Source organism: Melanerpes formicivorus, unplaced genomic scaffold (genome assembly GCF_026170545.1).
Source record: "Melanerpes formicivorus ecotype bairdi unplaced genomic scaffold, bMelFor1.0.p_v2 SCAF_94, whole genome shotgun sequence".
In the NCBI taxonomy this organism is placed as follows: Eukaryota; Metazoa; Chordata; class Aves; order Piciformes; family Picidae; genus Melanerpes; species Melanerpes formicivorus.
This window is the reverse complement of record NW_027142446.1, coordinates 1,185,260-1,327,479: the sequence shown is the minus strand read 5'-3', so window position 1 is coordinate 1,327,479 and position 142,220 is coordinate 1,185,260. Positions and strand designations below refer to the sequence as shown.

At 47.6% G+C, this 142,220-nt stretch overlaps 3 protein-coding genes across 6 annotated transcripts in view; 2 read left to right on the top strand and 1 right to left on the bottom strand.

The window, feature by feature from the left end:
* The first annotated feature begins 22,319 nt into the window (after positions 1-22,319).
* CUNH8orf88 (chromosome unknown C8orf88 homolog) lies at positions 22,320-36,429 on the top strand. 4 transcript variants are annotated; one of them, XM_068165901.1, is made up of 6 exons: positions 22,320-22,415; positions 25,462-25,554; positions 27,603-27,676; positions 30,815-30,899; positions 34,672-34,778; positions 36,213-36,429. In XM_068165901.1, the coding sequence occupies exons 2-6, from the start codon at positions 25,476-25,478 to the stop codon at positions 36,249-36,251; spliced, it is 384 nt and encodes a 127-aa protein (XP_068022002.1). In that variant the 5' UTR covers positions 22,320-22,415; positions 25,462-25,475; the 3' UTR covers positions 36,252-36,429. The 4 variants fall into 4 exon arrangements, with proteins under 4 accessions (XP_068022002.1, XP_068022004.1, XP_068022000.1 ...); XM_068165903.1 differs by lacking the exon at positions 22,320-22,415 and adding an exon at positions 22,761-22,886 and having other exon boundaries at positions 27,606-27,676; XM_068165899.1 differs by lacking the exon at positions 22,320-22,415 and adding an exon at positions 22,761-22,886.
* Positions 36,430-39,322: 2,893 nt separating this feature from the next.
* Positions 39,323-98,880, bottom strand: NECAB1 (N-terminal EF-hand calcium binding protein 1). The gene is made up of 13 exons (XM_068165873.1): positions 98,733-98,880; positions 95,211-95,235; positions 85,309-85,417; positions 71,516-71,541; positions 68,623-68,720; positions 63,491-63,627; positions 60,959-61,071; positions 60,351-60,427; positions 55,234-55,287; positions 52,922-53,034; positions 44,439-44,516; positions 43,285-43,376; positions 39,323-39,687 (listed from the first exon to the last, which is right to left on the bottom strand). The coding sequence occupies exons 1-13, from the start codon at positions 98,772-98,774 to the stop codon at positions 39,659-39,661; spliced, it is 993 nt and encodes a 330-aa protein (XP_068021974.1). The 5' UTR covers positions 98,775-98,880; the 3' UTR covers positions 39,323-39,658.
* A 40,096-nt stretch (positions 98,881-138,976) lies between these two features.
* TMEM64 (transmembrane protein 64) overlaps positions 138,977-142,220 on the top strand; it is a 14,779-nt gene continuing 11,535 nt past the window's right edge. The window contains exon 1 of the mRNA XM_068165867.1: positions 138,977-139,738. Within this exon, the coding sequence (XP_068021968.1) occupies positions 138,977-139,738 (762 nt within the window). The remainder of the gene's footprint in view (positions 139,739-142,220) is intronic.

Sequence of the window (142,220 nt, the reverse complement as noted above, 5' to 3'; positions counted from 1 at the left end):
TCCCAGAAGAGGCTGATTTGACCTGGGAGGCTGGCATTCTGAAATCATGGCTTCAGGAATTTAGTGACAGTTTTGGACTTCTTTTGTTCCTGGGTTTGAGCCAGAGTTCCACCTGCTCTTGGTGTAGGTTCCTTTGCTCTGAGTTCTCACATTTGATATATCTGTCATAGCTGGATTGCAAGACTTAAAAATCACAGAATCACAGAATGCTCTGGGTTGGAAGGGACCTCCAAAGGTCATCCAGCCCAACCCTCCCCGCAGTCAGCAGGGACATCCTCCACTAGATCAGGTTGCCCAGAGCCCTGTTGAGCCTCACCTTGAACATCCCCAGGGATGGGGCCTCAACCACCTCCCTGGGCAACCTGCTCCAGTGTTTCACTACCCATGTGGTGCAGAACTTGTTCCTAGCATCCAGTCTAAATCTGCTCTGCTCTAGTTTCAAACCATTGGCCTTCATTGCCCAGAGCCCTTTTGAGCCTCACTTTGAACATTCAGTGCCCAGGTGGCCAAGAAGGCCAATGGCATCCTGGCCTGCATTAGGAATAGTGTGGCCAGCAGGAGCAGGGAAGTCATTGTGCCCCTGTACTCTGCATTGGTTAGGCCACACCTTGAGTCCTGTGTCCAGTTCTGGATGCCTCAGTTTAGCAAAGATGTTGAGATGCTGGAAGGTGTCCAGAGAAGGGCAACAAAGCTGGGGAGGGGTCTGGAGCACAGCCCTGTGAGGAGAGGCTGAGGGAGCTGGGGTTGCTTAGCCTGGAGAAGAGGAGGCTAAGGGGAGACCTTGCTCTCTCCAACTCCCTGAAGGGAGGTTGTAGCCAGGTGGGGGTTGGTCTCTTCTCCCAGGCAGCCAGCACCAGAACAAGAGGACACAGTCTCAAGCTGCACCAGGGGAGGTTTAGGCTGGATGTTAGGAAGAAATTCTTCATAGAGAGGAAGATTGGCCATTGGGATGTGCTGCCCAGAGAGGTGGTGGAGTCACCATCACTGGAGGTGTTTAGAACCAGAGTGGATGAGCCACTTGGTGCCATGGTTTAGTTGATCAGATGGCATTGGGTGATAGTTTGGACTCAATGATCTCAAAGGTCTCTTCCAACCTGGTTTATTCTATTCTATTCTATTCTGTCTCCAGGGCTGGGGCCTCAACCACCTCTCTGGGCAACCTGTTCCAATGTTTCACTACCCACATGGTGCAGAACTTGTTCCTAACATCCAATCTAGATCTGCTCTGCTCTAGTTTGAAGCCATTGCCTCTTGTCCTATCACTGCAGGCCTTTCTAAACAGTCTCTCTCCATCCTTCCTGTAGCCCCCTTCAAAACATAACAAAGCAGCCCTCAGGTGTACCAAACTACCGTTGCTGACTTTGCAAGGGCAGAAGTAGCACAGTCATGAGGTCATCCAGTTCTGTGGTCCTTTCTGTATGTTTGTTATAGTTCTGTACCTGCATCTGTGGCAGGAAGGTCAACAAGACTGCTTGGTGCAGATTACCACAGTAAAAATTAGGGACAATAAACCCTTTTCTTTTGTCTTCCCTTTTGTTTTAAAGTGAAACACAGCAGACATAATCTGTTAAAGAGAGTGGTTTTAAACCAGTGTAATTAAACCTGACCAAACACATTCTGCAGCCCTCCTGTTTCAATTTCATTGGAAACAAAAATTTAGTGCAATTGTCTTGAAAAAAATAATCTAAGGAAAGACCTCTTGGGCTTGGGTATTTTGTATAAATCCAAAGTGACAGCCTGGGATTGATCTCATTTGGGGAGACTGTAAATGAAAGCTTCCCAAAGCTTCCTTCCTGGTGAATTACACAAAGGTTATTGCTGCCTCCTCAGACAAACTGCAAAATTCTGCTGGGCACTCAGCAGAGAGCAGACAGAGCAGGTCAGGAGTGCAGAGAGCTCAGAGCCACGCTCCAGTGCCTCTGGGGAAAGCTGTGCTTCTGTCACGCACAGAGCCTGGCGCTGGGGGGGTGGGGTGTGTGACACTGCCCTTCTCTGCGCCAGAGATGGAGCCTGGCTGGGGCAGGAGCTGCCCATTAGCACAGTGACAGCAGCAAGAACTTCCAGCACTGACAGAAGAGGCAGCATTAGCCTACCCCAATTCATACTCTCAGCTGGTTTTTAATAGAGCATTAAGTGTAGTGGATTGTTTCCAACACCGGTTTGCTTTCTGAGAACAGGCAGAGGAAGGGGAAAAGGATAAGATGTACAATTTCAGTGTTTAGATTTGTGACATTGAATTTATTTCCCTACTAGGACTATCTGCTTTTAGTTTCACACTTGTAAGTGCAGAGGCTGGCTGAGCCACAACAGCTTGAATGGAATTTCCAAGTAACAGCAGATCCTAATCTTGGCTTGAAGGAAAGCTGTGGTGTGAGCTGATTTAATGAGCTATTTATGTGAGCTGATTGAACCCTAAGTTTCCTCTTTCATTATTGTTTCTGGAATCTTTGCCATTCTTCTCATCTATAATCTTTCCTGAATTGATGAGGAACATATGCTTTAATTAGTATAAGCATTTCTTGCTCTTTGATACTTTTTGGCTAGAGGGATGCTCATAACAGGAACATCCTCTGTGATTATTCTCCAAGTAATACTCTCTCTGGTTACCTCTCTCTCATGTCCAGAGAAGGGCAATGAGGCTGGGGAGAGGTCTGGAGCACAGCCCTGTGAGGAGAGGCTGAGGGAGCTGGGGTTGCTTAGCCTGGAGAAGAGGAGGCTCAGGGGAGACCTTCTTGCTCTCTACAACTCCCTGAAGGGAGGTTTGTAGCCAGGTGGGGGTTGGTCTCTTCTCCCAGGTACCCAGCACCAGAACAAGGGGACACAGTCTCAAGCTGTGCCAGGGGAAGTTTAGACTCGAGGTGAGGAGAAAGTTCTTCACTGAGAGAGCTTTTGGCCATTGGAATGTGCTGCCCAGGGAGGTGGTGGAGTCACCGTCCCTGGAGGTGTTCAAGAGGGGATTGGGTGTGGCACTTGGTGCCATAGTTTAGTAGTCAGGAGGTGTTGGGTGACAGGTTGGACTTGATGATCTCTGAGGTCTTTTCCAACCTTATTGATTCTATGATTCTATGATTCTCTGTAACATTGTCTGTTCAGCACAAGAATATGGCAGCGTTCCGGTGTCGGCCACGTTGCCAGTTCGCTTGGGTTCGAGAGTCAGGATTTACTTATCTTGCAAGAAATGGTGTTGCTGGTCAGAAACTGATACCACTGGAGCCCTTGGAAGTTGCTTTCCAGGCGTGAGAGTGGACTGAACAACAACTTCCTGACCCAGGGAAAACATGCTTAATGTTCAGAGTAGGACAGTGACATCCATCCTCAGCCTCCAAAGCCGCTCTGGTTGAGGGCTGCAGCAGCTCACAGAATGATTTCTCAAGGAAACTGATGCCCTACATACAGACTTCTGTGGAGAATGGCTGAGAAGACTCCTTCCAAAGCATCAACTTCTTAATTGCCTTTGTGCTTAATTAAAAATTGGATTAAAAACTGATTAAATCTGAAAACAAGATATGTGTGTTGATTAATCATTGCAGAATCAGAGGATGGCTTAGGCTGGGAGGGACTGCAGAGATCATCTACTCAACCCTCCCCACCATGGGCAGGGATGCCTCTTAACTAGACCCAGCTGCTCAAGGCCTTATCCAACCCGGCCTTGAACACCTCCAGGGAGGAGGCATCCACAGCCTCCTGGGCAGCCTATTCCAGGGTCTCACCACCTTCATACTGAAGAACTTCTTCCTAAGATCCAGTTTGAACCTAGTCTCCCTCAGCTTAAAACCTTTACACTGCAGTGAGCATGCTCTTACAAAGGCTACTCCAGAAAAGTTCAGGTTTCTCATAAACCTTGGGTTGAAGTGCCAGTGGCAGCTGAAAGCATGACAAGAGAAACACTGGCCTGGAGACCTTTTTAGTTTGGACAGCTTTTGAGGACAAATGTCACTTTCCCTGCATCTTACATAAAGAGCCTCTTTAAATGCCGCACTGCTTCGGCTGTGCTTCTATGTTAAACACTAAATCCCAGTGAAAGCCTTCTGTAAAAATATCAATCACCAACACTTATTATTAAAAATTATAAATCCCAACTTCCAAATATAAGCTGTGGTAGAGAGACAGAATGTACTGGTATCAATTTTTTTCCAGACCAAGATATATTAATACTCTGCCCTGGTGAGACTGTATCTGGAATACTGTGTCCAGTTCTGGGCCCCTCAGATCCAGAAGGATCTCAGGGAACTGCTTGAGAGTCCAGTGCAGAGCCACAAAAATTATTAAGGAAATAGAACATCTTCCTTATGAGGAGAGGCTGAGGGAGCTGAGACTCTTTAGCTTGGAGCAGAGGAGACTGAGGAACGACCTTATTCATGTTGATAAAGATGTTCAGGGTGAGTGCCAAGAGAATGGAGCCAGGCTCTGCTGGGTGATGCCCAATGCCAGCACAAGGGGCAGTGGTGGAAGCTGAGGCAGAGGAAGTTCCATGGGAACAGAAGGAAGAATTATTTCACTGTGGGGGTGACAGAGCCCTGGAACAGGCTGCCCAGGGGGGTTGTGGAGTCTCCCTCTCTGGAGATATTCAAAACTCACCAGAATGCATTCCTGTGTGACCTGCTCTAGGTGACACTGCTCTGGCAGGGGGTTGGACTGGATGAGCTTTCCAGGTCCCTTCCATCCCCTAACATTCTGTGATACTTTTAAAGCTCTTGAAGGTAAAACTCATAAATGAAAACAAAAGAATTAGCTGCAGCTACTGTGTGGCCAAACACCTCTGTGAGGCATGCTCAGAGACTGGTTAACAAACAGCATTTCCTACACAGAAATGAGGACTTGATCTGAAGAAGTTTCTTTGATGTTCCCTTTTTATTTTAGTAAGATAAACTGAAAGCCCTTCAGGTTTTTTGCCTGTCTGGGGCTGCATTCTGTGCTTATTCTCAGTCATGTCAGAGTGCCACTGTTCAGTTTGCAGGCAGTGAATGACTTTCAAACAATCAAATCAATTTTAATTGGACCACTAGATGGATAAGGAACTGGCTTGATGGCTGCACCCAAAGAGTGGCTGTCCATGGCTCCATGTCCCAGTGGAGACCAGGGACTAGCAGAGTCCCTCAGGGATCAGTCCTGGGACCAGGCTTGTTCAACATCTTTGTGGGTGCCATGGACAGTGGCATTGAGTGCACCCTCAGCAGGTTTGCTGATGACACCAAGCTGTGTGGTGCAGCAGACAGCTGGAGGGAAGGGAGGCCATCCAGAGGGAGCTGGACAGGCTGGAGAGGTGGGCACAAGCCAACCTCATGAGGTTCAACAAGACCAAGGGCAGGGTCCTGCAGCTGGGTGGAGGCAATCCCAGGCACAAATCCAGGCTGGGCAGTGACTGGCTGGAAAGCAGCCCTGAGGAGAGAGACTTGGGGGTGCTGGGGGAGGAGAAGCTCACCAGGAGCTCTCAGTGTGCACTTGCAGCCACAAGGGTGAGCAGAGGGCTGGAGCACCTCTCCTGTGAGGACAGACTGAAGGAGTTGGGGCTGTTCAGTCTGCAGAAGAGAAGGCTCCCAGGTGACCTAATTGTGGCCTTCCAGTATCTGAAGGGGGCTACAGGAAGGCTGGGGAAGGACTTCTCAGGATCTCAGGGAGTGATAGGCCTAGGGGGAATGGAATGAAGCTGGAGGTGGGGAGATTCAGGCTGGAGGTGAGGAGGAAGTTCTTCCCCATGAGAGTGGTGAAGCCCTGCAATGGGTTGTCCAGGGAGGTGGTTGAGGCCCTGTCCCTGGAGGTGTTTAAGCCCAGGCTGGATGAGGCTCTGGCCAGGCTGATCTAGTGTGGGGTGTCCCTGCCCATGGCAGGGGGGTTGGAACTAGATGATCCTTGTGGTCCCTTCCAACCCTGACTGATACTATGATACTATGGGTTATACTATTCTCGCATTGCTTGCAGGGCTTCAGTTCCAAAATAGGGTTTGTAAGGACTGTTTTTGATGGAGTTTTGTGATTTGGGTTTTGTGGGTTTTTTGTTTGGTTTGGGGTTTTCATTAAGCCTATGTTTGGTTAATAAAAGCCTTAATTCTATTGTTTCTGGCCTGCTCATGTTCCTTATTCTCATTTGCTGTTTGGTGACCTTTGCTTTTTCCCTACCTTTGCCAGTGTTAGACACTCAGTAAACTGCAAGGTAAGATCCAGAGCATCTGGGTTAGAGAAGAGGCTTTGGCCAGAACAGCCTGCAGGTGCAAGGCAGGTAAAGACTGAAGCTTGATGGGTCCAGCGCTGCAGGGAGGTGTCAAGCTCAGATAGATGAAAGTAAACCATGGAGCATAAGTTGCACAGTTTCTGTTTGAGCAGGGTAATCTCCAGAAGGCAATGCCAAACCAAGGCCCACAGTGCATTAGCTTTTCCTTGGTGCAAACCTTCACTTGCCAAAGCCTTCCTGCTCCTGGCATGAAGCTGCTCCTGCAAGGAGCCCCTGCTCAGGCAGGAGTTCTTTCACTCTATCAAACTGCTCTTTCTGGCAGAGGAGAGGCAGGCACTGAGTGCACTGAAGACACTGCCAGTGCTAGGCTTGTGCCTGGATTCCTCTTAACTGCTATATCTCAGGTCACTGCACTCTCTTGGTTCTCTCATGCTAGTTAGCATGGCAAGAAATGGCAGTTCCACAAAGCAGAGCAGAGAAGTGTGTGCTTACACATCCACAGTCTCCAACAACAGCTACATCATCCCTGTGCCATAGGTAGGTCTGGTGCATGCTCCAGACTCTGTTCTAGGACAAGAATGAGGCTTTTCCTATGTTTCTTCCTTTCCTTACTCCCAGAGCAAATGAGGAGTGGGATCTGCAGAGAGGCTGCAGTCCTCCCTGTCCTTCTCTACCACCATCACATCTGCTGGACAGTCCACGAAGCATTCTCTGTCTTGCAGTATGTGTACAGGTGCAGGGACAGAAAGGGCTGTAAAGCACACCTGCTGTACAAAGCTTCTCAAACACTCCCACTCAGAAACACACAGTGTTCACTACCAGAACTGGACACTACCACCTAGCACAGGGTGAACTGACTTAAGACTGACACTAACTCAAAAGCTAGAGGAATATTAATCTCTTTCCTTTGTCAGTAAAATTGCAGTGGTACTGTAAGAAACTTTATTCTGATTCCTTAAAATCAGCCATACCTCACCTTTAGAACAACTTAAATGAGGCCAGGATGATTACATGCAACAATTAGGAATTCAGCAATTTTACAACAACATAATTCAAGGTGACAAAGCAAACCTGATTTCCTAGGGTGTATCACAGTATCACAGTATCACCAAGGCTGGAGGAGACCTCAAAGATCATCAAGTCCAACCTATCAACACAGACCTCATGACTAGACCATGGCACCAAGTGCCACATTCAATCCCCTCTTGAACACCTCCAGGGATGGTGACTCCACCACCTCCCTGGGCAGCACATTCCAATGGCCAAAAGCTCTCTCAGTGAAGAACTTTCTCCTCACCTCCAGCCTAAACTTCCCCTGGCACAGCTTGAGACTGTGTCCTCTTGTTCTGGTGCTGCTTGCCTGGGAGAAGAGACCAACTCCCTCCTGGCTACACCCACCCTTCAGGTAGTTGTAGAGGGCAATGAGGTCTCCCCTGAGCCTCCTCTTCTCCAGGCTAAGCAACCCCAGCTCCCTCAGCCTCTCCTCACAGGGCTGTGCTCAAGGCCTCTCCCCAGCCTTGTTGCCCTTCTCTGGACACATTTAAGTCTCTCAATGTCCTTCTTAAGCTGAGGGGCCCAGAACTGGACACAGGACTCAAGGTGTGGCCTAACCAGTGCAGAGTACAGGGCACAATGACCTCCCTGCTCCTGCTGGCCACACTATTCCTAATGCAGGCCAGGATGCCATTGGCCTTCTTGGCCACCTGGGCACACTGCTGGCTCATGTTCAGGCAGCTGTCAATCAGCACCCCCAGGTCCCTCTCTGTTTGGGAGCTCTCAGCCACTCTGACCCCAGCCTGTAGCTCTTCATGGGGTTGCTGTGGCCAAAGTGCAGCACCTGGCACTTGGACTTGTTGAATGCCATCCTGTTGGACTCTGCCCATCTGTCCAGTTGGTCGAGGTCCCTCTGCAGAGCCCTTCTGTCCTCTAACTGCCCAACATCTGCTCCTAACTTGGTGTCATCTGAAAACTTGCTGATGACTGACTCAATCCCCTCATCCAGATCATCAATGAAGATATTGAACAGGATGGGGCCCAGCACTGATCCCTGGGGGACACCACTGGTGCCTGGCTGCCAGCTGGCTGTGGCACCATTCACCACCACTCTCTGGGCTCAGCCTCCAGCCAGTTCCTAACCCAGCTCAGAGTGCTGCTGTCCAAGCCAGGGGCTGACAGCTTGGCCAGGAGTTTGCTGTGGGGGATGGTGTCAAAGGCACTGACAAGGGATTCAGTTACAAAGGATCAATTTTTATTTAGGTGATTCTTACTCTCACATAGAATCATAGAATCACAGAATTGTTAGGGTTGGAAAGGACCTCAAGGCTCAGCCAGTTCCAACCCCCCTGCCATGGGCAGGGACACCTCACACTACAGCAGCTTGCTCACAGCCACCTCCAGCCTGGCTGCAAACACCTCCAGGGATGAGGCTTCCAGCACCTCCCTGGGCAGCCCATGCCAGTGTCTCACAGGTGCACACACACTTCTGACCACATGACAGTTTTATTATCTTGAAATCACACTTCCTGTTCAGCATGTAACCTAACATTGGCAGCTGTTTTGCTAACCATTTTCTCCCCACAGCACTGACCTAACCAGATTATTATCTCAACCCAGAAAAAGAGGAATGCATAGTTGTAATGTGTGTCATTTTCCTAAGCACTGCCCTTTTGCACAGCTAATGTGCTTCCTTGTGTCACATTCCAAACTTGCCTTTCTTTTTCCCCCCTCTTATGCTCTTGGTCCTGCCTCTTCTATCCCCATTTTACTGTCTCTTTAGCAGCACAGGTTGTGGTGGCATTTGCTGAATCATGCTGATACAATCTGAATCAAAAGGTAGCAATGTCTTAGTCCTAAGACACTACACATAACTCCTGGTATTAAAAGCTGTACCAACAATCTCAGTGTAAGAACTAAACCCAATTCCCATGACTCAAACACTGGAAAGCAAAATGCTGCATTCTAGTGGAAAATGAGCTGATTTTTTGTGAAGTTTCTTTTCAGATTGAGAGGCTAACTCCAGCATATATAAAGACTTTGGAGTGTGTCCAGAGAAGGGCCACGAAAATGCTCAGGGGGGTGGAGCACCTCTGCTACAAGGACAGGCTGAGGGAGCTGGGGGTGTTCAGACTGGAGAAGAGAAGGCTCTGGGGAGACCTAAAAGCAGCCTGCCAGTACCTGAAGGGGGCTACAGGAAGGATGGAGAGAGACTGTTTGCAAAGGCCTGCAGTGATAAGACAAGGGGCAATGGCTTCAAACTAGAGCAGAGCAGATTTAGACTGGATGCTAGGAACAAGTTCTGCACCATGTGGGTAGTGAAACACTGGAGCAGGTTGCCCAGGGAGGTGGTTGAGGCCCCAGCCCTGGGGATGTTCAAGGTGAGGCTCAACAGGGCTCTGGGCAACCTGATCTAGTGGAGGATGTCCCTGCTGACTGCGGGGAGGGTTGGGCTGGATGACCTTTGGAGGTCCCTTCCAACCCAGAGCATTCTGTGATTCTGTGATTTTTAAGTCTTGCAATCCACTATGACAGATATATCAAATGTGAGAACTCAGAGCAAAGGAACCTACACCAAGAGCAGGTGGAACTCTGGCTCAAACCCAGGAACAAAAGAAGTCCAAAACTGTCACTAAATTCCTGAAGCCATGATTTCAGAATTCCAGCCTCCCAGGTCAAATCAGCCTCTTCTGGGATATAATGATACACTCTTCAGTGTGGCTCTGCCCCTGAGCAGATAGAAAAACACACAAGCAGGGTGTTTAAAATTTGTTTGAATTGAATCTAGCCAGGGAGATTAAAGGGAATACTAAGAACTTTTACAGGTATATTAATGGGAAGAAGAAGCCTAGGGAAGGTGTGGGCCCCCTCAGAAAGGAAACTGGTGACATGGTCACAAGTGATGAGGAAAAGGCTGAGGTACTCAATGACTTCTTTACCTCAGTCTTCACTGCAAGGGCCTCCAGCCACACTCCTGATGTTATGGAAGACAATGCCAGGGATGGGGAGGAAGAACTGCCCATGGTAAGTGAAGATCAGGTTGGTGATCACCTGAAGAACCTGAAAGTGTTCAAGTCCATGGGACCCGACGGGATACACCCATGGGTACTGAGAGAACTGGCAGAGGAGGTTGCTAAACCCCTCTCTAGTCTATTCCAAAAGTCCTGGCAGTCTGGGGCAGTCCCCACAGGCTGGAACAGGGGAAACATTGCCCCCATCTTCAAAAAGGGCAAGAAGGAGGAACCAGGGAACTCCAGGCCAGTCAGTCTCACTTCTGTGCCCGGAAAGATCATGGAGCAGATCCTCCTGGAGGCACTACTGGCTCAGAAGAATAGTGAAGAGGTGATTGGGAACAGTCAGCATGGCTTCACCAGGGGCAAATCCTGCCTGACCAACCTGGTGGCCTTCTATGAGCAGGTGACAAAATTAATAGATGAGGGGCAAGCAGCTGATGTCATTTACCTGGACCTGAGCAAAGCCTTCGACACTGTCCCGCACCACATCCTGGTCTCCAAGCTGGTGACACATGGGTTTGATGGGTGGACCACTAGATGGATAAGGAGTGGCTGTCAATGGCTCCATGTCCCAATGGAGGCCAGTGACAAGCGGAGTCCCTCAGGGATCAGTCCTGGGACCTGTCTTATTCAACATCTTTGTGGGGGACATGGACAGTGGCATTGAGTGCACCCTCAGCAAGTTTGCTGATGACACCAAGCTGTGTGGTGCAGCAGACAGCTGGAGGGAAGGGAGGCCATCCAGAGGGACCTTGACAGGCTGGAGAGGTGGGCACAAGCCAACCTCATGAAGTTCAACAAGACCAAGGGCAGGGTCCTGCAGCTGGGTCGAGGCAATCCCAGGCACAAATACAGGCTGGGCAGTGAGTGGCTGGAAAGCAGCCCTGAAGAGAGAGACTTGGGGGTGCTGGTGGACAAAAAGCTCAACATGAGCTCTCAGTGTGCACTTGCAGCCCACAAAGCCAATCAGATCCTGGGCTGCATCAGGAGAAGTGTAGCCAGCAGGTCGAGGGAGGTGATCCTCCCCCTCTACTAAGCCCTGGTGAGACCCCACCTGGAGTACTGTGTCCAGTTCTGGAGCCCCTATTACAAGAGGGATGTGGAGGTGCTGGAAGGTGTCCAGAGAAGGGCCACGAGGATGAGCAGAGGGCTGGAGCACCTCTCCTGCGAGGACAGACTGAAGGAGTTGGGGCTGTTCAGTCTGGAGAAGAGAAGGCTCCCAAGTGACCTAATTGTGGCCTTCCAGTATCTGAAGGGGCCTACAGGAAGGCTGGGGAGGGACTTCTCAGGATCTCAGGTAGTGATAGGACTAGGGGGAATGGAATGAAGCTGGAGGTGGGGAGATTCAGGCTAGATGTGAGGAGGAAGTTCTTCACCATGAGAGTGGTGAAACCCTGGAATGGGTTGTCCAGGGAGGTGGTCGAGGCCCCGTCCCTGGGGGTGTTTAAGAGCAGGCTGGATGAGGCTCTGTCCAGCCTGATCTAGTGTGGGGTGTCCCTGCCCATGGCAGGGGGGTTGGAACTAGATGATCCTTGTGGTCCCTTCCAACCCTGAATGAAACTATGAAACTATGAAACTATGAAAAATAAACCTGTCTGCTAGTAAGTGTCTGTGCACACAATACCAAAAGTTTGTTGTTCTGTACAATGAGAGATGTGGAGGAATTTGTATTGGTTGTTCCAGGCAGGACCACAAATCCTTTCTAAATTCTTTCCTTTATGCTTTTGGTCATACAAAACAATAACTAAAGAGCAGATATCTTCACACTTTCTAACATCCCCTCCTTCATATACAAAATTAGTAGATCAAGCTGTTAGCTGTAATCTAGCAGTTTTCCTTCTCTAGGGATCAACTGTCCCATGGCATCTTCTTCCACTATCCAGTGCAATCAAGGCAAAACAAAGCTCTGCAATTGAGCTATGCTCAAGAGAGGCACCGTATAGGGCAGCCGGAGGGTTGTGCAGGTGCAGGCAGTAAGAGCAGGCTCTGGTATCCAGGTAAAACTCTTGTGAGGTAACACATCCTTCAGGTTCCATGGGTGTCACTGCCTTCTGATCCTCCTGCCAGTAGCTTTAGGGATCCCATTTGGGAAGCAGGACATGCAGGGGGATTTTCAGCACCATCAAGTAAGGTCAGTTGAAATTTTGTTGTGCAGTGTCTGCAGTTTCTGAGAATATTCTGTTCACACATCCCGAGTGCCTCAGTCAGCTTAGGTGCAGTAAGTAACCTCTGCCACTCAGTGCTGAGAGATGAGCAAGGCAGAGAATGGTTAATCTGTAGATGTCTTCTAAGTATATATGAATAAAAATCATTTTGTTTGCCATTGGGGGATTTTGGGGGTACTCTTATGGAGCTTTTGAGCCAAGATTTCTCATTGCATTCAGAGAAAGAAGAGATTTTGAAGAAAAATGTGGAGGGTCTGTTGTAATTAATGATCCCAGAATGTGAATTTAAAAGAAAACTACAAAATCCTAATCCAAGAGAAGCATGACAGCTGACAGAAGTAAAAGGTTTCTATGTGAAGAACATCGATTTGCAGGTATCAATGGACCTAGTGTTACATACTGTGTCCAGTTCTGGGCCCCTCAGTTTAAGAAGGACATTGAGACACTTGAAGGTGTCCAGAAAAGGGCAGCAAGGCTGGGGAGAGGCCTTGAGCAGCCCTGTGAGGAGAGGCTGAGGGAGCTGGGGTTGCTTAGCCTGGAGAAGAGGAGGCTCAGGGGAGACCTTATTGCTGTCTACAACTCCCTGAAGGGAGGTTGTAGCCAGGAGGGAGTTGGTCTCTTCTCCCAGGCAGCCAGCACCAGAACAAGAGGACACAGTCTCAAGCTGCACCAGGGGAAGTTTAGGCTGGAGGTGAGGAGAAAGTTCTTCACTGAGAGAGTCGTTCATCATTGGGATGTGCTGCCCAGGGAGGTGGTGGAGTCCCCATCCCTGGTGGTGTTCAGGAGGGGATTGGATGTGGTACTTGGTGCCATGGTTTAGCCATGAGGTCTGTGGTGACAGGTTGGACTTGATGATCTTTGAGGTCTCTTCCAACCTTGGTAATTCTGTGATTCTGTGATATGCTGATCAGAAACATTTAAACCTCTTTTTACTTACACTTGGTAAGCACTAAATGAGGCAATAGTTTCCCACTTTCAATCCAACTCTCGAGTCAAAAAGAACGAGCTTAATACTCATGATTAATAGTCTGAATTGTTGCATCTATTGAAAGAACAGCATCAATATAGTGCATAGTTCAGCTGAAGGAACAGGCACTCTTTCCCTGGGCTGCCAGCACAGGACAAGTCACTAGTTTAGCTGGAGCAGCCACCTCATAAATGTGCAAGCGAAATATTCATACACACATCCACTTACATGTACATTCTGTTCTCTAAGTGTTCTATGAGCTGACTAATCAAATACATAACACTGGAAAGAATGTTTTGGGGCTTTTTGGCTTTGTCATGACATTGCTTTGAAGGTGCTTTTAGGGAAAACACCAATAACTCCTGTAAAAGCACTGCTGAACAGAACAGACTAGACTAGACTAGACTAGACTAGAATAGAATAGACCAGGTTGGAAAAGACCTTTGAGATCATCAAGTCCAACCTATCACCCAACACCATCTGATCAACTAAACCATGGCACCAAGTGCCTCATCCAGGCTCTTCCTAAACACCTCCAGGGATGGAGACTCCACCACCTCCCTGGGCAGCACATTCCCACGGCCAATCTCTCTTTCTGTGAAGAACTTCTTCCTAACACCCAGCCTAAACCTCCCCTGGTGCAGCCTGAGACTGTGTCCTCTTGTTCTGGTGCTGGTGCCTGGGAGAAGGCATCACACAGGCAAATAGGCTGATTGCATTTGACTGCACAAGAGACTGACAAATTGCACTGAAAATGCCTTTTTAAACTTGCAGCTACAAGTCTGCCCCAAGGCTGACCCAAGAGTCCTTTCATTTCAGCACCAAGCCATTACTTTGCCATCCAGTGCCATCCATTACCAAACTCTAATCACATGCACTTACAATTACATGCTCATTGAGGTGTGCAATTGCACATCTAAATCTCATGGGCAAGACTGATACTGCCTTTCATAAATCTTTTATGCTCTCCTGAAACCTATCTAGTAAAGGAAGCAACTGTGAGTGGGTGTCTCCCTGCAATCCACAGCCTTAGGAGCACAAGCACTGTGTTAAAAATAAGGGAATTAATCTCTCTGATTAATTCACCAAGCCAAAAAAGCTAGTTAGTGTTGGGGTGGCAATAGAACCTTGAATATTGTGCTATATATAATCTCTCTTGGCTAGACCTGCCATTAGCTCTTCTTAGTTTCATAGTTTCATAGTTTCATAGTTTCATTCAGGGTTGGAAGGGACCACAAGGATCATCTAGTTCCAACCCCCCTGCCATGGGCAGGGACACCCCACACTAGATCAGGCTGGCCAGAGCCTCATCCAGCCTGGTCTTAAACACCCCCAGGGACGGGGCCTCGACCACCTCCCTGGACAACCCATTCCAGGGCTTCACCACTCTCATGGTGAAGAACCTCCTCCTCACATCTAGCCTGAATCTTCCCACCTCCAGCTTCATTCCATTCCCCCTAGTCCTATCACTACCTGATATCCTGAGAAGTCCTTCCCCAGCCTTCCTGTAGCCCCCTTCAGATACTGGAAGGCCACAATGAGGTCACCTCAGAGCCTTCTCTTCTCCAGACTGAACAGCCCCAACTCCTTCAGTCTGTCCTCACAGGAGAGGTGCTCCAGCCCTCTGATCATCCTCATGGCCCTTCTCTGGACACGTTCCAGCACCTCCACATCCCTCTTGTAATAGGGGCTCCAGAACTGGACACAGTACTCCAGGTGGGGTCTCAGCAGGGGTGAGCAGAGCGGGAGGATCACCTCCCTCGACCTGCTAGCCACACTTCTCCTGATGCAGCCCAGGATCTGATTGGCTTTGCGGGCTGCAAGTGCACACTGAGAGCTCCTGTTGAGCTTTTTGTCCACCAGCACCCCCAAGTCTCTCTCTTCAGGGCTACTTTCCATCCAGTCACTGCCCAGCCTGTATTTGTGCCTGGGATTGCCTCGACCCAGATGCAGGACCCTTCACTTGCTCTTATTGAACCTCATGAGGTTGGCCTGTGCCCACCTCTCCAGCCTGTCCAGGTCCCTCTGGATGGCCTCCCTTCCCTCCAGCCTGTCTGCTGCACCACACAGCTTGGTGTCATCAGCAAACTTGCTGAGGGTGCACTCACTGCCACTGTCCATGTCCTCCACAAAGATGTTGAATAAGACAGGTCCCAGGACTGATCCCTGAGGGACTCCGCTTGTCACTGGCCTCCACTGGGACATGGAGCCATTGACAGCCACAAATTAATTAATTATTGTTCATGTCAGGCATTTGAGAGAACATGAGATTATCCTCGAGTCAGGTAAGAACACACACAATGGCAAATGAAGCAGAAATTTCCAGCAGGGTAATTACCAGCACCAGCCAAACTGGGAGGCAATTGATAAAGTGGAAAAAAACATTAGCCCATGTTTTCATTTCCTACAGTCAGAAGCAGGATTCCTTCTAGGCATAAGCAAAGTTGCTTAAGACAGCAGGTTGCTGGGATCTGGGAAATGGCTGCAGTCCAGTGCTCCCTCTGCCTAGGCCAGCCTGCAGGAAAGCTGGCCCCGCTGATACTGTTTTCAGTGCCAGCTCAGGGGTGGCAGTGTGGGAGGTGATAACTATCCCTGCTGGGACAGTCAGTGCCTTGAAAACCTGCCATTACCAGCCCTAATATTCCCATCTTCCCAGCAGGTCCAGGAGCAACAAGCTTTCAAAATATCTGGCACGCTCTATTTCTTTCCTCTTGCCCTGTTTCTGCTCCTGCCCTTTCTCTTGCCCTTGTACATTAAAAGCAGCAGCCCAGTCTACAGTCCCTGTGAAATATACAAGGGAGGGGTTGTTTAGTTTATTTCATCCTTAACATTGCAAAATGTACTGGAAGGACATGTATTTTATCTGACTGTACATGATCCCATGCTGATGTGCCAGCCGCAGGAAGAGTTGTGTTGATCCTGTGCAAGTCTGGCCTGCAGCACCTGCCACACTTGACAGCCCCATGAGAAACTGTGCCTTTATCTTAGGTGCCCCATTGACCTTCCCATCAATCACTGATCTGGAGCAACAGCTGACATTTAATATTTATGTGCACTCTCCTGTTAAGAGTTGAGAATTAGTCTGATTTAGCTATTGGGAATGGTTGGCATGAATGGAGTGTAACTGTATTCCGTGAGAATCTCGTGAGACTAGACGGTGTGTATCACAGTATCACAGCATAGCCAAGGCTGGAAGAGACCTCAAAGATAACCAAGTCCAACCTGTTACCACAGACCTCATGACTAGACCATGGCACCAAGTGCCACATCCAATCCCCTCTTGAACACCTCCAGGGATGGGGACTCCACCACCTCCCTGGGCAGCACATTCCAATGACAAATGACTCGCTCAGTGAAGAACTTTCTCCTCACCTTGAGCCTAAACTTCCCCTGGTGCAGCTTGAGACTGTGTCCCCTTGTTCTGGTGCTGGCTGCCTGGGAGAAGAGACCAACCCCTTCCTGGCTACAACCTCCCTTCAGGTAGTTGTAGACAGCAATGAGGTCTCCCCTAAGCCTCCTCTTCTCCAGGCTAAACAACCCCAGCTCCCTCAGCCTCTCCTCACAGGGCTGTGCTCAAGACCTCTCCCCAGCCTTGTTGCCCTTCTCTGGACACCTTCAAGTGTCTCAATGTCCTTCTTAAACTGAGGGGCCCAGAACTGGACACAGGACTCAAGGTGTGGCCTAAACAATGCAGAGTACAGGGGCACAATGACTTCCCTGCTCCTGCTGGCCACACTATTCCTAATGCAGGCCAGGATGCCATTGGCCTTCCTGGCCACCTGGGCACACTGCTGGCTCATGTTTAGGTGGCTGTCAATCAGCACCCCCAGGTCCCTCTCTGTCTGGCAGCTCTCAGCCACTCTGACCCCAGCCTGTAGCTCTGCCTGGGGTTGCTGTGACCAAAGTGCAGCCCCTGGCACTTGGACTTGTTGAATGCCATCCTGTTGGACTCTGCCCATCTGTCCAGTCGGTCGAGGTCCCTCTGCAGAGCTCTTCCACCCTCTAACAGATCAACTTCTGCTCCCAACTTGGTGTCATCTGCAAACTTGCTGATGACTGACTCAATGCCCTCATCCAGATCATCAATGAAAATGTTAAAGAGGATGGGGCCCAGCACTGATCCCCGGGGTTGCCACTGGTGCCTGGCTGCCAGCTGGATGTGGCACCATTCACCACCACTCTCTGGGCTCAGCCTCCAGCCAGTTCCTAACCCAGCTCAGAGTGCAGTGGTCCAAGCCACGAGCTGACAGCTTAGCCAGCAGTTTGCTGTGGGGGACAGTGTCAAAGGCCTTGCTGAAGTCCAGGCAGACTCCATCCACAGCCTGCCCACATCCACCAGGCAGTCACCTGATCATAGAAGGAGATCAGGTTGGAGAGGCAGGACCTGCCCTTCCTAAATCCATGCTGGCTGGACCTGAGCCTTTGGCCATCCTTCAGGTGCGCAGTTATTGCCCCCAGGATAATCTGCTCCATCACTTTCCCTGGCACTGAGGTCAGGCTGCCAGGCCTGGAGTTTCCAGGTTCCTCCATCCGACCTTTCTTATGGATGGGGACCACATTGGCCAGTTTCCAGTCACCTGGGACCTCACCTGTGAGCCAGGACTGGTGGAAAATGATGGAGAGCGGCTTGGCCAGCCTGGGTCTGAAGAAATAAGTCTGAGTACAAACTAATTAATTCAGGAGAAATTACTTCAAACCAGATTTTACATGGCACCATGTGGGTAAGTCAGTATGCAGATGTGAGCATGCAGCAGCATCTGCAGAAAGAATGTGATGGTGCATCATGTGCGAACAGCTCAGGAAACTATCTGGCAGATGATGTGTTACGAGAGAAGGCTGTAGGAGCACGAAAGACATTGAGGACCTGGAGTGTGTCCAGAGAAGAGCAATGAGGCTGGTGAGGGGTTTGGAGGGCACAGCATGCAAGGACCAGCTGAGGGAGCTGGGGTTGTTTAGTCTGGAAAAGAGAATGCTAAGGAAAGATCTTACTGCTCTCTACAGCTACCTGAAAGGAGGTTGGAGTGAGGCTGATGTTGGTCTCCTCTCCCAAGTAACCAGCAACAGGACAAGAGGAAATGCATTTAAGTTAGCCAGGGGAGGCTTAGATTGGACATTAGGAAAAAACTTCTTTACCAAGGGAGTGGTGAGGGGCTGAAACAGGCTGCCCAGGGAGGTGATGGAGTCACCATCCCTGGAGGTATTCCAGAGGCATGCAGCTGTGGTGCTTCAGGATACAGTTTAGTGGTCATGGTAAGTGGGTTGGACTAGATGACCTTAAAGGTCTGTTCCAAGCTTAACTATGCTATAATTCTATGATCTATGTATGTTCTGCTTTCAGCTGGGGTAGAGTTTATTTTCTTCCTAGTAGCTGGTACAGTGCTATGGTTTGGATTTAGTATGGGAATAATGTTGACAATACACTGACGTTTTAGTTGTTTAAGTAACATTTATCCTTGGTTAGGGATTGTTCAGTTTCCTATGCCCTGCCAGCCAGCAGGTGCACAAGAAGCTGGGAGGGACCATGGCCAGGACAGCTGAAGGGATATTCCATACCATAGAATGCCATGCCCAGGGTCAGGATGTGGCTCAGTGGATAGCACTTAATGGGAAGGTAGTGAGTTCAAGCCTGCAGTGGGCAGTAGTGTCCTCCCTACTCTAGTCATGAGGTCTGTGGTGGCAGGTTGGACTCGATGATCTTTGAGGTATCTTCCAACCTTAGTGAAGACAACTGGCAGAGGAGGTTGCTAAACCACTCTCTATTATATTCCAAAAGTCCTGGCAGTCTGGGGCAGTCCCCACAGACTGGAACAGGGGAAGCATCACCCCCATCAGCAAAAAGGGTAAGAAAGAGGAACCAGGGAACTCCAGGCCAGTCAGTCTCACCTCTGTGCCCGGAAAGATCATGGAGCAGATCCTCCTGGAGGCCCTACTGGCTCAGAAGAATAGTGAAGAGGTGATTTGGAACAGTCAGCATGGCTTCACCAAGGGCAAATCCTGCCTGACCAACCTGGTGGCCTTCTCTGAACAGGTGACAACATCAATAGCTGAGGGGAGAGCAACTGATGTCATTTACCTGGGCCTGAGCAAAGCCTTCGACACTGTCCCACACCACATCCTGGTCTCCAGGCTGGTGACACATGGGTGTGATGGGTGACCACCAGATGGATAAGGAACTGGCTTGATGGCTGCACCCAAAGAGTGGCTGTCCATGGGTCCATGTCCCAGTGGAGGCCAGGGACAAGCAGAGTCCCTCAGGGATCAGTCCTGGGACCAGGCTTGTTCAACATCTTTGTGGGTGCCATGGACAGTGGCACTGAGTGCACCCTCAGCAAGTTTGCTGATGACACCAAGCTGTGTGGTGCAGCAGACAGGCTGGAGGGAAGGGAGGCCATCCAGAGGGACCTGGACAGGCTGGAGAGGTGGGCACAAGCCAACCTCAGGAGGTTCAACAAGACCAAGGGCAGGGTCCTGCATCTGGGTGGAGGCAATCCCAGGCACAAATCCAGGCTGGGCAGGGACTGGCTGGAAAGCAGCCCTGAGGAGAGAGACTTGGGGGTGCTGGGGGAGGAGAAGCTCACCAGGAGCTCTCAGTGTGCACTTGCAGCCCACAAAGCCAATCAGATCCTGGGCTGCATCAGGAGAAGTGTGGCCAGCAGGGCAAGGGAGGTGATTCTCCCCCTCTGCTCAGCTCTGCTGAGACCCCACCTGGAGTACTGCCTCCAGTTCTGGAGCCCCTATGACAAGAGGGATGTGGAGGTGCTGGAAGGTGTCCAGAGAAGGGCCAGGAGGATGATCAGAGGGCTGGAGCACCTCTCCTGTGAGGACAGACTGAAGGAGTTGGGGCTGTTCAGTCTGGAGAAGAGAAGGCTCTGAGGTGACCTCATTGTGGCCTTCCAGTATCTGAAGGGGGCTACAGGAAGGCTGGGGAGGGACTTCTCAGGATCTCAGGCAGTGATAGGACTAGAGGGAATGGAATGAAGCTGGAGGTGGGGAGATTCAGGCTGGAGGTGAGGAGGAAGTTCTTCCCCATGAGAGTGGTGAAGCCCTGGAATGGGTTGGCCAGGGAGGTGGTTGAGGCCCTGTTCCTGGGGGTGTTTAAGGCCAGGCTGGATGAGGCTCTGGCCAGGCTGATCTAGTGTGGGGTGTCCCTGCCCATGGCAGGGGGGTTGGAACTAGATGATCCTTGTGGTCCCTTCCAACCCTGACTGATACTATGATACTATACTATGATACTATGATACTGAATACTGAAACTGGGGGAGCTGGCTGGGAGAGGCCAATTGCTGCTTAGGCATCAGCCAGTGGGTGATGAGAAATTGCTTCATTGTTCTTTCTGGGGGTTTATTTGTATCTCTTTTTGTTATATTCATTTTAATTACCATTATTGTTGCTATTACAATCACTGGAATTTATTATTCTTATTATTGTATTGCATTTCATTTTAGTTATTAAATTGTTCTATCAACCCACGGGTTTTGCTGGTTTCTCCAATTCTCTTCTCCATCCCACTGGGAGCAGGGAGGAGTCAGTGAGCAGCTGCATGGTGCTGAGTTGCTGGCTAGGGTGAAACCATGGCAATATATTGGTCTCTCTTTCAGGGTAAGTATTCAACTCTGCACACCTGGCTGAAGAAAAACAAAGACCAGAAATGAATAGAATAGAATAGAATAGAATAGAATAGAATAGAATAGAATAGAATAGAATAGAATAGAATAGAATTAACCAGGTTGGAAGAGACCTTTGAGATCATCAAGTCTAACCTATCACCCAACACCATCAACTAAACCATGGCACCAAGCACCCCATCCAGTCTCTTCTTAAACACCTCCAGTGATGGTGACTCCACCACCTCCCCAGGCAGCACATTCCAATGGCCAATCTGCCTTGCTGGGAAGAACTTCTTCCTAACATCTAGCCTAAACCTCCTCTGGCACAGTTTGAGACTGTGTCCTCTTGTTCTGCCACAGGATGCCTGGGAGAAGAGACCAACCCCCACCTGGCTACAACCTCCCTTCAGGGAGTTGGAGAGAGCAAGAAGGTGTCCCCTTAGCCTCCTCTTCTCCAGGCTAAGCAACCCCAGTTCCCTCAGCCTCTCCTCACAGGGCTGTGCTCAAGGCCTCTCCCCAGCTTTGTTGCCCTTCTCTGGACACCTTCCAGCAAGTCAACATCTTTGCTAAACTAAGGAGCCCCAGAACTGGACACAGGACTCAAGGTGTGGCCTAACCAGTGCTGAGCACAGGGCACAATGACTTCCCTGCTCCTGCTGGCCACACTGTTCCTGATGCCGGCCAGGATGCCATTGGCCTTCTTGGCCACCTGGGCACACTGCTGGCTCATGTTCAGGCAGCTGTCACCCAGTACCCCCAGGTCCCTTTCTGTTTGGCAGCTCACAGCCACTTTGACCCCAGCCTGTAGCACTGCATGGGGTTGCTGTGGCCAATGTGTAGAACCTGGCACTTGGATGTGTTCAATCTCCTGCCCTTGGACTCTGCCCATCTGCCCAGCCTGGCAAGGTCCCTCTGCAGAGCTCTCTAACCCTCTGACAGATCAACTCCTGCCCCCAGCTTGGTGTCATCTGCAGATTTACTGATGATGGACTCAATGCCCTCCTCCAGATCATCAATGAAGATTGCAGCAAAGAGAAACCACAGTGCTTGGTGGAATGGAATGAAAAAAAGAAATAAAAACCACCAAGTAGTTGTATTGAACAGCCCAGGATGTAAATCTGAGTAGTGGATATGAATAATTAAGTACCTAGTGATCCAATACTTGGTGTTTTTATAATTAAGTTACACACTTGATCTATCCTGAAACTCTGGAGTCAGTTGCTAGGTGCTGTGAAATACTCAAAAGAAATTAAAGTAAACAATAAAGAAGGCAGTCGTTTTCATTGGGGTGTGACAGAGGCAGCGTGTCCAGCCGGTCCCTAGCAGCTCCGCATCAGGGCGCTGCACAGCCGCCCCTGCGGGCAGGTGTTGCGGGGCCTTCTCAGTGCTGCTGTGGGTGACATGTCGTGAGAAAAACCCCACTTTAATTTCCTAGCCATGCAGGAGGCCACCCGAGAGAAAGGCAGAGCCGGTGGCCACGCTGCGGCCCCGCAGAGCCACGGTAAGTGGCTGATGCGGTTGGGCGGGCTGGCGAGCGCTGCTCTCCCAGCCGCGCACCGCGCCGGGCAGTTTCCTGGCACGGGGTCTCCGCTTTCTGTCCTGATCGCGGCTGCTCCCCAAGCCACTTTCTCCTTATTTCCACTGCAGGGCCCATGACCCAGGCGTCGTTCCCAGCAACGCAAACGCCGCCACCTCTCCTCCCGCTCTCCCTCCGCCCCGAGGCGAGCGGCGCCGGTGGCCGTTGGGCTGCGGGCGGCCGCGGCCGGAGCCGTTGGGCTGCGGGCGGCTGCGGTCAGTAGCGCGGTGCGCAGGCCGGACCGGCGCCGTGCCGCCGCCGCTGAGGGAGCGCAGCCCGCCGCGTCCGCGCCGCGCAGGCCGTTACAGCTGGGCTGCAGCCTTGGGATCCCTCGGCCTGCAGGAGGGTCGGAGGGCAGCCGGGTGGTGAGGGGAAAGGGCCGGCGGGCACTGCTAGGTACTGCGCGGGAAGGGGCAGGCTGCGCTTGCCGGTGGGGCAGTGGGCGCCCGGGGGGTCGGAGGGAACCGCTGCTGGGGGGTGGGCAGTTTCAGGTCACCCCTGGCCTGCTGGGCTCGGCGGGTTCCTCACAAAAATGGGGTTAATTCTCGTTAATGTGTCTGGGAAGAGTCTCCCAGGGAAGGTTTCTTGTGGGCCTTTCCAAGCTGCCTGCTGTGTCAGCTGTCACTGATGTCACAGATTGCACCCTCAGAGGTCACCTTGCCCAACCCCATCCCCACCAGGGACACCTCCAGCTGCATCAGGCTGCCCAGGGCCACATCCACTCTGGTTTTCAATGTCTCAACCACAGGGTAACCTGTTCCAGTATTTTGCCACCCTCATTGTAAATGTCCCAACTTGTTGAAGTGCTTGAAGACAGGACAGGTTGCCCCACAAGTCCTGCTGATCGTGCTTGCTACTGCAGAGGGCTTCCTCTCCTTGAGGCGGGTCCCCAGCTGGGAGTAACCAGTGAGCAGAAGTATGGTCTTTGTAAGATGGAAGCCCTGGGCTGCAGGAGGTTCCCCTGCAACAGCAGTCTCATGGAAATGGTTTATTGCTCAGCCATGAAAACTTACCTATCTCCACTCTTCCTGATATTAGTCAAACAGAAAGGTGTATTCATCCAGAAGGCTGGGCTGCAGAGCTAGAGATCTTTCCTAGCCTGCTCTTTCAGCTTAAAGGAGGAGGAAACAGAGCTGTTCTGTCGGTGCACTCAATTTCACCCCTGCCCAGACTCCCCTCTCGCTGTCATTCCCCGTTACTGGTTTGCTGTGGGAGTTTCCTCATGGAAATTCGGTGGGGGGCACAGAGGGACAAAGTGTGTTGCTTTGCTGTCACCTCAAGCCACCTTGCTTTCATCAGGAGTGCTGTGCTCTAGAAGTCTAGCCAGGCTCTTGAACAGCTTCTCCTGCTTGTAAAAGGTGTGTGTCTATCATTTGCTCTCAGAGTATAGAGGAAAACTTCCAGTGTGGACATTTAGTGTCTAGTATAAACATGATTTAAACAAGTGCTCTGTGTCTGGATAGAACTAAAGACATCTTCTATGGCAGTAGTCTCAGGTCAGCCCTTGGCAGGAGTTTTCATTGTTGCTGTTGAACTGCAGCTTTCAAGCCTTTAATTGTTAATGAGGAAGTAGGAAACCCAAGGAATCAAAGCAGAATATTTTTCCCTGCTAAAAGCTCAACTGCTCTAATTCACACAGTAACCATTCAACAGTTGGTTTCTGGACCTGGATGTGTTTGGATTGGCTATGTTGGAAAACTGTTCCTTGGACATACTAAGAGTTCAGTGTACAGGCTCAGAAGACAGTGGCACAGTAACTTGCCAGAGTATTTTTAATTTCATTTTTGGTTGGTTTTTTTATGCTGCACAGATCAGCTAAAATGGAGAGTGATACTGGGAGATATTTTAAATAGCCTAACTTTTCCATGCTGGAATTGGATAACAATCTCTGCAAGTCTAGTTTTGCTATATGATAGTCTTCTTTTAATCTTTTGTTGTTACACCCTTGCATTGTAAAGTCTCTTAGGGAGGTCAGCATTCAGTGCCCTTGCTGTTCTGTTGGCTGTTGTTTCTGCTATTATTTTTCTCTAAAAGCAGCTGAAGTGCCTACAAATCATGACATTTCCCAGCCAACAATGCAGATGGGGGTGGGAAGAGTTAAAGTATAGCTTCTACAAATGAAGATTTTACAACTGATGGTTTACCTACAGTGGGAGATTGGGCAGCCCAGCACCACTGTAGCGGTTTTTGCTTAGCCAAAGTACTAAACTGTTTTAAACAGTGATGCAAGTTTATGTGGATGGATAGATATGAAAGTAACTCTTGTGCAGCCAGCAGGCTCTAAAGGCTACACTGGTGTTAATTAATGAAAACTCCATTGAGTTAAGTTTTAGGCAATACTTTCATTTCCATCACATGTCCCCATCGCGTTTCTTCAAACACACAGAGAAAATAAAAGTCTTCTTGAGGAGAAACTTAGGTAGCTCAATTGGAAAGGAAAGTGAGAGCCATGTTGTGAGTCTGTTGTAATGCAAATGTTACCCAGCATGTTCTGCCGTCTGAGCACACATCATAGTATCGGTCAGGGTTGGAAGGGACCACAAGGATCATCCAGTTCCAACCCCCCTGCCATGGGCAGGGACACCCCACACTAGATCAGCCTGGCCACAGCCTCATCCAGCCTGGCCTTAAACACCTCCAGGAACAGGGCCTCAACCACCTCCCTGGCCAACCCATTCCAGGGCTTCACCACTCTCATGGGGAAGAACTTCCTCCTCACCTCCAGCCTGAATCTCCCCACCTCCAGCTTCATTCCATTCCTCCCAGTCCTATCACTACCTGAGATCCTGAGCAGTCCCTCCCCAGCCTTCTTGTAGCCCCCTTCTGTGTCAGGCCTTGCTGCTGCTTTGTGCCAGGTACTAAAACACAGTGCATCCTCTTGTCAAATGCAACTAACAAGTGACAGACTGCTCTCATACATGTGTGGGTGAAACTGAACTTTCTGTATTGATTTCTGCTGCTTTATTTGAAGTGTGACACTTCACAATGTTAAAGAAAACAAGGAAGTTTATTGGTAAATCCCTGCAGCCAGCACGTCCTGTGCATCATCTGCCTTCGAAACAAGGTGAGTAGTGTGCCTGAAGTACAGTTCACACTGCCAAAGTTTCAGCTGCTTTTAAGGAGTAGCAAGGACATGCAAGGTGACTTGGACTTTGTTAAAAATTATTTTTCATGTGTTGGACCAAGCTGAATTTAAACTGCATTAGGTATTTACAGGGCTCTTAGAATCATAGAATCATAGAATTGTCAGGGTTGGAAGGGACCTCAAGGCTCAGCCAGCTCCAACCCCCCTGCCATGGCCAGGGACACCTCACACTACAGCAGCTTGCTCACAGCCACATCCAGCCTGGCTGCAAACACCTCCAGGCAGGAGGCTTCCACCACCTCCCTGGGCAACCTGTGCCAGTCTCTCACCACCCTCATGGGAAAGAACTTCTTCCTCACATCAAATCTGAATCTACCCATTTCTAGTTTTGTTCCATCCCCCCCAGTCCTATCACTCCCTGACACCCTCAAACGTCCCTTCCCAGCTTTCCTGGAGCCCCCTTCAGATACTGGAAGGCCACAATGAGGTCACCTGGGAGCCTTCTCTTCTCCAGACTGAACAGCCCCAACTCCTTCAGTCTGTCCTCACAGGAGAGGTGCTCCAGCCCTCTGCTCATCTTCCTGGCCCTTCTCTGGGCACCTTCCAGCACCTCCAGAGCCTTCCTGGCACAGAGGCTCCATCACTGGACACAGAGCTCCAGCTGTGGTCTCAGCAGAGTGGAGCAGAGGGGCAGAATCCCCTCCCTGGCCCTGCTGGCCACTCTTCTCTTGCTGCAGCCCAGGCTCTGCTTGGCTTTCTGGGCTGCAAGTGGTGGCTGCAAGTGGTATTTTTGGTGGTGTTGTTCTGGCTTGGCATCTAAAATTCTGGCTTCAGAAAGCTGGACTTTCCTATTAAATTTGGATTTTTGGGGTTAGTTGACTCCTGGTACCAAAGACATCAGATGCATGTAATTTAAAAAAACTAGATTGTTGTTTAGATTTTATTGCAGGTGCAGTACACTGCACCATGCCATTCTTGGCTAGCCTTTGATTAAAACCATCAAAGCCTAACTGGTTAGGCCACACCTTGAGTCCTGTGTCCAGTTCTGGGCTCCTCAGTTTAGGAAGGAGGTTGACTTCCTGGAAGGTGTCCAGAGAAGGGCAACGAAGCTGGGGAGGGGTCTGGAGCACAGCCCTGTGAGGAGAGGCTGAGGGAGCTGGGGTTGCTTAGCCTGGAGAAGAGGAGGCTTAGGGGAGACCTTCTTGCTCTCTCCAACTCCCTGAAGGGAGGTTGTAGCCAGGTGGGGGTTGGTCTCTTCTCCCAGGCAAGCAGCACCAGAACAAGAGGACACAGTCTCAGGATGCGCCAGAGGAGGTTTAGGCTGGATGTTAGGAAGAAGTTCTACACAGAGAGAGCTTTTGGCCATTGGAATGTGCTGCCCAGGGATGTGGTGGAGTCACCATCATTGGAAGTATTTAGGAGGAGACTTGGTAGGGTGCTTGGTGCCATGGGTTAGTTGTTTAGGTGGTGTTGGATGATAGGTTGGACTCGATGATCTCGAAGGTCTCTTCCAACCTGTTCTATTCTATTCTATTCTATTCTATTCTATTCTATTCTATTCTATTCTATTCTATTCTATTCTATTCTATTCTATTCTATTCTATTCTATTCTATTCTATTCCATTCCATTCCATTCCATTCCATTCCATTCCATTCCATTCCATTCCATTCCATCTTGCAGTATTTATGTGAGGTGTATATATTTTATTTTTGTTTTACCTCTGCACATGCCTTCTAGACAGTGCAGTATTGCAGCTATCATTATGGTTAAGTCAGATGGTTTTGGTGGCTGCAGAAGCAGTGCCAGCAGTGCTGATCTGCACAGAAGCTAAGTGACATGATCAGTTTGCATGTCCTTTAAAGTTCATGGAATTTTGAATGGAAAAATGGTCTGATGGCAATTTAGAGCTTTTGAGTTGTGAGTAAATGCCTGGTTAATCTTTCTGCAGTTGGAGTTCAGGAAGGTTCCTGTAAGTATGGGGAGTCCATTTATTTGCTCTCAGTGTTTCCTCTTCTCTCCCCACCAGCAGCCATCGCCTTGGACTTTCCGACTGAGCTGCCCAGCAGCACTGAAGTGTGTTTGCCCAGCAAGGCTGACCGGGTGAGTACGGAGTGGTGGATGACAGAGTTGATTGAGTATGTTCTAGAGTGCTATCAACTGGAGGTCAGCTGATCTCTTATGTTCCCAAACCAAAAGTAAACTCTGTTTCCAGCTAGGAGTGTCCTTGAATCCTTAACTTCCAAACCAGCAGTGTTAGAAGTGTTAAAAAGAAGAATGAGTTTCAGGGATGTCTTTCCCTGACAGCTGTGTGCCAGTAGTTGAAAAACAAGAGTTACATCTTTAAGAACCTTACAGAAGTCTGTGTGGTTTTTCTTCTTTGAATTTAAGACATATTTTAAACTTCCAAGTGCACATGTTCCATCTTTGCTTGTTATGTGTAAAGGGCAACATGAGAAGTAATTCCTTTTTAATTATGTTTTGGTTTTGTAGCACAGGCTCAAATTAATCTGAGCTTGCAAACCTCACAAAACCAGACCATTAAACAGTTCCAGTACGCTCTGTAGCTCTATTTCATGGACCCTGCTAGACCAGGCAATAAATGGGCCTTGGCATTCAGAAAAAAACTGAAGCACTGTGGTGTTTTATTGCCTGAAATAACTGTGTTTAGGCATGCCATGATATGTTTGTCACACTTGAAGTTGTAGCTGTTAGCTGCAAAGAGATGTTTGTAGGGTTCTGAAGGGAAAGCTTAATAATATTTCATAGTCTGAATTTACAGAATACAGAATGAACCAGGTTGGGAAAGACCTCAGAGATCATCCAGTCCAACCTCTCACCCAGCACCATCTCAGCAACTAAACCATGGCACCAAGAGCCTCATCCAGGCTCTTCTTAAACACCTCCAGGGATAGGGACTCCACCACCACCCTGGGCAGCACATTCCAATGGCCAATCTCTCTCTCTGGGACGAAATTCTTCCTAACCTTCAGCCCAAACCTCCCCTGGCACAGCTTGAGATTGTGTCCTCTTGTTCTGGTGCTGGGTACCTAGAAGAGGAGACCTGGCTACAAACTCTCTTCAGGTAGTTGTAGATTGCAAGAAGGTCTCCCCTGAGCCTCCTCTTCTCCAGGCTAAGCAACCCCAGCTCCCTTTTTGTGGATACTGAGTTGAGAAAGGCTTAAAATGTCTCCAGCAGTCAGTGTCAGCTTCAATTTACTACTTAACTACCATTGTAAAATGGTGTTCAGCTTTAGAAACACATGCCCTAGACAAGTGATATTCTTTATAGATGGATTCCACTCTTTGCAGATGGACTTCAGGTAGGAATATGTACAAGAGTATTGTTGTGAGAGATGATACTCAAGTGTTGGACCAAAACCCAAGTATGATAGAACTCTTGATACTTTAAAGCAGTTGGCAGGATGCTGTGATGGGAGATGGTGCAGGAAGAAATGTGGAAATAGTGTGGTGACATTGTTTGGCACTTAGCTTTAAGTTCTGCTGTCATGGAGGTCTTTTTCTGGTGGATCCAACAATGTGTTCACAGTATCACAGAGTGTTAGCCGTTGGAAGTGACCTCTGGAGACCCATTGAGTCCAACCCCCCTGCCAGAGCAGGACCATAGAATCTAGCACAGGTTGCACCTGAATGCATCCACATGGGTGGATGACTTTCAAGTCTCCAGAGAAGGAGACTCCACAACCTCTCTGGGGAGGCTGCTCCAGGGCTCTGTCACCCTTACAGTAAAGTTCTTCCTCATGTTGAGGTGGAACTTCCTGTGCGGTAGTTTACATCCATTGCCCCTTGTCCTTGTCACAGGGCACAAATGAGCAGAGGCTGTCCCTTCCTTCTTGACACCCAGCCCACATGTATTTATAAGTGTTTATTAAATCCTCTCTCAGTCTTCTCCAGACTGAAAAAGCCCCAGGTCTCTTAGCCTCTCCTCATAATGCAGTGCTCCAGTCCCTCAATTATCCCTCTAGCTCTCTGTTGGACTCTCTCGAGTAGATCCCTGACCCTCTTGAACTGGGGAGCCCAGTGCTGGACACTGTTCCAGTTGAGGTCTCACTAAGGCAGAGTAGAGGGCTGGAGTAGAGTGTTAAGTCCTTGTTTGTACTTGGAAAGAGCCTTTGAATAGCTAAGACTTGCAGTGAAGGTGAACATCACAAAGGAGTTAGAATTAGCAGCCTGGCTCAGTGTTAACTTCATTCTCAGGAATCCCTGGGTTTTTCAAACTTTTTTCCTCAGAAATTGTAGATAAATGAGGTAAAGATAACTAAATTTCAAGTACAGAGAATGGAAGTGTGAGCAGGGTGGATAATAACCCACAAATACTTTGCCAGTTTACAAGTTGTGGTCTTAGTGCACCATGAAAGCTGATGGTGCAGTTGCAGTACAAAGTGTTAGCTGCTGTCTCTGTCCAGAAACTGAGCTCTCTCCAGCTTTCAACAAATGCTTCCCAAAATGTTCAGGTCTTCCTGCCCCACCCACTCTCCCTAATTTGTCTCAGGATGAGCTTAAAGCTCCTCAGCCAAACCTGTGGGGCCTTCAGGGAACCACGACAAAGCATTGAGTGTGAACTGCTTTCCTACTTTTCAAAACACTCGCTTCAGGGCTTTGGCAGCTGGCAGGAGCTCAGTGTGATGCTGTAGAGGATGTCTCTTGGTGCTGAGGAAACCTTTTACTAAGTGAGAGAATCCGTGTCTCTCTTTTGGTCTTAAGGAAAGACCTTCCTGCTTTTATTATTCCCCAGTGTATCAGCTTCTGACTGAATGAATCCTTTATAGCATGTAACCCAGAGCAGCAAACACCCCCGAGGTTCACATTCAAATTCTTCAGACATCTTACCAGTATTCCTCTTTACAGTTTGCTGCAGTTTATTTGCAGGACCTTCATCTTTCAGGTTAGAGATGCATCAGCTGTTAGAAATAGCTACAGTGCTGACCTTTTGTGCAAGATGGTTGTTTTTCAGACCCTTCTTACACTGTAAAGAAGATTCAGTTGTGAGGAGTAGAGAACCCAAGCAGAGCTCAGTTTCCTTTGTGCACACTAATTGCTCAGAGTCTTGGTGACCGGTGAAAACAAAATTGCTAACTGAAACTGTGCTGCATCTATTATTTTCAACTAAGAAACCCCCAAACATACACCCTTGGTTTAACATGCTGAAAGGAGAGGAGCTTCATAACTCGATTTGGTACAATGTCTTTGGAAAGTTTAACTCTTTCCTCCCTATTTTAGTTATCTGAAGCGACCGACGCCAAGAGCTTAAGTGAAGCTGTGGTGGCCTGTCAACCAGACCAGCATCAGTCAGAAGAGAAAAAAGGTGAACTATTGTGTGGAGGTCTGTGTCAGAATTGTATTCTGTGGATTGAAGACAGCTGAACTGTGTGGCATTCTCCTGAGAGTTTGCATGCCTTCTGTACCACAATCTGGGAGGAATATGAAGCCTCTCTGGTTTTCACATAACGCTTGAGGAAGTGTAACAGTATCACAGTATCACAGTATCACCAAGGTTGGAAGAGACCTCAAAGATTGAGTCCAACCTGTCACCACAGACCTCATGACTAGACCATGGCACCAAGTGCCACATCCAATCCCCTCTTGAACACCTCCAGGGATGGGGACTCCACCACCTCCCTGGGCAGCACATTCCAATGACAAATGACTCGCTCAGGGAAGAACTTTCTCCTCACCTCGAGTCTAAACCTCCCCTGGCACAGCTTGAGACTGTGTCCTCCTGTTCTGGTGCTGGTTGCTAGAGAGAAGAGACCAACCCCTTCCTGGCTACAACCACCCTTCAGGTAGTTGTAGAGGGCAATGAGGTCTCCCCTGAGCCTCCTCTTCTCCAGGCTAAACAATCCCAGCTCCCTCAGCCTCTCCTCACAGGGCTGTGCTCAAGGCCTCTCCCCAGCCTTGTTGCCCTTCTCTGGACAGATTCAAGTCTCTCAATGTCCTTCTTAAACTGAGGGGCCCAGAACTGGACACAGTACTCAAGGTGTGGCCTAACCAGTGCAGAGTACAGGGGCACAATGACTTCCCTGCTCCTGCTGGCCACACTATTCCTAATGCAGGCCAGGATGCCATCGCCCCTCCTGGCCACCTGGGCACACTGCTGGCTCATGTTCAGGCGGCTGTTGATCAGTACCCCCAGGTCCCTCTCTGTGTGGGAGCTCTCCAGCCACTCTGACCCCAGCCTGTAGCTCTGCATGGGGTTGCTGTGGCCAAAGTGCAGCACCTGGCACTTGGACTTGTTGAATGCCATCCTGTTGGACTCTGCCCATCTGTCCAGTCGGTCGAGGTCCCTCTGCAGAGCCCTTCTGTCCTCTAACTGACTAACATCTGCTCCTAACTTGGTGTCATCTGCAAACTTGCTGATGACTGACTCAACCCCCTCATCCAGATCATCAATGGTTATGAAGTGGAAGGTTTCCACTGACAGACTTGCTTGCCTCTGAGGGTGTACCTTGGGGGGTTTCATCTTCTCTCTCTCTTTTATTGTTTTTTCCTGGGAGAAAAAAAGCAAACCAAACCAACCAAAAAAGCAAACAAACCCCCAACACAACAAACCCCCAGCATAAAATACTTCTTCACACAGAGCCCCATTTTTGTGTCCGTTGCTTCTGTGTAAGTATGTATTTGAGTTTCATCCTACAGCCTTTTTCCCAGGTTGGTCTTGGCACACAGACTATTGCCTGCAAACAGGTTAAGAATTTAGTAGTTTAACTTCCTGCTTCTGAAATGCTGATTTTCTGATGGTTAGAAATGATTTAATTTCATTGATAAGTCCTGGACAGTTTGTTCCTCTGTCACCATTGTCTGTAAGTTTTGCTCCTTATGCTTTTCTTCCTATAATCCCTTTCCCTGGGTGCTCATAAAGCATATTTTTTTTTGTCATGGGTTTTCAGTTTAAGTAAGACAAACTTTTTATTTTCTTCCTATTAAGGGATAATTTCAGATTCCAAACATATTCCCACAGTCCTCTGCACAGTCTCACAGTCCTCTGCACTGCTTCCTGCCCAGGTGTGCTTCCTTGAACGTTTCACAGGATCTGGAACAGTGTTCCAGGTTAGGTCGTCAGCTCTTGACTCAGTTCTTGTTGTTAATGCCTTCCTGTAGTCAGGCATCACCCATCTCTATCAGTAATCTCCAATCCTTGAGTAATTCCTGGATCTTTCATTTGTTCTGTTGCCCTTAGAACTCAAAACTTCAGTTATGTTGAGCTTTTTCTGTTTTTCCTTACTCTGAGGTTACCATCACCCAGGTTCTTGAGCAGTAATTCTACACTTGAAGGTAAGTCTTCTGTGTATCCCATGTTTGTTTCTTCTGTTCTTGCTCTTGGTAGGTATAATAACATTCTGTTCTTTCAACCTACATTGGTGTCAGGCTTGTCGAGTTCTGTCTCTTTGGTGATGGCTTTCTGATCTTGTCTGTGATTCTGCTTGTGGTGTGTAGAGAGTGTTTTTCAGGATCTTCAATGGCTTTTCATCTGATCCTGCTCTCTTGTATAAGCCAGCACTTTTCCAGTGGTTAATTTCTCTGTGATGCCTTCCTGAGTCTACTCCACATTTGTCTATGATGTCAAACTTTTCCCAGCATTTGTTTTCAAAGAGCTTTTGGTTTTTTGCTGACGTAATCCTTTCCTCCAGGGTAATGGAACTTCAGAGGTCATGTTGTTCAGCTACTGCCTACAAATAAGTATCATTTTAATTTCCCCCCACACACTGTGAAATTTACCCTGGAACTTCATTTTTATCCCCAGCTGCACCTTAAATTCTAGATACCTGTTCAGTGGTGGTATGCCCTCAGTTATCTGTCTCTGCAGTTCTTCAGTTCTACACCCACTGAACAATCCAGCCATCAAATCAGTGCCTCTCCACTTCAGAGAGAAGAATGTTGTGTGGGACTCTGTCAGAGGCCTTAGGAAGTTGTCTTCTTTGTATGTTTTTTAAACAAGTGGAAAAAACCCTAAAGCTGTGAGTTTATAAGTATGCTTCTGTTCTTTGAAGTCTGCTTTTTAAAGGTATCCTCATGCCTTCTCAGAGTCTTAGCACTTACTGCAAACATTTGTGGTTGAAAGCAATTCATAACTGACTTTGTGGCTTCTCTTATCAACAACCTGAGAAGCAAAAAGTGTAGTTATTCAGCTGACTGTGCAACAGTCTTACAGGTGGCTCCTTGTTCCTAAGGGAATAAACTCTGCTCACAAAGGACCAGCGAGAAAGTTTGTCCCTTCTTCACCTAATTCCTCTTGTTTACGACTATTATCTGAGGCTATGCTAGAGAAGAGAGAGTGGTTCAAACTCACATGGTAACATGCATGTTCTCAGCAAAGCTCTTGACTCATGCTGCCCTCAAAACCAGTTCATTGGTCCTAATCCATTGGACAGTTCACATGCAGCAGATCTCATAATTACTTTTAGCTGTTGAAAAACATTAACTTAATATCTTCAAGGAAAAAGACACTCAATATTTGTTATCTGTTCCAAGGAAACATACGCTGCTTTGGTGTGAGCTGTAAACAGATTTTCTTCTAGGCTTCCAATACCAGTCTGTGGTGGTTCTGTTATTTAGAGCAAGGTATAAGCAGTCTGTCTGTAATATAAGTTTTCATTCATAGAATCATAGAATGGTTTAGGTGACCTCCAAAGCTCCTCTATTCCAGCCCACCTGCAGAGAGCAGGGACATCCTCCACTAGGTCAGGTTGCTCAGAGCTCTGTCGAGCCTGACCTTGAGCATCTCCAGGGACAGAGCCTCAACTCCCTCCTTGGGCAACCTGTTCCGGTGTTCCACCACCCTCATGGTGCAGAACTTGTTCCTAACATCCAATCTAAATTCAACTGGTTTTGCTCTTTTGCATTAAAACAAAGAACCCTTATTAGCTTGGAATACTCCATGTTTACTGTCAGTTTGATGGAGTTAAATGCCTTGAAGTTCACTGGAAATTGTCCTAATGCAAGGTGGGACTTACATTCCTGCTGTTTTAATACTCCAGCTGCAGCATTCCTACCCTCCTATAGGAAACCAAATCAGTTCTCTGAATTCCCACCCTTATTGTCCTAACAGTGTTGAACTTGGTGATTTTGTCTGTTCACAGAAAGGATCAAATACAGCAGAGATTTCCTTCTGAAACTTTCAAGTGCTTCTCTCTCTCAGAAGAAGCCAGAGTTTCTTCCTGACCATCCAATTATACTTGAAAAGCCAGTAAGTGCATTTTTCATATTAAGTGAAGTTACAAAATCAGTCATGGAGGGTTTGACAGCCCTTTTGATAAGGAACATTTTTCTTCAAACTAGCCTGCCAAACTGATAAAACCTTCAAAACCAGACTGTCAGCTTCAGCTCTGTTACTTTTGTACCTAGCTTCCCCAGCTGGTATTTGGCATTTTGCCATGGCAAGTACCATAGAAAGGAAAAGGCCTTTCTTGCCCTTCCGTTTTCAGGGAAAGAATCAGGTATGTTTCCAAGTGTCAAGTCAGTATGAAATCATACCAGAGCTTTCCACATGAAATCACAGTGCACAGGTTTGGTGTCCTGTGTGAATTCCAGCTCTGTCTTTTTGAAACAAAAGAACAGTCTTGATACATTCATAGCTGGGTGAAAGTCTAATTGCAGTGAGTTGTCCATGCATCAGGGTCCACTTCAGAACTATTAATGAGCCTGGTGCAGTTTGTGTTGCCATTCTCTCTGTTGTTGGGGAGGAATGCCTAGAGATGAATGACAAACTTGAAGGATGTCCAGGAGTGCCACCTTGCCCTTTGAGCTGCACTTCATGTGCAGAGAGGAAAAAAGCTCCTAATGGTTCCCACAGCAAGGCTGGGAGGACATCCTTGGGTGTAAGCATTAGGATGTCAAACTGGGCTACAGCCTGGGCTGCTTTTGAGGCTGCCAGGCTGTAGTTTTTGTAGACATGGAATTTCTGCCCTGGAGAACTAGGGCTACTCTCTTGGCCAGAATTTGACCAGTTTTAAACTTTCAAAATGCATATTCTTTGCAAAGCCAAACTACTATGTAACAATCTGCCTTCCCACAGCTTGTCTGTACATCCTTGTCCTCCATGTGACAGCTTTGAAAGCCTGCCTGCAGATAGGGGGTTTCCAATCAGGAATTTCCTAGCTGCTTCCCCCTTCCTCTCACTTCCTGTTGACTGCATTTCAAAGGAGGACAAATCCTGATAGCACATACAGTGCCACATGGCTATGCTCTGAGGTAGAAATAGAATCAGTGGGCAAAGGAATTCTGAAAGGCATGGCTAAGTTGTGAAGGCTTTGGGTAGAGGAAGAGAAGGACAGTAAAAACTGCTGCAAGCCAGGATGGGCTGCACGTGTTTTAAGAGATCGATTTGGGGCTGGAGGATCTGTGCCTGTAGAATGATGTCATAGATGTAGCCAGTTTATATATAGTCTTGGGAGGAAGAGTATGTCTCTGGTTCTGAGGACTGCTCTTCAAGTCTTCCCTCTGCTTTGTGTTAGCCGTGTATATAAGGCCCCACCTGCACATGCCACTTTATCATGCAGATTAAAAAAGGCATCAAAACAAATTGCTTAATGTGCATGGAGTAGAGAAAGGTTACAAGCAGACTGATGACAACTTACTGAAATCCTAACTGCAGTGATTTGGGGCTTTGTCTGTCTTGCAGGAAAAGAGAAACCCTTTTACTGACATGAGTAAGAAGTGACAGATTGTTTGGGAGCCGAGGACTCGATCAATGAAGGAGCTACATACCATGTAGATCTTCCAAGATTTTTGAAGACACTTTGGTGCCTGCAGATGAAAGCAGGACCATGTGAAACTTACAGCAATGCTGTTTCTTCCTGAAATGAGCTGGATGCTTTCATTTGTATTACCATCTTAGGGATTATATTTACAGTGAAATAAACAATTTCACATTTTGCTGTGAGAGAATTTTGCCTTAATTGTCTGTGTCATGTAGCCATATAGTTTGACCACAGATTCTAAGCCAACACTTGACTGAGGTGTTTTGCTTGCTACCTTCCCTTTGCATCTCCCTTCTTTGGCAGTGATAATGGAAAACAAATACTGGCTGTGTCAAAAGACCAACCCCCACCTGGCTCCAACCTCCCTTCAGGGAGTTGTAGAGAGCCAGAAGGCCTCTCCACAGCCTTCTCTCCTGCAGGCTAAACAAAGCCTGGTCCCTCAGCTGCTCCTCACAGGCCATACCCTTCACCAGCTTTGTTGCCCTCCTTTGGTCACATTCCAGCATTTCAATGGCCTTGGAGTTAGGGGCCCTGGTAGTGCATCCTAGCTGCCTGCCACACACCAGCCATGCCGTGGTGCCTCCTCAAACAGGAAGGATGCTGCAGGTCTTCTCTCACTATTGGCAGAGGGTTTGATTCAGTTGCCTAAAGGTATCTGGTGTCATCTGAGATGTGCAGCACAAGTGAAAATACCTGTGTGAGTCTGGCACAAATGACACACAGCCTATAGGTAGCTCCTGTCCTCCCTGGGAGCCTGAGACCGTTTGGGATGCTCCAGAGCACCTCCCATGTTCTAGGTGCCTTTGTTCAGGTGACTAATTTGCCTCAGAACTCCATTGCCGCAATGGGAGCTAAGATGCCTTGGTCACACACCCAAATGTGACAGCTTTCTGGATCTTGAGCTGCATCCTTGTCCTGGTTTCTGGAATATAGAACCTTACTGCCATGAAGATGCTTGACTGGGGTCTGAATTCACCACTTTTCATTACATAGGGCAATGTGTTGGTTGAGTTGAAATAAAACCAGGTAAGGAGATACTTTACTGACTATGAGTTTGAAGTTACATTTTGGGTGCTGTTTGTAACCTTGGGGTGCTGGAGGAGCAGAGGCAGCAGTCAGAATGCAGAGTTTGTCAGCCTGTCACGGAGCTGTGACTTGCCTTTCATCCTTGGGCTGGAGGCCACACGGACTTCATAGGGAAGGAAGTATTTCCACTTCCCTGGCTATTTCTGCTCTGAAGCAGTTTCTGTAATGACTTTTCAGTGAGCTGTCTGTGATCTAATGAAAGTGTTTTCTGAGGGGGCAGGACAGAGGCTTCAAAGTAGACAGGTTGTGAAGTAAGTCTGTGGCCTGACAAGCCCTCTTGTGAGGGGAGGGGCAGAGACCGTGCCTCATCAGGGCAGAAAATGTCACAGAATGGTAGAGGTTGGAAAGGACCTCTGGAAATCATCTGGTCCAACACCCCTGCCAGAGGAGTATCACCTAGGGCAAGTTTCACAGAATGGCATCCAGGTGGGTTTTGAATTACACCAGAGATGGAGACCACCACCTCTCTGGGCAGCCTGCTCCAGTGCTCCACCTCTCTCAACCTAAAGAAAGTATTCTTCATGTTTAGATGGAACACCTATGTGTGCCTGTTACCTCTTGTCCTGTCCTGGCCCCATCCCTCTGACACCCATCCTTTAACTATTTGTAAGCATTGACAAGATCCCCTATCAGTCTCCTCCAGACTAAAAGGCCCCAAATCCCTCACCCCTTTTTGTAAGAGAGATGTTCTGGTCCCCTGATCTTCACAGCCCTTTGCTGTACCTCTCAAGCAGTTCCCTATCCTTGAGCTGAGGATCCCAGAACTGGACACAGAACTCCAGATGAAGCCTCACCAGGACAGAGTAGAAGGGGAAGAGAACCTACCTTGACCTGCTGGCCACACTCTTCTTGACTGATCTTCATACTCGTGTATATCCTATATGAGTGCAGTTCTGCACTGAAACCTGAAAGGATGTTGTAGACAGATTGGTGCTGGTCTCTTCTCACAGGTTATTAGCAACACAACAAGAGGAAACAGCCTCAAACTGTAACAGGGGAGGTTTAGACTGGACATTAGAAAAACTTTTTCACAGAAAGAGTATCAGACATTGGCACAGGCTGCCCAGGGGGGTGGTTGAGTCTCCAGCCCTGGATGTGTTTAGAGGTGGTTTAGATGTGATGCTTGGGGATATGTTTAGGGGTGAACTGTGTAGAGCACGGTTAATGGCTGGACTTGATGATCCCAGGGGTCTTCTCCAAACTGAATGATTCTGTGAATTAATTACCCTTGTAATCTCCTAAATAGAATAGAATAGAATAGAATAGAATAGAATAGAATAGAATAGAATAGAATAGAATAGAATAGAATTAACCAGGTTGCAAAAGAATTTTGAGATCAAGTCCAACCTTTCACCCAACACCATCTGATCCACTAAACCATGGCACCAAGTGCCTCATCCAGGCTCTTCTCAAACACCTCTAGGGATGGTGACTCCACCACCTCCCTGGGCAGCACATTCCAACGGCCAATCTCTCTTTCTGGGAAAAACTTCTTCCTAACATCCAGCCTAAACCTCCCCTGGCACAGCTTGAGACTGTGTCCTCTTGTTCTGGTGCTGGTTGCCTGGGAGAAGAGACCAACTCCCACCTGGCTACAACCTCCCTTCAGGGAGTTGGAGAGAGCAAGAAGGTCTCCCCTGAACCTCCTCTTCTCCAGGCTAAGCAACCCCAGCTCCCTCAGCCTCTCCTCACAGGGCTGTGCTCCAGACCCCTCCCCAGCTTTCTTGCCCTTCTCTGGACACCTTCCAGCAACTCAACATCTTTCCTAAACTGAGGGTCCCAGAACTGGACACAGGACTCAAGGTGTGGCCTATGCAGTGCTGAGCACAGGGTAGAATGACTTCCCTGCTCCAGAACAGCTTCTCTGAAGCAGAAGACCTTTCTGCAAATGTGTCTCCATGTCCCCCCATGTTTGATCTCTGAAAGGAGAGAGCAGCAGCAGGAAGTAACAATTGTTTATTAACACGAGACTGAAACTTTGCACAAGTACTTAGTCACACCACTCGAGATGCACTTTTCTGTGACAGTTTGGGCTGAACATACACAATGAACAATTTAGCACAGTTGTCTTATTTCACCTTTTGGAATGCATCAGCTCGCTGAACTAGCCACAGGAGGGGACGGCAGTGATTGTGCAGTTTTCCTTACTTGAAGGTGGAGAAGCTCACATCCATAACAACAAACAGCACCACATCACAAACCCTACCCCAGCACACCTCAGGCTGCTGGTGAACATCACTGCAATGAAGAACATGGCAACATTAACATTCACCCACAGCTGCTAGTTGTTGTTGAGGATCCACCAGGAGGCTGAAAGAGAGGAGAATCGATTGGTTTGTTAACAGCAGTGGTTCTCTTTCTACCTCTTGTCAAAACCCCAAATAAACCAGCTCTGATGTGTATAGAGTAGCTAATGGTACTTATTTGAAAGCTGCATGCTTTCAAGGACAAAACCTCTCCATGCAAGGGGGGGAAAAAATACTTAGAGAGCTGAGGATAACTGCTGGGGGCATGGCTCCTGTGCAAGGATTTCTCTCTCCTGTTGATCACATCCAGAGAAGCATTAACGTGGAGCAGGGAGGGCTGCATAGAACTAAGAGACTCCAGAGAGCAAACCACATCAATTCTCACTCCTGCTCTGCTGCCTGTGTCAGTATTTAAGCTGAGCAGTGTGTCCCCTGGGTGGCTGTACTGCCCGTAATGACTTCCTTTCCTGGTGGCATTATTCAAACCTGGTGTACGTTTGACACAGCTCCAGGAATTAAGAGCAGTTTGCCCCAAAAGTAGCTGAATTGATGGGGTTGTAAAATGCCATGCCCCTACCTGAAGAGTTTCAGCACCAAATTATAGACAGGGCTGGAGTAAAACACATCTGTACTTCCCAACAGTCCCTAGCCTTTGGCCTTTGGAAACTGAACCGTATGCAGGGAGGAACCACAAGATTTATGGAGAGAGACAGGAAGGAAGGAAAGGAATTGTGAGTGTATCCAAGATGCCAAGGCCCCTTAGCTCAGAAGCTTTTGCACCACACAGTTTTGGGGATCAAAGCACTTGGTGCAACTTGTTTCTCTGAATGTCTCCATTTATCCTTCCATTTATATTTTATTAATGAGAATTATTGTTCTTGAAGAGGAATATTGAGAAGCTGCTTATGAATCCTACCTGAATTTGGGCTGTGAATCCTACCTGAATTTGGGCTGTGAATCCTACCTGAATTTGGGCTGTGAAAACCTAGTAGTCTCTGACACATCAGCGGATTCATGAATTTTGGCCAAAAAAGATGCCAGTTTAACAATAGAATTCCTGGATTACAGTGTCCTAAGTGTTTGGTGGGCTGCCATAGCTTTTGTTTCCCTCACCAAGTCGTTCTCTACTGTCCTCAAGTCCGGATCTTATACAAGCAGTAGCCATTGACTGCTGAACTGAGTGATTCATGCCACCCTGCTAGATTGGCCTGGAGCTGCCAGGGGGGAGTGGGGGTGGTTAATAGGTGTGCCCATGAGTCTAGAAGGTTGTGTTTCCTATTAGCTGATGCTAAATGACTTTGCTTTAGGAGAACATGGCACCTAACAGTCTCAAAAGCCCTGGTCTTCCTGAATCATTCTTAGCCACAGAAGTTTATCCTTAGTCATTTTAGTTAATCAGCAGGGCAAAGGCTCTTGGTTGTCATCTTTGGCTCAGACCCAGGCTGCAGTTCAGAGTGGTTTCAGTGAGTTACCCAGATGTGTGAAGCAGGTGGATGTGTCTGAGCTAGGGTAAACTTGTTTTGAGAAGGGAGCCTGGCTGTGTGCTAGTTGCAGGCTGATGTTATTTTTCAGTCCTTATTTTACAGTGGTACAACTTCATGGTGCCTAAAATTCTGTCTAAACCACCCTGGTAAGAGTGCAGCCATAGGCTGTTTTTCTGCTTCAAGAATGTATGTTGGTTTGGTTTTTCTACTTCAGGAACATTTTCTGTCTTTCAAATGCAGATCTGGTTTGTGTAGATCAGATGTGGGAAGTGCTTTCCATGAAACAAAAGCTGACAGCTCAGCGTTACAGCCAAGCTCTACACCAGTCAGAACACCTGAGAGTGCAGTACTTCCCACTGCCCCCCGGCGAGGAGTGCGCAGGGAGAAATGCTGTTTCTATGGCAACTGTCTGCCAGGGCAGAGTGCTGCAGACTGAAATCCTTCTTAGCAGGCAGAGTTGATGCATTTTGAACCCAATTTCAGATGCTTCTCTATACTTAGGGGTTCAAAAATCGTGCTTACATGTTATTTAACGTTAATTGTGCTCCAGCTGGGAGTAAACCTGCCCTGGAGCGCTCCTGGGTCACCACACATGGGTCTCGCTCTCAGAAGTTTGGGAAGGCTGCATTGTTTCCTGCAGCCAAGTTCCTCTTACATCCAGCAATTTCCCAGCAAGATAAAAGATTTGAAGGGATTCTTGGTTCATTAAGTGCAATCTCCTGATACTGCAGGAATCCCTGACAATATTACTGTGTGCCCAGATCAGGCTCATGAGGTCTGAAAATGTCTTGGCTGGTTTCTGCTCAGGAGAAAACCCAGGTACAGGCTTACAGCATTTATTTGTTTAGTTTCCTACTAGGTAGGGTTTTATTAACTTAAAATCAGCCTCTACTCAGGCACAGGGGAACCTGGGCTTTCATTGTCATAAAGCATTTGCTGTCCCCACTCAGTGAACATGGTGCTGAGGCTTGCTTTGTTTCATCCTGCACTGTCTCTTTGAACTGCTATTTCTAGGAGGAGTAAGATCACAGTATCACAGTATCACCAAGGTTGGAAGAGACCTCAAAGATCATCGAGTCCAACCTGCCACCACAGACCTCATGACTAGACCATGGCACCAAGTGCCACATCCAATCCCCTCTTGAACACCTCCAGGGATGGGGACTCCACCACCTCCCTGGGCAGCACATTCCAATGACAAATGACTCTCTCAGTGAAGAACTTTCTCCTCACCTCCAGCCTAAACTTCCCCTGGTGCAGCTTGAGACTGTGTCCTCTTGTTCTGGTGCTGGTTGCTTGAGAGAAGAGACCAACCCCTTCCTGGCTACAACTACCCTCCAGGTAGTTGTAGAGAGCAATGAGGTCTCCCCTGAGCCTCCTCTTCTCCAGGCTAAGCAATCCCAGCTCCCTCAGCCTCTCCTCACAGGGCTGTGCTCAAGGCCTCTCCCCAGCTTTGTTGCCCTTCTCTGGACACCTTCAAGTGTCTCAATGTCCTTCTTAAACTGAGGGGCCCAGAACTGGACACAGGACTCAAGGTGTGGCCTAACCAGTGCAGAGTACAGGGGCACAATGACTTCCCTGCTCCTGCTGGCCACACTGTTCCTGATGCAGGCCAGGATGCCATTGGTCCTCTTGGCCCCCTGGGCACACTGCAGGCTCATGATGTTGCATACTCAGTGCTTTGTATGAGAAATAATAATTTGGAACCTTTAAATAACTTGTTGTCGTGAACACCTTGCTCTTTCAAAGTGGTTTGTGGGGGTTTGTAACATAGCAGGAAGTACATACAATAAATTGGTTGGTAAATATCAATTGTTAGTAATTAAGGCTCCCTTCAGTCAATGGTTAAGTTGATGAAGTCTTCACCAGAAAGCAGTGTTTTGCCTGAAAATCTTCAATGAGGTCTGTGTTGCTGTTCACACATAGTTGTTTATTCTAGACAGATGCTAGCCTGACTTTGCACTATATAAAGTCAAGCATTTGGGGGCTTACTCTTGCTGATGCATTTTACAGTTCTGTGCTTAAAATCAAAACCCTTGGGGTGGTCTCCTCCAGACATTACCAAAGAAGATCTGACTAGAGCTGGTGGTGTGCAGTGGTCCTGCATAGGGAACACACTGCTGCAGCAGAACTCTTCATGCAGAACAAACAAAATCATGTGAGCAAATGATACTTACCAGGGACCAGCATTGTTGTGATGAGCTCTGGAGTCTCCAGGAAGTCCACATTGCTTTTTTGGAATGCCTTGCTGTAATTCATTTGAAGGTGGCTAGATAATTGTGGGAAAATAAGAATATATAAATGCTTTTGAAGGGGCTAGTTTGCTTGCTTGGCTTTTAATGAGCGTTAGAAATTTTACAGTTAAAGCTGCAAGACAGATTTTTGTGCCTCAAGGCTTAGGCAATATGGCAGTGGAAGAGGAGTCCAGACAGGCTGTGAAGTGCTTGCAGGTCATATTAAACACAGATTTTCCTTTACTCTGATGGTCATCTCGTGCTTGTGACCCAGCATAGTGCTGAGATGTGCTGCTGGGGGTCTTGAGCCTGTGACTGGGCTCTTGAGCTTTGAACTGGGGGTTGTTCAAAAGGAAAGCAACCAAGCTTCAAGAGAATTCTCCACCTTCCTTCAGTATGGATTCTGTTCACAGATGTAGGATCATAGGGTTTGGTTGGTTGAGGTTTAGTAGTGAAGGTAGCTAAGGAAAATCTTTTTGTCTCAGTTTCTTAGCCATCTGTCTTGCCACAGGCTGGAATTCGTTAGGTAGGACTTTTACTCACCATAACTTCTATTTTGGGCTCAAAAGAGATGCTCCTGGAATCTGTCCTTTGAGTTTTTGTGATGTGGATTTGGGAAGCTTGGGAAGAGCTCCCCATGACTGCACACAAGTGTAAATGTGGCCATCTTCTGTCCCACTCATTGGCTCCTTTTCTGTCTTTCATCATCACAACACTGTGGTAGTGCTGCGCTTTCCCTGGCCTTTTGTCTCTGCTGAGCTAAGAGCCACTGAGTGCCATAGCTTGAACTATTGGCTTTCAGACCTTTTGTGTTCTATTCAAATTAGTTCTTTCTAACATTTTTATTTATATGTTTCAACATGTTTTAGCCTTTAATGATTGAACTATTGCTCTGAAGTGTGATACAGAGAGCAAGAGATTCATCAGCAGTATTTAAAGCAATCTGCATTCAGCCTTTCTACACAATTGTTTTCTAGCATTCAAACATTTATTACAGAAAAAAACCCACAAAAAACTAAAACCAAAATCCCCATAAACAAAAAACCAAACCAAACCCCCAATAACAAAGTAAAACCAAACCAAAACCTGAAACTTACCTATTCCAGGCATTGCTGTTCTCCCAGAACTCATACACAAGGAAGCGGCAGTCACTTGGAAGCTTCTGTATGGAAACACTAAGAATTGTGGAATGGAATGGAATGGAATGGAATGGAATGGAATGGAATGGAATGGAATAGAATTAACCAGTTTGGAAAAGACCTTTGAGATCATTGAGTCCAACCTATCATCCAACACTATCTAATCAACACAAAAAAAGCCCCATCCAGTCTCTTCTTAAACACCTCCAGTGATGGTGACTCCACCACCTCCCTGAGCAGCACATTCCACAGTATCACAGTCTCACAGTATAACCAAGGTTGGAAGAGACCTTGAGGATCATCGAGTCCAACCTGTTACCACAGACCTCATGACTAAACCATGGCACCAAGTGCCACATCCAATCCCCTCTTGAACACCTCCAGGGATGGGGACTCCACCACCTCCCTGGGCAGCACATTCCAATGGCAAATGACTCTCTCGGTGAAGAACTTTCTCCTCACCTCAAGCCTAAACTTCACCTGGCACAGCTTGAGACTGTGTCCTCTTGTTCTGATGCTGGTAGCTAGAGAGAAGAGACCAACTCCCTCCCAGCTACAGCCACCTTTCAGGTAGTTGTAGAGGGCAATGAGGTCTCCCCTGAGCCTCCTCTTCTCCAGGCTAAGCAACCCCAGCTCCCTCAGCCTCTCCTCACAGGGCTGTGCTCCAGACCCCTCCCCAGCCTTGTTGCCCTTCTCTGGACACCTTCAAGTGTCTCAATGTCCTTCCTAAACTGAGGAGCCCAGAACTGGACACAGGACTCAAGGTGTGGCCTGAGCAGTGCTGAGTACAGGGCAGATTGATTTCCCTGCTCCTGCTGGCCACACTATTCCTGATGCAGGCCAGGATGCCATTGGCCTTCTTGGCCACCTGGGCACACTGCTGGCTCATGTTCAGCTTCTGTCACCCAGTACCCCCAGGTCCCTTTCTGCCTGGCTGCTCTTAGCCACTCTGACCCCAGCCTGTAGCACTGCATGGGGTTGTTGTGGCCAAGGTGCAGTAGTCAGTACTTGGACTTCTTGAATGCCATCATGTTCAACTCTGGCCATCTGTTCAGCCTGTCAAGGTCCCTCTTAGAAGGGGCCTCAAGAATCATCCAGTTCCAACCCCCCTGCCATGGGCAGGGACACCTCACTCTACAGCAGGTTGCTCACAGCCACATCCAGCCTGGCCTTAAAGAACTCCAGGGATGAGGCTTCCACCACCTCCCTGGGCAACCTGTGCCAGTCTCTCACCACTCCCATGGGGAGGAACTTCTTCCTAACATCCAATCTGAATCTATCCATTTCTAGTTTTTTAATATTCCCCCTAGTCCTATAATTTCCTGACACCCTAAAAAGTCCCTCCCCAGCTTTCTTGCTAATCAATAATACAGAAAACTAATCAAAGAGCTGTGGTTAAGGGAAAAATCAGTCAATACTGCACAGAGAGAAGAGAACAAGTTAAGTTTATAGAGCAGCTTGCACTGTTTCATTGAAAAACTACACTGTGAGCAGCTATCTTTTATATATGAGAGGTGCATCCAAGTGGCACCGTGGTGAGATGCTGTGAAAGCAAGCACACAATGGAGTAAAAGGCCTGGCAGGCTGAAGCCTGCTGCAGGCACACTTTCAAAATCATATTCCTGACTACTGTTTGCTGTTCAGCTAACAGTTTAACATGGGTGGCAAATGAACCACTAAGTATCTGCTGATCCCCCTCACAGAATCTCCCTTATTGTAGTGAGCACAAAAGCTTTAGAGCATGTAGGCTGCTTGTGGATTTGAGTACTCAAGCAGGAGCTCAGATGTATAGCACAAAAAGTCTCCTTGCACACATTTGTCCTAGTGCCTAAGGGTGAGATCTTACCACTGCTGTGCTTGGAAACTGAGCTGAGGTCACATTGCATGCAGCTAGAAGACAGAAGTTGCATGGGTTATCTGTTTCCTCTTGCTGTGTGTGGAAGCTCGCTGTCAGATTGCAAAACCACCCAGAGCTGCTGGGAAAAGCGAGTCGGCGTGAAGAGCTGCAGCAAGCGCCAGCCTGTAGATGGCATCACAGATTTACCAAACCCCTGCAAGTCTGGGCAAGAAACTAACTGCGAGCCACCACTCCTGAAGCTGATGCTGCAGTCCTGCAAGCTCTCTCCCCTGAGAAGTCTGCAGCCACTATAGTCTTCTGCTGGGGGCTGGGACGGGGGGGGAGCTCTCTTCTTGGTTTTCTCCAGCTAGCAGCTCACAAGAAAAAATTATTCTCCTCATCAGCCTCCCTTTGCAAGTGGAGCACAGCACAAAGGTCACTCGTTCCTTCTCTGACCTTTTCTGGCCTGTGTGAGCACTGCTGGCACAAACCTAAGTGTGATGATCACAACTCAGGGGTGTGATAGGCAGCCTCGGGATGCATGGGAAGCTCCTGGGCTGGGCACACATGATAAACATGTTCATGTCATTATGGTCTGTATGGGCTGCTGAATTAAGAAATCCAGCACAGTGGTAAGTCACTAAAATGTGTTCTTAACCTTAACTGCTTTCTATTTAAACTTTCTATCACTTTTGCAATCCATTTGTCTGAGTGTTTATTGTTGCCAGGGGTGGGGAAGGGGGCTGCCTCAACCCAGCACACTTACAGTGAATGGCAATTCAAGAATGCCAGCCTGAGGGGGAGATTCTGACAGCTCCCACACAGAGCACTGGCAGCTGAGTTGATAAACTGTTCACCTGCCAGGTGAGCACAGAGGCAGGCTGGCAAAGAGTATCATAGTATCATAGTATCAGTCAGGGTTGGAAGGGACCACAAAGATCATCTAGTTCCAACCCCCCTGCCATGGGCCAGGGACACCCCACACTAGATCAGCCTGGCCACAGCCTCAGCCAGCCTGGCCTTAAACACCTCCAGGGACAGAGCCCCAACCACCTCCCTGGACAACCCATTCCAGGGCTTCACCACTCTCATGGGGAAGAACTTCCTCCTCACATCTAGCCTGAATCTCCCCACCTCCAGCTTCATTCCATTCCCCCTAGTCCTATCACTACCTGAGATCCTGAGCAGTCCCTCCCCAGCCTTCTTGTAGCCCCCTTCAGATCCTGGAAGGCCACAATGAGGTCACCTGGAAGCCTTCTCTTCTCCAGACTGCACAGCCCCAACTCCTTCAGTCTGTCCTCACAGGAGAGGTGCTCCAGCCCTCTGCTCATCCTCCTGGCCCTTCTCTGGACACCTTCCAGCACCTCCACATCCCTCTTGCAATAGGGGCTCCAGAACTGGAGGCAGTACTCCAGGTGGGGTCTCCCCAGAGCTGAGCAGAGGGGGAGGATCACCTCCCTTGCCCTGCTGGCCACACTTCTCCTGATGCAGCCCAGGATCTGATTGGCTTTGTGGGCTGCAAGTGCACACTGAGAGCTCCTGTTGAGCTTCTCCTCCCCCAGCACCCCCAAGTCTCTCTCCTCAGGGCTGCTTTCCAGCCAGTCACTGCCCAGCCTGGATTTGTGCCTGGGATTGCCTCGACCCAGCTGCAGGACCCTGCCCTTGGTCTTGTTGAACCTCCTGAGGTTGGCTTGTGCCCACCTCTCCAGCCTGTCCAGGTCCCTCTGGATGGATCCCTTCCCTCCAGCTGTCTGCTGCACCACACAGCTTGGTGTCATCAGCAACCCTGCTGAGGGTGCACTCAATGCCACTGTCCATGGCACCCACAGAGATGTTGAACAAGCCTGGTCCCAGGACTGATCCCTGAGGGACTCTGCTTGTCCCTGGCCTCCACTGGGACATGGACCCCTGGACAGCCACTCTTTGGGTGCAGCCATCAAGCCAGTTCCTTATCCATCTGGTGGTCACCCATCACACCCATGTGTCACCAGCCTGGAGACCAGGATGTGGTGTGGGACAGTGTCGAAGGCTTTGCTCAGGTCCAGGTAAATGACATCAGCTGCTCTCCCCTCAGCTATTGATGTTGTCACCTGTTCAGAGAAGGCCACCAGGTTGGTCAGGCAGGATTTGCCCCTGGTGAAGCCATGCTGACTGTTCCCAATCACCTCTTCACTATTCTTCTGAGCCAGTAGTGCCTCCAGGAGGATCTGCTCCATGATCTTTCTGGGCACAGAGGTGAGACTGACTGGCCTGGAGTTCCCTGGTTCCTCCTTCTTACCCTTTTTGCAGATGGGGGTAATGCTTCCCCTGTTCCAGTCTGTGGGGACTGCCCCAGACTGCCAGGACTTTTGGAATAGACTAGAGAGGGGTTCAGCAACCTCCTCTGCCAGTTCTCTCAGCACCCCTGGGTGTATCCCGTCGGGTCCCATGGACTTGAACACTTTCAGGTTCTTCAGGTGATCACCAACCTGATCTTCACTCACCATGGGCAGTTCTTCCTCCCCATCCCTGGCATTGTCTTCCATAACATCAGGAGTGTGGCTGGAGGCCCTTGTAGTGAAGACTGAGGTAAAGAAGTTATTGAGTACCTCAGCCTTTTCCTCATCACTTGTGACCATGTCACCAGTTTCCTTTCTGAGGGGGCCCACACCTTCCCTAGGCTTCTTCTTCCCATTCATATACCTGTAGAAGTTCTTAGTGTTCCCTTTAACCTCCCTGGCTAGATTCAATTCAATCTCTGCTTTGGCTTTCCTAACCAGGTCTCTTGCTGCTCAGGCAGCTTCCTTATAACCCCCTGTTCTACCTGTCCTTCCCTCCACTGCCTGTAGAGTTTCCTTTTAAGTGCTAGTGTGTCCAGCAGCTCCTTGCCCATCCAGGCAGGCCTCCTAGCATTCTTACCTGCTTTTCTCTGTGTTGGTATACACAGCTCCTGGACACAGAGGAGGTGGTCCTTGAATACTGACCAGCTGTCCTGGGTCCCTCTTCCCTCCAGGGCTTTGTCCCAGGACACTTTGGCTATCAGATCCCTGAAGCCATCAAAGTCTGCACGCCCAAAGTCTGGGGTCGTGAGCTTGGAATACTTCCTCCTGATTGCCCTGAGGAGATTCAATGCAACTGCTTCATGGTCACTGCAGCCAAGGCTGTCTCTGAGCCTCACATTGCTTACCAGCCCTTCCCTGTTGGTGAGAACAAGGTCCAGCATAGCACCTTTTCTTGTTGGTTCCTCTACCATTTGGAGGAGGAAGTTGTCTTCTGTGCAGTCCAGGAACATCCTGGATTGCTGGTGCCTTGCTGTGTTGTCCCTCCAGCAGATGTCAGGGTGGTTGAAATCCCCCATGAGGAGCAGGGCTTGTGACCTGGAAGCTGCTTCTCTTTGCCTGTGGAGGGCCTCATCTGCTTGGATCTGCTGGTCAGGTGGCCTGCAGGAGACCCCCACAGTAATATCTCCTTCCCCTGTCCTGCCTTTAATTGTAACCCATACACTCTCACCCAGCTCATCATCCCTCCCCAGGTGGAGCTCCACTGATTCCAGCTGGTTATTGACATAGAGGGCAACACCTCCTCCTCTCCTTCCCTGCCTGTCCTTCCTAAAGAGCTTATACCCATCTATCCCTACATTCCAGTCATGGGATTCATCCCACCAAGTGTCAGTAACAGCCACTATGTCGTGGCATCCCAGCAGCACAGTGCCCTTAACTCATCCTGTTTGTTGCCCAAGCTGTGTGCATTTGCACAGAGGCACTTCAGCTGGGCTGGCCCTGTCCTCCTCTTGTGCCAATTCCCCTTGGTTCCACAGAGTGTCCTGGTGCATCATTCGTGGCTTGCCTCAGGGCAGCAAGTTGAGAGCCCTTACCAGCTCTCCATCCCTCTGCCTCTGGTGAGCTGCCCCTCTGTTTGTCACCAGCCAGCAGGAGACTATTAACCCCTTCCCCCTTCAAATCTAGTTTAAAGCCCTATCAATGAGCCCTGCCAATTCCTGCCCCAGGATCCTTTTCCCCCTCTGGGACAAGTGTGTCCCATAAGTTGTTTTCAGCTCTGGTGCCTTGAAAACCAATCCATGATTGTGGAACCCAAAGCCCTGTCGATGGCACCAGCCCCTGAGCCATGGATTGACCTGTTGGCCCTTCCTCAGTGTTCCCTCATCCATTGCTGACGTTAGAGGGGTAGCAGAGAACACAACTTGAGCTCCTGATCCCTTTAGCAGTTGCCCTAAGGTTCTGAAATCTCTTGTAATGGATTGTGAGCCTCTCATTGTTGCATTGTCACTGCCCACCTGAAAGACCAGCAGTGGGCAGGAGTCTGAAGGACTCAGGAGGTTGGGAATTTTCCCTACAATGTCCTTTACTTGGGCACCAGGGAGGCAGCTGACCTCTCTAGGAAATGGCTCTGGGCTGCATGTTGGGCCCTCTGCTCCCTCCAGTAGGGAGTCTCCTAGAACGATGACCCTGCGAGGTTTCTTTTCTGGGTAAGTTTTGATGGCTGGCCTGAGGCAACCTCTCATTGGTGCAGCTTCTGACCTTCTGGAGTCCTCATCCTCACCCATGACCTGTTCCTCCTGCAGAGCCTCATCCCTGTCACTGGTGCAGCTTCTGACCTTCTTGAGTCCTCATCCTCACCCATGACCTGTTCCTCCTGCAGAGCCTCAGCCCTGTCACTGGTGCAGCTTCTGACCTTCTTGAGTCCTCATCCTCACCCATGACCTGTTCCTCCTGCAGAGCCTCATCCCTGTTCTGTAACTGCACTGCAGGCAGGGTGCTGCTCAAAGGAGCAGGCTTTCTCCGTTTGCATTTCTTCCCTCGGGCACAGACCTGTTCCCATTGGCCCTGCTCAGGTGGGTTACTGCAGGGAGGCTGAGAGGCTTGCTGATGGGAGGGTCTCAAACTCCCTGTTCCACTCAGAGTCACCTCCTGTTCTGGTTGTGAAGAGGTTACACTATGGGAATAGTCAATGTTCCGTTCCCCATCTCTTGTAGCTCTTAGCCTTTCCACCTCTTCTTTTAGTTCAGCCACCCTGCTCCTCAGAGCCCTGATCTGCTCACACCTGACACAGGAGTTGTTCCTTCCATCCTCCAGATCGAGTGCCAGGCTCCAGCACTCACTGCAGCCACCTGCCTGAACTGCACCCACCTGCATGCTTGTGAGTGGTCTCTGTTTGGGTGCCCACTGTTCTTCTGTGAGCCTTTGCTCCAGCAGTAACCAGCTTGCAGTAACCACCCTCTCCACCCGGCGGGTGTTCTTCCCCTGTCAGTGAGCAGGCGGAGCTGGGCTGGGCTGGGCTGGGCTGAGCCGAGCTGAGCTGGGCTGAGCTGAGCCGAGCTGAGCTGAGCTGAGCTGAGCTGAGCTGAGCTGAGCTGGGCTGAGCTGAGCCGAGCCGAGCCGGGCTGAGCTGAGCTGAGCTGAGCTGAGCTGGGCTGGACTGGGCTGGGCTGAGCTGAGCTGAGCTGAGCTGAGCTGAGCTGAGCTGAGCTGGGCTGAGCTGAGCCGAGCCGGGCTGGGCTGAGCTGAGCTGAGCTGGGCTGGGCTGGGCTGGGCTGGGCTGAGCTGGACTGGGCTGAGCTGGGCTGAGCTGAGCCGAGCTGAGCTGGGCTGAGCTGAGCTGAGCTGAGCTGAGCTGGGCTGAGCTGAGCTGGGCTGAGCTGAGCTGGGTTGAGCTGAGCTGGACTGAGCTGAGCTGAGCTGGGCTGGGCTGGGCTGGGCTGAGCTGGACTGGGCTGAGCTGGGCTGAGCTGAGCCGAGCTGAGCTGGGCTGAGCTGAGCTGAGCTGGGCTGAGCTGAGCTGGGTTGAGCTGAGCTGGACTGAGCTGAGCTGAGCTGAGCTGGGCTGGACTGGGCTGGGCTGAGCTGAGCTGGGCTGGGCTGGGCTGGGCTGAGCTGGACTGGGCTGATCTGCGCTGAGCTGAGCTGGGCTGGGCTGGGCTGGGCTGGGCTGAGCTGAGCTGAGCCGAGCTGAGCTGGGCTGAGCCGAGCCGGGCTGGGCTGGGCTGAGCTGCTGGCCGCTGTCTCCTCTCCGCAGCCACGCTCCGGGGTCTGTTTGGTTTGTGCGCGGTCTCCGCGGCAACCCCTCCCCCAGCTACCTCACTGCCCCCAGGCACTGTAGGCAACCCCAGCCCGCTGCCCCTCCTCCCCTCTTCAGGAGGTCCTGAGCCACCAGCCCCTTACCGCCTGAAAAGCAAAGGGAAGCAAAGCCAAAAGCAAACTCCCAGAGCTGCGCTCCTCCAGCTGCCTCTTCTCTTCAGCCACGCGCTGGGTTCATTGGAACTCATTGGAAAATGAGTTTTCCAATAGGGAGTGTCAGCCTGGGAGCTTCCAGAAGTCATGAACTGATGGCTTGAAGAGCTGAGAAGCCCTAAACAGTTGGTTAGTATCTCTGAGATAGCTGTATTGTCATTCTGTGCTGCACTTAAAGTCTGCACTGCAGTATCCTGTGACTTCTCCTTCTGGCTTTTGTTCTGTTTGAAGAGCTCTGCCTTACACGTGCATAACCAGCTGGGCACAAAGATGCTCCAGGTACTCTCTTCACAAATAATCCAACCCCACTCAAATGTAATTCAAGAAATCAGGCTGCATTCTTTCCTTCAGCCCCGGGACAGCAGCTCTGTACTTACTGCAAGCAGCCGGCCTGAGCAGCGGCAGATTCCACGTACTGCTTGAGGGCAACCCGGAACGCCTCCCTTTCTTCTTCTATCACAGACATTTGGCGCTGAACGATCAGTATGTGCTGGTACAAAACATGGCAACAGTTACTGCCACAGCAGCTTCTCATTTGCTTGTGCTTTAAACTCAGAACCCTTCATCAAAAAACAATACAACCCACAATCCATCAAAGAATGGAATGGAATAGAATAGAATAGAATAGAATAGAATAGAATAGAATAGAATAGAATAGAATAGAATAGAATAGAATAGAATAGAATAGAATAGAATAGAATAGAATAGAATAGGAGTTAACCAGGTTGGAAAAGACCTTCGAGATCATCAAGTCCAACCTACCACCCAACACCATCTACTCAACTAAACCCTGGCACCAAGTGCCTCATCCAGTCTCTTCTTAAACACCTCCAGGGATGGTGACTCTACCACCACCCTGGGCAGCACATCCCAATGGCCAATCTCTCTTTCTGTGAAGAACTTCTTCCTAACATCCAGTCTGAACCTCCCCTGGCACAGCTTGAGACTGTGTCCTCTTGTTCTGGTGATGGTTGCCTGGGAGAAGAAATAAAACCCCACTTGGCTACAACCTCCCTTCAGGGAGTTGTAGACAGCAATGAGGTCTCCCCTGAGCCTCCTCTTCTCCAGGCTAAGCAACCCCAGCTCCCTCAGCCTCTCCTCACAGGGCTGTGCTCCAGACCCCTCCCCAGCTTTGTTGCCCTTCTCTGGACACCTTCCAGCATCTCAACATCTTTCCTAAACTGAGGAGCCCAGAACTGGACACAGGACTCAAGGTGTGGCCTGAGCAGTGCTGAGCACAGGGCAGAATGACTTCCCTGCTCCTGCTCCAGGGATGGGGCATCTCTAGGCAGCCTGGTTCAGTGTTCCACCACCCTCATCATAATAAACATCTTCCTTACATCTAGTCTAAATCTTCCCTCTTTTAGTTTAAAACCATCAGCCCTTGTCCTGTTGCAACAGGCCTGGCTAAAATGTTTATCCCTTTCTTTCTTACAAGCCCCCTTTAAGTACTGAAAGTCTGCAATAAGGTCTCCCTGGAGGCTTCTCTTCTCCAGGCTACACAACCTCAATGTCTCTCTCAACCCAAGGGCTTCCAGCCCTCAGATCATTTCATGGACCAACTCCAGGAGGTCCATGGCCTTCTTTTACTGAAACAAAATTATTGTGTAATCTTATTTCTAAAAAATACTAAACTCTAATGCAACTCCTGTGATGAACTAAGGAATTTGATGGATCATCTGTTAGGGTTATTTTTTGTGTGTGTGTTTGATTTGCATGCTGTTAGGTTAAAAGCTCTGAATTTAGGAATCATAGAATCACAGAATGGTCTGGGTTGGAAGGCACCTCCAAAGCCCATCCAGTCCAACCCCCTCTGCAGTCAGCAGGGACATCCTCAACTGGATCAGGTTGCCCAGAGCCCTGTTGAGGCTCACCTTGAAGATCTCCAAGGATGGGGACTCAACTGCCTCCCTGAGCAACCTGCACAGTATTCCACTACCCTCACGGTAAAGAATTTGTTCCTTACATCCAATCTAAATCTGCTCTGCTCTGGTTTGAACCCTAGTGTATTTGAAGAGCTGGGGACAATCCTGGGACATGAGTTTATTTCTGATCATGGTTCTGATTTTGTAAGTTGGAACATTGCTTAGCACTAGATGTTCTCCCACCTTTGCTGGGAAGGGCTCCTATAGCAGCTCTGGGAGGGAGAGAGGGAGGGAGGCTGCACAGCTAGGATTTAAAGCTTGCATACAGCATTAGGAGATGAAGAGCAGAGGAACTACCACCTCATAAAGGCTGCTGCCAAAATGGGTGAGTCTTATTAATGACACCTTGTCATAGAACCATAGAATGCTTTGGGCTGGAAGGGACCTCCAAGGTTTTGGCTCAGTCTATCCTTTGAAAACAGCACAAAAATGAATACAACATTGTGCCCAGATATTCTAACCCATGGGTTGTTGCCTCTTGCACAATGCATTCTGCTGACTAAGAGTGAGGATGGTGATTTGGAGGTGCTCAGGAGGAGACTTGATGGGGTGCTTGGTGCCATGGGTTAGTTGTTTAGGTGGGTTGGATTGGTTGATGGGTTGGATACGATGATCTTGAAGGTCTCTTCCAACCTGGTCTATTCTATTCTATTCTATTCTATTCTATTCTATTCTATTCTATTCTATTCTATTCTATTCTTGTAATGTTACTGTCTGACAGAAGAGATCAGGTGAGATTGATCACTATGTTGGAAAATACTTACAGGTCTTGCATTTTCTTCCAAAACTTCCTCTTCAAATGGCTCAAGCTTTAGGTCCTTCGAGGGAGTTGAAGGAAATAGAAATAAAAAAAGGTAAATTTCCAGCTGTATTCTGCTCTTAGCTTGCCAACAAACCACTGCAACAGCCAGAGTCTGGTTTATCTCCAGAAGCTGTCATTAAATCTCTCCTTTGTTAGCTGTAAGTCAAACATAAGCATTGTTTGCAGAGTCCTGCATGCTGCAGTGGTTAAATCCAACCCAGGCTATTCTCTAAGGTTTTATTTATAGTGCAGAGATTTCTCATTTGTAGCAAATCACAGAACCCCAGAATGGTTGGGGGCTGGAAGAGACTTTGAAAGCTCATCCAGTCCAGCCCCAGATGCCAGAGCAGGACAATCCTAGAGCAGATCACACAGGAACACATCCAGGTGGGTTTTGAATATCTCCAGAGAGGGAGGCTCCACAACCCCCTTGGGCAGCCTGCTCCAGGGCTCTGTCACCCTCACAGGGGGAAATTCATCCTCCTGTTTCCATGGAACTTCCTATGCCTCAACATCCACCACTGCCCCTTGTGCTGGCATTGGGCATCACCCAGCAGAGCCTGGCTCCATCATCTTGGCACTCACCCTGCACATCTTTATCAACATGAATGAGGTCACCTCTTCATCTCCTCCTCTCCAAGCTACAGAGCCTCAGCTCCCTCAGTCTCTCCTTGTAAGGAAGATGTTCCACTCCTTTCATCATTTTTGTGGCTCTGCACTGGACTCTCTCAAGCAGCTCCCTGTCCTTCCTGAACTGAGGGGCCCAGAACTGGAATCCATGTGTTGGACTTCACTGAGGACAGACAGACAGCTTCTCACACTGTCACCTGGGCTCTGGAGCTGAGTAGTCATTTGAAATCAGCTATCACCTGCTAAGATGCCATCATAAAACTGTACACTGAAGAAACTTTGCAAGGGGGTTGTGTTGGGAAGGAGTTGTTTTCTAGCATTGCAAAAGATGTGTGATGCTCCAAGTCAGGTTTCTGGACTGCTGCACTTGCTGCTGAGGACAGGCTGGGCAGCAGCAAACAGAGGCAGCAATATGCTTCCTTGGCACATGAACTGGATGCACACTTCATGAATCAGTGATTCATGCAGACAGCATCTAGTGGTGCCCACAAAATGATTGTTTGCATGCCAGGCACATGCAGAACCTCCTGACCCAGTGCCATATGGACATTCTGAAAATATAGATGTGCCTGGAAGCAAGCAGAGCTCTTGGCAGCAGCAGCAGCAGCTGGAGCAAAACGGTCTCTGTCAGTGGTGCTTTGCTTCTTTCTGCATGCAGATCAATTTTCATCTGCTTCCAGCTGCATGTGGCTTCATCAACTGCAGGTAGCAGACATTTTGCCAGCACACATTCTGCACTCACTGAAAAGCCAGCAAGGGGGATGAAGGTAGAATTCAACTGGAGAGGAGACCTCCAGCAGCAGCAGGTGGCACAGCAAGGCAGGACTAGGCAGCAATCACACAGCAACTGCTGTGCAGCTGCATCTCTCCTGCAGCATGTGTATAGAAAGGCCTGAAGTGTGTGTGTGGAGGGGAAGGGGGAAGCCACCCAGCCTCAAGAGCTCATTTGTTGACACAAACACTTCAGATAAAAGCCCTGAAGGAAAATGCATATTCCTGGGGGTCTTCTGTAGTTTCAGTGCAATGTTTTTCTGAGATAGCATAGAAGAAGAGAAGGAATGATTCAAGTTGTACTGCAAATTTTCTCTTAAGGTAGCCAGAAAAGAGCTCTATTTTTAATAGTATATATAAATGTATAACTCTGAGTGTGGGGGTGGGGGTGTAAGATGAATTAAAAGGCTGAGTCATGGTTGAATTCACCTTTGACAGGAGGCAGCAGATAAGACAGACAACACTAAACCAGCCCTTCACCAGGTAGTTTTCTGCTAGGAACCACAGAAGGGGAACCTGCTGGCCCACTCAAGAAGTTACAAACAATCCATAGCAGTTCTTCAGTTATGTCATCAGGCAGGGCATGAGTACACAGGGCAGGGGTAAGTCTGCAAGCCAGCCTGCTGTGACATCAGAGCATGCATGCAGGGCACATGGTCCTTACCTGTGCTGAAGGGGTGCCTGAGCATGAGCTGGCTTGGTGTTGAGCATGAGTGAAGCAGCCCAGCATGGAGAACAGAGCTCCTGCCAGACAGTTACCACACAGCCTGCGAGTTAAAACTGTTGCAGCTCAGGCTTGGGGCATTAAAATGCCTCTGCAGTCCTACTTCACCTCAGCTGAGAAGTGGTAGCTTCTGAAGACTGCCCTTTAGCAGGGCTGTGTGATCCTTTCCAACCTGTCTCAGGGCAAAGGCAAAAGGAGGAGCTCCAGCAGCTGCCAAAAGCCAGCTGATACTTAGCAACTCTCACAGTTACAGCTGGCCCTAAGATACAAAACCAGGGGGATGCAAAGGTGGCTGTAGCCTGTCTGCTTGCAAAGGGAAGTTTATTTAATTGCTGGCTTATTAATCAGTCCTGTGTTGGTAAGCAGATAATTAAGGAAGGTCTATGTCCTGTTTGCCTGTGACACTGAGCTCCTTTTCAGACTGACATTCCCTGGCATTTCTCTGTAGCAGATCTGATCATTTCCTAGCATCTGTGTTGTGAGTTTATCTACAACAGAAAGCCTGGCTGTGCTCTGCAACCTTTGCACACTGCTACTGCTGAGTGCCAGCTTTCTTCTTGCAGGAACATTAGCTTAAATGTTAAGCTTCTTTAAACACTGTTTGGCATCAGTCTGCCTTGGGAGGCAGCTGGGGCAAGGCAGCAAGCTGCTGTTCCAAAGCAGAGCTGGGAGTAGAGCTGGACCAAAAGCAAGATGCATAGCATGATGGACTCTGACATTTCAAAGTCCAATGTGTATCTATTCAGAAAAAAATCAAGTTGCTACTAAAATGTCATTAATGTGGCAGCTGCTGTGTAATTGCTTTTCTCATGCAGAAATGACCTCTGGGAGGTGCTGCTGTGTGAGGAGAGTGAGTATGCCCTAGCCAGAGGCTTCATGGACTGGGCAGACCATGAGGAGCTGCCTGAGCACAGCAAGGAGCAGGGTGAAAAGCTGACAGAAGTTACAGACCGTGCCACAAAGAGTGGTCCAATTTCACAGCTGGTTGAGGACAAGCGGTGTGAGAGGTTGTCAGGCCTCATGGATAACCAAAGGGAGCACTGGGCTGCTTTTGGAGACCAGAGTCTTGAGAGGCACCAGTGCTGGAGGCAGCCCAATCAGTAACACAGCTAATGAGCAATCAGGTGGAGAGAAGAGAAATATCAAATTTGGCCCCACTCTGGGACCAAAGAGGAGGAGTAATTAGAGGCAGTTGGTTCATTTGGGAGCGAGCAATGTCAAAGAAAGTCCGTGTGCTTGTCTTGCTGAGCCCTGTGCTAGGTCACCATCACTTTGTCTCCTTGTTAAAGCCCTTACTTAGCTATTCTCTGTGTGCATAATTTTCTACTGAAGCAGACAAGCAGGTGAGTAGGAGACCCCTGCCTCCCAAAAACCATCCAAGCTGGTGCCTGGCTAAGGGGCATAGGTTCAACCATACATCATGGACAATGTTCAGGAGGCAACATCCATCCTGCTCAGCTGCAATGAAGGAGCAGGAGCAGGCGTGTTCATGGTGTTCATGGTTCCACAAGTGCTGCCTGTTTGTGGGTGCTGGTGAAGGCACCAGCACTGGTGTCTGTGAAGGGCAGGCACAACCTTGATGCTGGTGAGCACTCACCTGAAGGGAGGAGCACTGGCCACAATAGGCCTGGAACAACTCCTAGGTATGAGAGCACCTCAACCCAAGACACCACCTCTAGTGGATCAGAATGACTCATGGAATGGCTCAGGTTGGAAGGGAGCTCAGAGATCATCTCCAACCTCCCTGCCATGGGCAGGGGTGCCTCATAACTAGACTCAGCTGCTCCAGGCCTCATCCAGCCTGGCCTTGAACACCTCTCTGAAATTGTCTGTGCTTCAGCAGGGGCACTTTATGCAGAGAGCAGCTCAGGAATGGATAACCTTACTTTTTTCCTCTGCTCTTCATTCTTCTCCAGAAGAGAAAAGAACTCATCACACACAGGCATAAACCAACTGTCAAAACTTAGGCTGGCAATCTATCTGACTGAAAAGACAAAAAAGGCATAGCTTTTTCTGTACAGGGAGATGTTACTCAGGTTTTTACAAGCCCTGGGAAGCTTTCTTCTTGTTGGATCTGATGAGTCATTTGTCAGGCTCCTGGAGGGCTCTGCTTTGGTGTGGGAGCTGCAGGTGGGCTCCGGGGCTGGTGCAGTCAGCTCCCAGTGGGATGGTGGGACTCACACCAGCTTTGGGTTGAATTGTACTTATTGGGAAAGTGTTTTAACCTTTGTGAATTAGTACTCTCTGATGGGAAATCAGATCCTGAAAAGAAAGGCTTGTCCCATGTTCCCCCAAACAAGCATAACTGAATACAGTTAACGTCCTCCAGCCACAGAGTGATGTGACTTTGATCCTTATGAACAGCTGGATCTGCAGTGATGGGGAAAGGGAGTGTGGAAAAACCATGTCACGATCTCATGACATACAAAAGAATAAGGTGGAAGGGAAACACTGGCATTTAATCATAGAATCATAGAATGGTCTAGGTTAGAAGGGACCTCCAAAGGTCATACAGTCCAATGCCCTCTGCACTCAGCAGTGACATCCTGCACTACATCAGGTTGGCAGAGCCCTGCCGAGCCTGAGCTTGAGTATCTCCAGGGATGGGGCCTCAAGCACCTCCCTGGACAACCTGTTCCAGAGCTCCACCACCCTCATGGTGCAGAACTTGTTCCTAACATCCAATCTAAATCTGCTCTGCTCTGGTTTCAAACCAATGGCCTTCATCCTATCACTGCAGACCTTTGTAAACAGTCTCTCTCCATCCTTCTTGTAGGCTCCCTTCAGGTACTGGAAGGGTGCTATTAGATCTCCCCAGACCCTTCTCTTCTTCAGGCTGAAATGAGTGCTAACTCTCTTAGGTGATGTCTTATGGATTGGAAAGTCTGTGACAAGGGCTTGAAAGCATTCATTACTGAAAGTGAAAGATCAAGCAGGTAAAAAGGAACACACACCTTCTTTTCCAGCCTGTCAATCAGCTTCTGGAGTCTGTTGATCTGGGTCATCCACTGGCTGTCTTCCTCAATCCAGCCTTTAGAAAATAGAAATAATGAACATTTATACACATTAGTAAATGCTGGGACACAGCTTGTACACTTACTTTAATTCATAGAAAACTTCAGCCCAGCTTGCCAATCACTTTTGCTTCTGATGTTCACTTGGATGTAGCTAAAGGGCAGCATGATTTTGACTGTATGAGTTAAGATACAACTGAAATCCAATACAGAATGAGAACTGCATTCTAGATTGATGCCAGTGCTTTTGAAGTCATGCTGGTACTTGAAGAAAGAAATTGCTCTCCTCTGCAGATGGAACCAGCTCCTGACCTGAGCAGGTCCGAATGCAAAAGCATCTTTGGGTGTGTGTGGGGGTCACGTGTGTGCACACGTTTGATTTCCTTACGGCTTGAGCTACTACCCTCTATATGAAACTGGAGACTGATTTCTGCCAGTAAAGTATCTGAGTTAGTCAGCATGTCTGAATTCAGTTTCTGAGAGGCAGCCAGGTGTGTGTTTGTGTATATCCATGTGTTTGAAATGTCTTTACACTATGAGCACCATACCTGTGCTAAACTGAGGGCTAGTTGGCACCAGGCTGTTGTTCCTCTGAAGCCTTCGAGCTGAGCGTCTTCTTGGCCACTCGACCGGGAGGACTTCTGGTTTTGTCGGGCCTTGTCTGCACAGAAACACAGGAGATTGCAGGAGGTGAAACACATGGGAGTGCTCCCCTCTCTCTGGTCTCACAGCAGTGCTTGCTTGTTCCCTTTGGGAGGATCAAATGGGAAATACCTGGTGAGACCACTGAAGTACTTGACAGGCTTTCACCATTAATAACAAATTGTGTTTGGGCTGGCAGTCATTAGAGGAGTTAAAAAGAGGATTAAGATGGCTTAACCCTGTCTTTTAGGGAGAACAATCTCAAGGTCACTGTGTGTCCATGGTGTGGTTCTGCCCTGAGCTAAGGAACTATTTACACCAGGTCTTCATTCACAGGAGTTTCACAGCATCTCTGCAGAGGAACTGAGGCCACAAGAACAGCTATAGGTGAGGTATGGACACCAAAAATTGACTCCTTCAGCCTAAAGATTGACAAGCTAAACAGCAACGAGGATCTGCTCATGAGGAAGGAAAAGTGATGAGAATTAGCTAGTGTTGGGTGGAGGACAGATACATTGCTGGGAGCAGTATGGAAACAGAGCAGATACAGAAATTCTGTTTGTACCGTGATGATGGAGTCACAGGAGCTTGAGGGTTTGTGTGGGGACTGAAGATTGTCTGCAGGGCATCATCCAGCTGGAGAGCAATGAAGGACCAGGACTGCAGTTAAATCTGAGCACTTAGTTGGATGAGTGGTTGCAAAGAATATTAGACAACTGCCTAAACAGTTCAGTAGATAATTCCCAGGTCATTGCTTGGGAAAGCTCTCTAGTCTCCTGAAGCACAGAATGAAGGCTCACCAAAAATTGGAATTCAGAATTAGAATTGGAATTAACCAGGGTGGGAAAGACCTTTGAGACCATCGAGTCCAACCTATCCCCCAACACCATCTGATCCACTAAACCCTGGCACCAAGTGCCTCATCCAGGCTCTTCTTAAACACCTCCAGTGATGGTGACTCCACCCCACTAAATGAAGATGTTTTAGGGTGGCATTTTCTGCAGCATAAAATCCCTTGGCAGCAAGCCAAATTATGGTCTTTCCCCATGGTGAACACTCTTAAATTAGTTCAGGAATATCTTAATGGGATTCTGGTTTGGACAGTTTGCCTCTGAGTTAAGTTAAATACAACTGAAGATGTAAGCTCTGGGGCACCTGCACTAGGGAGTAACTCATTTTCCAATGCTACCTTGGAACAACTGTACTGGTAAAAGTGGAGAAAGGAATCTAGACAATGTCCATGCAGAGGAGAGCACTGGCAGCAGAAGAGGTGTTCACATCACCCAGCTCTATGCACCCAAAGTAGACAGTCTGTGTCACTCAGCTGGTCCTTCTAGATTGTGTTTCTAGAGGGTCTGTCTTAAGAGGCAACTCAGAGAAGAAGTCAGTGATGACTCCAGAGGGTCTAAGAGAACCTAAGTTAGGCTCCTACTCTTAACCCACTCTTCAAGACTTCTTTCTCTCCCATCAGTTGTGTGGGGAACCTGAAGCTGTATGCATGAAGGAAGGGAGGTCTATAATATGCTCACACTCAGAATCCATCCCAAGCCTTTCAAAACCTGCTTGATTCCTGCAGTCAAGCTTCTGGCACAAAGTCACAGGGTGCTATTCAGGTGCTTCAGAAGTTTCAGAACCAGCATCAAATCATAATAACAAAAGACATTTCCAAAAGCAAGAAAGGGGAAACCAATGCCTTTTAAAGCAAGCAAGTGCCGAGGTAGTCTTTGTCCTTGAAACACAACAACTTGTATCTTGCTTTCCCCTTTGTCTTTCACAAGAGCCTACTGAGGAGAAGAAATCCATAAAGCCACTATCTGTTAAAAAATGGTTTCGTCCTTCATCCTACAAACTCTTACCTATGAGGTCATGGTGTCACATCCAGCTTGGAATTTGGTATCAAATCAAACTCCTTGGATGGATGTAGGTTACCCTGGTGACTGAGAGTTTATAGTGTTAGATGCTAAGAAACACCATGGCCCTATGTCCTAGGAAGAAGCTGTAACAAGCTAGAGCCTTGCTATTTCTCCTCTTAACCTTGGCATCCTTGTGCAACCAGGAGTGGAAACCAATCATAAAGCCAGAAGAAACAAACAAGGAGATAATAAACTGTCTTGGTAATTTCAGAGCTTTTCGCATTGCAGTGCTCTGGTTTCAGCATTTGATATTAAATAGTCAGTGGATTTAACAAGAAGTCAAAGGAGAAGAGCCTAGGATGTAAGAAAATGGTCCTCCTACATGCAACCCACCCCAGGATTGTATTGGAACCTGCTTGTATTCAATTTCCATTCCTATTAGTGAGTTCCCATATGGAATAAAAACTGTATCTGTATTTCTGTTGGTATTCCCTACGTCAGGTTGCTGGGTGAAATGCAAAATGATTTTGGAGGTCCATGGTGACCCAGCTCCTCCTTCAGCAGCTGGGCAGAAGGTTTGCTCACCTCTCCTGGCGAGTCTGCTCCTCTGTGGTTTCCATGGCACACTCCAGGGAACTCTGGAGGGACTGAAGCTGGTTGAGTGTTTCCTTCAAAAGAAAGCGAGTCACAAACTGCTCCAAATTAGAAGCTTCCTGGTAGTCCTAAAACAAAACAAAACAAACAACACAAAAACAAACAAACAAAAAGTAAGGATTTGCTTACTGGATTAGAAACATGTCAGGGAAGATTCAGACTTCATTCAGAAAGGAAGCAGCTTGGATGTTTTCATGTTTATACATCACATAACCTCTGTTTCTGGGCAAAAAGAGCTCTGAATTTGCAGATATAGACTCTGATCCCTTCTCAGATCCCTTCTCTGGAGACTTTCAAAACCTGCTTGGATGCATTCTGTGCAATCTGCTGTAGGCAAACCTGCTTTAGCTGAGGGGTTGGACTAGACAGTCCCTAGAGGCCCCTCCCAACCCCCACTGTTCTGTGAATCTGTGGGGTTAAAGATCATCTGGAATGGTCCTTTAGTGCCAGCTTTCAGTGTGTGGGTGCCAGTGACAGAGAGGACACACAGAGATGGTCCTGGCTGGAAAATGCCCCTGTAATGTTGGCAAAACATGCTGCTTTCCCAGCAGGAGGCAGAGCATAAGGGTAGTGTAGTTGTTTAGGTGGGTTGGATTGGTTGACGGGTTGGACGCGATGATCTTGAAGGTCTCTTCCAACCTGGTTCATTCTATGTATTCTATGGTATGCTCCTCAACTGGTGAGAAAAGCTAACTTCAACTGGGTGTTATGCCTGATAAAAGACACCGTGGCATCAGGATAACTCTGAAGCAGCTTTTCCTTTATCAGACAGTTCTTCTGGGGCAAAAAAAAACACTTTCAGAGACTTCAGAGCTATGGAGTCTGACACCCTACAGAGACCCTCCTGGTTTCCAGCTGCTGTCCCAGAAGAGGGTCTCGTCCTGCCCCCGGGTCTCCTGGAAGTCCTGTATGCTATTTGCCAGGCCTTAGCAGACATCTTGGGCATCCTTGAATATCCCAGGTTTTCTAGAAGCTCACTAGATGCCTGTTGGAACCCCTCAATCCTTCTGTATTGTTGACTTCATGTCATAGGAAAATTCCATTTGGGGTGGTTAAAAGAGCTTTTGCCAGCTTCCTGAGCACTGAGTAGTTCCCAGCCACCAGCAGGTTGCATTTCCAATAAGCTACAGCAAGACTAAAAATAAAAGTGATAGAGCTAAATTGTCCTCACTGAATAGCTAACACACAGCAACAATTCCCTGCCTTGATAACTTAAGGAAGGAAACTCAGCCTCTAAGCTCCTGATTTTCAGCATTCACAAGTCAATAGAACCAAGATGTCAAGCACTTGAAGGGAGCTGCTCTGACTTCATCTATCTACGCACATCACTACTCAGTGACAGACTTTATTTCCTGTGCTTCAGGCTGGCAAAGTTTCTCCTCACTGTATTTATGTGTGACTGCAAGCAACAGGCTGGAACAAAACTGCAGCTTGCTGAAAATGTTTTGTTTATTTGGGTAGTGCAAAAGTTGAGATGATGTCTTTTAATTAAATATGCTTCTGTGCTTTGTTCTCAAAGGTGTCAGGAAACAAGCAAACAAAAGGCTCGCAGCAACAAGCCTTCTGTAAAGTTTTGCTGAGGTTTTGATTCTTAATGCTTCCTGTACATAAGATGAAGAGGTGAGATGAACAGAACTACCCAGATTGTACTTTGATCAGGAAAATGGCAGCCTGGCAGGTACAAAAAACCCAACCCAGCTGACACCAATGATTAATTTGTCCTCACCACTCCTGTGTAAGCAACTCATGCAGACTCCCTATCTTCAAGAGAGAAATGAGCAAATATCTAATGCCACACATCCCTCTAAAAACCCTCAGATTTGTGCTTCCCTTCCTTCTGCACAGATAAAACACAGGAGAGCAGCTTCAAAACAGACAGGCTGTAGCTCCCCTAGCATCCTCTGGTAAGATGATTTATGTATTAAAAGAGTGCTGCTCATAAATGCAGCTCAGCCTTCCCCCTGCTGAGAGATGCTCCTGGCTGTATCTGGTTTCTCTGTATGTTTAGCTTAGCACCTTCCCATCAAGCAGCAGAACATGAACCACTCTCATGCCTCCAAAGGCTGTCTTCCCAGGTGCTGTTTAGTTTGGATAAGCTGAAAGGATCTGGTCCCAGAATACTGGAAGGAACTGTGGTTTCAAAGCTTCTTGGATGCTCTAACACACTGGAATATTTTCTCCCACAGATGACTTGATATTTTCACTTTCAGATAGCACAGGACTGGAAAATGGGAGACTAAGGGGAATGATTTTAAGCTGAGGGAGAGTAGGTTTAGACTGGACCTTAGGAAGAAGTTCTGCAGTACAAGGGTGGCAAGACTCTGGAAGAGGCTGCCCAGGGAGGTTGTGGATGCCTTCTCTCTGGGGGTGTTCAAGGCCAGGCTAGATGAGGCTTTGAGCAGCTGAGTCTAGTTGGGAGGTGTTCCTGCCCATGGTGGGGAGGTTGGAGGAGATGAGCTCTGAGCTCCCTTCCAACCTGACCCATTCTGTGATGCTATGATTTGACTTATAGGCAGCTCTAAGGTCCCTCCACAGTCTTCTCTTCTCCAGGCTGAACTACCTCAGCTCCCTCAGTCTCTCCTCACAGCAGAGCTCCTCCATCCTTTGGATCATCTTTTTGGCCCTCCTCTGGACTCTCTCCAACAGCTCTGTGTCCTTCTTATGCTGGGGACACCAGAACTAGATGCAGCCTTCGTGGATTAACACAGGCAAGAAAGGGAAGAGAAGTCTCTTTCTTTACTACAAACTCTACATTTTAGGAGCTTCTGCTGTCTTGTTCTGTATACACAGAACCAGGAGGGTTTACATTTTTCAGACATGCTGATCAACTGTTAGCTTTTCATTGAAGCCTGGCACATCTGCCTTTTTGGAGGTTTCCTTGGAAACTGAAGCTGAATAATTTTACTAAGGCTCCAACTTCCCAGCTGCCTCCCATGCAAAGTATCTACTGAGTGTGGGCAGTCTGAATCGGTAGGAAAGGGAAGGACAGGCTTGGTGGGTGTAGGAAGGGCTGAGTGGTGATGGCTTATCTGCCTCTGATGGTCAGGACTATTAAAATCCATGAAGTCCCAAGTCCCTGCTTTTCCCCCCAAGGTATTTAAGACTGATGACTCTTTCCTGCCTTATTTAATGGTAGTCATTGATACACTTGAAGTCATTAAAATCTTTTACTAGCAGGTTTTCTGCTTCAAAAATTTGGATGATTTTTCCCAATTCAATCTATTCCCCACATTTGGTGTGGCACAGGGAACCCTCTCATAGTGTGACACTGTGTAGAGCATTCCTGTGGTTGACTGAATTTTCCCCCCAACATTAACTTTGCCAGCTCAGCTCAGTTGGAAGCAAATGGAAGCTGTGTTTGCAGGCAACACTACAACCTACAACAGAATGCAATGAAGATGTCCAAAATACACAGGAGTTACAAGATTGACAGGGATTTACAACTGATAAACAACACAAAAACCCCCTGGTCAAAGAGGAGGGAAGCTGTCCCTCTGCCCTCCCCTCTCACCCCTTGTCAAAAAGGGAGAAAGGAGCAGAGAAAAAGTAGCTGTTAGACTTCACCAAAACAATGCAGCCAAGGCCTGGCAGAAGCAGGTTAGTAATCCCTTCAGAGCACAGAGTGAGCAGAGAAGAGATCAGAAGAGGGAAACATTGCTTTGGTACAGCCAGTCTCATAGAATAGAATAGAATAAACCAGGTTGGAAGAGACCTTCAAGATCATCGTGTCCAACCTATCATCCAACACCACCTAATCAACTAACCCATGGCACCAAGCACCCCATCAAGTCTCCTCCTGAACACCTCCAGTGATGGTGACTCCACCACCTCCCCGGGCAGCCCATTCCAATGGGCAATCACTCGCTCTGTGTAAAACTTCCTCCTGACCTCCAGCCTGAACTTCCCCTGGTGCAGCCTGAGACTGTGTCCTCTTGTTCTGGTGCTGGCTGCCTGGGAGAAGAGACCAACCTTTGCCTGTTTACAACCCCCCCTTCAGGTAGTTGTAGAGAGCAATAAGGTCACCCCTGAGTCTCCTCCTCTCCAGGCTAAGCAGCCCCAGCTCCCTCAGCCTCTCCTCACAGGGCTGTGTTCCAAGCCCCTCACCAACTTCGTTGCCCTTCTCTGGACTCGTTCCAGCAAGTCAACCTCCTTCCTAAACTGAGGGGCCCAGAACTGGACACAGGACTCGAGGTGTGGCCTAACCAGTGCAGTGTACAGGGGCAGAATGACCTCCCTGCTCCTGCTGGCCACACTGTTCCTGATGCAGGCCAGGATGCCATTGGCCCTCCTGGCCACCTGGGCACACTGCAGGCTCATGTTCAGCCTACCATCAACCAGCACCCCCAGGTCCCTCTCTGCCTGGCTGCTCTCAGCCACTCTGACCCCAGCCTGTAGCTCTGCATGGGGTTGTTGTGGCCAATGTGCAGAACCCGGCACTTGGATGTGTTCAATCTCCTGCCCTTGGACTCTGCCCATCTGTCCAGCCTGTCGAGGTCCCTCTGCAAAGCCTCTCTACCCTCCAGCAGATCAACTCCTGTCCCCAGCTTGGTGTCATCAGCAAATTTACTGATGATGGACTCAATGCCCTCATCCAGATCATCAATAAAGATGGCAGATATCTCTCCAATGAAATTGGTTAGAATTATCTTGATTTCCCTTTTCACACCCAGTAGTGATTGATTAACATTTTGCTACTTTTCTGCTCAAAATCTGTAACAAAATTTTATGGCATAGCCTCAAACTGCCACAGTCCCTCACAGCATTTGGAAGGACAATTTTGGTCATATCTGAGCTGTAAAACTCTGCAGGCTGAGTTTTAACAGCTTCACCACTTTGGCAGGCCTGGATTGTGCTACAAACACGTATCATAGTATCATAGTATCATAGTATCATAGTATCATTCAGGGTTGGAAGGGACCACAAGGATCATCTAGTTCCAACCCCCCTGCGTGTGGAAGAACTCAAATCTGAATTGTGACTTTATCTGGACAGGAGAAATACTGCATGCATGTTCAAGGAAATCAAATACACAATGTACAGAAAATGCCACCATTTTTACTCACTTTCTTTGTCTTGTCCATAGCCTTCAGTATGGTCATGTTTAAGTCTTCCAAGACAGAAAGAACATTTTCATACTCTCCCAAGTGCTGGGAGAAATATTCTGAAAGAAGAAGAAACTCCACATCACCTATTAATGACCTGAAAAAAATCACCATTGTTCCATTAAATATCAATTCCATCGAGTCTGAGCTCAGTCATGGTACTATTAACTATTTACATATAAAAAAACAAAGAAGAGTTACAATGAAAAGGATCTTTTTATATTTAAATTCTGTATTATTTCCTCTCAAAAGCATTCCTGGACTACTTAAAATGCCAAATCAGTTTCACAACATCTTCTTTCAGTAAAGGATTTGCCACATTGACAAGGCAAAAAAAATGTTTGAGAGCTGGAACAGACCTATTGTCAAAATATCTACATTCTCATTCTAAACTGGACTCCAGTCTAATAGGCAATTTTATTCTTTTCCCAGTTATTAACAGGAAATGAAGTTTTCCTGTGTATGTTCTAAATCTGATTATATTGATACAAAAATAAGCAATCCTGGTAAAGCCCTTGGAGGAGTAAGCTCAAGTGGGGGTCTTCAGAATAGAATAGCATAGAACGGAATGGAATGGAATGGAATGGGATGGGATGGGATGGAATAGAATAGAATAGAATAGAATAGAATAGAATAGAATAGAATAGAATAGAATAGAATAGAATAGAATAGAATAGAATAGAATAGAATAGAATAGAATAGAATAGAATAGAATAGAATAGAACAGAACTGAACTGACCAGGTTGGAAGAGACCTTTGAGATCATCCAGTCCAACCTATCACCCAACACCATCTAATCAACTAAACCATGGCACCAAGCATCCCATCCAGTCTCTTCCTAAACACCTCCAGGGATGGTGACTCCACCACCTCCCTGGGCAGCACATTCCAATGGCCAATAACTCTTTCTATGAAGAACTTCTTCCTAACATCCAGCCTAACTCTTCTGTGAGTTGGGGTTAGCTGAGACAAGTTGCTTCTCTCTGGGAAATGAGAAGACCCCACGCTGCCAGGGTGAGCTGCTAGTCCCAGCTGCTGTGATTGTCTTTTCAACAAATGTGATGCATGCAAAATACCTGTGGCCAAATTCATGGAAGCAAGTTGAGATGCAGGATGTCCTTGTGTAGCTGCTCACAGCAAAGGACATTTTAACAGAAAGAGCTGGTTGGAAAATCAAGGGATTGCAGCCAGATGACAAGGGAAACCTGGGGTATCGTGACCTGAGTTCCCATTTGGTTGATGCAGCAAAATACAACAGAGGGAGGCAAAGAAAGGCAAAAGTGTGAAAATGAAAAAGGGGAGGAAAGAAAGAAAGAAAAGGAGAAGGAGAGAGGGAGAAAAGGAGAAAGAGAGAGGAAGGAAGGAGGGAAGGAGGGAAGGAGGGAAAAGATAGAGACTATGTTAGACAAGGCATTCAGACATCCATCACCTGGGAGAGCATGAAAACCAACATCTAAATGGCAGAGAGGAAGAACATGAATGGCCAGGAGCTTTTAGAAATACTGACTAGCAATGCGTTGAGGCTTTTAAGAGGTCAGCACAAGCTTCTCAGGGCAGACAAAAAAGCATAAGGAGCACTGTGATGCAGCTTCTCTTGTTGAGAGGCTGAATGAAATGATTTAGAATGAAAAAGTATTGTGAATTGGTATCCTGGAAGTGGAGCTTCATTTCTCGGGGGAAATGAGGCACATGTTGAGTGAACTCAGTACCAGATTCAGGGAAGAGCCTAGTGGCAGTCCATGAAAGGTGTAAAAGGCTACTGAAGCAGCCCCTGTTGAATCCAAACAGGCAGTTGAGGGAGCCAGTGCTGGGCTGACCCTCTCCTTTGGCCCGCTTGAGTTAGCTGGTGGGGTCTGAGGTGCTGAGCAAACCTGCCAGCCTCCAGCACAACACTAACAGCAAGAAATCCCTTGTGGAACAAACCCGCCCGTCTTCCTTGGCTGCTTTTACACCATTTTGGCCAGGTGCTCAATCAGCACAAGGTGTCACAGTGCAATCCACTGCATCTGGGTTTCTTGTCATGCATTCATGAAGACAGGCTGAGGAGCCTCTCAGTGAGTTCCTGGCCACTGGTGCAGTGATCCCGTGGGTAAGTACATGAGCTGGCATTCAACTTGCCAGTTCTTTCATCTTTTATTGTTGACCATTGGAAAATTCATCAGGCTACCATCAGAAACAGGCTGGGTTTGACAAGTGTAGCTGCTCTTTGGACATTTTGTGGGAGGACTTGCAGAAACTTACTCTGAATTGCTTCCTGGTGCAAGCAGCACTCTCACATCAGGTGCTGTAAGATTAGCTGGAGAGCAAAGAGGGTTTCACAGCCCAGAACAGGGTAGTGAAGTGGGTACCTGGGCCAAATCCTAGGCCTGGCAGGATTAAGGATGATAGAAGTTGACAACTGCTGGTCTCACTGGCTCAGGTTGGAGGAAAGCAAGGATTTTTCCTCCAGTGGGGGACTAATATGACAATCTCTTTCAAAACTGCCAAAGCACTCACACCTCTGAAAGTGATCAACCAGCTAGGAAAAACCAAACCATCATTCACATGAAAGGCAAATGAGATAAAAGTGATCTGCCTTTACATCAGAACAGGTCCTGAAGCTCAGAGAATGTAAAATATTGATTAGGAAAAATATTTTCAAAGTAATTTCTGCATGTAAGGGATGACAGAGCCTGAAAAGATTACCAACCATCTGCCTTTCCCCAGGAGTTCTTTCAATGGGAATTATTTTCTGTCTGAGCTACAGAGATTAAACAGGAAAAAAATATTAAAAAGCCATCCTATCACATGGTGTATCCACTTGCACAGGGCTGCTGCCAGCACAGATTATCGTCTTGCCCCCAAAAGAACTTACCACAGAGCTCTTCTGTGTCGAGATTGCTGAAAAGAGAAGAGTGTAGAAGGTTAGTGAGCTTAGGAATGCTTTTCTGAGGAATTGGTACATAGTAGGACTCAAAGATTAGCCTGACTGGGATAGGAAGCCTCCTTACCTGGGCTGTAGCAGGAGCTGTGAATGCCTGGCCCGTGCTGGCTTTGCTCTGCTGCAACATGGAGGCTTGTCCTCAGCCAAAGGCTGTAGCAGGGCTGCAGCCTTTCTGAAGCTGGGTGCAGTTGTAGCCTCCCTTCCCAGTCATGTTCCCACTGGCACCTTCCTACTCACCAGCAACCTTCTTTGAAGTTCCCTGCCCAGCCTTTGTGCATCATGCTGCAGAGTCAATGCTCCTCAGGCTCTATGCATTTGGTCCCAGTGCTAGCAGAAATCCATCTAAACACCAGAGACTGTCTGGTTTGGGGTTTTCTTCCCCCTAGCACTATGCCTGTACTCTTCTGTGGCTGTGATGCTGGACAGCACGGCTCAGAGAGCTTGGGAAGTTCATGGTCAGCCCAACAACTTTCTCCTGTTTGCAATCCCCATTGTGCAATAGCGCTTCAAGGGAGAGAGTACAATGGGAGGATAAACCCAGACACAGCCCATCAGCACACATAGTTTCTAGGACTTGCTGGCCATATAAGCCTGTTTCAGTGGTATTCATTTCAGCAAAATTAGTGATGTGAAAAGTATAGCAGTGTTGTCATATTCCCAGCTGGTACAGGCAAAAATGTTTTCTATACACCCCTAAACTCTTCAAACAGATTTCATCTTGATCAGCTTCTAAGCACCATCTTTCTGAGACTTTAACAGTCAGAAGAAAAAGCATTTGACCTAGAGCTTGATTCTGATGTTAGCACATTGACTTTCTTCCAAGGAGGAGGACAAACTGATTATCAAAGAACCTTAAAAGCCTGAATGTCTTATTTTTGCTTGAACCTTGCTGAGGGGTGAATCTTGCACAGCTGCTTGCACTGAGGATTCTTTTCACTCCTCTTTTTAATGGGATTTTTTTCAATTGATCTTTTCATGATGCCACAGGGTTATCTTCGAGTCACTTTCACCAACACTGACTTCCATGCATCTGGCTTTTATTTCATGAGAAGCAGGCAGAAGTTGCAGGATCCTGGTTTGTCACAAACTTGCATACTCAGGGCCATAAAACCTTCTGAACATTTTTAATTGATGATATAGGTAAGATTTCCCCCACATTTTTTTTTAACTGCAGGTGACCTTGTCTGCATCTGAACATGCCAGGTTGGATGGCTGCAAATGAGTCTTGCATCTGCTTTGTCCAACAACCTTAGTAGCAGGTGTAATGAAATTGATAGTAAGAATTGGCTTGAGAAACTTCACTCTTAGATCAACAAACTATGTGATGGGAAAATGTGTCTGTGACTCCTTAAGGCTGCTCACCAGAGATCACTGTGGCACCAACTATCACCTGTGTCACACCAACCACTTCTGCAGTTCAGCACGTTTGGAAAGTTCCAGATGTTCACTCTTTGAATGTAAACTGCAGCACTGAAAGCTGGAAAATTCCCTGAGGCATAAAAAGCAGTGGCTGGCTAGAATGCTGTTAAATCATAGAATCATGGAATTGTCAGGGTTGGAAGGGACCTCAAGGATCAGCCAGCTCCAACCCCCCTACCATGGGCAGGGACACCTCACACTACAGCAGGTTGCCCACAGCCACATCCAGCCTGGCTGCAAACACCTCCAGGCAGGAGGCTTCCACCACCTCCCTGGGCAACCTGTGCCAGGCTCTCGCCACCCTCATGGGGAACAACTTCTTCCTAACATCCAAGCTGAATCTACCCATTTCTAGTTTTGCTTCATTCCCCCCAGTCCTATCACTCCCTGACACCTTCAAAAGTCCCTCCCCAGCTTTCTTGGAGCCCCCTTCAGATACTGGAAGGCCACTGGAAGGTCTCCTCAGAGACTGGTCTTCTCCAAACAGGACATCCCCAGCTCCCTCAGTCTGTCTCCATAGCAGAGCAGCTCCAGCCCTCTGCTCATCCCGTGGCCCTTCTCTGGACACCTTCCAGCACCTCCAGATCCTTCCTGGCACAGAGGCTCCAGCACTGGCCCCAGAGCTCCAGCTGTGGTCTCAGCAGAGTGGAGCAGAGGGGCAGAATCCCCTCCCTGGCCCTGCTGGCCACACTTCTCTTGCTGCAGCCCAGGATCTGCTTGGCTCTCTGGGCTGCAAGTGCTCACTGCTGGCTCCTGTGGAGCTTCTCCTCCCCCAGCACCCCCAAGACCTTTTCTTCAGTGCTGCTCTCAAGCCAGTCCCTGCCCAGCCTCTATCAGTGCTTGGGATTGCCCTGACCCAGCTGCAGGACCTTGCCCTTGGTCTTGTTGAACCTCCTGAGTTTGTCCTGGGCCCAGCTCTGTAGCCTGTCCATGACACGAGTTTGCTGTTATGATGCCTGCTCCTTGTTCATTGTCTCTAAATTTTCTGCCCCTTCACATCCTCTGCCCTAATGCCTTCTCTTTGTCAAAACCATCCCTCATTTCTCAATGTGCAGCTGGATAGCTGTGTTGTTTTGGACAGCCTTTCACATTGCTAGCCAGCCAAATTCACCCTCCCTTTTCAAATTTCCTATTGAAATCCCTTCTGGTCATTGTTCTTCTGCAGTACCCTCAGCATCTTGGTAGCAAAATAGTAAGGGAGTGGCTGGGAGGCTTCCAGCCTTGCTGTCACCAGAGCACTGCTGTTTGTCCTTGTGACAGAAGCAACACAGCTGCAAGTGGACTGCAAGTAACAATGGAAAACAATTTGGGGGCTGAATTGATATTCACTTGGAACTGAGCACCTGAACAACAAGACAGTTACTGTCCAGAGTGATCTGTGCAGCAGCTTTCAGAAAGGCTGTGACAGAAAGGAATGATCTAAAGAGCAGGATTTTCAGCCCAGCATGCTCACAGGATTTCCTTCGCTATTATAGAGAGCAGCTCCAGCGTTCCTGGCAGCCTGTGTGAAGAGAATGCTGTTCTGGGCTGAGAAACTATAATTTAGTGTCACTGATTGTTTCATGCTCTGAGCAGTAATAACATACTGCTTCAAACACAGTCATGAACAAACCTGGGAATTCTTTTTCTGTGTACAAACAATGCTGAGCTCCCTGCAGAATGCTCGATAAGCAATTAAAGAGGTTTCAAACACGTTTAGTAGTACAGGAGTGAGGAGCACACCAGGGCTGCTTCTGCAGCTCTGCACACGTGTTTAGAGGGGGCACCTGCTCATCATTTCTGTGGGTACATATGCCAGGGATGCTTCTGCCAAGACTGATCATCTGGCGACACTGAACATGCTATTTGCAATATTTGTTGGGTGACTCACACCCAGGCACCAGCACCCTGCTCATGATAGGTACCCACAGCACACAATGTGCATTCACATCATGTCTGCATGATCATCTATTAAATTCTGCTCTCAGTTTGCTTTCTGACTACCAAATCACAGACTCACAGAATGTTAGGGGCTGGAAAGGGCCTCAAGAGAACATCCAGTCCAACCCCCTGCCAGAGCAGGAGCACCCAGAGCAGGTCACAGGAACACATCCAGGCAGCTCTTGAATATCTCCAGAGAGGAAGACTCCACAACCCCCCTGGGCAGCCTGTTCCAGGGCTCTGTCACCCTCACAGGGAAATAATTCTTCCTCCTCTTTCCATGGAACTTCCTCTGCCTCAGCTTCCACCACTGCCCCTTGTGCTGTCGTTGGGCATCACCCAGCAGAGCCTGGCTCCAGCCCCTTGGCGTTCACCCTTCATGTATTTATGAGCTCTAATGAGGTCACCTCTCAGTCTCCTCCTCTCCAAGCTACAGAGCCTCAGCTCCCTCAGGCTCTCCTTGTGAGGAAGACGTTCCACTCCCTTCATCATTTTCATGGCTCTGCACTGGACCCTCTCAAGAAGGTCCCTGAGGTCCTTCTTGACCTGAGGGGCCCAGGACTGGACACAATATTCCAGATGTGGCCTCACCAGGGCAGGGTAGAGAGGGAGGAGAACCTCTCTCGACACAGCCCTTCTAATCCACCCCAGGATGCCATTGGCCTTCTTGGCCACAAGAGCACATTGCTGCCTCATGGTCAATCTTCCATCCACTAGGACCCCCAAATGCAGCCCTTTTACCTGTCTGACTTTGTGTCCAAAATGAGCTACATTTGAAGGACTGTTACAAATACTCCAGCTAGCAGGCCTGACCTCTGCAAAGCTGATGATACCTGATGCTCAGTGGCAGACACACAAGCAGGTTCACTTGAGTGAGCTGTGGCAAAAGTGCCTATTTGTGGTACCTCAGAAAATGGCCCAAAATCTAGGGGTGCAAAGTAACTGTGGTCATGCTCTTGTTCTGCCCATCACAGGCAGCTGTGGGCTGGGGCCAGCCAGGGAGGAGGGAAAGTTAATGCTATTCTGTCCATCCACTGGTGTGAATCCACTGATCCACAGCCCCCTTCACTGCCCTGGCACACACCATTCTCTGGTATGAAAGGCACCTCAAGGCAGAGGTATCAGCAGGAAACCTGCATGGTTTTGCTGCACCACAAGAAGCAGTGATGACATCCTTTCAGCACAGCAGTTATATATAAAGTATGGACTCTGGAATCTAAAGCAGGTCTCTCAGTGAAGAATTCAACACCATAGGAGAAACCATGAACTAGCTGAATGTAGCAAATTCATTGCCATGACTCTCAGAGCTGGAGAAGGGTAACTTTCTTCAGATCTCTCCTCATTCTCAGATATGAGAAAGATTTATTTCAGAGGCTTGGACCAGCTCTTTTTTTAGGTCACACTTGCACGTCTCTTTGCTAAATTGGGATTTAGGGAGGAAAGTTTGAGGCTGCTCTCTCCTATTGTTAAGCAGAAGCATATAATTTGTGACTGAAAGAAGTTAAGTGTTACTTAGACTCTGCAAGGGTAACTGAATAGTCATCCATAGACAATCTCAGCCAAAAAGCTGTAAGCTCTTTGCACATGAAAGCCTGCACTTCAAGTCATCAAAACAAGGCCAGAGCTCCAAGTGACAGAGGGTGTTGTGCAAAGGAGTCTTATGTCTGCACTTCCATTTTAAGGATATTCTGCTTCACAGCTCTTTTGCAACAGCAAAGATCCGTTTTGTCCAGGTTTGTTCGAGGTTTCTTATCAGTGGAGGGAAAACTGCCTTTTGCCATCAGTAGGATGTGGTGCCGGGACAAGCCCAGGCATGGGCCTCCTGCCACAAAAAAAGGGAGAGAAGAAAGGGGCAGAATTGGGACAGAACTCCTAGGGCTGGTCCCTGGGGAGCCAAATTTCCTGCTGCCTTGAGAACACTGCTGCTCTTCAGCCCCAGGGTCTGCTAGGCTGTGCACCCTCTGAGCTTTCCAAGGCAGCAGCCAGCTTGGCTTCCTGGGCTCTGACACGAGCAGGGGGGTCACAGCTGCTTTAATGTGGCACATTTTGCTGCACTAAATAATTGACTAGCTTGCTTATGCTTAGCTCCAGGCCAAGTGATTTACTTCAGAATTGTCACTTACTGCTCTGCATGTGGCAGAGCTACAGCAGAGAACATAGGGCTTTTTCCTGGCTAACAACTCACCTGCAAGAGAAATCCCTAGTCCTTTGCATTAGGCAGTGATTCACAGGGATGCAATGACTACCCAGCTGGCCAGCCACCTTACTCTAACAGTCTCCCTGCTGTTAGAAGAGCCTTAAAAATACCATAAAGGTTGTGGTGCATGCTCAGATCTGTGGAGATCTGTGCAAGAGTTGCAGAGCTACAAGTTTTTAGCAGAGTTTGAATGACACCAGCCTAAACAAGCAGATGAGAGGCAACATCACAGTGGCTCTTTTGCCACAAGGGGCAGATATCAGGAGTTTCCAGCCTGTGGAAGATGATAATGTTTCAACTGAAATAGATTAAAACCAAAACCACCTGAGATTAAATTCTTTATTGTACTGCATCCAGTTCTGGAGCCTCTATTACAGGAAGGATCTGGAGGTGCTGGAACATGTCCAGAGAAGGGCCACAAGGATGGGCAGAGGTCCAACCCCAGCAGTCCTATGATTCTGTCATCCTCTGTTACAGAAAATAAACTGTGGGGCTTTGGTTTATTAAAGTGCCTGGCATTGCACATGTTGAGTTGCCAAACCTGCTGTGGCTCTCTGGGCAACCCAGAATATGGAAGATCCTCAAACTACACCTGCCATTGCTAGGAAGCCAATGGTCTGAAGAACTGAAGTGACCTGAAACGTTGTAGGTCAGCTCCATTAGGTGAGTGCAACTGAAACTGCTCATGACCAGTTGCTTTTCCCAGAGTGAGTGAGTCTCCTTATTTCTGCAGAGAAGTGAATTTCCCATTAAAGGTAACCACTCACATGGAAAATTTCCAAGCAACTCTTTTTGCAGCTTGTCTGTCTGGCCAGAGGATCAGTGAGCACCAGGAGTGTGTAAATCATTTGCAGTGCATTTGTTCCGGTCAGTCATGAAATGCTAAACTGTATAGCCAACTCATTCTGACCAGCTTCTTGTCTTTTTCTCTGCACTTCATTTCCCTGATGATTTCTGCAGCTATTTGCTTGAAAAGCCTGAGAGTTATAGCCAAGAGCTGCAGTTAAATCTCTTGAGTTGTAGCAACCACACCTGTCTGATGCCAGTGCTGAAGCTTGGGCTTGAAATCCTTCCCTAATCTAAAAGGAGTCTGGAAAACACAGAAAAGGCCTTTTACCAGTAAGAAAAATGAGACAAAGAAGTCTGATTCCCTGCAGACTCATATGAAACATTTATAGAATCATAGAATCAATAAGGTTGGAAAAGACCTCAGAGATCATCAAGTCCAACCTATTACACAACACCATCTAATCAACTAAACCATGGCTCCAAGTGCCTCATCCAATCCTTTTATGAACACTTCCAGTGATGGTGACTCCACCACCTCCCTGGGCAGCACATCCCAATGGCCAATCTCTCCTTCTGGGAAGAATTTCTTCCTAACATCCAGCCTGAACCTCCCCTGGTGCAGCTTGAGACTGTGTCCTCTTGTTCTGCCACAGGATGCCTGAGAGAAGAGACCAACCCCCACCTGGCTACAACCTCCCTTCAGGTAGTTATAGACAGCAAGAAGGTCTCCCCTGAGCCTCCTCTTCTCCAGGCTAAGCAACCCCAGCTCCCTCTCCTCACAGGGCTGTGCTCCAGACCCCTCCCCAGCTTTGTTGCCCTTCTCTGGACACCTTCCAGCAACTCAACATCTTTCCTAAACTGAGGAGCCCAGAACTGGACACAGGACTCAAGGTGTGGCCTAACCAGTGCTCAGTGCAGGGCAGAATGACTTCCCTGCTCCTGCTGGCCACGCTGTTCCTGATGCAGGCCAGGATGCCATTGGCTTTCTTGGCCACCTGGGCACACTGCTGGCTCATGTTCAGCTTCTGTCAACCAGCAGCCCCAGGTCCCTTTCTGCCTGGCTGCTCTCCAGCCTGTAGCACTGCATGGGGTTGTTGTGGTCATCAGTACTGCAGCCTGAATCCTCTTGAGATCCTCTGCATTTCTCTTAGTTTGTAACTTTGCCAAATCTTCTAATTATCTTCTGACACCTTTTCCCTGAGGATGCCATTAAGCAAAAACAATTTCCAGAAGGTTATGAGTGGGAGGAAGGAAGGGAGAAGGATAAAAAGGGAGGTTTACATTTGCAATGGCTGCTCAAACCTCTTTGCTAAGCCATTAACCATGGCAAGGTTTCCTGCTCTGCTGAACTATGAGCTATTCAGAGTTGACATGAAAATTAAGCAGGGGCAGATGTACCAGGGAAATACATCTGTTGTAAAAGCATTCCCCTCATAAGCCACAAATCTCAAACTTTTCCTGCATACTTCTCTCCATGTGCAATCAGACATGTGCTGCTGATCCTTTACGTCCAGTACAACTATTCAGGCAGTAAGACATGTAAATCAATCAGCTGTTTCTGCAGAACTGCCTTCCCTGGAGCTGAGCTGTGCTGCAACACTGGCTTGCACAGAAGCTGTTCAGCATTCAATAAAGGCAGATGTGGCAAGGTAAGGCAATCTATTAATTGCTTAGAGCATGCTAGCCCCACAAGTAAGTGCCTTCTGAACTGAGACAACTAGGAGTTCACATAGCATCTTCTCCTTATCAATATTACAACCCCCAGGCAGCTGCACCAAACAGGCACACAGATGAGAGCTCATCGAAATGCTGAGACACAAACTAGGCAGCATTATTAAAGTACTTAAAATATCAAGTTAATGATAAAAATATGACTTCTGTTCCTGGTTAGATCCAAGTATGGGAGGAAGAAGATCTTCAGATTTGGATTTGGTGTATACATTATGATTTAGTGAGTCAGAAAGTTAAATAGCAAAGAAAATAACATCAAAACTGTTCAACGTTTTTCAAGTGGAAAGTCAGCAAAGCCACTCACATTCCACCATTCTTCTTCTCACTTAATCTGCTGAATGTTCTTGTGCTCCAATCTGCTCCTAACAATTGTGCTTAGAATATGTTAAGCAGCACAACGCTGAAGACTGCAGGAAAGCTGCACTTTGCTCAGCCATAAACTCCTCAGCTCCTGCCTTTGGAAGAGCCTGCACTCTTTCAAAACCTTACAAGTTTATTAGAGTTGGCATCAAGTCACTTCCATCTTCAGGTGGCTTTGAGCCTTTTCCTTGGGCTATGACAGTACAATTTGAGACACAGCCAACACTAATGTCACACTCACTTGATAGAGGAATTGCTAACCACAGCCTTCAGCTTCAGAACTGCTTCAGCTATGACCTGCAGACCATATCCGTCATGAGCTGTGTTTTCACACTCCTTGTGAGCCCTAGATAAGACTTGTGGTACACTTACAGCACCTGCATTTGCCTCCAACACTCTTTCCATTGCTCCCAACAGCCCTACAGAGCCTTGCTGAGCACTGTGTATCTTGGAGCTGAGGTTGTGAAAAGAGAGAGGAATAAGGAACCACACTGAGTTTCCTTCACCCTCACAACACTCCTCCAAAGAGATAGAATGCATTGAGGGGTTTTGAGGTCTCAGGACAAGAACTGACAAGCGTACACACATGATATTACAGATGTATAACACAGATGTTATTGGAAGTATGTGTCAAATCACAGGGCAAAGATAAGCTCTTCCTCTTGTTCATTTCCTGCCCACAGCCATACCCTATTGTTGGTCTAACTCCTACTGTGCTGGCTTGATTCCTACCCAATACACTGTGGAAATCACAGTATCACAGTATCACAGTTTAACTAAGGTTGGAAGAGACCTCAAGGATCATCAAGTCCAACCTGTCACCACAGACCTCATGACTAGACCATGGCACCAAATGCCACATCCAATCCTCTCTTGAACACCTTCAGGGATGGTGACTCCACCACCTCCCTGGGCAGCACATTCCAATGACCAATGACTCGCTCGGCGAAGAACTTTCTCCTCACCTCGAGCCTAAACCTCCCCTGGTGCAGCTTGAGACTGTGTCCTCTTGTTCTGGTGCTGGTTGCCTGGGAGAAGAGACCAACCCCCACCTGGCTACAACCACCTTTCAGGTACTTGTAGAGGGCAATGAGGTCTCCCCTGAGCCTCCTCTTCTCCAGGCTAAGCAACCCCAGCTCCCTCAGCCTCTCCTCACAGGGCTGTGCTCAAGGCCTCTCCCCAGCCTTGTTGCCCTTCTCTGGACACCTTCAAGTGTTTCGATGTCCTTCTTAAACTGAGGGGCCCAGAACTGGACACAGGACTCAAGGTGCAGCCTAACCAATGCAGAGTCCAGGGGCACAATGACTTCCGGGCTCCTGCTGGCCTCATGATACCTTCAACAAAGATTAAGATTCATAGAATGGGTTGGGTTGGAAGGAACCTTGAAGATCATCCAGTTCCAACTCCTCTGCCATGGGCAAGGACACCTCACACTAGATCAGATTGCTCAAGGCCTCATCCAACCTGGCCTTCAACCCTCCAGGGACCTCCCTGGGCAAACCTGTTGCAGTTTACTTCAGGAAAGCCTCCAAATTGACCCCAGACCATGTTTTACTGTACTACACTCAGCAGCAAAGTTGTCCAGATGCTTACAGTGTGCTTATTTCTGGGCTACCTGCAAAACTCTTAAGCCATTCTGAATAAGGGGAGAAGGATCATTGGACAAACTCTAGGTTGAAGTTTAAGGCTTTAAAGAATCACTGCTCTCGATTGCTTGCCTAGACTTTCATGTTGAAAGAGTTTTAAAATGCAAGACACTGCTTTGCTGTACATGTGAGTTCATGCTAGGAAAGAGAACCTGGAGACCTAGATGTCACAGCCCAGACCTAATCACTGCTGCCTCAGCCAAAGCCTTTTGTTACACTGACACACCAAGGGCATCTGCATGGAGATCCTCTGTAACAGCCTGTTGATTGTGTTGAATGGTATGTGACTGAATAGGGATTTCCCAGAGGTTTCATGAGATCCCACAGAGCACAAAAAGAAGTGACTTTCAGTGAAAGCCAAAAGCCTAATTGGCTTTCAGCTTCAGCCTCAAGTAAGGACAATCCTAGACACTGTATTTAAGGACAAGGAGTTACCAGTCCTCTAACGCAGTCACCTTACGCTAATTCCATGTCAGGGATGCTAGAGGTATGGCCTAATGAAAGCATTCTGCTGCCTCTCCAGCTTTTGAAGCACCCTGTCTCTGAACAACCACCAGTTGCTTGTTTTGCTAAAGAATGTTAACACGAATTTAATATATGAAAACTCTTTGTACTACCTCCCTGCCTTCATCAGCAAACAGGAGACAGGCATTCACTGTGTCACCACAGGGGCCCATGAGGGTCCTCTTCTTTCTTTGTGGTCATAGGAAGCTTTTCACAAAGCCACAACTTAGGTTAAGGCCATTTTGATCAGGTCTGATCAAGTCTTTTGGTGGGGAGAATTTCTGTGTAGATCTGTGCCTCCAGCAGCTGGCCTATAAACTAATTCTTATTTTGGCTTATACTCCAGACTCTGCCACAAGTTGAATTGTTTACAATTAACCTTTTGATTGCTGGATCTTACAAATACAATTCCTGTCTCAAAACATCTTCAAGAAAGACAAACCCAATATACTAAAGTATGGGGGGAAATACATGTGGGCACACCATCTGACCTAATTTGGTTGTCTAGATAGTGGTAGCATCATTAGTAGAATGGAATGGAATGGAATGGAATGGAATGGAATGGAATGGAATGGAATGGAATGGAATAGACCAGGTTAGAAGAGACCTTCAAGATCATTGTGTCCAACCTATCATCCAACACAAGCACCCTATCAAGTCTCCTCCTGAACACCTCCAATGATGGTGACTCCCCCACCTCCCTGGGCAGCCCATTCCAATGGGTAATCACTCTCTCTGTGTAAAACTTCCTCCTAACCTCCGGCCTAAACCTCCCCTGGTGCAGCTTGAGACTGTGTCCTCTTGTTCTGGTACTGGTTGCCTGGGAGAAGAGACCAAACTCTGCTTGTCTACAACCTCCCTTCAGATAGTTGTAGAGAGCAAGAAGGTCTCCCCTGAGCCTCCTCTTCTCCAGGCTAAGCAACCCCAGCTCCCTCAGTCTCTCCTCATAGGGCTTGTGTTCCAAACCCCTCACCAACTTTGTTGCCCTTCTCTGGATATGCTCCAGCAAGTCAACATCCTTCCTAAACTGAGGGGCCAACTCTGTTGTACTTGGTTTATATTAACTTATGCTTTTGTTCCTGGCTGTATCAAAAGGGAAAAGGAGTGTAAGTTTAAAACTTCAGGCAATTAGTTTGCATTGTATTTATTTAATATTTAAAACAGATTAATATAGATTTTATGAAATATCTACACTTCAGTACATTCCTAAATTGCAAGTTATATGTTCAAATTATGCACTGAGGAATGATCTGTGTCCAGTTCTGGACTCCTCAGTTTAGGTAGGATGTTGAGTTGCTGAAGCATGTCCAGAGAAGGGCAACAAAGTTGGTGAGGGGATTGGAACACAAGCCCTATGAGGAGAGACTGATGGAGCTGGGGTTGCTTAGCCTGGAGAAGAAGAGACTCAGGGGTGACCTTATTGCTCTCTACAACTACCTGAAGGGAGGTTGTAGCCAGGCAGAGGTTGGTCTCGGCAACCAGCACCAGAACAAGAGGACACAGTCTCAGGCTGTTCCAGGGGAGGTTTAGGCTGGAGGTTAGGAGGAAGTTTTACACAGAGAGAGTGATTGCCCATTGGAATGGGCTGCCTGAGGAGCTGATGGAGTCACCATCACTGGAGGTGTTCAGGAGGAGACTTGATACGGTGCTTGGTTGCATGGTTTAGTTGATTAGGTGGTGTTGAATGATAGGTTGGACACGGTGATCTTGAAGGTCTCTTCCAGTCTATTCTATTCTATTCTATTCTATTCTATTCTATTCTATTCTATTCTATTCTATTCTATTCTATTCTATTCTATTCTATTCTATTCTATCTTTAGCCAATACAAATGCTCAGTAAATGCAGTGATCTGCCCTGCATGAATAACCTGTACTTTAGTGTCTAGACAATTGGGATTTTAAATTGATCCTGGCATAATGAACTCCTATTCAACCTTTCTCTTGGAAACTGTGCTATGGTAACTAATTCCTACTTAATTCTTGGGTTTTTTTTGCTGGTAGTTATGGTTATTGCAGTACCAACTCACTCTTCTTTTACTTTGTAGAAAGTTAACACCTCCTTGCTCCAGGCAGCAAGGATCACAGTCAGTTAGGCAGACACAGCCTCGATGAATGGGAAGTTAACCCCCCTATTATTTGCCCCATCCTGAACATGGTAATTGCTCATTGTAGCCTCTCTCCTTTGTAACAGGGAGGTTACATTAGCTTGGCTTGGTCTTCTAGAAAGTGAATAATCTTCCAAATCTCCCTTAAACAAGACTGACTTCAGGACCTGTGTGCCATGGAGGGGTTTCATACTTGGTTAATGTAGTTCCCTTAAAAGTGTTTTAACTTTGCATGTTTTTTTGAAAGATTGCTGCAGCAGAGAAGGGAATTCAGATTCCCTGAGCTCCTGGATATCACCTCAAGGGCACTTCTTCTTTTTTATCTTCTGGCTTTGAAGTACAAAGACACACACAGAGAGGCAGTGAGGGTTTGAATGCTGTCAGAGCTAAAAGATCTAAAGCAGGTGGAAGGAACCCAAAGTTTGCTCTTCTGTCAAGCCAGCCATGAAATCTTGAGATACTCCAGGAGATGATCTAGCAGATCATGACCTGCTTCCCTTGCCATCTCTCCCAGGCATTTACATGTTGTGCAAATCACTGCACAATCTCACTGCACAATCTCACTGCTTATGAAATATTTCTGAGATAGGGAACTACAGTCTGCATTTTGTGAACAGTGGAGTGAAGCAGAGAGAAGATGAATGATTTGCCCAGAGTTCAACAGAGGCTGGATAAGAGAGTCAAAAAATAATCTGTGCAGATCTTATCCTCTAAGATGTGCAACTGCATAGAATTTGTCGTCCTCCCCTACTGAAAAGCAGCCATGAGCTACTTGGGAATTATAGGCACAAACCATGATTTAAATGTTATTCCCTTGGGTAATTTGCAAGTGAAAACATCACAAAATAGGTGGTTCTCAGTACCCAAATCACTTTTACTGGAAGGTGCATTCCTACAAGGTTTATGAACACCTGTGCAATTTACATCCAGCTGACACAGCCTGGCTTGTCTGAAGCACCTTTCTTCTTGACTTGCTTTCTAAAACCAGCCTGATGTCTTTTCTGTTCTTAGGCACAGTGAGTAGCTCTGTAACTGTAAGAGGGGAGCACTTACTCAGTATTGTGTGTATCGATGGTGTGAAAAAGTTCATGCAGTTCTTCTCCACTCAGAACTCCGTCATCAAAGTAAGCCTTGAATTCATCAAAGGACAGCTTTCCGTCGTCTGAAACAATGGAGAAAAGGAAAGTGCCTTAGTTTCATTCATGGGTTTGCTTGTTTACTTCATGCAGTAGAAGGGAAAACCTATGAAAACCTCTAGCTCTGCAGATTAAATGTAGAGACTTAACATGTTTGATCAAGACACATAAAGAACATGATGCATCAGCTTTAGCACAAGAGTTCTCAGTTTGCCTACTAACTTATCCTGCCTCCATTTAATCTTTCACACAAATATGTGTTTGGGTGTGGGAGGTCTCTCCTGAAGTACATCATCACAGTCCTGTCTTTGTCCTGATCCCATTCACTGTGGCTTTTCCTCATCCTACCTCATGCTTCCTCTGTGTGCTTTCTGCTCCCTTGTTTCTGTGCAGATCAGTGATCCCCTGAGACTGAGGACAGAGAAAATGCAGGGAATGAAAAAGCAAACATTTCTTGAAAGAACATGTTAGTTCAACTAAAATGTCTTCAGCTCTCTAGAGCTATCTATTTCCTTTCCCTTTTCTTCCTCTTTCTTTCTTCTGCTCCCAGCATCTCACATGGGAGACTGAGAGGCCAGTGCACAATTCAATAGCAGCAGGGCTCTGACCCTGGCTCTCCTCTCTAGCTAAGGACACGAATCAACACGCTGCACTGATCTGCAACACTTTGATTTTCTTCATAAAACACACAATTTCTACTTGCCAGCTTGTCATTCACCTGGAGATTACACTGAAATACAGAAATATGAAAACTGGTTTGGGCCTAAACCAGAGGTTAGCCAAAATCAGATGGATTTTCAGATGCAGATTGAATTGGCCTTTTAATACACGCTGAAGCTCAATGACAAAGAAGTTAACTTCATTCTCTAGGTATCTGCTGTTCTCATGTTTGGGACAAACCCAATCATCATCACATGGTGTGACCGTTTGATCATCATCTGTAACATGATCATGTAGTTTGGAAAGTTTGCAGAACTAAGGGGAATCAAAGGAAGGGGAAGTACCATTTAGAAGAACAGTAATGGGATGCACATTAATTCAAGAAGAGAAAGTCTTTATTGCAATTTCTACTCCATTATTTAGTGGAGTCTGTTTCACCTATTTTTAAAGTTAACCTTAATTACAGCAAGCCCTTGACTACAAGACAGATTTCCTGAGATGAAATGTGTTAAGCAGATTAATTCATCTGGTGTTTTCAGGATGTTACTCCTGTGGACTGAGACTCTACCCTCCTTTTGTCAGACAAACCTCTGCTCAACACTAGGCTGGAAGTGAAGAGAAAGTTCTTCACTGAGAGAGTCATTCATCATTGGAATGTGCTGCCCAGGGAGGTGGTGGAGTCACCATCCCTGGAGGTGTTCAAGAGGGGATTGGATGTGGCACTTGGTGCCATGGTCTAGTCATGAGGTCTGTGGTGCCAAGTTGGACTTGATGATCTTTGAGGTCTCTTCCAACCTTAGTGAGACTGTGATACTGTGATTTCTAAAGAGTATTCCAGTAATTCTTACAGCATTTCACCAAAGAAGGGATGATGCTTATATCTTGCCTCACTTAGGCATGTCTGATACTGCCAGAGAAGTTGCTGTACTTCAGATGTTCCTTGCTTTTAAGGTGTGCCACAACTTGGACAGCCTGTCCCACTCACAGGCTGGCTGTGGTTGCAGTGACAGAAGTAGCAGACTTTGACTGTTGGTTGGTTTGGAAAGCAGGCCCAGTCAAATCACAGAATACCAAGTTGGAAGGGACCTCAAGGATCATCTAGTCCAACCTTTTTGGGAAGAGCCCTAGCCTTTGTTCACTCTGGCCTCTGCTCATAGCCCAAAGACTATTTAAACAACATACAACAGCCAGCACAACTGTCTTTTTCCTGACTACATGATTCAAAGCTGAGGAGAAGGAAGCTTCTGTGTGCTGAAAGGATCCAGAGCCCAGATGGGGATTTGAATGGCATTGTACAGAAAGTGATGTGAGAAACTAACCAGCACTTGTCAGCAGGATGTTAAAAACATGAAAGAGGTTTGTAAAGTTGACCCCACAGAAGGCCACAAGATTTCATCAGGGATCCCTCAAGCAGCAGCTGCCATCTGCTTCTGTCCTGAAGAACAATTTTCACTTCTTCACTCTACAGGCTTCAGAAGTGCACATGTCTGCAGCTTCATGAAAACAGGGCAGCCGGTTCCTCCTTGGCCAGTGTAGTGAGTTTTAAATGCAAGACCAATAACCACTAAGCAAAAGTCAAAGCAAGAAGATCCACCTTTTCATTTACTTACAGGTTTGGCTAAATGGTAGCAAAGTAATCATTTACCTGAGCTGAGCCTTTGCACGAAGCATGAGGAAGATTTTTCTAACCCCAACACTTTTTGGCTCTGTTGTAGCTAGTACTAAATCTAAATTCACAGGTCTTTCTCTTCTAGTAACACAATGAATCACTGTAGGGCAATAAAAATCATAGGGGATAAGACTAAAATGTCCTAAGCACCAGACCAGTATACAGCATAGCATGGCCTCGTTTTACAGTGGTGAAGAACCTGTTACAAAGGCAGGTTCTGCATCACATGGCTAGAGGCTGCACAACCGCATGCAGATTTGAAGAGCAGAGCTGAGGAGCTTCCTCACTCTTTTACTTACTGTTGTTTCATCATTTCTTTGACTTGAGTATATGGCTTCAAGTACCTAATCTTAAAGAGGCTTCCAAATTGTATAAATGGCTGCTTCAGCAAAAACATTTTGAAGTGTTTAACGTGAAGAGACAGATTGTAGCTGGAGATAATCATCCTTACTATCAAAATAAACCGTCAAGATCTACAAGAGCTAAACCCCAAGATGGCACAGTGCTGTTGTTGAAGGTAGGCAATTTTCTTTGACAGAGCTGCCATGATTACCTAATTGGGAAGCTAAATACATCTGCCATTTGGCACTAGTTACACAGAAGGAAGAGCAAATACTGAGTGTGTGGAAGCGGCGTCTTTTCACAGCTCTGCTTCCTTTGGCTCACACAGATGCAATCAATTGTTTTATTAAACTGCCTCTGCAGCTCCAGCCTCTGCTGGGGAGAGTGATTTGCATGGAAGTTAAACACATGCTTAAACCAGTGCTTTTTGGCAGCTTTCCTGAGATAAACATATGATGAGTTTGCTCATAGGACAGGCTGGGTATGACACAAAACCAAACATGTCTGTTCATCTCTCAAGATCGCTGACTTACACCCATCCAGAAAATCAGTGACCTGCCAATGACCAGGCTGGGCCCTTTACCTCTTTTCTTTACATTTTATCATCCAGGAGCAGACCTTGCCTTTTGCTACATTGCTGTTTGTTCTAGGTGACATTTTGAATGCTACTGATATCGACTGACACATCACTGAGCTTGTTGCTGGCAAATCCTGGGGAGGTTTGAACCTGTCTGGTTACCTACAGACTTCATACAGTTACATTTACTGAAGAAAGCTCTGACTCTCCAAGGGATTTCTTTGATTTCCTCTAACTGTTTTGTTAGTATAGCTGGGGACTCAGGCACTGGTGGCCCCAGGCTTCCACAGTTCTCAGACCCAACCCCTGACAAGCGCTCCCTGTGATGTTTAATGGAAGACACGTTTGCCAAGCCAGGGCTGGTTTTTTTCAAGTGTCAAGAATGACTTTTATTTTAAAGGCTGCATTACACATTCCCAGCACCACCTCCCTGGGGCACACCTCGCTGCCCTCAGAGCACCCAGATAAATAGCATCTGCTTTAAGTGCTTCAGAGCAGCTGAGCAGAAAGTTCTATTATAGATGCTTCAATCCTTGCCACTGGCAAGGCGAGGGGGATGGATGATTCATGAAAGACAAGCTTCTCTGAAGCCATGCATCCCTCAAATCAACCTTCAGCAGTGTTTGCCTTGACAACATTATCCCAAAGAAGCTGTTTTGCCAGCCTTGCTTGCTTTCCTGTATCTTGTCTGACATCTTTCAAATGCAGGGTTACTTGAGAAACAGGCATGGCTGCCCCCCCTCCCTGAATCCAGAGCATTCCTTGACTGGCAGGCAAAAATACAAACAATAACATTTCTCTCCCTGTGTAGCACTCCCCAGTCTAGAAATGTATTTACAGAGTGTTTTAGGAGAGCCTTCCTCCGGGGCTCAATTTCCTTCTTTCCATTTATTTCAGTAAAATTCCTCTCTGTGGATGTTTGTATGTGTAAAATAGGACCAAGCTGTATCCCCTAGCCAGTCCACTCCAGCAAGGGGACACGTTTTGAATATCTTATCAATTCAATAGACAGCAGCATACCTGACAAAGGAAAGGGCTTAGGTTTAGAAGTAGGCTAGTTGGGGATATCCCTATTTACTGCTGGGGGTTGGACTAGATGGCCTTTAAAGGTCCCCTTCAATTCAACGCATTACATGATTTTGTCTTTATTGGAATAATAATGTTTGGAATTTGGAGCACAGAGTCAAGGAGATGGGGTGGGAAATTAGAGCCTGGACTCTGAAACAAGAGCTGGGCTGCTGGAGGCAGTCCACAGGCTAGCCAAGAACCTCATCAGATGCCAAAGCATGATAGGAAATACTGTCTCAGGGGGAAATGCTGAAATCAAGGCCTTGGCAAGCCTGCCTTTGGTGTAACTAGGATTTTCCTTGCAACAAAGTTTAATCTCCTACATGGGGAGTTGCAGTCCCTGGATGTGTTCAAAAAGGGACTGGACATGGCAGTTGGTGCCATGGTCTAGTAGTCATGAGGTGTTGGGTTACAGGCTGGACTTGAGGATCTTTGAGGTCTTTTCCAACCTCATTGATTCTGTGATTCTATGGTTCTTTGCCATAAACTTCAGAGAGCATTCAGGCCAGCTCTGGAAGTTCGCTTCAGGGTGATTCAAGAAATCCCCTTCCTGAGGTGCCTCTCCTGCCTCTAGAAGGCATATTCACTCACTGCTCTGGGATGGCTACAAGGTGTTTTCCCTGAGAAGTCACCACCTGAGGACTGCTCTGGTAAGGCAGCTATAACCCTGCCAAAGCTCACTTGGAGAGCTGCGAGCTGGTAGAAGGGCCTCCTGCAAAGTCAGTGTTTTTCCTGCAATGGCACTGCCAATAAACAACAAATATGAAAACACTGATTTTGATCTCTACAGAACTGACTCTGGAGTGAGCATTGTGAGATTTCCTCTTGATTATCATACAGGTGCAGCTCAGTGGCTTTTTGGCCTTGTTGGATGACTCAAGGGTGCATGCTGCGTGAATCAGAGCATTTGGAAGTGAGAGGATGCTGCTGCTCTGTGTGCCTTATTTCAAACAATTTTGGATCTATAACTTCCAGTTTTCTGTTGGGTGGGTTCACATGGAGGTTTTAGAGTGGGACTGAAACTTGCAGAGACGAGGAGATTTAGGTTGGATGTTAAGAACAAATTCTGCACCATGAGGGTGGTGGAACACTGGAACAGGCTGCCCACAGAGGTAGTTGAGGTCCTATCCCTGGAGATAATCAAGGTCAGGCTCAAGGCCCCGAGCAACCTGATCTAGTGGAGGATGCCCCTGCTCATTGCAGGGGGGTTGGACTGGATGACCTTTGGAGGTCCCTTCTGACCCAACCCATTCTGTGATGCTATATACTCTTAGGGGCATGGAAAAGCTTTCAGTGAGTGTTTGTTTGAAATTGCAGAGAAAAAGTGAAACCAGGTATGTGCTGGTTCTGGCATTGATAACATTTTGTTGCAGGTCTGTGCTGGGTGTTTGATATTCAGGTTTGGGCATCTCTAGAGCTTTAGTCTTGCTTAGTCAGTTTGAAAAAATTCCCTTGTTTAGTTGCAGTCCTTCCTGAGTGCCTGCAGCATGCAGTTTATTGTGCCTTTTCGTAACAGCTGACTTGTATTTACAAATCAATGACAGGTTCTTCATATAAACCATCTCTCCCTAACCTGTCATTATTAGAGCTGACCTTTTTAGGGCTCCTGCTCGGAGCTGATCTGAGAGTTTGGGGGCAGGAACTATAAGTTTGGAACAAGGCCATAACCAAACACCAATTCCAAACTTGTGGAGAGAGGCAGCTGAGAGGTCCTCCTTCTGGAGGCTGTTCTGGGGGTCATTCCCTCCTCCCTCCAGCTTTGTCTGGGCGGCTGTTTTCACACTGAAAAGTGCTAAGAGGAGGTTTATACACCAGGGCACGCTGTGTTCCCAGATCAGGAGAGGAGGCTTTCTCATTTGTTTTCACTATCACAAGAGATTGGCAGCAGCCAGGCTCCCCACACCAAAAAGCTGGGTAAGGTAGAAACTCTGCTAAAAGGAAAGAGCAGCCCTCTTCCCATCCTCCCAGGGAAAGGAGCCACACCATGGTGTGGCAAAGGCAGGGTACTGCTCTTCAGTTACTCTGTGGTCAGTGTCAAACCATCAGTGTTGGAGCACCTTCCCTCAGCTGAGAGAAGACTCACCCTTTCATTCTCAGTAAATCATGACCTTTCTGCTTCTCCATTTTGACTTCCAGACTGTTTGTGATTGGATTTCATAGTATCAGTCAGGGTTGGAAGGGACCACAAGGATCATCTAGTTCCAACCCCCCTGCCATGGGCAGGGACACCCCACACTAGATCAGCCTGGCCACAGCCTCATCCAGCCTGGGCTTAAACACCTCCAGGGATGGGGCCCCAACCACCTCCCTGGACAACCCATTCCAGGGCTTCACCACTCTCATGGGGAAGAACTTCCTCCTCACCTCCAGCCTGAATCTCCCCACCTCCAGCTTCATTCCATTCCCCCTAGTCCTATCACTCCCTGAGATCCTGAGCAGTCCCTCCCCAGCCTTCCTGTAGCCCCCTTCAGATACTGGAAGGCCACAATGAGGTCACCTCAGAGCCTTCTCTTCTCCAGACTGAACAGCCCCAACTCCTTCAGTCTGTCCTCACAGGAGAGGTGCTCCAGCCCTCTGCTCATCCTCCTGGCCCTGCTCTGGACACCTTCCAGCACCTCCAAATCCCTCTTGTAATAGAAGCTCCAGAACTGGAGGCAGTACTCCAGGTGGGGTCTCAGCAGAGCTGAGCAGAGGGGGAGAATCACCTCCCTTGCCCTGCTGGCCACACTTCTCCTGATGCAGCCCAGGATCTGATTGGCTTTGTGGGCTGCAAGTGCACACTGAGAGCTCCTGTTGAGCTTCTCCTCACCAGCACCCCCAAGTCTCTCTCCTCAGGGCCACTTTCCAGCCACTCACTGCCCAGCCTGGATTTGTGCCTGGGATTTCTGCAACATGGCCCATACCTGGATTTCCATTCCTGTGCTAACAGGAGGGAGCTGCAGCATGAGGCTATGGTAATAGAGCACCTGTCAAAGCTGCATGGTCAGGAGAGGCCCTTGAGTGACCCTTGCCAACAACTGGTCTTGTTTCATTTTGCTGCAAATCACTGCAAGGCCAAAGGGGTGTCCTGCATCCTTCTTAGCACATCAAAAGAGAAGACAAAAAGGCCTCCTGCATGCAGGTGCTGCAGTCACACTTACATGGGGCAACCACTGCTGCCTGTGAGATGAGGCAGGTTAAACATTCTCTTGATGAGGAAAGACTGTGTTTGGCAATACCAGCTCCCCATGTTTCTCTATTCTCTCTCTTGCAGGCTAGGGACAAGATTTTACTTTGTGAGAGGAATTTACTGAGGTTGATTTTGGTTTAAATTGAATTTCTCCTTGTAGCTGGAGTGTCTCCATGTGCTTTCCTTTGAACACGTGGAGGTTTGTAAAGTAAATGTGACCAAAATTTCACATTGACATGCAAACCTGAAACTTCTCCTTGCCAAAAGGTCAGTGTGCAACAGCTCACCTTTATGAAATGACTTTTGGGGTTTTTTCCCCTCCCTCAGGGTTTTCTGTTGCTTCTGTCAATATTATGAACCATATATATGCCTTGTCCTCCCTCTAATATAATCACACAACCTTTTCAGTTATTAGAGGGGTGTGGATCTGCTCCATACAGAGCAGAGCTGCTCAGCCATTAAATAAGAACTATAGGCAGAGTTTATGAAGCTGATCCTACTGTGGAAGCTGTGCCTAGCTGCTATTTCCAGGAGCAGAAGGGTAAAAGAACAAGACGTGTGCCTGGGCTGGCAAAGAAAAGAGCCAACATTAGTTTGGCTCTTTCAAATGGAGGAATGACTGATGAAAGAGCTCCTCAGTTGAACCCAGCTGCAACAAACCACTGCAGTATTTTCAAGTAACAGCAATGCAGCAGGTTCTCTTGGCTTTTTGGATCTCTTATATTTTCCTTGCAAGAACAGTTGCCTTTCCTTGTTGTGGGAGGCCAACCTGAAGTCCCACAGTCCCTAAATTCCCAGTAAGAATGCTGTCTCCTCTCATACTCTTATTTATCAGCTCGATCCACTTGTTGCTTGATGGATATTTTTCTTGCTGTCAGGGAAGTATCTAGTCAGGTTTTGGGGTATTTTAATCTCAGAAAGAGAATTAATATGGCAACTTTGAGAGAGTCCAGCTAAAAGTGTATGGGATGAGTTACCAGGGCAGTGCCATGCACAGTAACTTGGTGCTTGTTACTGTAAACCAGAGCTTGGTTTCCCTAAGCACAGAAGGGTGACACTGACAACGTATCCTAGTCATTAGCAAAAGCTAACCTGTGTTAACAGGTAAGTGTTCACATATTCAATAAGCTTTCTGAGAAGGTTCTTAACTTCCCAGCCTGAAAGTGGTTCTCCTCCATACGAGAGTGACATGAGCTTGTGCAGTGCTAGGTTTGCCTTCAGATACCTGAGCATACACTTTATCGAACCTGCACCATATCTATTTTCTGGGGGCTGACTGTAAATGTCTTGTCAGGGTTCATTCAGTCTGAGCTGTGGGTTTGAGTCTCTTCAGTGCTCTGGGGAAAAGGCTGAAGTCTGGCCTGTGCTTCTGCAAGAAGCTGCACCTCTCTTCTCTGTGCACTTTGGGAATTACAGTGCTAAATAATTGTGAGCTTGTGTTTCCTCCTTGTGCTGCCAGATCTAACTCTGCTTATCTGAGTTAAGTATAAACACTGATATGCCAACTGCAGAGCTACAGCAGCTCTTCTTAGCCCCAGCCATACTGAATCTCACCCCCTGTGTGACCCAGGGACATAGCAGTGGTTTCATTTCCCTGCTGGGCTTTGCGGCACAAAGATGACAAGGTAACTTGTCTACAATTGTGCACCGATTCTGAGAAGGGAAAAGCTTTCAAGGCAGATTCAAGACCATGACTAGGTAGACAAGCAAAAAATACCTAGCTGTTACACTTGTCCCTAGAGCAGGGAGCTGCCCCTGCTGCAGCCAGAATAGAAGCATTGGTGAAGCCTTACAGCACTATGCTTCAACCTGTTGGGGAAAAATATATGTGGGGAGAAATCAGACAGTATCACGAGGCACAACTTCTGATTAATAACAATAAACTCATGACTTTTGTGTTATGAATATGAGTTGAATGCAATGCAGAATAAACACCTAGCTGCAAAATGTAGGAAAGAAGCCTGGTTGCTGGATACAGCCCACAGTGGGTTTAAGAAGTGATGAAATGTAGCTACTAACAGGTATTTCAAACCTTCCTGTCAAGACAATGTCACTCACAAAACACATGCACACCCAAAGTGCAAGTCAAACACACCTACCAAACCGTGACAGCACAAGATCTGCCCATAAAGAACCCACAGGGAGGATCACTGCACAACAAAATACATTGCATTGAACGTGTAGAAAACACAAACTGTCATCAGGGACGGCTGGCTTTCGTGTTAGCATGCTTAGAGAATGACTTGAAGTGTTTCAAAATAACATAAAATGCTGAATTAATGATGGATTTATTTCTTTCCTGTGAGAGGAGGGAAGACACATGACCAGTCTTACCATTCTTGTCTGCTCTTCTTAGTATCTAAACAAAAAAAGAGAGAGAGAACAGAATCAGTGGTTATTTTAAGGGGTAGTGGCACAGAAAGTGGACACTTACAGTCTGAGCTCTGCATAATATTTCCACAAGTACATAAAATTGAAAAGCCCTCAGCATGTCTCCACCCTTCCCTCACAGGGTATTGCATCCTTTAACTTCTCCTGTGCTGTGTGCCCTCAAATCCAAGACCAATGGGAAACAGCTTTATTATCTCCTTTGTGTATGGCTTGTAAGGGCACAAGATCTGTGCTACCACAACACTGGATTCAGAGCTGAGAGATGTGGTTTGAAGAAGCAGAGCAAAGATGATAGCTGGGAGGATGTGCTGAACATCTGAGATGGTGAGACAGGCTCAGGGGTACTGTGGGTGGAAGAAGCAAAAGAATAAGTCAAGAGAGGAGCTGGGTAGCATGAAGGCATCAGACTGGATGTGGGAAGCAGTGAGATGAGATGAGATGTGTAGGAGCATATCTGAGGATTGCTCTGGTAGGAAGTAGAAACCAGATACAGAAGAAAATGGAGAGGGAAACTTAGAGGTTTATAAGCTGGGAAGGTGCCTGCTGTAGATCTTTCCCTGCAATACTTCTGTCACAAACTTCTGGTGGCCCTGGCTTACTCTCATGGTGTGCAGGTCTGCCTGTTCTCCTCACTGGAAAGGGCACCTACTGGCAAAGTTATTTAAATGGAGTTGAGTCTGTAACTCCTTGTGCAAAGACCAGGACTGATCCTGGGGGCTGCATCCTGTGAGAAGACATGACCGATCCCGCCAGGCTGCCATCGGCAGAGGGACACAGCACCAACCAGAGCTGTGTGCAGGCGTACTGGCCCTGTCCTGCTGCCTCCGACATGCCAGTGTGCCTGCTGGCCTCTGCTGATGCCTCACCACAGGTATCACCACAGGAGTCCCTAGTTTGGAGAAGAAATTGTGGATACAAACTGGAAACAATGGGGAGGGGGGTCGCCTCCAATTTCTTTGCTTCCTGCTCTCCAGATGAGGTGGCTCTGCTGTGGCATGGATCACAGTGTGACACTTCTGACACATGCAATTGCCACCTGCTATTACTCTGCTGTTTTCAAAGCCCCCATCGCTGCTTCAGCCTGAGACACAATTGGGAATCCATGGGCAATGCTATAGGAAGTTTAGGCAAGGGAAGAAAGAAGATATTCCAAATAGAATTCCTGTCAATGCTATGAATCATAGAATCAAACAGGCTGGAAAAGACCTCAGAGATCATCAATCCAACCTACCACCTATCATCTCATTACAACAAAACCCGGGCTTCAAGTGCCACATCCAGTCCTTTTTTGAACACCTCCAGGGACAGGGACCCCAACACCTCCCTGGGTAGCCCATTCCAATAGCCAATTACTCTTTCTGGGAAGAACTTTCTTCTCACCTCCAGCCTAAACTTCCCCTGGCACAGCTTGAGACTGTGTCCTCTTGTTCTGGTGCTGGCTGCCTGGGAGAAAAGACCAACCCCCACCTGGCTACAAACTCCCTTCCCTGAGCCTCCTCTTCTCCAGGCTAAGCAACTCCAGCTCCCTCAGCCTCTCCTCACAGGGCTCTGCTCAAGGCCTCTCCCCAGCCTTGTTGCCCTTCTCTGGACACCTTCAAGTGTTTCGATGTCCTTCTTAAACTGAGGGGCCCAGAACTGGACACAGGACTCAAGGTGTGGCCTAGCCAGTGCTCAGTCCAGGGCACAATGACTTCCCTGCTCCTGCTGGCCACACTGTTCCTGATACAGGCCAGGATGCCATTTGCCTTCTTGGCCCCCTGGGCACACTGCTGGCTCGTGTTCAGCCAATTGTCCACCAACACCCCCAGGTCCCTTTCTGTTTGGCTGCTCTCCAGCCACTCTGACCCCACCCTGTAGCACTGCCTTGGGTTGTTGTGGCCAAAGTGCAGAACCTGGCACTTGGACCTGTTAAATGCCAGTAAAGGAAAGAGTTTCAAAATGGGCACATATATTTTTGAGAGCTGACAGTAATGGAACTGTTCTCTGGTTTGATAAACTTCTTGTAGCATTTAAACAGCTTTTCCAGCACATGCCATAAGTGCTCCACTCCTAGAGGTGAAACCAAATGAGAAACCTAAGGATGGAGGTGCCAGGCTGTAGCAGAGCATCTTCATGACTGTATTCTGTAGGGTGGGCTTCCCACCCATGGGAACCCACATCCAGGATGGGTCACGAAGGGGTCTCTAAGTTTACAGCACATAAAGTGTGTAATAAACTTGGTAAGATGACACTTTCCCTCCCTGTATATCCAACTAAAATCATATAATGCAGCTCTGGTTTCAGTGTCCAGATTTAGAGGTTTTAAGTGTTCACTCTTCAGCTGGAAATTTTCTCCTAATAAGAGCTAAGGGCTCTTAGCAACACAAAGGAAAGATCATTAGAAGCATTATTAGAATAAAATTAAAGTTCCTACAATCCCTAGCAGGTAAAATACAGTCCTAGGTTTCTGGCAGGTTTGGCTGGGTTTGGGGGGGAACTGCTGTTTCTCCTGTCTCACTGGCAAGGAGCCTGGTTTCAATTTTGTGCCACCTGAAGGACAGGTCAGCCTGCTTCCCCAGGTACCTGCTTCCATGCTGCCTGCAGGATTTGGTGCTGCTCTGGAATTAGTAAGTCTGTAAACAGAGGGCAAAGCCAGTGTGATGAAAGGTTTTAAAGCCTTTCCGCTGGAAGCTGTGTGAGATTTGGAGAAGGTGGAAAACCAAGATGCTCTGAGATTGAATGGCTTTCTTCTGCCGCCCATACCACAGGGGCTAGACCTGAAACCCTGCTCCTCACTTCTCAGGTGCCTCTGAGATGCTGAACCCTTGGCAATGGTCTAGCACAGCATCTCTGAGGGGTAGGATGGTGTGGTGTGCAGGAGGGCATCTCCCTGGGCTTTCCCTCAATGGGCTGAGGGGCTCAGGGATGCACCTCGAATCCATCAGGGTTTAATGGGAGTGGAGGGATCCTGCACAGTCTGGGGAAAAGAAACTTTTGCAGAATGTGAAACTCTTCAATGAAAAGGACAGGGAAAAAATGAAAATAATATCAATCTGAGCAATGCATTATGAGGGGTGACAGCATTTCCCCCCAGCCCCTCCCCTCACCACCCCCAGCTGCTAACCTGCTCCCCCCACACATGCATGTCATCGACAGCAAACTCATTCCTCACATTAACGTTTAAATGGTAAAGACACTTGGAAGGAAGAAAGAAATGAAAGGGGAAGGAAGGAAGGGGAAGGGAGAAAGGAAAGAGAAGACATAGCTTTGCTGGACTTCACTCACTTGCACCCTAAAGAGGAAATCGCCCCTCCGGCGTGGGGAGGGGGGTGGAAAAAAACCCCCAAAACCCAAACAGGCAAAAGGGGAAGTCAGGGGGGAAAAGGGAAACAAAAAATGAAACCCGAAAGTCTCTCCGAGCCCTGACGCTTGCACTTGGTGCCTGTGCTGGAAGGGGAAGCTCACGCCAGGGTGCCGCGTACTCACATCGCGGAAGATGCGCATCCCCGCTCCCAGCTCCGCCGCCATCCGCCCGCCGCAGCCGCCAACACCGCCCGGGGCGGCGGGGCCGGGACAGCGGCGCAGGGGCTCCGGGGGGTGCGGCAGGACCGCCCCTCCGGCCCCGGGGATGGCTGCTTTGCCGGGGGCCGAGCCACACGCCCCGCCTCGCCCGGCTCTGGAGAGGCAGCGCCGAAGAGGCTGGAGAGGAGGCGATGCTGCTTCCCCTCCGCGGGGGCTGCGGGAATCATCTGTCCCATCCCGCTCCGCAGCCGCCTTGTCGCATCTCAGTGCCTAAAGCAGCTGTCTCCCCATCAAAGCAGCTCGTTTCTTGCAGCCTGTCGGTTGAGGGTTTCACCACCATCGTGGCTGCTTTTGCCTTACACAGGGTCACTGAGCATGTCGTGGAGTCTCTGCAGAGCGGAGGGGTGATGGGGCACGGCTGTGCTTTTGCAGGCCTGTGGCCCACACCGCGGTAAGCTGGGCTCTTCAGAAGCACTGGAGCTTCAAAAGAAGGTCTTTGAGTATTCTGTGGAGCTGCATAGGTTTAAGTTTGGCGTTAGGAGGAAGTTCTTCACAATGAGTGGTGGAATACTGGAACAGGTTCCCCAAGAAGGTGGTAGAGGCTCATCCCTGGAGACAGTGAAGGTCAAGCTCGATAGGGACCTGAGAACCTGAAGGCATCCCTCCTCAATGCGGGGGCAGTTGGACAAGATGACCATCAAGGGTTCTTTCCATCATTCTGTGATTCTACATACCCCTCAAAGTGGCCTGGCTGGAAGAGAGCAGCTGTGAGGGACAACTCCACAGTGTTATTTCAGATGTGTGCCAAGGGGTTCCTGGACACTGTGTAAGGGGGACTTTGTCCTCTCACCACACACCACTGGGGAATGGCATTGCAGTTATACATTATATACTCCTACAATATTCTCTTACTCCATATGACATATTCATTTCCTGGTTAGGAAAGCCAAAGCAGAGATTGAATCGAATCTAGCCAGGGAGGTTAAAGGGAACACTAGGAACTTCTACAGGTATATGAATGGGAAGAAGAAGCCTAGGGAAGGTGTGGGCCCCCTCAGAAAGGAAACTGGGGACATGGTCACAAGTGATGAGGAAAAGGCTGAGGTACTCAATGACTTCTTTACCTCAGTCTTCACTGCAAGGGCCTCCAGCCACACTCCTGATGTTATGGAAGACAAAGCCAGGGATGGGGAGGAAGAACTGCCCATGGTAAGTGCAGATCAGGTTGGTGATCACCTGAAGAACCTGAAATTGTTCAAGTCCATGGGACCCGACGGGATACACCCACGGATGCTGAGAGAACTGGCAGAGGAGGTTGCTAAACCCCTCTCTAGTCTATTCCAAAAGTCCTGGCAGTCTGGGGCAGTCCCCACAGACTGGAACAGGGGAAGCATTACCCCCATTTGCAAAAAGGGTAAGAAGGAGGAACCAGGGAACTCCAGGCCAGTCAGTCTCACCTCTGTGCCCAGAAAGATCATGGAGCAGATCCTCCTGGAGGCACTACTGGCTCAGAAGAATAGTGAAGAGGTGATTTGGAACAGTCAGCATGGCTTCACCAGGGGCAAATCCTGCCTGACCAACCTGGTGGCCTTCTCTGAACAGGTGACAACATCAATAGCTGAGGGGAGAGCAGCTGATGTCATTTACCTGGGCCTGAGCAAAGCCTTTGACACTGTCCCACACCACATCCTGGTCTCCAGGCTGGTGACACATGGGTGTGATGGGTGACCACCAGATGGATAAGGAACTGGCTTGATGGCTGCACCCAAAGAATAAACCTTTATTAGAATAAACCAAACTAGGTTGGAAGAGACCTTCAAGATCATCGTGTCCAACCCATCAACCAATCCAACCCACCCAAACAGCTAACCCATGGCACCAAGTACCCCATCAAGTCTCCTTCTGAACACCTTCAATGACGGCGACTCCACCACCTCCCCGGGCAACCCATTCCAATGGGCAATCACTCTCTCTGTATAGAACTTCTTCCTAACATCCAACCTGAACCTCCCCTGGCGCAGCCTGAGACTGTGTCCTCTTGTTCTGGTACTGGGTGCCTGGGAGAAGAGACCAACCTCTGCCTGTCTACAACCTCCCTTCAGGTAGTTGTAGAGAGTGATAAGGTCACCCCTGAGTCTCCTCTTCTCCAGGCTAAGCAGCCCCAGCTCCCTCAGCCTCTCCTCACAGGGCTGTGTTCCAAACCCCTCACCAACTTTGTTGCTCTTCTCTGGACTCGTTCCAGCAAGTCAACCTCCTTCCTAAACTGAGGGGCCCAGAACTGGACACAGGACTCAAGGTGCGGCCTAACCAGTGCAGTGTACAGGGGCAGAATGACCTCCCTGCTCCTGCTGGCCACACTGTTCCTGATGCAGGCCAGGATGCCATTGGCTCTCCTGGCCACCTGGGCACACTGCAGGCTCATGTTCAGCCTACCATCAACCAGTACCCCCAGGTCCCTCTCTGCCTGGCTGCTCTCAGCCACTCTGACCCCAGCCTGTAGCACTGCATGGGGTTGTTGTGGCCAATGTGCAGAACCCAGCACTTGGATGTGTTCAATCTCATGCCGTTGGATTCTGCCCATCTGTCCAGCCTGTCAAGGTCCCTGTCAATGGCTCCATGTCCCAGTGGAGGCCAGGGACAAGCAGAGTCCCTCAGGGATCAGTCCTGGGACCAGGCTTGTTCAACATCTTTGTGGGTGCCATGGACAGTGGCACTGAGTGCACCCTCAGCAGGTTTGCTGATGACACCAAGCTGTGTGGTGCAGCAGACAGCTGGAGGGAAGGGAGGCCATCCAGAGAGACCTGGACAGGCTGGAGAGGTGGGCACAAGCCAACCTCATGAGGTTCAACAAGAGCAAGGGCAGGGTCCTGCAGCTGGGTCGAGGCAATCCCAGGCACAGATCCAGGTTGGGCAGTGACTGGCTGGAAAGCAGCCCTGAGGAGAGAGACTTGGGGGTGCTGGTGGAGGAGAAGCTCAACAGGAGCTCTCAGTGTGCACTTGCAGCCCACAAAGCCAATCAGATCCTGGGCTGCAGCAAGAGAAATGTCGCCAGCAGGGCAAGGGAGGTGATTCTCCCCCTCTGCTCAGCTCTGGGGAGACCCCACCTGGAGTACTGCCTCCAGTTCTGGAGCCCCTATGACAAGAGGGATCTGGAGGTGCTGGAAGGTGTCCAGAGAAGGGCCAGGAGGATGAGCAGAGGGCTGGAGCACCTCTACTATGAGGACCTCTTCTCCCAGGCAACCAGCACCAGAACAAGGGGACACAGTCTCAAGCTGCACCAGGGGAGGTTCAGACTCGAGGTGAGGAGGAAGTTCTTCACCGAGCGAGTCATTCGGCATTGGAACGGGTTGCCCAGGGAGGTGGTTGAGTCATCGACCCTGGAGGCGTTCAAGGGGAGATTGGACGTGGCACTTGGTGCCATGGTCTAGTCATGGGGTCAGTGTTGATAGGTTGGACTCGATGATCCTCGAGGTCCTTTCCAACCTAAGTGATACTGTGATACTGTGATACTGTGACAGACTGAAGGAGTTGGGGCTGTTCAGTCTGGAGAAGAGAAGGCTCCGAGGTGACCTAATTGTGGCCTTCCAGTATCTGAAGGGGGCTACAGGAAGGCTGGGGAGGGACTGCTCAGGATCTCAGGTAGTGATAGGACTAGGGGGAATGGAATGAAGGTGGGGGTGGGGAGATTCAGGCTGGATGTGAGGAGGAAGTTCTTCCCCATGAGAGTGCTGAAGCCCTGGAATGGGTTGTCCAGGGAGGTGGTTGGGGCCCTGTCCCTGGAGGTGTTTAAGCCCAGGCTGGACGAGGCTCTGGCCAGCCTGACCTAGTGTGGGGTGTCCCTGGCCATGGCAGGGGGGTTGGAACTAGATGATCCTTATGGACTCTTCCAACCCTGACTGATACTGTGATACTATGTTACTATACTATACATTATGTTGTTGTATGATTATATTCCTTAGAGTGATGTTTTTCACTTTAACACATCCTCAGGCTGTAGTGGGACTTGCTGTGTGTGGATGTTCCTGCTTCTTCCACCTCCCTTTCCACATTTCAAAAGGAAACCTGAGAGAGGATGAAGCGAACTGTCCAAAAGGAAAACCAAAACATTTCACAAGGTGAGAAATTTTTATCTCACTTCCTAAAGATGGCTTGGAAAAAAAAAGAGGGAAAAGTCATCCCAACCTATTTTTGCTCTTTAACAATTCACAGAGTCACAGATTGCATTGGCTTGGAAGGGACCCTCAAAGGTCACGTTGTCCAACCCCCCTGCAGTCAGCTGGGACACCTCCAAGTAGATCAGGCTGCCCAGGGCCACATCCAGTCTGATTGTGGTTGTCTCCAGGGACAAAGCCTCCACCACATTTCTGGGCAGCCTGTTCTGAAAGACTTTGATTTTTAAAATCTCATTTTTAGGATGGAAATGTAGGAACATGTTTCTTTCTAGAGAGAGAAAATAAGAACAAAAGTCCAAAGGTTCTCAAGAGCCAGAAGGTTGGGTGGCAATAAGGAAAATCTTTAGGCTGATGAGGGATTTGCTTTGGTTAACTGTTATAAAACTAACAACAGTAACTATCTGCATATTTAACTTGCAGAAGCATAGAATGCACTGGGTTGGAAGGGACATCTAGAGGTCATCTTGTCTAACTCATCTGCAGTAAGCAGTGACATCCCTCACCGGATCAGGTTGGTTAGAGCCCCATCAAGCCTGGGAGGACTCCACCACCATCCTGGCCAACTTGTTCCAGTGTTCCACCACCCTCATAGTAAAGAAATTCTTCCCAGTGTTCCATCTCAATCTGCCCTTGTCTAGTTTAAAACCATCACTACAAGCCCTTGTAAAAAGTCCCTCCTCAGCTCTTTCGTAGGCCTCCTTCAGTGCTAGAAAGTCTCTCCGGAGCCACCTTTTCTCCAGGCTGAACAGCCCCAACTCTCTCAGCCTTTCAGCTATTATTCAACTTTATTGAACAATTACTATCTTGTAATGAAGACTTTTGTTGAAGCAGCAGAAGCTTTCCCTTTGGTTAGTCTTAACATTCGCTCTGAGGATTTTGAGCTTGCCTAGAGAACACAAAAGGGATCATAAAACCAATAATCCTGGAGACAATTAACCTGTCCCATCCAGCTCCTGTGAACTGCTGCCAGAGTCATGATGGGGTTAAATTTCCATGATATTTTCCAGGTCCATTAATAAATCCATATTATTAACATCATTGTCTCACAGAGTGCATTCATTGCCTTGTGGGCTGCTTCATAAAAAGGCTGCTTTCAAAAGGTCACTGGTACCTGACAGCTAATTAGGGACTGTTCTCAAACTCTTTTGCTATTCAGAAATTGAAAGTGGTTGCAAATGCAATTGTCTGCAGGACAGAGAGGCTTTGTTGGTGCTAAAGCATTTTCTGTCTTAAAAAAAAATATCAAATCACCAAAAAGCTGTTCCATAATCATGGTAACATTTGACTGAAAAAAAGAAATACATCTAAAGGCACAAATTTCTGTTACACCTCAGACAACAGTGGATCTAAAGTCCTTTCTGCTTTGAAATGCTGGGGTGTTGTTTTTTTTGGTAAATATATAAGCAGTTGGTCATTGTAAATAAAAGATTTCTGCACTCTCTGTTGTTTGTAGGCTCAGGGAACGCTGCCCTTCAGTTAGGAAGAAGAGTTGTTTCACTGGAATAGGATAGGTTTTGCTCCCCTCTTATCCCTAATGGAATAATCCTTCATGTTAGCTGCTCTGTTCTTTTTTATTTCTAATGTGCTCAAGCCCGGCTGCCTTAGCCAGTTCTGTATAGCCACAACAGCTGTGCCCTCTTGTGGTCTGCACAAAGCCTGTCATGTTTTGCAGCTTGGAAATCCATCAGAGGTGTTAACGCCTTGTCATCAGTCACAGCCAAGGCAGCGCCAATCAAAGGGCACCCCCTACGCAATGGTCCAAGCACTCTGTCAGCAGAGGATGCCTCACAGACCTGTAAACACCCAACCCTATGGTTCAGGTCTGCAGGCTCCTGGTTTGGTGGATGAGCACAAGCTGTCATTGTGCTGGTTTCCAGAGGGGGCTTTTCACTCTCAAAATGCATGCATGTCCTGCCTTCAGGAAGCCACAGCAAAAGTGTATGTTAGCTTTTCTATCAGATCTTGTCTAGTTGTGAGACATCCCTGCCCATGGCAGGAAGCTTGCAGTAGATGATCTCTAAGGTCCTTTCCAATCTAAGCCATTCTGTGATTCTATAACCAGCCCTCTGCTGTTGCAGTTCAGCTCATTGAATGTTGGCTGAATCTACTTTTTGTGGGCTTGGTGCTTTTGCTGCCATTATTCTTGCTCCTTGCTTTTAGGAGCAGCAGCAGCTGGCTCTACAAGGACTAGATAGATCTGATTCCAGTTTTCCAGAGGAAAGAAACTGCTCCTTCTGATGTAGCACTGACCTTTTAATCCCAGCATTGATAAGTTCTGCTTAGAGAGCAGTCTCTATAACGAGAGAAGAGGTGGGTTTGCTTACTGACATACAATTTGGTATCCCTTGGGCTTCTTCTTTATGTCCAGCTGCAAATTAGAAATTCCTTATGGTTTCTTTTTCCTGTTGCAGGACAACAGTTTTCAAGGTGGCCCTTTCACATATTGATTAGCTACTGTCCTAAATTGCATATGCTTTTGTTTGCTTCTACTGGGAGACAATCCTACTCCCTGATGTGTGGTGTTTTTCCCCCCTGCTATTTTCCATCCTGAACATATTCATGATTCCCATGTCTTCCTGCGCTACCTAAAAAATCCTTTTCCTTCCCTGAGGTTTGGTCTTGATAGCTTTACAGAGAATAATTGCTTTTTGTTTCAGCCTAGATTTTGCAAGATTGACTGAGTTAAACTCTTTGGTGTTTCGCTCATTAAGAGAAGCTGTCTGTTCCCTCACTGTGTCTGCCTTCTCTGCACTGCTTCATGCTTGCTTCTCTTTTTCAAAGTCAGGCACATGGGTTTCTGACATCTTCTGGATGCCTTCCTTACAAGGAAATTTGTCATTATGTGTTTCTCCTCTTTGCTCAGACTATACTTTCTAGGTACCTTTGTTTCTTTGAAAATATTGCTTCACTTGTTTTTATATTGTTGCTGTGAGTATTCCTGTAATCATTGCTTGTAACTGAGTGGTGGATGTCTGGTTTGCTCTCATAACCTGGCAGATAAACAAAGAAATGAATTTTGAATCAGTTGTAACAAGAAGTTCTACACAGAGAGAGTGAGTGCCCATTGGAATGGGCTGCCCGGGGAGGTGGTGGAGTCACCATCCCTGGAGGTGTTCAGGAGGAGACTTGACGGGGTGCTTGGTGCCATGGGTTAGTTGTTTAGGTGGGTTGGATTGGTTGATGGGTTGGACACGATGATCTTGAAGGTCTCTTCCAACCTGGTTGTTTGTTTATTATTATTATCATTATTATTATTATTATTATTATAAATCCCTGGTCCATCATCCCCCCAAAATGATGAACTCCCTCCCAGTCTGTAACACAAATCTCATTGTAGGTCCAAAGGGCATAGACTTAAAACACATTTGACATTGGACACACATTGCACTGCTGTGAACGCCATGCCATAAGGGCCTGTAGTTCCTCAGGAATGATGTTGTGGTCTTCTGCCTTGTCACATCTGCAACTTCAAATAAAAATAACATTTCAAGGTTACAAGTGAAAGCTTCCCAACACAGGAGCCTGTATTTTTTACCAGTTGAAAGATGACCTGCCAGTGCTATCAACTGGAAGTGAGTTCAGAAGGTGTTGTCATGTTTGCATGGCCCTATGGAACCCTTCTGATAGTGGCCATGCTTGAGGAAAAGTGGGAGGTCATCACCATCTCTGCACTTGCTGGGTTGCAGCCCGGGTGAGGATTTCCCCAGGAAGGAGAGGAGGGACTTGTGGCACAGCCACCCACCAGCTGAGTGATGCAGCTCGGGGTCTGGGGCAGTGTTGGATTAGTTTGCTGAGCATCCTTGGAGCATCTAATAAAAAAACCCTCAGGAGCAAAGGGGCTGGGAGAGGAGGGACAGTGTAAGTAGTGTTACAGAAGGTGACTAAACCCACCACAAATCCACGAGGATCTCTACTACCAATCTCCTTCCAGCACAGTAGTTTTCCTTTCAACAAAATCAGATTGTCATCTGCTCTGTTTCAAACCTCACAAACTTTTATAGTTCTTTTATGAGCTCCTTTATCATTCATCTAACAGATACACTCTCAAGTGGCAGCACATTAAATGTTTTCCTGAAGTCCAGATAGATGAGATCTGCATTTCCTATTCAGATCTCTTACACATCAAAGAAGCTTAGTCTGGCATGATCTATCATTGGTAAACACATGCTGCCTTTGATCTCATTTTCTATTAACCTCTGGGAGCTAAAATTCTAATAGAAGCACAGTGTTTCTAATTAGAAATCAGAGTTCCCACGAGTCTCATTTTTATACTTGCTTTATTAGTTTCCTTTTGTTCCCTTCACATTTGCTTATACATTCATGAGTACCAGTGTGAGTATAAAGAAATATAAATATGCTCCTGAAAATGGGACACTGGCAGCTGGGCTGGCCAAACAGATCAGGTACAGCACAGGCTACAGCCTTAGGAAATGCTGTGCTCACATCTGCTGCAGCTTGCCCTGGAGAAGCAGACGGAAACATGACACACAGCAGGTTCTAGAACTCGAGTTCTCCCTGTCCCAGCTGGGCTGCTGGTACAGCCATGGGCTGTCCTCTAGCCACCAGTGGGCCCCACCACCAACTCTGAAGAGCATGTGGCTCTCACAATTTTATTTTAAATGGAATCATGGAATTGTTTTGGTTGGAAAAGCCCTCTCAGGTCATTGAGTCCAACCATCACCTTAACAGCACCATGGCCACTAAACCATGTCCCCACGTGCCATGTCTACACGTTTCTCAGGGACAGTGACTCCACTACCTCCCTGGGCAGCCTGCTCCAACGCCTGACCAAATAGTCTATGCTTGTCTTAATGCTCAGAGATCTCTGGTGTGGCCGTTTGAGGCTGTGCCTTTAAGAAAGGGACAGTGCTGGGACACTCTGGCTGAATGTTTTGGTGAAGACAAATGAAAACATCAATATTCTAAACGAATTTCATTGGTAGATTGGTAGTGTGCAGTTTTAAGTTTTGTGCAGCTGGGATTTTCTCTCAGTTCGCTCCTTTCCTTCTCCCTTTCCAGCTCGTCTGCTTCTGGGCTCCCTGCCAGAGCGACCCTGAACAGATAACCAACGAATTCGCATGAGGCCTACTAAGATTCTGCTTTATTAATAACTGCCTTTTTCTCTCTTTCTAACCCTCTTTGGGAGAAAAGGGAGGTAAGGGAGAGAGAAGGGGGGTACAGGGGGGGAACCCTCCTCCAGAGGAGGGAATTTTGTTCCTGTATTCTTGGATTTTTTTACTTTGCTGTATATTTCTGTAGATATGTTGTAAATACTGTATAAATTGTATAGCTAACCTGCTTTTTCCACATTGCTTGTAAATATAGCATTCCTTTTGCTTCTCCGGCTCAGTTAGCTGTGGTTTTTCTTCCTCTTTGTGGGGGAGAGGAAGCTAGGCCTTCTCTCTCAACCCACCACATCTGGTTTTCCTCTTCTCATCTGTTGCACTTATACTGTAAAGAGTGTATGAAACCCAGCTTTTTTTTTTTCTTCACCTTTTGAGCAAAATGACCCAGGTTGCAGGCACACTCTGCTCCCTGAGCTCTAATCTGCCGTGAGAGGAGTGCTCCTTCTTTAATTCAGATTTTATTTGCTACACTGCAGCCTAATACTGTCTAGCCAAAAGCCTTAGGGAATTTTCTCCAGTCTCTCCTAATTAAAGGGCTAGAACAGCAAACGTGCCTTCTTCTGGCTCTCAGCCAGAGATGGTTGAATAGAATAATAACCATGTTTGGATAATCTTTCTATCTTTCTACATTAAAGAGTTTGCTCAGCACTAGACAAGTTAACCGTGCTGCTCGTGAACACTGTTTCACAACTTTTGTTGTAAAACATAAACATGACATTGACAAGTGCTCTGATTGCCCTCCCTCAAAGCCTTAGAGGGAGTGTGTTTCCTTTTCAGAAACTGGAGTTTATAAATCTCTAATTTGTACTCTGCAGTACAAAAATGGTGCCTGTAGTGATTTTCACTCATTTTGAGCTTATTTGATTGGAATAAAAATCAGAATTGCCATCTGGTGAAACAGCAGAAAGGTGGTGGAGTTGTTTTATTGGCTTTGTCACTCCCAGTTGGTTTCTGCACCTAAATGCTTTATAAATTCTGAATCTTGTCCATCAAATAATTAAAACCAGAGGTTAAAAGCTGTGCAAAGATAGTCTCCCATTCCCCTCTGCGTGACATTCAGCAGTTTTGTTTCGTCTTTAGAAAGCTGTGGTGCACGGAAAGAAGTATCACAGTACCACAGTATCACAAAGGTTGGAAGAGACCTCAAAGATCATTGAGTCCAACCTGGCACCACAGACCTCAGGACTAGACCATGGCACCAAGTGCCACATCCAATCCCCTCTTGAACAAGGTGGTGGAGTCACCATCATTGGAGGTGTTCAGGAGGAGACTTCATGGGGTGCTTGGTGCCATGGGTTAGTTGATTAGGTGGGTTGGATTAGTTGATAGGTTGGACGCAATGATCTTGAAGGTCTCTTTCAACCTGGTCCTATTCTATTCTATTCTATTCTATTCTATTCTATTCTATTCTATTCTATTCTATTCTATTCTATTCTATTCTATTCTATTCTACCTCCAGGGATGGCGACTCCACCACCTACCTGGGCAGCACATTCCAATGACAAATGACTCTCTCAGTGAAGAACTTTCTCCTCACCTCGAGCCTAAACTTCCCCTGGTGCAGCTTGAGACTGTTCCCTTGTTCTGGTGCTGGTTGCCTGGGAGAAGAGACCAACCCCTTCCTGGCTACAACCACCTTTCAGGTAGTTGTACCAGTCATACCTGATTCCCACCTTACATTCTTTTCTTTCCCTCCATTTTGCATTTAAATGTCCCAGGTTGAAAGGATATGAACAGGTTAGATGAGAGCAGTGGGAATCAGAAGCATACATGGACAAACCTGCTGCACCAAGAGCATTGCCCACACTCAGCCATTTTCCCAGATAGGAATTTGGGAATTAACAAGGGCTAGTAATATTTGTTATGTATTTGATTAAACCGTGAAAGCAGTCAACAGGATGATGACCTAAGATACCTAATGGGCTATCAATTCCTACAAACCACAAATTAAAGCTGGGAAAGTGCTTACACAGGATGTGCTCTCCCCATGGATCACATCGAGACAAGATTGTGCACCGGCTGCAGAAGCTGGCACGCTCTGCTGGATGCTCTCCTTCCCTCTGTAAGACTCTGTGTTTCACTGGATCATCTTTAATAACTCAGAGCTGTTGGCTTCAGTGACTAAATCATCAGAGAAGTTTGTGAGAGGGGAGCTTTAACTCTGGTGAATGCAAGAAGAAAGTCTGTGATGGATACAATGCACAAAAATTTACAAAAGTGCCAGATTTCATCTTTTCTTCTGCCTTTACTGAGCACTTGATTTGTTTCTTGACTGAGAGAGGATTTCATCTCTGAAACTCTCATCTGAATAAGAAAGTCCATGGAGATGTATGGCAGCTGTATTTTCACCCCTTTAATCTTTTACTTTTTAAGTATGCATGGGATGCCAGCTGACATCTCTTTTATCTACAGCAGACAAGATCCTTACAGCCCCAGAGTCTTTGTCCAGAGGAGTCTCCCTCTTCAGCTGTTTCTGCAGCTGTGTTATCCCTATGCCAGCTTCCTTCACAGAATCAGGGAATACTAAGAGTTGGAAAGGACCTTGAGAGATCATCCAGTCCAACCCCACTGCCAGAGCAGGATCACCTAGGGCAGGTCATATGGGAGCACATTCAGGTAGGTTTTGAATGTCTCCAGAGAAGGAGACTCCACAACCTCTTGCCCCTTGTCCTATTGCTGGACATCACAAACCTGCCTGCTTTGGACTCTGTGAAGCATTTCATGGACCATTCTGGTCTCACCTACCCTGCCTATCTGCTCAGCAAACACATGTAGAAAACAGGAGTCTGCCCAGGAGGTGGCATGTACCAGGGGAACATCTACACTGTATTTAAGGCTAGCTGGCATCAGAGTAATATAATCTATCCTTTCCTATTTTGTAGAACACACCACAATGGTCTGTGCTGTGCTCCTTGTTCCTTGCATGCGCTCAATAACAGCCATTTATGGTGGAGTCCTTCTTGCTTTTTCTCAACAGTGAGGTACAGGTAGTTACATAGTAAACATAAGTAGTTGTCAGGTGGATATCACTTGAAAAGGACATAAAGTTTATCTATGACTTTTCCAAGCCACTAAAGCAGCCCTCAGCAAAAGAACTTCACCACTGTCCGTGGAAGCCTGGGAATAATTCCTTTGCTAACTCTGGATCTAGAGTAAGAGCAAAGAGGAGTCCACAGTCCACCCTGGGCTTGCAGGAGAGGCTGTGACCAGATCTTCCAAGTCTTACCAACCTGGTGAGGTGCCAGAGCTGCAAAGCGGGTGTGCACTCTCTCCTCCTCCTCCTGAGGCTGGCAGCATCATTTGCTGCCCATGTGGCCCATGCATAGGCTGCCTTGCTCTCCACTTCATAACCCTGGTGTACTTCAGCTGCTCCTAAAGCCCTCCTCTAGCGGGAAGGCTGCGCTGCCTACAGGGCGCACATGCTCTAATCCTATCTTCTTGTCAAAGGTCAGGCTCCCATATGTGTGCTCAGTAATAAATATCCCTTATCTCTGGTCAATAAGCCTTGATTCTTCTGTTGGTATTTGGTTTGCATTTGTTTGAGTTTTGTATGTTTGTTTGGTTTTCCTGCCCTTCAGAATAGCTGTTGGGTCCAATCTACCAAAACCAGTCTGGCAAATATTTATCAGTGGTTACCTCTGATGGTTTCCTAACCACAAATCCTTAACTTCAATTCCTTTCAGTCTTTGTTCTTTACACTGTCTCTGGGAAAACAGACACCCAGCTAAAGCAAATCTCCATCAGCTTCCTTTGTAGGAGCAGACAGGGAAATTATGCAAGAGGTCAGCAATGCAGCTCCATCCTCTCTCTAATTCCCTATTAACCTCAGGAGAACCAAATCACTTTTTTCACCAGGCCCCAAGTACATCTGTTCTTTAGAACGCTTCTTCCTGTCAATTGAGATACTGTCTGTGTATTTGGCAACTTCAAGCCTTACTCCTCCCTCTAATTATTTTGTTTAAGCTTCTTTTCCTAATCTATCCATTTCTCCCTGATCACCTCTTAAAAACCAGGAGGGCCTCATTAGCTAGCACTCACTCCCAACGTGCAAAACCAGATTTCAGGCTGGGGTGCACTGTAGATTTACAGCATTTACTAGCATGGTTTGGTGTCTGTATTTAACCCTTAGGCAATCTTCAAACTATGAAATACCATATACACAGAGCTACCATGTCTGTCTTGCAATACACTTCTGTGCTGGCAGATGGAGTGAAAGACTCATTCCTAGAAAAAGTGGGGGTGGAGTTGGTGGTGGTGCAAGTGTCTGTCTTCAGCATTTGTCTAACTGAGTGTCGGATGGGCAAAGAGGAGAAAACAAAGGAGAAAATTAAAAAGGTAAGAAATTTGCTGCAGAAAGTTTTCTCCTTTGGGAAATGAAGCTTCATTAAAAAATGGACCATCTGAAAAATGCATTTCATGTAGTTCTGTGAAAAGCATTTTAACAGGATCAGCGTGATTCATTTTGATCTGTTTTCAGGCTCAATTGTCACGTTTGGGACTCAGAGCTCATTACTAATTAATTGTCTTAGGGCAAGGCATTTCAAATTTCCTGAGACAGCATCTCCTCCAGAAACTTCTTTTAAGAAACTCAAAAGAAGTTGGTTTTGTTCTCATTCAGAATGAACACAGCTTTCAGAGAGGCAGAACCTTCCCTATAAATTCTGATTGCTGAGCAGCTGAAAATTATTTGAATGATGTTACAGCAATCTGAGAGTCTCAGTGGAGACAATAAAAAAGTTCAGAAATTGAGTCTAAGGGGGGTGAATTAGTAGCCACATTCTCCCATAAATTCTGCCAATGTAAAGTCTTGCAGGAAAGGTAATATTAACAGGTTTTGTTCTGGGACTCTCCAGAAAAGGCCAAGTCCTCTTGGTCCATCAATCTCTTGCTGATGTAAATTTAATACTGATTTTGGAATCATAGAGTGTTGGAAGGCACCTCCAAAGGTCATCCAGTCTAATCCCATCTGCAGTCAGCAGGGGCGTCCTCAACTAGATCACATTGCCCAGAGCCCTGCCAAGCCTCACCTTGAATATCTCCAGGGATGGGGCCTCAACCACCTCCCTGGGCAAGGTCTACATGTGTAGTGTCATACAGTGATGTTGTGAGTGATGACTGAACCTGGCTATGTTATCTTTGTTTTAATGTGGGGCCTTTCAGGACATCTCACAGGAATGTGCTGGTGTCAAAGGGTGGGACACATCACCGGGACACATGTCAGAGCCGGTTAGTGCATTGTCAGTCTTACAACTCACACTCACTTGTGCGTCACCAGTTAAAACTTCTGCACCTGGAAATCTGCTGATTCTGGGGAACTTTACTAACAGATCATGAGACTGAGTAAAATCCTGGATAGTTCTGCTGCCTGGGCAGTTTAAACAAATGAAGTTAAAGCTTTGCTTTGTTCCTCAAATAAGCAAATTCAAGCAAACCTATAGAGAAGAAGAGTCTGATTAGTCTCTTATGATACTTGCACAAACTTCCCCTAGAGTTAGCACATCTCCATCTACAGCCATAGACAATTTAGTTTAGACAATTATCTTTTAATTGGATATTCATTATCACATATTACAAAGCATTTACTGGCATTAGTGGCAACTGCATTCTGCCTTTTGTTGGAGAATTTCTCTCTCCTTCACTCAGTGGGCCTTTCCTTCTGCTCACGTTATTGAGTAAGTCACATGAAAACCCAGCAGTATGATTGAGAGTATTGCTTAGTGGCAGTTTTACAAGATGGTCTAATTATTTAGCAGCTGCACTGGTCTCAGCCAGGCTTATGGGTCTAAATGCAAGTTTTCCCTTTGATTTTGTACTTCAGAACTAGCAACCAGAGGTGTTCTTGGTGCATGGTTTCCACAAATAACTTTTCTCTTTCTTCCTCTTCCTTTCATCTTCCTCTCCCAGGTTCCACTGGCAAGTAGTTTGTATAACTATGACACCTTTATTAATCTAATTTATACTAATTAGTATCTCAAATGATGAAAGGGGTTCTTGGTCAGATAAAGCAAATGAGTAAGGATCATCATGTGCAGAAGATAGGGGCTGAGGCTGGGGGCTGGGGAAACCCAGGCACAAAGAGCACTGCATGCGCTGGTTTGGAAATGCCATCTTCAGAAGCAGGGAGTTTGGGACCCCAGGCCATCAGCAGAATCCCTTGCAGTCATTGCAGATTTAAATACTGGAGTTTGGCAGCTGTTGGAACATAAAAGAAAGTGATAAAAGAGCTTATACTTCCTTGTTGTACTGACAATTTTACCATCAAAGCAGGCAAGACAGTTTCATTCCTCTCTTTCTTTTGCTTTTGTGTGTCTATTGCAGGAACTACAGTTTATAGACTCTCAACACTGTAAACACTGAAAGAAAACTTGATTGTATGGTTTGGCAGAGGTTCTGAGGAAAAAGCAGCAGTGGGAAGGCATTTGATGCTCGTTTGTTGGCATAGCAGCAAACATGAACAAGAACTATGCAGGGAAACATCCTCTGTGAGCAGGGAAACAGCACCAAGACACTCTGTTCCACTTAGAAATTCAATCAGTGTCAAAAACACAGAGAGGTTCAGGCATCTTCACCACTTGGCACTCCTGTGGGACACGTTCAGCTCATCATTTCCAGCTGAGCCACTCCTGAGGTCTCTCATGTTCATGGGTGCCAAGGATTTGGGCTGGGCCAGCCACTGGACAAGTGACAGATGCTCTCTATTAACCCTTCTCCCTTCCCAAAGGGAAAAGAATGAGGATGAGAGACTTATGGATGGGAAAACAAAACAGTAACAATACAATTAAATGTACACAAATATTTACAACACCAGCATTGAGTCCAACCCCCTTTCAGTGTCATCACTGAAACTGCGGACAGGCACTGGAGGAGCCCCAGGCTGGACTTGGTGGCAGAAGTGAATCAGTGTGGTGGTTTGGCTCTGGCCTGGAGGCCAGACACCCACCAAGCTGCTTTATCACTCCCCCTCTTAAGTGAACAGGAGAAGAAGGGAAAGAAAATATAACAGAAGCCGGGGATAAGATAGGAGCAATTTAATAACACTAATAAGCACACAGCAAATAGACCGTGCGGAAGCAAAGAAAGCAGAGAGAGAGAGGTTAGTCTCTACTTCCCATCAGCAGGACGGTGGTCGGTCTCGGGAAGCAGGGCTCTCTAAGTTTGGTGGTTCCTTGGGAGGATAAACGCCATGGATGAATCCCCAAACTTCCTTCTTTCACGTCCTTCTTATACCTGAGCTGACGTCATATAGTATGGAATCCCTCTTTGGCCAGTCTGAGTCAGCTGGCTCAGTCGTGTCCCCTCCCAAGATCTTGCCCACCTCTCAATGTACTCTTGGGGCAGGGAAATATTGAAAGGACACAGCTCGGATACCGGATGCAGCCGTAGCCAAAACACTGCTGTGTTATCAACTACTGCTGCAAAAAACCACAGCACTAGAATGATGCTGTGAGGAAAATTAACTCCACCTCAGTTCAACACAATACAACCAGGTTCAAGAGCTTGATTCTGGAACTGGATTTAGGAACATAGATTGGATTTAAGGGGAGAATGGGCAGAGTCCTCCTTGGACACTGGCCATGGAGGAAGAGGTTTGGCCCTTGTGATCCCTCAGATTATACTGAATATGAGGTACAAGGAATGCAACACTTTTAGGAAGTGTTCAATGCTGTTTCCAGTTTACATAGAGAAGCTCAGGGCTGGTGTTTTCAGGTAACTGTTTCATGAGTGCAAATTACTTCCTGTGTCTCAGAAGTGTTCATCAGTAACACTAATCACTATTACCATGAGGGTAGGGGAACACTGGAACAGGGTGCCCAGGGAGGTTGTTGAGTCCCCATCCCTGGAGATATTCAAGGTGAGGCTTGACAGGGCTCTGGGAAACCTGATCTAATTGAGGATGTCCCTACTGACTGCCAAGGGGGGTTGGACTAGATCACCTTTGGAGGTGCCTTCTAACCCACACCATTCTATGATTCTATGACTAGATTGGTAGCCTGAAAAATGGAACTCCAGCCCAGCAGACCCAGTACAGACACATACACAGTTTTGTATTAACTCACGAGGGAAATGTAGCATTTATACTTGTACAGAACACTGATTTGGTCAAGGATTTGGGGGACTCTGTAAAGAACACAGCTCAAAAAAAACCCTCAGACATTAGCTTTACATTGCAATGGTGTGGGAGTTTCAGGCTGTGCCTTGACATTTTTCCAGAGATCTTGAACAGAAAGTAGTTGAATATAAATAAATCACTATTGGATGTGGAAAGGAAAATAATCCCATTGGATAGCAAACATAAAAGTTAGGTTTGTAAACTAACTTTCTCTCTCTTTCCTTCCTTATCTCTGGCAGATACTTCTGCTGGTTTTTGCTGCCCTTGGCTGCATTACTTTGTTGTGGCTAAGTAATAATAAAACTCTCTTCTAGATCATGTCCAGGGGGGTAGGGAAGGCAGCAGGGAAGGGGAAGCTGTTAGTAGCCCCCAGGAGGTGGATCTTGTGCTGTTTATAAATTGTAAATACCTGCAAATATTGTAAATACTGTACAATTTGTACATATTCATAGCATTTCATTTTAGATTGTATTTTTGCTTGCAAACACAGCTTCATTTGCTTCCAGCTGAGCTGGTCTGGCAATTTAACGTTGGGGGGAATTTTCAACCCATCACAAATGGCATACCTGGAATGTGCCAGGGGTTTAGGGGGGGAAATTCTGAAGACCTTTGGAATTTAACTTCAAGGGAATGGTTTGGGTTGCAAGTGATCTTAAAGATCATCTAGTTCCAACCCCCCTGCTATGGGACACCTGCCACTACACCAGGCTGCTCAAGGCTTCATCCAACCTGGCCTTGAACATCTCCAGAGACGGGGCATGCACAACCTCCCTGAGCAACCTGTTCCAGTGTCTCACCGTCCTCACTGTAAACAATTTCTTCCTAATCGCCAGTCTAAATCTGCCCTCTTCCAGCTTAAAGCCACTCTTCCTCATCCTATAACTACAAGTCCTTGTAAAAAGTCTCTCCCCAGATTTCTTATAGGTCCCCTTCATGTACTGGAAAGAGTAAGTGATAAAAATTGCCTTGTCTTTGTTCTGTAAATAAAATAATCCTTGCAGTGTCACTAGAGTGACTGAAAAGCTGTCTGTTGATGCTACTTTTTAGCACTTGCAAATAATTTTGGTAGCAGAAAATACTCTTCAGTACATTGATAGTGGCACATATTTATGTGAGGCAGCAGTCACATTTATTTAGACTCTCCTTTTTCTTTCCCTGCTCTCACTGACACCACCCCTTTTGCCAGTACAGTTGGTTTGCACGGGTAAAGTGGATTCTTAGATGATGTCAGTAAGAAATGAGACTAAATGGGGTGAAGGTAGAACACATTTTATATTTGATTGTTTTCATCCAGATCTTCTTGCTGGTCCGGGCCAGGAGATGGAGGGAAGGCCTTTGCTCTAGGACAGCAGACTATCATCATTTAGATCAATATGTTAATGAAGCAATGCCTTCCCTGAAAATAACTAGTGACTATGGGTTTTGAAAGCACCGTGATTTGACTTTGCTGAGTTTACCACTCTTAGCCTGCCTGGTCATGCAATGATATCCAGGTATTCTCTACACCCTGCTTGTCCTGAGGTGTGATGTGCTCTGTCTGACCTGGCTGTTAGTGAGATTAAATCTCATGGGACACCAAGGGCATGATACATCTGTTTGCTACTTTGGTCAGGTTTTATATCAACTACAAAGACACATAGTTTTCTAATTAGCACTCTTTCCATTCATTAAAGCATCATCTCCTCAATCTGCAGCAATGACAATACAAAAAATAACCATCAAATATTTTAGAGCTAATAAATTAATGACTTTGTCATCACTAAATCAAATTAATGATCTCTTTGCTATATGGCTTGTAAACATAACAACTTTTTATCTGTGCTTATATCCTGATGCTTCAGATCTTTCATTTTGTCTCTTTTGGGTTCTGTTTTCTGTTGTGCTCCCTGATTCAGGGGCCATTGGGTGACAAATGAAGGCACAAACCCTGTTGCCATATAACAATGAGATTCCAGAAATGCAGAGAGGAGAGAAGCTCAGAAGCTCTCCCAGATGTCCTTTATTATAGTGTTGTAGAAACCCCAGCATTACAGAGTCTTAGAGTGTCCTTAACAGCAGAAGTCTGGGAAGCCCTTAACAGACAAAGCAGCTAGCAGAAGTCCCAAGCATATCCCTAGCAGCATCCCTACACTGAAGCCCTTAACAGAGGAAGTAGCTAACTGACAGAAGGAGAGGTCCCTAGCAGCACTAACCCCCTCCAGCTACCTTGTAGCTCAGAGTGGCTGTTTTTTATACCAATCCCTTAAGGAGTAAAACCCAACCACATATCTAAGCTAAAATCATTTCCCAGCAAGAGATGCCAGCATGTCAAGGAGGTGGCTCCTGCAGCACAGGTGCCAAGGTGAGGATGCTGTTCTTGAAACACATGGAATGTGTTTCACTGCTTTTTGCAGTGTGCAATTGGTCAGCTAAGGAATCCTGCACTCTGCATGTGCCCAGAAGCTGCCCTCAGAACAGTGGCTGAAGCAGTTTTCTTGTTGCATAATTTGAGCCTGGCTTTGCCAGAAGAGCAAGCCTGGCCATTTCACCATTTCTCTGGGGGTTCATGCAGCAAATAATTAAATCAAACAAACAAACCCCACAAATCAACCAAACACACAACCCCCTTAGAATAGAATAGAATAGAATAGAATAGAATAGAATAGAATAGAATAGAATAGAATAGAATAGAATAGAATAGAATAGAATAGAATAGAATAGAATAGGTTGGAAGAGACCTTCAAGATCATCGTGTCCAACCTATCATCCAACACCACCTAATCAACTAAACCATGCAACCAAGCACCCTGTCAAGTCTCCTCCTGAACACCTCCAGCATTGGTGACTCCACCACCTCCCTGGGCAGCCCATTCCAATGGGCAATCACTCTCTCTGTGTAAAACTTCCTCCTAACCTCCAGCCTAAACCTCCCCTGGTTTCAGAAGTTGTATCCCACGTATTTCCTTAAATGTTCAAGATCTTTGTGAAAGCATGCCGCTTCTGGACAGTTCATTTCTCTTAGCAGTACTTCTGACTGCTTCATTATCTTTATAATTAATGAATGGAAAATAAGACTTGCTGAATAATCTCACTAAAATACAGTTGACAGGCTATACATCAAAGCTTTCTGTTGAATTCTAAGGCAATTGGCAGTCAGCTATGTGGGCTCTATTAAAAATGAAAGTGTAAGAATGATTTGTTTTGTTCTTCTGACCCAGGTAACAGGCAGGTGAAGTGATGGAGTGTGGGGCTGCCAATCTGTGGTCAGCACACTTATTTGTAACCATAATTTAATGTAAATCAAGTTAGTGGGGTTTTGGTTTGGTTTGGTTTGGTTTACCTTGTATTTTGTACTATTATTATTCATGTTCTCATGAGTTGTAACATAGAAAGTCTTAGGTTTCTGTACATTCTGTTTGTGATTTAGTTTTCAGACTGAGAAATATGTAAATAAGGGTGGATCAGGACCCCATAATTCATGACTTGGCATTCAGGTAGCTCTGTAACATTTTGAAAGCATCAGCTTTACAACTTACTGATGTCTACAACAACCTGAAGGGAGGTTGTAGCCAGGTGGGGGTTGGTCTCTTCTGCCAGGCACCCAGCACCAGAACAAGAGGACACAGTCTCAAGCTGCACCAGGGGAGGTTCAGGCTGGATGTTAGGAAGAAATTCTTCACAGAAACAGATTTGCCATTGGAATGTGCTGCCCAGGGAGGTGGTGGAGTAACCATCACTGGAGGTGTTTAGGAGGAGACTGGATGGGGTGCTTGGTGCCATGGTTTAGTTGATTAGATGGTGTTGGGTGATAGGCTGGACTGGATGATCTCAAAGGTCTTTTCCAACCTGGTTAATTCTATTCTATTCTATTCTATTCTATTCTATTCTATTCTATTCTATTCTATTCTATTCTATTCTATTCTATTCTATTCTATTCTATTCTATTCTATTCTATTCTATTCCATTCCATTCCATTCCATTCCATTCCATTCCATTCCATTCCATTCCAGCTACAGAGATCCCCAGGAAAATGTCTCTCTTTTTTTGGTTTTGCTTTTTTTAAAGATTTTCTTTCTTTTTTTTTTTTTCCCTGAGTCAATTGAAATGAGCATCAGGAATATTTCAGTTAGGAAACACTGCTCCAGAGTTTCAGCAATCCTTTGTTTGTTATCTTCTCTCACCACCACTAAAGAAGATCTCTTCCACTAAGAGAGAAAGGGTCTGACAGGAACCAGAGAACCAGAGAGAACACAGCTCAGGCTGCAACACACAAACCCCTTTGTCAAAAGTTCCATTTCTTGCATTTCCATATAAGACATGTCCACTTCCTAACACTCATCCCAAGGCAGAGAGCTGTATTTCTTCAGGACTTTTCCAGAATTAACCATCCCCATGGGAATTGCTCTTCTATCCTTAGTTTTGCCCCCCCCAAAATGTCATTTGAGTATGTTTGATATGTTTCTGCCCAAAAGAATATCTGCTGTTTCACTCAAAGATAATTGATTAGGTACCAAGAAATCAAGATTAAAATTATGTTGCATGGACCTTGGTGTACGTAGAGCCAGCTACACTTCTGGCTGGGTGCTGGAAATAGCATCTACGGTTCCATGGCTCATAGAATGATGCACTGGGTCGCAAGGGACTTTTAAAGCTCCTCTAGTCCAACCTTATATTGAACTAAGCAGGGTCAACCACAACTAGACCAGGCTGCTCCGAGCCCTGTCAAGCCTGCCCTTGATGGATCAGTGCTGTTGAAAAGTCACAATCTGTAAATGGATGGCAACAAAGGAGCTGCTCCTGCAGCACTCTGTTGTCTATGGCCTTCTGAAGAGCGTGTAGAACAAAGAAAACCAAGGCACCTCTTGGGCAAGAACTTGGGGTTTCCCTCATTCTGCTGAGGTTCAAAGGATGCTGTGTAACATCCCACAGAAAACAGCTTTAGTGTTTTGAAGCTCTGCCCATTCACCACATTTCAATTGCTCTACAAATACTCGTTACAAGAAGGATGCCTTAGTCTCATGTATGTTATCTTTGAGATGACTGTCACAGATGAGAGATGAATCACAAATGAACCCAGCATCCTTCAAGCCAAATTTTGCATTTAGGTGCAGCGTGTCTGACTACCCTCACTGTCAAGAATTTCTTCCTCATTTCCAGTCTCAGTCTGCCCTCTCCCAGCTCAAAGCCATCGCCCCTCACCCTGGCACTGCAAGCTCTTCTCAGAAGTCCCTCCCCAGCTCTTCTTCAGCCCCGTTCAGATACCAAAAGGCTGTTCCAAGGTCTCCCTAGAGCCTTCCCCATGCTGAGCAGCCCCAGCTCTGGCAGCCTATCCCCACGGGGGCGGTGCTCGATGCCCCTGATCACTTTGCAGCTTTGATGATCCGTGGCTCAGCAGGTGAGCGGGTCTGACAGGTTGGTGCTTTCCTCCCTTCCTTTTAAGGAACCAGAGAGCAATGATGAGTTTGTCTCCCAAAGAGCGCCCTCTCTCATCCCAGCTACCTGTAGCACCTGCTACGCACAAAAAGCCGACGGGGGCTGGAGGGCGGAGCCTCCTCCGGCCTCGCCCCGCCCCGCCCCTGCCGGCTTTCGCCACCACCCCCGCCCCGGGCTCCTCACGCGCTGTCGGAGCGGCCCAGAAAGGCGGGAAGGCGCCGGCCCCGCCCCTCCGCCGGCCCCGGCCCCGCCCCCGCCCCGCCCCCGCCCCTCCGCCGGCCCCGGGGCGGCAGGCGGGTGTGAGGCCGCGCAGGGCGGCGCTGCGGGGCGAGGTGAGGCAGAGGTCGGGCTGGGACGGAGAGTGGAAGCACCTTAACTACAGAGGGAGAGGATGTTTTCGGTTAAAACCTGAGTTACTCGCCTGCGTGGGTCAGTACAGTCTCGTACGCAATGAACTTCCTTGAGAGAGAAGAGTGGTGGCGATGGGGGGACGGAGGAAGAAACTGAGGGGGTTTTGGGGGTCCGGAGCCGACGTTGTTTGAGCCAGAGGCTGAGGTAGTGTATAGGGCACAGAAGGATGGATTTTGGAGGGACATTCGCAGGTAAATTAGGAGACAGGTGGTAGGCAAAAGCTCAGGTGGTGTAAAGGCACGGGATTTTGTCGGGACAAGCGGCGTGGGGGCAGGGTGTGTGTGGCTCAGCATGGGCATCCCTGTCACTGGGATACGGCTGGGGCTGCTCCCCTGCCTGGCTGCTGGGGCTCCTTCCCATAGCTGCGGGACCGGGGCAAGCTCCCGACCCCCGGGGGTGTGCCCTGCCCGTAGGCGCGGTCGGGGTCCGAGTGCCTTCGCGCTCAGCTGGCAGCCTGTGGGGGGTGCCCGCCCCCTTGGCAGGGTGGGGGCAGGGATGCCCCTGAAGCGAAGCAGCCTCGGTGGGCTCTGGGGCCAGGGCTGCCTTGTAAGTAAGGATCACCACGTGCAGAAGATAGGCGCTGAGGCTGGGGCTGGGGAAACCCAGGTACAAAGAGCACTGCATGCACTGGTTTGGAAATGCCATCTTCAGAAGCAGGGAGTTTGGGACCCCAGGCCATCAGCAGAATCCCTTGCAGTCATTGCAGATTTAAATACTGGAGTTTGGCAGCTGTTGGAACATAAAAGAAAGTGATAAAAGAGCTTATACTTCCTTGTTGTACTGACAATTTTACCATCAAAGCAGGCAAGACAGTTTCATTCCTCTCTTTCTTTTGCTTTTGTGTGTCTATTGCAGGAACTACAGTTTATAGACTCTCAACACTGTAAACACTGAAAGAAAACTTGATTGTATGGTTTGGCAGAGGTTCTGAGGAAAAAGCAGCAGTGGGAAGGCATTTGATGCTCGTTTGTTGGCATAGCAGCAAACGTGAACAAGAACTATGCACAGAAACATCCTCTGTGAGCAGGGAAACAGCACCAAGACACTCTGTTCCACTTAGAAGTGCATCCCTAATCAGTGTCAAAAATACAGAAATATTCATTTTCTCCCCTACTAAGGATATGAGAGAGGTTCAGGCATCCTCACCACTTGGCACTCCTCTGGGACACGTTCAGCTCATCATTTCCAGCTGAGCCACTCCTGAGGTCTCTCATGTTCATGGGTGCCAAGGATTTGGGCTGGGCCAGCCACTGGACAAGTGACAGATGCTCTTTATTAACCCCTCTCCCTTCCCAAAGGGAAAAGAATGAGGATGAGAGACTTACAGATTAGAAGAGAAAGCAGAAACAATACGATAGTATAACCCCAGTGCTGAATCCAGCCCCCTTTCAGTGTCATCACTGAAACTGGGCAGGCACTGGAGACTGGACTTGGTGGCAGAATCTTGCCCACTCCTCAATGTAGTCTTGGGGCAGGGAAATATTGAAAGGACACAGCTCGGATACCGGATGCAGCCGTAGCCAAAACACTGCTGTGTTATCAACTACTGCTGCAAAAAAACCACAGCACTAGAACGATGCTGTGAGGAAAATTAACTCCACCTCAGTTCAATCCAGTACAACCAGGTTCAAGAGCTTGATTCTGGAACTGGATTTAGGAACATAGATTGGATTTAAGGGGAGAGTGGGCAGAGTCCTCCTTGGACACTGGCCATGGAGGAAGAGGTTTGACCCTTGTGATCCCTCAGATTATACTGAATATGAGGTACATGGAATGCAACACTTTCTTGGTCAGTTTAGGGTCACCTGTCCAGTCTGCTCCTCCTTGCAGGTGTGACCTCTGAATCACCCCCAACTCGGTACACAAGATGTAATGGTGACCCTTGTTCCCCACAGCATCAAGTATAAGCAAGAGCTTTTCTGCGTGCCAGTCCTTGGTAATACCTGTAAACATCAAGTGTTACCACTCCTAGAAACAGACACTGCCAAAACATGATGTTAACCTCAGCTTAACTTCAGAAAGTGCAGGCACTTCGAAGAGCCTGAGCTGAAAAGTAGAATCACTGAACAGACCTGGTTCTGTCCTAACTCAAACCGAGACAGTGGGCCAGAAATCCTGGCCTCTTGACTTAGAGATGCTTAAGAATCCATTGCTGGGTATTTCCTTAAGCCTACTCTCCTGTCTTTCTGTCTTCCCTTTCCAGTTTCCTTCATCCCAGAGAACAAGGCGCTCATGATTTGTTTTTGGCAAGCAGTGCAGAGAGTATTCCAGGTGCTGAATAGCCGGAACTCCTCACGTTACTGTGGACAGCGGCGGCAGGGATCGAAATAAAACACAGGCACGTCTTTTAACGGATGGCCTTTGTTTGCACTGCTCTTCCTCTCAGCCTCTCCAGCTCTGAGCTCAGCTCTTTTCTTTTTTGTCAGAGCCCAGCGCTGAAGCTGGATGGGTAAAGCTACACAGCCCATACAGAGCTGCAATTCTGCACAATCACTGCAACTTCAACTTCCTCTCTATAAAGCACCTGCTGATGGGCAGGTTTCAGCCTATGCCTTTAAAATTTTGCACAGATCTTGAGCATAAAGTAGTAAAAGGTAAACAAATCACTACTGACTGTGAAAAAGAAAATAAAAACAATTCTAAGCAATTCCATTGGAGAGAGAAGGAACTTAAACTGCTTGTACCAAAACTTTCCTCTCCTCTCCAAACCTGTCCTCTCCGAACTGAACCGAACCTCCCTTCTGAACTTCTCTCCACGATCTTCTCTTCTCCTCCCCCCCCCTTCCCTCCCTTCTCTTCACCTCCCCCTTCCCTTTTCCATTACCCTTCCCCTCTCCCTCTTCATTCTGGAGTGATACTAACTTACTTCTGCTTGACCTTGGCTGCATTGGTTTTGGTGTTAACATCCCTCTGCTCCTCTCTCCCTTCTTATGTACAGGGCAGTGGGGGCGGGGGGAAACAGAAAAGCAGAAGCTTCTAGCTTCTCAAAGAGCAGGGGGATCCTTGTGCTGTTTATCAATTGTAAATACCTGTAGATACTGTAACTCCTGTATATGTTTTACATCTTCATTGCATTCCATTGCAGGTTGCAGCTTTGCCTGTCAATCCAGCTTCTGTTTTCTTCCAACTGAGCTGCTTTGGCAAAGTTAATGTGGGGGGGCAATTTCAACCCACCACAGCAAGACACCAAGAGTTTGTTACAAGGTCTCATTCGTGGTTGTCTCTGCTCACCATAGCCAAAATCTCCCTTGATAATGCAATTAGAGATGCTAAGTGATGGAGCTTTTCCCAAGAGGGAACCTGGCCCCTTTCAGGGCATGATTGGAGTGCTTGTGTCCCCACCTGTGGCAGTGTGTGCTGTCAGCTGGTGCAGGGCTGGTCACACGCAGGGGCCTTTAATCTGTGCCACTTACTGTTCTTCCTGTATCGTCAGCAGCATTTTCCTTTTCCTCCTACTCATGTGCTACAGGAAATCACAAAAGACATATTTTTTGGGTCTCAGAAGAGTCCTTGGTGCTGGGCTGTGGGAGATCCATAGGGCACAAGTCCCTGAGAAGATCCTGGGCTCCTACTGTGTACAATACAGCTAAACCCAAGACTTCATCACAAAGGGCAAAGGTTAATAATAGGCTCTCTGGCAAAATCTGATTGGCATGCTGATATTCTGAATATCAGATGGGGACGGGCAGTATAAGTTATTGGGGGGTCACAATGGCTCTGAGCCGATTAGTTTCACTGTGAACCTCTCCCAAGGGGAAGTCGTACCTTTAGATTGACTGCTCTTTAACATTTCAAAGGAGTCTTACTGCAGGGTGAAGAGAGCCTGTTGTGAGAGCTGCCGTGGAGGTGGCCTTCAAATTTAACTTTGATTGCTGTCCAGTTGTTAAACAAGTAGTCTCTCAAGGGCTGGCTAGCTAATAAAGCTCGGGAAGTAAAAATAGAAGAGAAATTTCCTGGTTTTTTTAACCTGTCTCCTTACTTGATTAGCATCTTGGTGCTGTTATAGCCCTTGTTTATTTCTGGTTATATAGGCAGAAATACGGTGTCTGAAGTAGGCACTGGGAATAACCTATTTGAAGTTGCTCCTCATTTCTAGAGCTGCATGTGCAGCTCAAGCTCTCTTGCACAATGGCTAAGGCAGCCTTGCAGCCTCCAGCCAGGCTTTACCAGAAAAGTTATCTTCTTGTCTTGGGGCATACATTTCAGTGTCAAGTTATGCTGTCACAGAAGAGAGTTTGGTGTACACCATCAGGAGATTTTGTGTGTATTTGTTGGCAGTGGTGTCGCCAGGGGGCTTGGAGCGTCCAAGGCATGAGGCTTCGGAAAAAGAGCTCCTGTGTGGGAGTCTCTTGAGATGGCATAAGGGTCAGCAGCCAGTTTAAGTCACCATGACATAGTAATTTTGGTCTGCTATGCACTGAAATAGGACTATTCAGTTCAGAAGGTTGAGGAGATGATTTCCTGTACAGGAGGCTCAACAGTGAATTTAAATCATGTTGACATAGTAGAAATTTTGGTCTGCTGTGCACTGAAACAGGACTATTTAGTGCAGCGCATGAGAAGGAGGCTCTCCTGTCTCAAAGTCAGGTTCATTCTTTTGATTGCTCTGTTGCAGAAGTTCAGGAACTAAAGCACAACTGCTGCAGCAGTAACTCCAGTTGTGCCAGAACAATGTTTGTTTAGGCTTAATTCCCCAAAACCTGAAAATGGAGAATCATGTTTGTGTGGTAATACATACCTTAAAGGATAGCACTTCATGTGGCACCATCTGTGTATGTCAGCAGGGAGTTCTGTGAGTTTCCCTGGAGACAAAGGTCTACTGGAGACAGGCTGGTTGGCTTCCCACCATGTTGGCTTACATATTCTTGTGCTCTCCTTTCTGAGAGCTTGGTATAAATTGTCTTCATCCCTCACCATGGTTTTATCTTGCTTCAGCTCTAGGAAGAAATCCCTTGGCTCTGTAGCTTGTCCCCTCAACTGGCCAGATTTACCTTCTTTTCTGCTCAAGGTAAAGCAGAGATGCTGTTCCAGACCACAAAGCGGTGATCTTTGCCACAGATGAGATGAATCTGCAAGTGTCCCATAATGGCAGGGCAACATATTCATTCTTCCTCCGGACACTGGGCACAGCAGCCTGAATGTTTCCTTCATGTTGTGTTGCTTTGAAATCACAGCTTCCCTCTTCAGTCTGCTTGCAAACCAGAGTGAGTGTTAAAGTTTCTGTGGGGCTTTTCTGGGTCTTTTTCCATGTGCTTTGCTCTGATCTAAGTCCTGGCATGTGGAGGAGCAGTTTCTTGTGCAGTTACACATTGCACACATCCACTTTTTTCCAACCAGCAGTGACCTGCTCGAGATTTTGATGAACAATCAGCTTCAGGCCAGCTGGTTTTGCATTGTCAGAAGCAACTACGAGGCATGTATGTGAATCCACCTTCTGAGGGACTCTGTGACTCCTACAGCTGCTCCCTGGGAGAAGGGCCTCCTGCACTCCGTAAATAACCCACAGTCAAAACCGTGCAGGGAAAAGTGTAGCAGTAATGTTGGGTGCTTTTGTTTGAAAACAACAGGGAAAAAGGAAAAAAAAAAAAAAAAGAGAGCTCTTCTCTTTCAAACTCTGCTTTTGCTGAAGCTTCTGTCTGCTGTGTGCTTCCCTGGGACATCTCATTATTTTCCCACCATCAGTCAGTCATACTCTGCAGTGAATCAGCTCATCCACTCAGCTCCAGCTCCCTGTGATTTCCCAACGAGGTCAGCAACAGCAAGTTGCTGTAATGTTAAGTAATAAAACTCACCCTTTTTATGACTTGTCTGTTGCTTCTCTTTCTCTAGTGGATACCAGTAAAACAGAAAGAGCTCCCTTGAGCAGCACATCTAAGAAGCTGGGATGCTTTTAAGTGTGGCAGGTTAGAAGAGGTCTTTAGAGACAATCTTCAGTACTCTTTAAAATCCTTGAAGGAAATCCTAAATAATTCTTCACAATCAGAAACTCTGTCATTGGCTGCAGTGAGTTTACAAGTATTTTATTGCCTCCATTGTTGAAGCAGCCTTCTGTTCCACTGAAGAGGAGCTAAGCCTGCCTGCTTCTGTGTTTCCCTACGTTCCTGCTCATGCTGAAACCTGACAGCCAGGAGGATAACATGTCCTAGAGCAACTGTAACGCTCTGTTGAATCATGTCAAGTCTTCAGCTATGTAACTTGTTCTTTTTAGTAACCTCTCTCCTCCAGTCTGTTACCTGTTTACAGAAATAGTTCCTGAAGAGAGGACAGTAACCTCCAAGGTCTTTCTCCAAACAGCATCTTAGTTGCTACACACCGCGCAGTATGTTGGAGACTACAATGAAAGTGCAAGCACTGGGTTTAGCAGTGTAACTTGATCTGCTTTTTGTACTTGGCATCACACCCTGTGCCTGTTTGCTCGAGTTACTAAATACCAAACTCAACTCCAAATAGATTTTCATGCTTTGTGTCTTTTTCTTTCCCTTGTCAAATGATTATTTTGTTGACATGTCTGTGCCCTTTAGAGAAGGTGCAGCAGACTCTGCACTTCAAAATTCATTTTTCATAAGCAAAACATGCATAGTCCTGTATTTCTTGCTAGATGTGAGACTAAGGCCTTGGTGCATAATGAAGAAAATCAGGAATAGCTCAGATGAACTGAGCTGTGATGGAGTGTGTGGAGTTGCAGTCAGAACTCACTACAAAATCACAGAATGGTCTGAATTGGAAGTGAGCTCCAAAGCTCATCCAGTCCAATCTCCATTGCAGTCAGCAGGGGCATCCTCAATTAGATCAGGTTGCCCACAATCCTGTCAAGCCTCACCTTGAATATCTCCAGGGCTGGGGCCTCATCCACCTCCCTGGGCAACCTCTTCCAGTGTTCCACTACCCTCATGGTGCAGAACTTGTTCCTAACATCCAATCTAAATCCACTCTTCTCTAGTTTGAAGCCACTGCCCCTTGTCCTATCATGATAGGCCTTTGTAACAGTCTACAGAGCAGAGCTTCAGTATTTTCTTTGGCTACGAAATTAGTCCTGTCCTATTGAAAAATATTAATAACACACAGAAAGAAGAGTGAAATGAGATTTTAATGCAAAACACACAGCTGATTAGGGTGTCCAGTTTCCAGTAAGGAATTCAACAGCAGAGATGCTGTAAGGATGGAATGGCATCTCAGCCGGTCCTGGCTCAGGACTTGTGTCTGCTGCCCATCTGGCAGTAAAGTGATAATGCAGCAACAGCTGCTAAGGGGCATGGAGCACTTAATTTGAAGAGGTCTGCATGCCTGAAGGAGTTGCTGTAACTGCCTGAGGAAATCATACACCCCTGATACCCTAGGACTGTAGGCAGAGTGACAGGAGACCAAGGAGGAAGGAAAAGAATGGTGAGATCCTGCTGTTACCAGTTGGAAATAGGGAATAAAGGCTGATGTGGTTACCAGTGGGATCAGATGTGGTGACTCCTAAAAGTGGAGCAGGGTGAGGTGTCTGTATATTAATGAAACATCTTATTTCATGAAGGGATACTAACAGTGTTGAGAAAGTTATTTCAGAGCATGCTAAAAACAGGTGGAAAATATGGAGACAATTGTGGGAACTTTCCCAGCCGCACAAACCTGCTTTTGAAAAACACATGTTCCTCTTTAAATGTTTCAAGAGAGAAAAAGCACTCAACTCAAATCTGAATTTGTATAATGAAAGCAAGGAACTGATTTCAAACCCCAGGTTTGGTATCACTTCCCTCTATGTGCAACTTGGCCCTTCTGCAAGCAAACACTACATAGAGGTTTGATAAAAATAGCCCCTCCAGTGTTGGAGAAAGCTTTTAAGGTGTTCTGCTTAGGAAGAAGAAATGCTCTACCTCAGTCAGGACTTGGTTCACGTAATCATTTCTGTTACTTTGGGAGGAATAATGAGGAAGGATTGGATTCTGAGGCTGAGAACATCTTTGGTATGCTGCTGCTGTGTTTATTTTCTGCTGACTTTGCAGGCTGCCTGTTTTGCCTGATGACTTGGAAATCACTTTGGAACAGATTCACTTAAATGTACAATGTGTTTGATTAAATATATGCATATTTTATAAAGGTAACTTTAAGTGCTTCAAGGGAGAGATGGAGACAGTAAGTCTAACGCTTATTGCTTATGTAGTGTTTTGAGGATGCAAGGTGCAGAGAGCTGAAAAAAGTGTTGCAGATCAATGAAAACTGTTGAAATGGTGACTGCTATAATAAATGCTGAGCAGCAATGGTAAAGGTGGCTGAAAACCCCAAACAGCCACCTTCTCAAATTCTAAATCCAGATAAAGTTCTGAGCTGAAGAATACCTGAGCTACACAGCACCCCAGTGGATGCTGTCAGGTTTTGTGGATGTCTTTGCCCAAAGGTGTCCACCAGCAACACACACAACTTTGCTGTGTGTTTAGTGATGCTGGATGCAACTACTTACAATATTCCTTTGGGGATTTGCTGTGCAGAAAGCACAATTTTGCCCAGGACACAGTCAAAACAGGGCAGACCAAAGTACCTGCTTGTATCAGTAAAACCCATGAGCTGCTATATCTTTGCAAGATTAAGTTTGGAAACCTTTTTCTGCTTGTAGCTAACAATGCAATTTGCAGCAGGTTTACTCAATAACTTCAGTTTAAACACATGCTTTTGGGTACCAAAGCTAGCAGTTCGTCAGTCTCAAATCAATAAATAGTTTCAACATGTCCAAATATTTTCAGCTGTGTCATATTCTGGCTCTGTCAGAGCTGGTAAGAGGTGCAATTTGGGAATGTTTGCTTTTGAAAGTCCAAATTGCCATGCAGCTGCAATCCCACTTGCCTAAGATGTGTGCCCTATAGAGATCTGCTCTGTAGACAGGCTTCACAATTAGTGAACACACTAATCTTAATTACTGTGTGATCTCTCTTACAGCATTCGAGGTTCTTCCTTCTTCTGCTTCTTATGGGAATGCTACGCTCAAGTGCAGGAAAAGAAAGGGTGCATGGAGGTGGCCTTGGGCAGAGTGATTGGGCAGGGGGGACCAGGCTCTTTTGTGCACAGATTTTGTCCTTCTGCCCTGTTTCTTGTACCTTCTCCTGTATGAGTCCATCTAAGTAGTAGTACTAAAAGGTGTTTCTATATTGACAGCACCTCTTGTGGCTGGGGAAGTGTGATGGTGGTGCTGGGACACAATCCCAGTCCAGTCATAGGCTGCAGGCCATTAGCAGTTCTGTGTTAGTCAGCACAGCTGACTACAGCTGGCTACAGGTGTATCCCAGACCTTCTGCATTGCACCCAGGATAAAGGGGGAAGTTTGCTAAGGAGAGGGGAGCTTCCTGCTTGGGCTTCTCTTTCTTCCTCTGCTCTTGAGGAGTCTTCCTGGATATTGCAATTGTTGTGCTTTTGCTGGGCTGAGTATAACTTTATATTGACATTGGTAGTAATGTGGTCATGTAATTAAATCTGTTTTCATTTTGATCTCTGGGTTTCCTCTCCTTTTCCTGTATCCCCTTCTCTGCTGGGGAGGGGTCATCAGGTGATAGAGCAACTGCTGGAATTTAGCCCCAGGTATGGGGCTAAGCCATGTCAGCCCTCACTTGCCCATCTGATCATTCATTTTTATTCTGTATCTATCCCTGATGCTGTCCATAGGCATATCAAGGACAAGAGGGTCATTAGGAGTAGTCAGTGTGGCTTTACCAAAGGGAAGTCACGTTTGACCAACTTGATAGCCCTTCAGGAGAACATAACCAGGTGGATAGATGATGGTGGAGCTGTGGATGTGGACTATCTTGCTTTCAGTAAGACATTTGACACTGTCTCTCACAGCATGGTGGATTGTGAACTGGTTGAAGGGAAGAAGTTAACGAGTCATGGTCAATGGGATGGAGTCTAGCTGGAGGCCTGTGTCTAGTGGAGTCCCTCAGGGGTCAGTACTGGACCAGTACTGTTCAATATAGTCGTCAATGACCTGGGTGAGGGCACAGAGAGCACTGCCAGCAAGTTTGCTGATGACACCAAGCTGGGTGGAGTGGCTGGCACACCAGAAGGTTGTGCTGCCATTCAGCAAGACTTGGACAGGCTGAGAGCTAGGCAGGGAGAAATTTGATGAAGTTTAACAAGGGCAAGTGTAGAGTCTTGCACCTGGGAAGGAACAACTCCATCCACCAGGACAGGTTGGGGACTGACCTGCTGGAGCAGTGGAGGCAAAAAGAACCTGGGGGGTCCTGGTGGATGGAAGGATGACCATGAGCCAGCAATGTGCTCTGGTGGCCAAGAAGTCCAGTGCCATTCTGGGGTGGATTAGAAGGGGTGTGGCCAGTAGGTCAAGAGAGGTTCTCCTCCCCCTCTACTCTGCACTGGTGAGGCCACATCTAGAATATTGTCTCCAGTTCTGGGCCCCCCAGGTCAAGAAAGAGTGAGCTGCTTGAGAGTCCAGCACAGAGCCACGAGGATGATGAAGGGAATGGAACATCTTCCATATGAGGAGAGACTGAGGGAGCTTAGAGAAGTTTAGGCTCAAGGTGAGGAGAAAGTTCTTCCCAGGGAGAGTTGTTAGCCATTGGATTGTGCTGCCCAGGGAGGTGGTGGAGTCACTGTTCCTGGAGGTGTTAAAAAGGGATTGGATGTGGCACTTGAAGCCATGTTTTAGTAGTCAGGAGGTGTGGGGTGACAGGTTGGACTTGATGATCTTTGAGGTCCTTATTGATTCTATGATTCTAAAAGGAGACTGAGAGGTGACCTCATCAATGTTTATAACTACATAAAGGGTGAGTCCCGAGAGGCTGGAGCCAGGCTCTGCTGGGTGCTGCACGGTGACAGCACAAGGGGCAGTGGTGGAAGCTGAGGCACAGGAAGTTTCACAGAAATATGAGGAAAACTTTTTTCACAGTGAGTGTGACAGAACACTGGAACAGGCTGCCCAGGGGGGGTGTGGAGTCTCTCTCTCTGGAGATATTCAAAACCCACCTGGATGTGTTCCTGTGTGATCTGCTCCAGCTGACCCTGCTCTGGCAGGGGGGTTGGACTGGACGATCTTTTGAGGTCCCTTCCAGCCCCTGAAATTCTGTGATTCTATCTTCTGAGCTGCTTGATGTGGAGTACCTCCTTGAATTCCTGAGTGCCTGCTAAGGGCTACTGAATGCCTCAAAAAGAAAGAGGACAGGATTGCTGCTCTTGCAATTACATTGTGCCCCTGATTTTCAGCTGTTGGAGTAATGGTGCAGACACCAGTGCCCAGAAGAAGCAGGCAAGAAGCGTGGGCTTCCATTTTGCAGTCTTAGCAGATAAGAGGTAAGACCAGAAGAGATTGGGAACTGTTTCCCAAACTCAGTCATAATCTGCCTCTCCCTTAAATTGCACTGCAGAGGAGAGCCAGGCTGCCTACTGAACTCCAACTTTTGAGGCTTCTAGTCAGGATAGTCTTTTGCCTGGGGCTAGGGCCATAACAATTTATAAAGGGAGGCAAATTAGGCTTGAAAGCATGTTTTCAGCAGTGTTTAATATAAAATGTGAATGTTCCCTCAGAGAAGGGTTGTAACTCATCAGTCTAGCTGGAAACAAAGAAAAGAAATTAAATAATTCAGTAGATATACTGCCACAAGGAGAGTAAACATGCAGGCTGCTCTAACTATGCCTGATGTAGTGTAACACTGAGGCAAGGGTTCTGCCATTGATTTTAGAAGCTGGGATTTTTTCAGTCTTCATCCTTCTTCAGAAGCACAAAACCCTGCTATGTTCAATGCCTGCAGGCAGTTGCCACATGGTGGTTTCTCAGATAAGGGAGTAACAACAAAGCTGGGAAAGTGCTGCTGCAACTTAGCTAAGTAAGAGCTAATTAGGATTCAAGACAACATGAAAAAGTAAATCCATGAGCTTCTCTCTGATCTTACACCACTGTAATGGAGATCAGTGCCCTGCTTTTAACCACTAAACTTAAATAAGAGTTTGTTTATCCAACTCCCAGACTCAAATCCAACATTCTGCTTTAGTGCTGACTTGAAGCTAACCTTAAAGCTGGTTGATAAAGCCTAATGGTAAAACTCAGTCAAATATTACTGTGCTGTTAAAACAGAATCCTTGGATCTTGGGTTAACCTTTAATGCTAAGTAGTTTTACAAAAATCACTCAGCTAAAAATATTAGGAGAAACTGACCTCCATCGACTGCTAGGACTCTTTCACTTGCCATGGAAAGAGAGAAAATGTAATGGTCCTTGCTTTGATTGATTGAGATGTAGATATGTATCCAAGATAACTGTAGCATTCCAATACCCAAAGTGGTCCTACAGAAAGGCTGGAGAGGGACTTTTAATAGCAATGTCTAGCAATAGGACAAGGGGAATGGTTTGAAGCTAAGGAAGAATAGGTTTAGACTGGATCTTAGGAAGAAGTTCTTCAGTATGAGGATGGTGAGAGTCTGGAATAGACTGCCCAGGGAGGTTGTGGATGCCTCCTCCCTGGGGGTGTTCAAGGCCAGGCTGGATGAGGCCTTGAGCAGCCAAGTCTAGTTGAGAGGTGTCCCTACCCATGGCAGGGAGATTGGAGCAGGTGATCTCTGAGGTCCCTTCCAACCTAAGCCATTCTATGATTTACATATAAGATTGGACAAAAGGTGTTGCAGATTTTTCAGGAGTGTGGTATCTCCTTGAAGAATATCTAAGTACATTGCATGAAAACTACAGAAGTGGGAACTGATGAAAACACAATGTTAAGGTTTCCATTTTCCTCAACCCCTCCCATCAAGTGCCCTGAGCATGGTGTGTATTTAGACACACTTCTTACTAGGGCCACTGTCAGGTGGAGAAGAATCTGAACTACTGAGAGGGCTTTTTATTCTTCAGATATGCTTTGCTCACCATACCTCATTTCACAACAGCCACAATTCATTTTGAAAGCATGCTCTCTGAATGTCAGTGCTCTCAAGAACTGCCTCATGTATCCTGCTGCATAAAAACTTCTGTTTGTGGTCCGGGGAGAAGTAATTAATTACAGTTTACACTTTGCATTGGTGATTTAGGAGGATACTATGAATGTAATAACCTTGGTCCCTTGTCTATAACTTATCATTTCCTAGGGCTTCCAATGCTAGCCTAGTCCTCATGGGCAATTCTGTGACTTCCAAGCTTAAGGCTGCTTTGCATTACACCACCAGTCCCTGACTAATGTGGCCTTTTGGCAACAAAGCAGGTATTTCATGGGATGAAAAATTGGAAGGAGTTTCTTCTATCAACCTAAGGATATCCTCTTGCAAGGAAGAAACCCAGGTGAGTCTGTAAGATGAATGAGCTTAAGTTTTCCATTGCTGCCCCTGGGCTAGCACACTCTAAAGATTATCGTGCAAGTCCTCGTAAATTCTCAGTTCCACTGAAAGGAACTTGGTTTAGGTGTGTCACTATCTGTATAATAGCTAATTCCAGAGTGAGGTCTCAGAATCTCCCCTCCAGGGTAAATATTTCAGCACATTATCTCCTCTCTTTAATGTCCTTTTTCATGCCTTACATCTAGTTGCAATAAAACGTGTTTGAAACGTTCCTTTTAAAAATCATTGTATTGGTAACGTTTTTAGTGCACAAATGTACAGCAAAATAAACATCAGCTTTCTGAATTAAGAGGTTTATGTATAGCAAATAATTTAATGTTTGTAACCTGACTGCAAGGCACCTGGCTGGGAGGCTGGGACTACAGCCAAAGTAATAAAGTTTCTAGCCATATATATAGGCACTGAATCAATCAAGCTACAAAATAACACCCTAAGAGTTAAGGCAGCGTTCTTCAAAGGATGAATTTACTGAGTTTTGTGCTTGGTTGTGGGGTTTTTTGGTTTTGTGTTTAATATATTTGTACCTCTTACTTAAAGATCTTTTCTGATCTAGATGGCTACAAGTGAAAGCAATGGAAGCATTGATTGATATTCATAGAAATATAGAATGGCTTAGGTTGGAAGGGACTTTATAGGTCATCTATCCCAACCTCCCTGCCATGGGCAGGGACACCTCTCAACTGGACTCAGCTGCTCAAGGCCTCATCCAGCCTGGCCTTGAACACCCTCAGGGAGGAGAATCCACAACCTCCCTGGGCAGTCTATTCTAGACTTTCACCACCCTCATACTGAGTAACTTCTTCCTAAGATCCAGTCTAATCCTACTCTTCCTCAGCTTTGAACCATTCCTCCTTGTCCTACTCTAGACATCCTCATGAAAAGTTCTTCTCCAGCCTTCCAAACAGTTTCTGGAGCTAATCAGGCCAGCAGTGCTTTTTTAAAGAACAGGCTAGGCAACATTTTCTGGAAATTATTCACAAAAAACCCCAAAAGGGCATTATATTTTGGAGCACAGAGTGTTTGTCCAGGAGCTGGTTTGGTTTATTAGTTGCAGTGATGGGCCTGCGAGAGGATAACTGCTTTTCCTTACAGGTCTTGCCTTGCTTATATCATCAGACCATTGCAGCTGCATCAGCCACAGTATGGGAATATCTTATGATTCACTGACTGGTAAGTCTGAAAGTCAGACCATTTTGTCCATCCCTCTGCCAGTCTGGCACACTTTCAAGGCTTTTCCCCCTCAGATGGTAAGGGCATGCCAGGGAGACTTAGAGCCAGCTGACGCTGCTTCTCAGCTCTGTAGCTGTATCCGCCCTGCGTGCCTGTGAGGCCCCCAGCTCTGCCCGAGTCCTGCCGAGTTCCTGCCGCCTCGCTTGGGTGTTTATCCAGGCGCCTCAGCTCTTGCTCCATGTCCGTGCTCCTGTGTCACTCAAAATCTGGCTGCGCCTTGTCTTTCCTTCCTGAGCTACAGCTCCAAGGATCTGTACAATGCCAGGATTAGCTATTTTAAGGGGCCCAGAGGACAGATGAGGTCAAGGAGTTTCAGCCTGCATATTCATAGGGCCTGGAGAAGGATCTCCACTAAGTTGAAATATTTTTACAGGTTGGAGTGTAATGTCAGGACTGTCACTTAGATTGACCATTATGTTCTTCATACCCTTTTGTGCTCCCTTTTCCAGTGTGTGTGATTATAAACACAGAACCCCACAGCTTTTAGGAGTGGCAGCAGAAGATTCATTCCAGTTCTGAGCACTGGGTTATTGACTTTAAATGCAATGTGTAACTCTGATAGTTCCCCTCAGGCTTTTGCATGTTCTGTGAAAGCAACTACACTGAACAAAAACATACACAAGCTGCATCCACATCAGAACCCTGCATGCTCTTAGTATAAAGTCAGAAATGTATATTTTGTCGTCTTGATTTTTCTACTAAACTCTCAGCCCTCCCCAGTTTGCTGCAACGCCTTACTGAATGTACAAGCATGCCCATCAGTCTTTACAAGCTGTCAGGCAGGGCTTTCTCACCATTATTGTGGATGCATTCCCTGCCTGAGTTTGCAATGTAAGGAAAGCACACACAGAATCAAGAGTTCACATTTAGATACAGGTAACATGGAGGGGGGGGGGGAGGGGGGGGAATAATGCTGGAGACATTTATCTGCAACTTCCCTGTTGCACAGAATCTCCAAAGCTTGTCTTATTCTGCTGCATCTGCCATTGCCTGAGGCTGGTTTGCTGGATTGCCCAGACTGTATCATTTCTAACAGAATATTTTGCAAGCAAATACATTTACCGGACAGTCTTCAAGATGCATTCTTCAGCGTGAGATTCAGGAGGGGTTTCCCAATCATATTCTGATCTTTGCAACTCCCACGCATGTTCTCATTTTATATACACTTGAAGATTTCCCAGCAGAAAAACAGAACTCCACTGGAGCACTCCATATGTAAAGAAAACAAAACCTTCTCAGCACTACATGGCTTCAGTTGTTGGTAACGCCAGAGCAACAGGAGCCTATGGAGCTGTCAAGCCTTGGTGAGGCTCCTGAGAAAACACCCCTGTAAACGGAGCCCTCACTGCTCACTCAGGCTCGCTCTTTCTAGCAATGACTTAAAATTCAAACTCAAATCACCCAAAGTGAGTATGAGCCTCCGAGCATCTGAGCCAAGCAGTCAGATGAGCCAAGCTGTCCTGATGCAGAGATGCTGCAAGTGCCATGCAGTGACTGTGTGGCCAAAGGGCCTTGCTTGTCGCGCCTCATCTCATACTGGGCTGCTCCCTTCCCATAAGGGAGGGAGAGCGGCCGACGCTTCACGGCAGCCCAGAGGCAAGTCAGAGACCCCTCACCAGGCACCCCTCTGGCTGAAAGCAACCGGCTTTTCCGCAGGGCTGATACAAACCCTGCCGCTTAAAGCCCGGCTATGGACCAAGAGCCCTACGAACGGGACAAGGGAAGGGCAGAGGCAGGGCTGCCGGCCGGAGGCGTGAGAGGCGGCGCCCAGCCCGGCGGCAGCCTGGGGCGCGGACGAGGCGGGAGGGCCCCGCTGAGGCACACGCCCGCCCGCCCGCCTGCCTGCCCACACGCGCGCCCGCCGCTACCGAGGCGGGGCAGAGCGGGGGGCGGGGCAGAGCGGGGGGCGGGCCGCGGCGCTGCCGCTGAGCCCCGCTGCGGGGCAGGGTGCTGCTGCCGCCGGAGCCCGGCCTCCTCCCCCTCCGCTGCTAGCGGCGCCGGGGCTGCCACATCGGCACAGCCGCTCCGAGAAGGCGCTTCGCGGAGCGGAGCGGGAGCCCAGCGCCGCCGGGAGATGGAGCCCCGCTGCCGCCCCCCGGGACGCGCCCTTCGCCAGGGCCGCCGCTGCCACCGCCGGGACGGAGAGCGAGACGCCGCCGCCGTCTAACGCCGCAGCCCCGGCGGCGCGGCTGGAGGCGGAGGCCGCCGCGGCCCCTCCGTCCGCCGAGCCCGCGCGGCGGCGAGGCGCGGCCCCCTCCTGCTCGCCTTGCCCGCTGCCGCTTCCCCGCCCCCGCCCGGCCCTCGCTGGGCTCCGCCGCCGGCAGCCGGGCCATGGCGGGGCGATGAGGGAGCGACCGCCCCTGTCCGCAGGCTGCGTGGGGAGGCGGGGAGCGACGGGGCTGGGCGGCTCGGGGGCGCTAGGACCGGGCGGCGGGGCGAGGGGATGTGGGGCGTGGGGGTTGCGGCGCTGCAGCTCCTCACTCGCGCTGTGAAGCAGGCGGCGGCACAGGGGGTTCGGCAGGACTTCGGCCGTTGGCTGTCCCGAGCCGCCGGGACGCCGGCAGGAGGCGGCGGAGACGCCGTCGGCTTCGTTCCGGCGGAGGCAGCGGGGACCGGCGGGCTGCTGCTGGGGCCCTACGCGGAGCAGGGCGGGCTGCCGCCGGCAGAGCTGCTGCTCTGCCACTTGCCCGAGGCGGGCGGCGGCGGGCCCGGGCTGGCCGAGGCCCGGGGCTGGCGTTGCTCCTGCTGCCTCCTGGGTACCTGCTGGTGCAAGAGCTGCCTCAGCGTGTGCGTGCTGGCGGCCCTCTGCTTCGCCTCGCTGGCTCTAGTGCGCCAGTACCTGCGGGACCTGCTGCTCTGGGCCGAGAGCCTGGACAGCCTGGCCGGCGTGCTGCTCTTCACCGTGGGCTTCATCGTCGTGTCCTTCCCCTGTGGCTGGGGCTACATCCTGCTCAACGTGGCCGCCGGCTACCTGTACGGCTTCGTGCTGGGCATGGGGCTGATGGTGCTTGGCGTCCTCATCGGCACCTTCGTCGCCCACGTGGCCTGCAGGCGGCTGCTGGCCCGCTGGGCCCGGGCCAGGATCCAGGGCAGCGACACGCTCAGCGCCGTCGTGCGCGTCGTGGAGGGCGGCAGCGGCCTCAAGGTGGTGGCTCTGGCACGACTGACGCCCATCCCGTTCGGGCTGCAGAACGCCGTCTTCGCGGTGAGTCCCGAAGCGTGGCTTGCCCCACAGCAGCCGGGGGCACTGGTGGAGGTTGCCTCCTGTCCCAGGAAGAAAGCTTTGTTACTTGTGACACAAGCGACCCTCTGTACCTGCTCTTGCTGGTGGCCCTTCCGTGCCTGCGGAGGGAGGGCAGGGAGGTTCTCGAGGTACCGCGTCAAGTGGTAACTGCGTTAGAATTGCTCTCTGGCGTTCGAGACTGCGTTCGAAACTCAAGGACCTGTGTAGCAAAAGCTGCAGATAACAATTTTAACGTCCTTGTGTTTTCAAAGTGATTTGAGTGGGAGGAAGAAAGTGTTTTTAAGCAGTCTTGCCAGATCTCCCTTAGCTTTTTAGTATAAATAACTGTGTTGGAAAGAAAAAAACAAAAGCAGAGAGATTAAAATTACTGCTCGGTTTGGTTGATGTTCGTAGCCTACATCCAGCAAATCTGTAAGGAGCGTTTAAGACCATGCACGCGGGGGAGACTGTGTTTTGGGCACAGCTTTACAATACAGGGTGACAGAAGGGCCTTGGTGCACCAGAGTGGTACTGAAAGTTGAGTTTGGGAAAGGGTTGGACTTGATTTTCTTTCTGCTTTTCGATGAAGACTGGTAAATTCTTTCAGGCTAGCTCGAAACATGAGTGTTCTCTTTGATCGTCTCAAAGGAGAAGGTAAAGAAGATGGAGGGTACTGCGTTTAAGTACCATCCTGCTGAGGGTGACAGTTTCAGACCCTCAGCTCTTTCCAGGAGCTTCCTCTGAAAGATCTGTTCTTGGCTGTGTGTTATGCCTTACTTGTGTCTGCTAACTCCGTGAAATAAAACTAGGACAAGCCAAATTGCAGAATATTTTAAGCTTTAATAGTACCTCTTATGCTCTTTACTGTAAGAGACCCTGTGCAAAGGGGTTTGGGCTGCTGCTTGCTTACAGCTTGCCTTGCCTTCATCAGCAGTCCTTATCCTCTACCCTTCTGAAGTGCTTGCTCCATCCTGACAGTCACCTGGTTGAAATGAGCAGGTCACTGAATCCCAGATTTGTTATTTCAGAATGAAGCCACACAATTTGCAGAGGTTAGCACCCACAGGAAATAGTTAAGATTGCTATGTGTAAACCAGTGAGTGACAGGGCATTTGTCTCGGGAGCTGTGATCTCTGCCCATAGGAGCTGCAGCATCTTCCTTCTAAGCAGATGCTGTAACCATTTCCATGTTATGAATGAGAAGAACCTCTGCTGTTCCATTTTTTTATCCACATACTGGGTAAATGTCCACATTGGTGCTTACACCTGTGCTGCTGGGAGCTGGGTGCTGCTGGGAGCTGGGTGCTGCTGCAGCAGATGAAGCGTCTGGTGTAATGCGATGCTCCCAAAGTGGGGAGAACTGTTGTGTTTGGGTTGTTCACAAGCTGTGGGTGTCACTTGAAGCGGTCAGCAGATGTTGTGGAGCAGTATTGAGTCTGAAGAACTGACCAGGGAATTGCAGTGTTAAAATTATTTCCTTCCTGGCATTGCCCTCCTGAGAAACCAGATTCAGCAGAGTATTCAGGCCAGTCCAGTATTAAAAGGATGCTGTAAGTCAATGTTTTGTGTTCTGCAACTCCTGCAAGCTAAACAACTTTCTTTCCCAGTGGAAGGTGACAGTGTTAACAGATAGGAAATGAGATGAATCCAGATTCTTGAGCAGGCCACATAACTTGGATATTGCCTGCTCAGATGGGTTGCATTTATTACTCTGGATTTATTGCTTTGCAGCTCAGTCAAAGAAAGCAGAGGAGATTCAGTTTTTAACTGAGAACATTTAATATGAACTCTGAGATTACTGGAAAAGTAAAAATACTGCATGCAAGCAAGACAGTTTCTCACTGAGGCAAATTTAAGCTACATAAGGAGTACAAAATTCTTCCTACACAGACTGAGCTGTCATTTCTTTGAAATCTGACTTCTTTGAAGACTTACTGCTCTGCTGAAGTTTTAAAATGCAAGAGGATTCAGGGTGTCCAAACCAGCTATCAGTTTCCTGTGCTAACAATCTCAGCACTGAATTTGAGAAAGATTGCTCTTAATAGTAAAGGAAGGAGCAGTGAGTTTATGCATCTTTAATTTTCCAGCAGTCTGGTCTGTGCATTTTTTCTACATGTCTAAGTAAACTGAAGCTACCTTAAGTCAACTGAAGCTATATTTGAGGGGAAGGAAGTGACACATGTGGTCCAGGACAAGGCATAACCTTGATGTGAGAGTGATCATCTGCAGGGCTGGGATTACAAGCCCTTGCTCAGTGGTGTGTACCATCTGCTGAGGGGTTTGGGCTGGTTGACTCGCAGGGGACTGTACAGAAGGAAGGAGGAGCCTCCTAGCATTTGTTTGGTGATGGGATCACACAGTCTGAAACAGCACAAGAAGAAAATTAACACAAATTTCTTAGCTTCTCACCAGACAGACATGAATATCTTGCTCTTAAGGTCATTCTGCTGCTCTCTGGGAAAGC

Bases quoted from the DNA above. Each gene is read 5' to 3' on its own strand.
- NECAB1 (XM_068165873.1), bottom strand. From the start codon at position 98,774: ATGGCGGCGGAGCTGGGAGCGGGGATGCGCATCTTCCGCGAT. The intron at 95,236-98,732 runs GTGAGTACGCGG...TTTTTTGTTTAG, and splicing joins GGATGCGCATCTTCCGCGAT to ATACTAAGAAGAGCAGACAA. The intron at 63,628-68,622 runs GTGAGTAAAAAT...GTTTTGTTTTAG, and splicing joins CTATGGACAAGACAAAGAAA to GACTACCAGGAAGCTTCTAA.
- CUNH8orf88 (XM_068165901.1), top strand. From the start codon at position 25,476: ATGTTAAAGAAAACAAGGAAGTTTATTGGTAAATCCCTGCAGCCAGCA. The intron at 27,677-30,814 runs GTGAGTACGGAG...TCCCTATTTTAG, and splicing joins TGCCCAGCAAGGCTGACCGG to TTATCTGAAGCGACCGACGC. The intron at 34,779-36,212 runs GTAAGTGCATTT...TCTGTCTTGCAG, and splicing joins CAATTATACTTGAAAAGCCA to GAAAAGAGAAACCCTTTTAC.